This window comes from Diceros bicornis, chromosome 9 (genome assembly GCF_020826845.1).
Source record: "Diceros bicornis minor isolate mBicDic1 chromosome 9, mDicBic1.mat.cur, whole genome shotgun sequence".
Lineage (NCBI taxonomy): Eukaryota > Metazoa > Chordata > Mammalia > Perissodactyla > Rhinocerotidae > Diceros > Diceros bicornis.
This window is the reverse complement of record NC_080748.1, coordinates 83,662,792-83,806,970: the sequence shown is the minus strand read 5'-3', so window position 1 is coordinate 83,806,970 and position 144,179 is coordinate 83,662,792. Positions and strand designations below refer to the sequence as shown.

At 41.3% G+C, this 144,179-nt stretch overlaps 1 protein-coding gene across 1 annotated transcript in view; it reads right to left on the bottom strand.

The window, feature by feature from the left end:
- Positions 1-138,393: 138,393 nt before the first annotated feature.
- The window catches only part of MYO16 (myosin XVI), a 463,175-nt gene continuing 457,389 nt past the window's right edge, over positions 138,394-144,179 (bottom strand). The window contains exon 35 of the mRNA XM_058548472.1: positions 138,394-138,766. Within this exon, the coding sequence (XP_058404455.1) occupies positions 138,539-138,766 (228 nt within the window). The 3' untranslated portion in view covers positions 138,394-138,538. The remainder of the gene's footprint in view (positions 138,767-144,179) is intronic.

Sequence of the window (144,179 nt, the reverse complement as noted above, 5' to 3'; positions counted from 1 at the left end):
ACACTCTCCCCGACTCCCTGTATCCTTCTCTCACCATTAGTAAAATAAAACTCACAGTCGAGTCTTGGATCTTCAAAGGCTGGGTGTGGCTATTGGGTGAAATTGAATGTCATGTTATTTGTGGGAGAAAATTGCCGTTTTCCTAATGAAAACTTGGGAAGGGACTCTATCACCTGCTGTCCCCACCCTCCTGATGGCGGCAAAGCGGCGGGAGGCTTCGCTGGACCCCCTGCAGTGTGGGACCCGGGACACCCTTCACCAGCTCCAGGGTTGCACACTTCCCTTTCTTTCTCTGGAAAACCCATTTTTGAGGAGTTCAAACGACTGCCACTTCTCAAGGCTCAAAAGGAGCGATGCAGGTATAACTTACCTATGTTACTGCGTGAAAGGACCACGTGCTCACCTGTGCATCAAAGTAAAATGGGCCCTAACAGATTTAGCTCAAAACAAAGATCAAGAAAAAAAATCTGTTGGAGTCCTTCCCTTCACCTTTCTTCAGTTTTTATATTTAAGGAGTGGAAAAATCAATACAGCTGAGGGCAGCAGGCTGGAATTATAGCTCATCCACCCTCCTTTGCTATATGCAAGATGTCATATGACTTCTATATTTGCTTTGCAATTTCCTATCATTAATCATCGATTCCTTGTTTATGTGATCTTACTGTGATCCACATCTTTGTAAGCTCTTTGTTATTTTATATCTGAGTTGACTTAAGTGAATAATCAGAAAACAAATTGCTGCCTAATATTGTCTCAAGATGAACTGAGAATTAAGGTCTGGAAAGAATGGTCCCTGGTGTGGCTGGGATATCTTCCATCCTGTTGTTTATATAAATGCGTGAGTCCTTCATGCTGAGATGATGCTCATGGTTGTTTGAATAAATTACTCTGAACCTGTTGTCCTTTCTACCATGAGGATACATGCAATTTTTTTGCTTGTGTGTTTTTCTGCCCTGTGGTTCCAGCAGTGGCCTCTTTAGAGAGATGTCTACTATTTCCCACGCTGGCCCTTTCCTTGGTCTTGTTCTTGTTTTTACTCCATATTTTTTTAATGTGTTTTAGTCTGTCTGCTACATACTAATATGTGTGTCCACTGGCTGTTTCATTGTAACATTATTTCAAGATGTTTCACCATATCCTTGTCTTTCTGTTCTCTGCCCATATTGTTTCTAATTTCCCTACTGGAACTTTCCATGGTGTCCAGGATAGTCCTGGTTCTCCACCTGTTGTCCTATTATCATTACCTATAGTTCCCCCTTTCACGCTGAAAAGTGAAGGCATTGAAATGAAAATTACAGTGGTCTCTTTACCCATAAAGTCATTACTTTTCCCGGATTTCATATCCACCTTTGGAGAATATTTCAGGGAAAGCCTGATTGGGTAGGTACCTAATTTAGATCCATCTTCTCCTGTCATGTATGAAGTCATAAAACAGGGCCAGATCCTGAACCTAACACCAATCAGGATGCGTCTAAATGACAGACAGAGTGGCAAAAACATTTTAAAGTCCTCTAAACTCTTCTGGTCATTGCTATTTACTCAGAAGCTGCATATGATTCTGCACTTGTCAGCAATCTTTACTGTAGTCTTTATTTTCCTCCTTTCCCCAATGCATATTTATGATGTCTGCACATACTGTGTACTAAGCACTGTTTTAAGCATAAGTCTGTCTCAGTGACTGTACTGGATAAACTCCCTACAGTCATGGTGCTTATTCCAGGGGTTGGAGGTAGAGCCACAAAATGAAAAGTTAAATAACGAAGCAGAAAATCAGATAATGTTAAGTCTTGTTTAAAAAAAGAAAGAGTGATGCGATAGAAACTGAAAGTTGTCATTGAGAGTATCTTAGAATGGAAGACCAGAAAAGTCTCCTCAAAGAAGGGGGCATTTAAGAAGAGAACCAAATGGTATGTGGGTGCCAGTCATGGGAAGATGTGTGGAAAACACATTCCAGGCCGAGGGAACCCTGAAAGCAAATGTCCTAAGGAGGAAGGAGCTTAGCATGTTTGAGGAACAGGAAGAAGACCAGTGAAGCTGGACATCACAGCAAAGAGGACCAGCGTAAGGGATAAAACTAGAGAGAGACAGGGGCCAGGTCACTACGGGGTAGGTCACGGCAAAGAGCTCAGATGCATCTCTAGGTGGGTGTTTCACATGGTCTCGATATGCCATGATATACATTAAAAAATATTCTCACCAGTACATGTAGAACAGAGTGAGGAGGGCAATTAGAGAAGTAGGGAGGCCAGTTAGAAGTCTCCTATACTCTCCAAGGGTAAAATAAAAAAGCCTGGGGCTGGAGTGGATATAGCAGAGATAGGAGAAGGGAACTTATTTGCTGTGTCTTTGGGATGTAGAGTCATCATGACTTGCTGAAGACTTGGATGGAGGAGGTGAGAAAGGATGATGAATCAATGATGCATCCTAAGAACTGGCTGTAGCAACTGGATAAGAGAGTAGGTATCTAGAGTAGTAGATAATGGTTGGAAGAAAATGAAGAGTTTTATGTTGTTATGATAAGTTTTGAAGCCATGAGATTTACAAGTGGGGTTGTCAAATGGAAAGTTGGCTGTTGGTCCACAAGCCTGGAGTTCAGGGCAGAAGACAAAGCCAGAGATATAAATTTGAGAGTCATCAGTATATTTGTTGTTAGTGCCACTGAGTGGATTCTGACTCCTGGTGACCCCGTCTACGGCAGAGCTGAACCATACCCAGTCTTTTTGTGCCATCCTCTTACCTTCCAGCAGTGTATCCCAGGATTTTCATGGCCAATTTTTCAGAAGTTGCTGGCCAGGTCCTTCTTCCTAGTCTGTCTTAGTCTGGAAGCTCTGCTGAAGTCTGTCTATCATGACTCACCCTGCTAGTATTTGAAATACGGTGGTGGTGGCATAGCTTTCAGCATCACAGCAACATGCAGCCACCACAGTATGACAAGCAACAGATGGGTGGTGTGGTTCCCTGACTGGGGAAGGAACCCAGGCTGCAGAGGTGAGAGTGCCAAATCTTAACCACTAGGCCACCAGGGCTGGCTCATTGGTATATACATTGTGTTTTAAAAAGTCACTTCACAAAATTGGATAATCTAGAAAGAAAGCATAGTGAAGAAATCTCATCCAGACTCAGCATTTAGAATTTGAACAAAGGAGACTGCGATGTAGAAAAAACATGACAGCAGGTGGCACGGAAGCTGAGAGAAGACATGTTTCAAGAGGTACAGGGTATTCATACGCGCTGAAAGCTGCTGAGAGACCTGGAGAGACAAGAAGGAGGTGAGGCCTCTGGATCTGGCAGCACCGCCGCCAGTGGTTACGAGGGAAAGAACAGCTTCCAGGTAGAGGCCAGAGCCCTGATGGGAGGGAGTTTGAGGCAGAACAAGAGGTGAGGAAGTAGAAACAGTGGCTCCAGCTTCCTTCAGGAAGCTTTGTTGTCTGGGGGAACAGAGAAATGGGGTTTTTATTAGATGGAAACAGGAAATGAAAAGAGGTTTTCTGTTTTTTAATAAAAGAAGCCAGAACACATTTGTGTGTAGATGATAAAAATGATCCAGTAGAAAGAGAAACTGATGGTAAAGGAGGAGAGATGATGGGGTAGAGAAGAAATAGGCAATTGGCCTTTGAAAGGAAAAAGGACACTTCATCCTTTGAAACCTAAGAGAAAGCAGAGATGGGAAAACTCCAAGCTGTTAGGCCGCCAGGGTTGGTGGTGGTAAGAGGGAGTTCCTTTCCATTTCCTTTTATTTTATTGATGAAGTATGAGGCAAGATCAGCAGATGTAAGGTTTGGGAGGATGTTGTAGGGTGCAGGTTCAGTATGGACTATTTTGATCTGACTGTGACTTCTGAGACGACCTTGTGCCTGTACTCAGGACTGGTTGGACCAGGAGCCATGTGTGCTATGATTACACCATCAGGGTCTCTCCCAGTCACGGAGCTTAGTGGTGCTTTGCCCAGAGGCTTGTGTGCTCGAGAACAACTCTCTGCAGTCTTGACCCAGTCTCCATTTCTGATATTTTCTCACATTTCTCTATTTCACTGTGTCTTTCTTATTGTTCTTTCCTCTTCTTTTCAGCCTTACTTTTTCTGGGCCTTTATTCCCATCATTTTCCTGGTTTGAATATTCAAATCCTACTTCTGCAAGGGAAGTGGGCCGATTCTTTTCATCCCAGTTAAAACCATACCTTCAAGATGACACCTTCCTGATCACATCCATCTCCTTCTCCAATCTGAAATGAGTGAGTTCTGTCTTGGGACACTGATAGAACATTCATTCATTTATTCATCTATCTATTCATTCATTCAACAACATGTATGGATCATCTACAATGTACTAGAAGTATGCCAGGTAGGTTCCAGGAATATAGTGGTGAGCAAATTGACCTAGTCTTTGTCTTCACACAGTTTACAATCTAGAAAAGGTGCTATGGTGGAGAAGGTACCCTCAGTAACTACATCCCCTTATTTTTACCTGGGCGAGCACCATCCATTGTCGACTTCAGTTTTTAAACTTCCTTGCAGCTTGGTTTGGCATGTGAATAAGTTCTAGCCAATAGTTTATAAATTGAAGTGTCCTGTACCATTTATGGGATGCAATCTTAAAGTGAGGGAGCATGCTTCTTTTTGTTTTGTTTTTTTTTCTTTTCTGTTTCCTCATTCTGCTGTTTGGAATGTAGTGTCGACTCCTGGAGCTTGATTAACCATCATGGACAATACGATGGAAGCCAAATGTTGAGTTTGATTAGCATAAGATTCTAGAAGAACTCTAGGTCCCTGGCACCTTCAGAATTCCATTTGCCTCTATCCAGCTCTGCACTTTTAGAATAAGAAAGTACAGCCTTGTTGATTGAAACCACTGGAATTTCAAGTTTTCTGTCACACACAGTTGTGTTGAATTAAAATAAGGTCTAACGACTAAAAACTGCAGGATGCTCCAAGAATGTATAATATAATCCAGTCTAGTGACTTAGAGGCGTTTTTCCAGAGTAGTAGACTTGGAGTTGAGATCAGAAGAAAGATTTGGAGTTTAATACAGCTGTGGAAGAACAGTATTCCAGGTGGCGGGAATAGTACCAAAAGACGCTAAAACAAGACAGAATGCAGCGTGTTTAAAGATGCAAAGATTGGGGCGTTAACCGAGTAAAAGAGCAAACGAGTGGCTCAGTGTGAGTCTGGAGTGGTGGGCAGACGCCAGATTACCCACGACGTAGCTACAGTGAAAGTTTTGGTCTTTATTCTAAAAAGAAATGGGAAGCTACTTAAGAGTTTTATGCAGATATTTCAATGATCAAGTCTGTGGAGCTTTAAAAATATCTCACTGGGGCCGGCCTGGTGGCTCAAGCGGTTAAGTCTGCGCACTCCGCTGCGGCGGCCCGGGGTTCGCCAGTTCTGATCCCGGGCGTGCACCGACGCACCGCTTGTCAGGCCATGCTGTGGCGGCGTCCCATATAAAGTGGAGGAAGATGGGCACGGATGTTAGCCCAGGGACAGTCTTCCTCAGCAAAAAAAAAAAGAAGAGGATTGGCAGATGTTAGCTCAGGGCCGATCTTCCTTACACACACACAAAAATATCGCACTGATTGCAGTAGGGAGAACTTACTGGAGACGAACAACAGAAGGTGCAGGCAGAGCGTCTGGGAGGCCAGCATCACGCTATTCGCTCCATGGGGGAGGAGGAAGCAATGTCCAGAAAGAGTGCACGCCCTTGAGTAGAATACGGAGGGTCAGAGGCTTCTGGCTTCATCTGGGTTTCCCCTAGATATCTGCATGCATAATTTACCTCGTCTGCTACATTACGGGCTGTATTTTATACATCTTTGTGTCTTCTCTCCCACCCAGCAGAATGCCTTGCTCACAGTAGGTTCTCAATACGTATTTATTGATTTAGTTAACGGATGGATGAATAAACAATGGTTGTATAATTCTTCCCAAAGGAATCCAATGATGCTAGCAGAACTTGCTAGAAAGATCCTTTGAGACTTGTTTATTTGCCAACTTTGTTGATGTTTGTAGCTAAGGCAGCATAATCTGGAAGAATAGGTCTGATTTTGTAAATTGATTTGCCTGTGAAAATAGCCCATCTTACGGAGTTACCAGTATGAGCAACAGGGATGGTGCAAGCTGTTTTCTGGCAAACAAAGCTTCTGAAGAAAAAAATATAACTTTAACCTATTTGCTCTTTTGCAACCATGTAGCAATAACTGTAGGAAGCCGTGGTTTTTTCTCCTTTGTAATAATGTAGGCTTGAGTAACAAGTTTTGAGTAACAAACGATTTCACTATGTCTGGTTAATTCTTAAGGGTGGTTTATCAGTTGATTTAATGCTTTTTACAAGCATCAGGAAATGAATAGAGAAACAGAGAACCGTCTCCCTCACATATTCCCGGAATTGATAGTGACTAGGAGAATCAAATGTTCTGTGCTTAGCAATAACATTCCTGAGCAGTGCTCTAACCTCAGGGTGAAACATTCCATGGAGGCTCAGAAGCCCTGAGTGGGACAGAGCCACGTTCAGAAGAGCACATGGCTCCAAGGGCAGGGAGACCCAGATGACAAATGGAAACAAGAATGCATGCAGACCACCATTCAGGAGCTGCTGAAAACAATGCTTTTTAAAACAATTCATAGTTCACTCCAAATTTTAAGAGCTCATTCAGCATTTTGAATGATGGTGTTCTCACCACCATGTTGGTAAAGAAACGGGAAAAGCCAGGGAACCAACCAAAGATCTCCAGTAACCATGAAAATATGCGTGAGTCCTAGTACTTCAAGTTCAGCAGTTAAAGATCAGGAGGAATTGAAAGATACACCAGGCGGCTTCCTGAGAGGTGTGGAGGGATGGTGTTCTTCTCCAGCAGGTCACTTTATTTTCCACTTACATGTAATTATTGACAGCCTATCAAGAATCAATTTGTCTTCAAAACTTCCTGCAACATGGTAAAATACATGATTTGAAAAGAAATTGCATTAATGTATACATCCTCTCCATCTCTCTCACTTACTCTCTCTTTCTCACACATGCACACACACACACTCTCAACAAATAAAATTTAGAAAGTCAAAACTTTATTAACCATTAAGCTCCCAGTTATTAATCAGCAAATTTAAATAATATACTAAAAAATTATCAGAATAATTGTCATCCAATAAAACTAATAAATACTTCTGAAAACTGTAGGTCAATTTGGAGGCTATATCATGGTTTTTTTCATTGCACGATTGCTTTAGCTCTCCGTCTTACTTTGTGAATGTCAGAATTAACTCTTTGCCATTTTTTAAAAAATTTGTGACTACACAGATGTGGTTTTCCTCCTTTCTGTAAATAATTTTGTTTTAATTCTGAATGCATTATAAAGTCATTGTAGATACTTTAGAACACTACATAAGGATATTAAGAATAAAATTACCTGAAATCCTATTTTGAAGACTTTTTTCTATATTCCAGAATTTTTTTAGTATCCAGATGTATATTAGTTGAGATAACAGTGAGCGCTGATTGCACACTGTATGTCAGGCACTGTGGGATAGACTGTATTGGTATCAGTTGATTATTCATTCAATTCTGCATGAATTTTGCAATTTTTATTGTGGTTTTTTAAGATTATACCATATATTCTTTTCCATATCTCTAAAAATTCCTAGTAAACATGATCTTTAATGCCTGTTGCTTTTATGGGATGGATATACCATGCAGGCTTATGTAACTGAAACATTTGGATGTTTCCAATTTTTCCTTAGTGTGAATAATGTAAATGTTTTCATTTACTGTAATTGTATTACAATATTACTATGATAATGAAATCAAAAGAGTTACATCTTTGATATAAATCCTCATATGTGTTTCTGATTGCAGAGCTAAGATAGATTCCCAGAAATGAAACTTTGCTGGGTGGAAGACTTGGAACATTTTCTATACACAGTATTTTTTAAAGGGGAATTTTCATAGCAAAAGATATGTTACTTTGACCAGATTTGCCTTGTTGAAATGCAAGTTAAGGACTGAAAATCAGTTAATTATTCAGACCTCCCCGAACAGGCGAGCTGAGTGATTTGGAGCCCCTAGCCCATTGGATATTTGCTTCTAAGCCTGCTCTGGTTTTATTCAAATTTCCTACGGGAAGTGAGAAAGATCAAAAATAGTGCTCACCATTTGATGATCATTGATGACCGAGGCATGCAAATGCTGTGACAATCTTCAATAACCAAGGCCCACGAATGCTGTGCTGCTCATGAGTTGAGTGGAAAAGTGGTGAGCCAAGCCTTCCTGTTCAGCAGCAGCTTGAATGGTGCCAATGGCAGTAGGAGTTTGTCAGGAGACCCCTGCTGAGAGGGAGGCAGGCATGAGCAGGGGACGGGATGCCTGTGAGCCAAAGCCAGGGAGTCTAGTACCTAACAATGCTCTGCTTTCACTCACCAGTCAAGAGGACGATGTTTCCAGGTCCATTCCCATCAAAGCAAACTAATGCCCACAGCATTTGGTCAATATCCAGAGAATATCTCTCTGACTCCCGCATTGAAATCTCATGAGTACCTTCCATGGACAGAGCCAATTTGGGGGCCACGTGGAAAGCCCCCGGCTTAGTAAATTGCCGACAACATCATCTTCCTTCTCTCCTTTCTTCCTTAAAAGTAAGAACTCTGGTGTTTAATATAGGACCGCTCTGGGCCTTGACCAATGGCCTGTGTGCTAATCTGCACATTTAGGATATCTATTGGGTCCAGAGAGAGCACAGGAGCAATGGGACACTTTAACAGCTTGCGTATTCTCTGGGACCGTCGGAACTTGGCCAATTTGCGTTGATGTAGCAGTAAATAACTCACCTTGAGAAAGGGTTATGAAGAACACATCCAGGTTTCTGAGTAGTTCAGACTAGATTTGGCGTCTGTGGTTGCCTGCCTCAGGAAGATAATCCGATCCTCCTGTGTTACATCATCAAACACTCCCAGGAGCTCAAATAATGCTATTGATTTGAAGGATCTACTCCAGGTAGAAGTTTAAGACTTACCATAAGCCCACAAAAGGATCTATTGGAAAGTTTACTTTGTGAGGAGATAGACAAGAAATGACTTTCCACTCTGCCTTGGAGAACATGCACAGTGCTAGTGCGACAGAGGCATCGCAGGCCTGTAGTACCACGGCCTCACTGGAGGAGAAGGACGGGTGTAATGGACCAGGAGTAGGCAATGTGTCTCCAAGACCCAGGTTGGGCCATGATCTTGGGAAGGAGACAACCAGGAAATCTCAGGTCTACTCTGTGCAAATGTCTGCTCCAAGAAAGTGACGTTCCATGCAGCACCCGATGCTGAGATTCCCTCTACCTTTTCCTTGCTAATTATTCAAACTGCTTATCTTAACCCCTGAATCGTGAATCCCCAGCTCTGAGATCAAACTTTTCCACACAGTATTTGGAGATCTGAGCGGGCCCCAAGGGTCTTGTTGTAGCCATGCTTCTTTGTTTCCTCTTGTTTTATCTCCAGCTGGAATCTCTATGCCTGGAGTTTCCAGGCATTGGTGTAAGTGTTACACCCTAGAGTCTTGTAAATCCTATGTCGTCTACCTTCCTATCTTGTTATTAGGCTAACCATTCTGAGCTCCGCTTCACTGTACTAGTCATGTCCTCCTTACATCCCCTCCAGTTTCCAACATATTCCTCAGGTTGTGATGTCTCACACCCCCCACACCCCCTCCAGCGTGGCCTGAGCAGCAGGGAGGGTGGTTCCTTTCTCTCTCAGTTACTGTCCAGGTCAGAGACAGAGCAGCTCAGAGCCTGTGCTGAGGTCTGTTAGCCTAGACAGTCCCTTGTTGCCAAGCGGGATCCTCCCCATCCCATAGGTGCCAAATGCCCAACCCAGGCCTTCTATTCCAGACGTGGACTTCACACTCCTTCGTGTTAAAGCGCAGCTTGCTGCATAGGGCCCAACGCTGCAGTGCATTGAGGACTTTTTTGGATCCTGATTCTGCCACCCAGTGTATTTGCTGTCCCTGTACTTTTGGGACTTGCACCTTTGATTAATATTTTCCCTCTTTGCATTAAGTCATTGATTAAAATGTCAAATAGAGCACAAACTAAAGACTGTGAACTTCCCTCCCTACCCACATTAGTTCATTAACCAGTGACTTTTGGGTATGGTTATTTAACAAGTTACTGATTCTCTTCCTCAGCCAAAGCTGCAGTCACCATGGGGTGGAAGCCACATCCTCCATCTTTGTATTCCTAGTACTCAGGAGAGTGCCAAGCATGTGGCAGTCACTTATAAATAGATGTTGGTTGGATAAGATGCTTGTCAAAATGTTTTATTTTAAAATTTCATCTAGTCTGTCAGGATCTTAGAAAAGACCCTGTTCTAGCTGACTGAAGTCCCACATAATTGCTCATTAAAACATTTGCATGAAATTTGAGTCTAGTAATCCTGTCCAGGAAAGAAACCATGCTATCACGGCTGGTTCTTCTTGACCCTCCCTGGGTCGTAGTTATCGGTGTTTTCTCTTTAGGTGCTCTCAGACCGTTATTTTAATAATCTGTTCCAGGGATGTACTTTAAATTCACCAATCTATAGTTTGCCTTAAGTGAATCTTCTTCTTTGCTGTGGTTATTGAAATGCCATTTAATCACTTTTGTTTTCTGCAGTCTTTCCTTCCTCTCTCTGTTTTTCAAAGATCACAAAGGTGTTTCAGCAATCACATTCATGAAAGTCTTCCGGCCCCTGAGATTTTGTTTAGGGCACTCAGACAGTCTACCAGCTTTACGCACGTCGGGTTTCTCGTCTCCTGACCTTTACCCCGAGCTGACCTCCCATTTGTATCAGTATATCATTACTTCTAAGATTATACTCACGATAAAAAAGAGAATGAGAGAGAGAGAAGGAAGGAGGGAAGGAAGGAAGGAGGGAAGGAAGGAAGCCTTTTTGTCTCAGCATTATCTTGTCTCTGAAAAGCAGAAATTTGTATTGGGGTTATTGGCTCGAAAGGTGTGGAGGGAGGCCTGTGGGGAGTGAGGAGTGGAGTCAGGTGTTGTGAGGTTTGGGCCCAGAAGAAAGGATATTATGCAGCTAGTGCCGAGCTCCTTTTCCACCAGACAGGGAATAGGTTTCAGTTTACAGAGGGAAACATTTAACAAAGACTGCATTCTTCCGGTCGCATGGGCATGCTTTAAAACCCACATTTATTTCTTACCACAGCCACCCAAGCAATCTGGGATCCCACACAAACGTGCAGTGCCTTCTGGAGAGGAAGTTTCTATGAATATTTTAGAAACAACAACAACAAAAACAAGAACAAAAACAAAACCGGCTGGAAGAGTCTGAATCTCAAAAATCTCAAAATTCTGATAAATTTTGAGACCTTCTAGAACAATACGAACATTCTCCTTGGTAGGTCAATAAGATAACTCACTCTTTGAAACAATAATGCTCTGTTTTTCTCAAGTTGAGAAACTAAAATAATGGAGAAAGTCCCTGGTCCTAATTTCTCTAAACAGACAAAATCTAAAAAGCATGTGGCTGGAGTCATAGTCGGGTAAACATAAGCAGGATTGTGGAACACACAGGAACCTCCAACTCGCTGGGCACTCATATTTTCCTTCATTCCCTGAAGAATTGCTAAACCCAGCAATTAAGAAGAGTAAACACCAATACTTTGCCTTGAGGGGAATTGGGGGTTCAAGCTAAAATATCTAAGAGATTTGAAATCTGTGATTAAATACAGTCTTGGTCTTAAATGTCCACAATTTTGTCTTTGTCATCGACTTTCCACAGTAACTTCTTTCTGAATAGCTCTACCTCAGGTTACCGATTTAGCTTTCTTATGTAATAACCTCCATAAACAACCACTTGATCAACTGCTCTTCATTCATGTTTTGTTTTTCCAGTCTTCTCAATTGGAATAAATGAATATATGACTTGACTTTAACCTATTTTTCCTTGTGCTTAAAACAAAAGGGCACAATGTTATGTATGGATGCATGCATTTATTTAATTTCAATCCCAAGGACCTCACCAACGGGAAGTAGGAGGTTAAGCAAAGTGGAAAAAAATTCTTCTCACCCTTTGCTGTACCTATAGTCAATGTGCAGCAAAAATAAAAATGGAACAGTGATATTTTGGATAGTATTGTCTTTACTGAAAGGCTAATTGTGGTTGTATTTCAGAGAAAGGGAGATTACTAACAATATGTTTCATAGTACAGTTGATTCTCATTATTAGCAGCACTTACATTCTATAAAGTCACCATGAACACAGAACTAGCCAATTCTGAACTATTGCTCCTAGAGGAAATACAAGGTTACGTTCCTGCGAGACTTTGGTTACGACGTTTTCACCAACCGATCAATTCATACTTTTGTTGTATGTGTGTTTCTGTTTCAAGACACCCTATGTAATATATGTCGTTGACTCATTAACATTGAGCTCACTGCCATCAGCACTGTAACTCAGCCTGGAGGAAGCTTGTCTCACACATGTCTGCTCCGTGAGGCACGGCACAGCCTTCTCACACTTGGGAGCATGGACAGCACTTCAGCACTACACTTTTGGGCCATTTTAAACAGCGAAATCAACAACAAAAAACACAAAATGTGAAAAAAGCACCAAATACCACAAAAAGGACCCTTGTGTACAGCATGAGAGCTGAAGCAAGAAGGCAGAGTGTCACCTTGTTAGACCTCAGCTGGGAACATGCACACTGGGTAGCTCACATTTTTGGCCACTCTGTGAATGTCCACAAATACCAAGAGAGCACCATGAATATGGACGAGGTTACAAACAAACTTTAACAAGCAGGTACATTTGCAAATATGGAATCTGTGAATAACGAGGATCAATTGTACTTCTGAAAGAGTCATTTAAAGCATTTATATCCTATATTGATACATTCTTTTCCCAATACTGACACTGTCACTTCTGAATATTCACAGCTTCTTACTTAACTTTCTCTTCCTAGACAATCCTTTGGAATTAAAAAAAAATTTTCATTCCCACGAGCAGTGAATAAGGGTTCCCTTTTCTCCACATCCTCTCCACCAGTAGTTATTTATTATCTTGTTAATTATAGCCATTCTGACCGGCATGAGGTGATATCTCATCATAGTTTTGATTTGCATTTCCCTAGTAATTAGTGATGTTGAACATCTTTTCATGTGCCTGTTGGCCATCTGTCTTCTTTGGAAAAATGTCTGCTTGTATCCTCTGCCCATATTTTGACCTAGTTGTTCATTTATTTGTTGTTGAGTTGTATGAGTTCTTTATATATTTTGGAAATTAACCCCTTGTCAGATATCTGATTTGCAAATATTTTCTCCCAGTTGGTGGGTTGTCTTTTCATTTTGTTGATGGTTTCCTTTGCCATGCAGAAGTTTTTTAACCTGATGTAGTCCCATTTGTTTATTTTTTCTTTTGTTTCCATTGCCTGAGTAGACATGGTATTCAAAAAGATACTGCTAAGACTGATGTCAAAGAGTGTACTGCCTATATTTTCTTCTAAGAGTTTTACGGTTTTGGGTCTTACATTCAAGACTTTAATCTATTTTGAGTTAAGTTTTGTTTATGGTATAAGATAATTATCTCCTTTCATTCTTTTGCATGTGGCTATACAGTTTTCCCAACACCATTTATTGAAGAGACTTTCCTTTCTTCATTGTATGTTGGCTCCTTCGTCAACGATTAGCCATCCATAGATGTGTGGGTTTATTTCTGGGGTCTCAATTCTGTTCCATTGATCTCTATGTCTGTTTTTGTGCCAGTACCATGCTGTTTTGATTACTATAGCTTCGTGGCATATTTTGAATTCAAGGAGTGTGATGCAACCTGGTGCAGCCACTATGGAAAACAGTATGGAGATTTCTCAAAAAATTAAAAATAGAAATACCATATGATCTAGCTATTCCACTACTGGGTATTTATCCAAAGAACATGAAATCAATAATTCAAAAAGATTTATGCACCCCTATGTTCATTGCAACATTACTCACAATAGCCAAGACATGGAAGCAACCCAAGTGCCCATCAATGGATGAATGGATAAAGAAGATGTGGTATATTTATACAATGGAATACTACTCAGCCATAAAAAAGACAAAATCATGCCTTTTGCAACAACATGAATGGACCTCGAGGGTATCATGCTAAGTGAAATAAGCCAGACAGAGAAAGACAAACACTGTATGATTTCTCTCATATGTGGAAGATAAACAAACACATAGATAAGGAGAACAGATTAGTGGTTACTAGAGGAGAAGGGGTAGGGGGTTGGGGCAATAGGGGTAAAGAGGAAGATATGTATGGTGACAGATAAAAACTAGACTATTGGTGGTGAACACGATGGAGTCTATACAGAAACTGAAATATAATAATGCACACCTGAAATTACACAATATTATAAACCTATGTGACCTCAATTAAAAAAAAAATTTCCTGGGGCTGGCCCAGTGGTGCAGCGGTTAAGTGGGCGCGCTCCACTGCTGGCGGCCCAGGGTTTGCAGGCCCGGATCCCAGGTGCGCACCGACGCACCGCTTGTCAAGCCATGCTGTGGTGGCGTCCCATATAAAGTAGAGGAGGATGAGCACAGGTGTTAGCCCAGGGCTGGTCTTTCTCAGCAAAAGGATGAGGATTGGCATCTGATGTTAGCTCAGGGCTGATCTTCCTCACAAAAAAAAAAAAAAATCCCTGGTTATTACTTTCCACACCCACCCTCTAATTCACTAGGGACTGTGGTTTTTTTTGTTTGTTTCTAATGAGTAAATTCCATGATGGGAAAGGAAGCTGTGGCAGATGTTGTCAGTGCCCGCTACTCATATCTCCTCAGCCCACCCCAAATACAACATGCAGACATGCTTGTGGCTTTCTTCGACTTTTTGCCTGAGGACATTCTCTGTCCAGAGGAATATGCTAGACCCATAGAGGGCAGACAATACCTCAAAAGTAGTTGAATACAGCTGCAACTCACCCCTTGGTGGAACGATTCCAGGGTGGCTTCTCAGCGGAGTGTGCCCTGATGCCCACAGCACTCACCTGTATGATAGACCCTCCCACCTTTCCTGTCTCAACACCCCAATCTCTGGATCACCTCTCACATTAACTACTTTTATTCAAATCCTAGAATCAGGTTCTGCTTTTATGACAACGCACGCTAAGGTAGAAATAGTTTTTCTGTGAACCCTGATGGAACAATTTGCATTTCTGCAGAACAGTTTGAGCTCCAAGCTTAGAGACACAGCAGAGCCTTCTGAAATGGGGTCCCCTGGACACCAGCCTTGCTTCTGCCCCTGCCTAATTCCTTGGCTCCTGTGTTCGTTTCCTAGGACTCCTGTAACAGATAGCTGCAACCTGGGCCACTTAAAGCCACAGAAATGTATTCTTTCACCATTCTGGAGGCCAGAAGTCTAAAATCCAGGAGTCAGCAGGGCCAGACTCCCTCTGAAGACTCTAACGGAGAACGTGTTCCAGGCCTTTCTCTCAGTCTCCAGTGTTCCCAGCAGTCTTCGCTGTTCCTTGGCCTGTAGACGCATCACTCCAGTCTCTGTCCCCATCATTACATGTGTGTGTCTGTATCTTTCCCCCCCTTCTCATAAGGACTCCAATCACTGGATTAGGGCCCACCCTATGACTGCGTGTTAACCTGATTACATCAGCAAAGACCACATTTCCAAATAAGATCACATACACAAGTGGTTGGGACTTGAACATATTATTTTGGGGACACAGTTCAACCCACAACTGTTCCCTAGGTCCCTTTTCTGCAAAATGCAAGGGTTTGGTGAAGAAGCTGGTGTCTGAGGTGCCTTTAGCTCCTGAGTTCTCTAATTTAGACTGCAAAGATGAGTGTGACTTTCATTGCTGTTGTTCTTTTACTCTTTACTCTCTTATCTTCCCATTATCACCACAGTATAAGTCCAGTTATGGTTCGTCTAAAAAGAAATACACATATCATCGCATAGTAAAATATAGATAAAATAAAGCATAAATCAAATTGATGTCTCTTAAAATAATTATTTTCTCAACCCTAAGCATGTAACTTTCTAACTCAATCTAATAGACTCATTTAACATTTGTAAAATATTTTGAAAGCACTGGGTGAAAGTAACAATTACTAATGACACAAATTTCCTCAAGGACGGTTATGTTGCTGAAGATGTCTTGCTCAGGTGCAATCAAATGAAAAATTCACATCAGAATTTTATCTACCCCGGGACTAGAGGTAGGTTTGCAAGGTTCAGAGTGCCTTCCACACCGTTTAATTTCTCCTGCCAGGGCACATGTACTAATAGGGCCTATGGTCTTTTATTTTTCTCTAAGCTATAACGTATTCTGTACAACTACAGTACTGTTGACTGGAAATTAAAACAACAGGTATAAATCATATCATTTACCCTGAGAGCTAAGCTTTAGAAAGGCCAGTCTCCTTGAAGGTTGTTTTTTTTCTGATTGCTTATTTTGTAAGACTTACTTTTTTTTTTGTTCAACGTTCTGTTTATGCTACAGCAGCCAATGGAAGTGAAAGCAGATTACCCTTGGAAGGAGGTGCACAAGTTGTTTACTGTGCTGTGCAGCACAGCCTCGCGAATATCCAATGAAAGGCAAGAAGAGGCTGACGGGGACAGAGCTGGGCCCCCTGAGCCCGGCCCCAGCAAAGTCTGTGAGGCTTTGGTGACAGGAAGTCACATGTGGTGTCATTTTCAGCTGCTGTGAGAGACAGATGCACCCAGATCAATATCACTGTCCAGTATCAAAGACGTATTGTTGTCTCATCAGGCATTTTTAACCAAGGAGAACAACACAGCTCTTATTCCAGGGGACTGGCAGGGGCCTCCAGCGTCTTCCCCCTTTTCCTGGTCAGAGGGGAGGATACAGGCTTACAGGTGATTGAGATTCTTATATTTGGAAACCTCCTTCAGCTAAGAGACTTTACGGTCATTTTGATCTAATCGTATTTCTTGCTGGTGTCAGCGTAGAGTCCGTAAATGAGCCAATGACGGCAGTAACCCTTCCTACAGTTTCCGACTTTAAAGAAGAGTGAAATGGTTCATCTGTTCTAAGTATTGTTGAAGAAACTTGTCATCATCCCACCTGTAGCATTTGTGCACAATTTCAAAATGCTCATGAACTTTTTTCTCAAGATAGACAATTAAATATTAGGCTCCTTGATGCTGGGGAGAGTAGAGGGATGAACGAGACGTCTGCTCTCAGAAGTCATCCAGGCAAAGTCAGGGGGAGAATTGAGGTGATCTACTCTGAAAGAAAAAGAGAGATTGGTTTTGTTTTTCTTTTTGCATCAGCGGGATAATTGGCCCCATTTTCTGCTTCACGCTGTGGGTGAACATGCAGTTGGACACTGCCATCAGGATGCTTTGCCACGGCTTTTGTATTTGTCACCAGGTGCCTCTCCTGTCAGACCGCGTGGTATTAGAATGCGCATGCAAAAGGAATGGGATGTTATAAGAGCATTTCATGGTGCCTCCAACATCATTTGTACAGGTATTTCCACAGGTGGTAGGAAGAGTCGTATTGCCACATGCCTGGAAAGTGGGAAAGCAGCAAAAATTTTTATATGCATTTTAAGAGCTGGAGATTAAATGACATCACTGAGGTCATCCCAGGGTGGACACAGTGAATGTTTGCGAAGTTCCTACTCACTCTACTGCCCACACTGTGAACCAAACAGGTATGGGGCCAGCCCAGTGGCATTGTGGTTCAATTTGGTGTGCTCTGCTTCAGCGGCCCGGGTTCATGGGTTTGGATCCTAGACATGGACCTACACCACTCATCAAGTCATGCTGTGGTGGCGATCCACATACAAAATAGAGGAAAGATTGGCACAGACGTTATCTCAGGGGCAAGCTCCCTCACCAAAAAAAAAAAAAACCCTGTGGTCATAAGGCAACTAGATTCAGATAGAGGACAGCTAGCTCTTGAAAGATCTGGGCTCTAGAATCAAAAATAGACATATTTTTCTTATGCAATTGGAAACTTTTCAGTAACTCACATTATGTTCCTTAATACGTATCTTTTCATGACCTACCTAGGCTGTTGACTTGTTTTGGTGAAGAACAAATTTAGAAAGCAAAACTGTGCAGGAAACATTATATCTGAGAGCGATACCCATGTGCTGTGGTATTGGCTTTTACTGCCTTTCTCCTGGTGTCATCACACTGTGCAGAGTGCTCATTATCATAATGTTTCCATTTTATTACAAGAAGAATTTCTTGTAAGAGAAAAGAGGCCAACAGTTTATTTAATAAGTAATAAAAATACATTCTTAAGGACTGACTTTGAGTAGTTCAAGGTTTCCAACCTGAACTGGAAAACGGGCTTACATCCAGCACCTGCTAATAATGTCCCCAAAGCCTAAGGCTCTAGTGAACAGATATGCCCAGGACATAAATTTGGGTGCCCATTAAAATATTTTAAATTCCCAAATCTGGAGTTTAACCGTTGACATACTCTCGTATCACATCGTCCGTCCAGTGACTTCTTCTTCAGAGAGCCTTTAAATGTTAGTTAATTAATTAGATAATGTGTTTGTGCTGTACCTTTAAGTCCAATTCACAGTTGCATCTGGCATATGGTGCCGAAGGAACTGTCCCAAGACACTGCTGAAATGCACAGAGCAGCACGGAGGAGACCTTCCCATGTGACCCCGTTCCCTGCAGCGAATTAGCAGAAGCACAGACGGAGTGCTGTCTAGAAAGGAGAGATGCCACGTGTGCCTCTGAGCTCAGGAGAGACTTGACAAAAGGAGAAAATGTGTTTTTCATCTTTCATAATTAGCCTTTGTAAATAGGTAAGGAGTTGTTTTATTTTGCTTGAAAAACCATACTGTTAATTGGTTCATTCACTTATTTGTGAAACAAACACAAACTGAGTTGAACAAGGGCCGGAGATCATGCTGGCGGCTGAGAGCCCGAGGTGAGGAAGCCCAGCCCCTGCCTGCCACAGAGAGGCCAGGGAGAGGGACGACCAAGGAGCCATCTGAACAGAGCTGGTTCTGTTTTAACAGACCTGATACAGTTAGACATACAGACGGACGCCTTGGAGAGCTGCCCAGGGCGCCCCACAGGACAGGATCCTTCCCCCGTCGCTGGGAGTCCTTCAGCTGGAGAGAGCTGCTTTGGCGAGATTTTAGCCCTGTCCTGTGGCAGCCTCTGTCTTAGTCCATTCTGGCTGCTGTGATAAAAATACCAGAAACTGGGGGCTTAAGCCACAAACATTTATTTCTCACCATTCTGGAGGCTGGAAGTCTAAGATCAGGGGGCCAGCCTGTTCAGGTTCTGGTGAGGACCCCCTTCCGGGTTGCAGACTGCCACCTTCTCATTGTGTTCTTTTGGTGGAAAGAGGATGAGGGAGCCTTCTGGGGTCCCTTCTGTAAGGGCACTAATCTTGTTCAAGAGGCTTCCACCCTTATGACCTAATTACCTCCCCAAGGCCCCACCTCCTAACACCATCACACTGAGGGTTAGGACTTCAACATATGAATTTGGGGGGGACACAAACATTCAGTCCATGACACCTCTGTCCAGTGACTGGGCAATGCAGGCATACGATGACTCAGCCCCCAGCTCTAATTCCCAACAACCGTCAAGGACCGTCCCGGCTCCAAACCTCCCTGTGAGATCAGTGAAGTCTCTATTGCAGTGGCATTGCAGTTCAATGTCTGCACAATCCTGCCTCCTGACTCCCTGGTGGATGCTGTTCCCAACTGCTCTCCCCAGTATACTTTCTATATGCAAATGTGTGTCTCAGAGTCGGCTTCCTGGGGAACTTAACCTAAAAGAGTCGTATCCAAGTGCAGCCCGAGAATGCAGCAGGCCAGCCAGCTATGAGGGCCATCAGTCATGGGACACAGAGGACAGACAGCCTGTGGCAGGCAGCAGTGCTGCAGCTGTGAAAACTGTCACCACAGGTGATCTGGGCTGGAGCCATGGTGGGAGGGAAGTCACGGGCAGGTGCATTATCTTAGGTGTTTCAGAGGTTCCTGGGAGTGGTAATCATAAGGACTATGAAATCCAGTGTTCCCTGCTGAGGGCTATTGGCATGTCAGAGCAGTGGTTCTCATCAAGGGTGTATTTTGCTCCCCAGGGGATATTTGGGAACATAAGGAAACTTTTCAGTTGTCACAACTGAGGGGAGAGAATTGCTACTGACTGACATTTGGCGAGTAGACACTGACATTTGCTGCTAAACACCCTCCTGTACACAGGACAGTCCCCCAAAACAAAGAATGATCAGGCCTCAAATGTCAATAGTGCCAACATTGAGAAACCTTGCATTAGAGAAAGACAATGAAAGGCTAAGAGTGAGTAATTTAAGGCAAGAGTGGAAGTTAGAGGGCCTCTGTTATGGACTGAACGCTTGTGTCCCCCAAAATTTGTGTGTTGAAGCTGTAACTCCCAATGTGATGGTATTAGGAGGTGAGGCCTTTGCGAGGTGATTAGGTTTAGATGAGACCATGAGAGGGGAGCTATGATGGGATTAATGCCCTTGTAAGAAAAGGAAGAAACACTGGAGCTCTCGTTCTGTCATGAGAAGGCAGCTGTTGGCAAGCCAGGAAGAGAGCCCTTGCCAGGAACCCAGTCTGCCTGTACCTTGATCTTGGACTTCTAGCCTCCAGAACTGTGAGAAATAAGTGTGGTTGTTTAAGCCACCCAGTCTATGGTATTTTGTTGTAGCAGCCTGAGCTGACTCAGACAGCCTTCTCAGCAAAATATAAAGAGATTATCCTCTTTAGCTGGCCAGCAGAAGAAGCTGAGAACTGAGAATCAGACAGCACCTTGTTGTTAGGGTAGTGGGCCCAAAGGAGACTGAATTCTCAATCCCAGTAAATCTCCTACACCATGCTTAGGATTCAGATTTCAAAACAGTGGAGCCCGGAAAACTGGGTCAATGAACTTGGAAATCTTGACTCCCTGGGCACCTGCCAACCGTCTATACCTGCAGAAGTGGCCATTGCGTCTCTGTGAAAGGCTAACATTCTCACGTTGCTTGAAGACTGTGCAGTGTCCTCTGTCCTGCAGACACGCCCACCAAGTACTCTCAGAATGTGTCCCCACCTCTCCAAATCGTAGTATAGCCCCACTAGGGAAGGGTAGCGTCTGCTGAGGGAGGAAAGGGACTTTACAGGGAGCGAGCCACAGGATCTGGCCAACATTTTCAGCAGAAGCTAAAAGATATGTAGGGATGGATTCTGAGGATGCTAAACATGGTGGGGGCAGAACATTGAAAAGGAGAAGGGAAAGTCTACTGATTTGGAGACTTCTATAATACAAGATGTAAGGCCTTAGCGAGGACCACGGGAAATGGTGCTAAAGCTGTGAGGGCTCTTGGACGCTTGGAGAAAGTGATGGTTCTCACTAAGTAAATTTGAATGCTGGAACTTCCATGGAAGATGATGGGAGCAGGGGAAAAGTTTCAGAGAAGGGGCTGGGCTGTGTACGACCAGCTGACTGAAGTCTGGGAACCAAGTGTCAGAAGTAGGAGTGACTGGCTTACCACTGTCCCCAGTGCGTCCTGGGAAGTTGTGTGTTCCATTCCTGTGACTCACTCTGTGAGTCTGGACACCCCTGACCTCAGAGGGTGTTTCCACTCGAAGATAGCCTTATTCCATTTTAATCCCTGACTGCTGCCCAGTCCCATCCAGTTCCCCACGCTAAGATGCCCTGGTTTTCAGCTCTAAATGTTGCAACAGAGATTATAGAGTGTGTAGGAGCTCAGAGGGGAGTGAAGTCACTTCAGCAGGGGGACTCTTGTGTCTTGGGGTAGGGTGGCCATATAGACTAGGCAATACATGTGCAAAATCATTGAGTCATTAAAAAATGAAAGCCTTTGATTGATTTTTTTTTTTAAATGGCTCAATATACACCTGTGGTGGGGATGGAGGCACGGATTATACATAAAGTGAAAATACTACAGGTAAGCAACGATCTGAGAAGAAGTCAAGTTCATGTGTTGAATAAATGAAAACAATGAAGGACTATTTTTTTCACGTATCAAATGGCAAAATTTTAAAAATGAAAAAACTCAATGCAGATAAGAGTTCTGTGACATAGGGTTCTCATCCACTCCTGGGACATGACTGGTATAAGCTTTAAGGCAGCAATCTAGTACAGATATCCTTTGATTCAATAATTACTTAGCTGGGAACTCATCCTATTGCAATATATCTAAATATGAAAAAAAAGCTGATGAAGAAATATGTTTATTGGAGTTGTTTACAAGATGACAAGGGAGAACAGTAGAGGAAATATTGACACCATATTCATCTATCTATTAAGCAAAATACTGCACTGTCTGTTTAATGACTATGTAAATGTTATAATAATATGGAAATATAGGTAGAAAAATATTGAAATAATATGGTAAGTGCTTGAATGCAATATCAAATGTAAAAAGTAATACAATGTGGAGACAGTGATTAAAATTATATAAAATATTTGCTTAAAGATAGGTAATTTGTATCAAAATAGATACTGTTTTTCTGTTATGTTAGTGTTAGAACTGGTTTCCCTGCAGAATAGTTAAATATTGCCCAGCACACAACTGACCCAATAAAACACTGTTTCTAAAATATTTTTCTCAATAAAATATGAATATAAATTAATAAGCACACTATCCCCTTGCTGTATATATAATTTATATAGTTATATGCCCTATACAAAGGCTCCTGGCTTTGGGGACTTACATCCAGCCCAGAGGAGAGTGCCTGATTCTATTTCCTCCTGCCCAGTGGGAGGAATTTACTGGAAGGCAGGCTCTGGGAAGGAACACAGTGGGGGTTTCAGGCTGCTGCTCACCCAGGGGACAGGCCTGCATTTATTTGCTTTGCAAAGGAATTCCATGAATAAAGTGATTTGACCCCTACCCGTAGATGACTGTATAGTCAGACAGATCCGCCTCTCCTGGATATGGGGCTTGAGTAACTGCCTTACCTGCTGTAAAATGGGGATGTGTACATAAATCAGACGTGGCACAGGGTAGCCTTTCTGGCTGGACTTCTCTGTCTCTTCTCTTTCCCCAGCTTGCCAGCAAAGATCCTGTTTCCCTGGTCCAGTTCTTGGGTGAACAAGCCATGGAGTACAAACGCTGAGGGCAGGTGTTGGGAAGCTGATAGCATGGATCTTCCCAGGTGCCATGACCTATGAGAGTAGGGGCGGGGAATGGGAAAGAACAGGATGCAGTGATGTTGAGACTGTGTATCCACCTGCTGCCTTGGAGAAAGAAGGAAACTAACGAACATCGTTGTGTTTAGCCAGCACTGACTACTCTTTAGCTGCCTTTGGAGATGCAGCTTGATGACATAGTAACAGGACATGGACCTCACGGAGTTGTGGTGAAGATGGGGAAACAATGCACATGGCACCTGTTAGGTGCCTGGCACCTGGCAGCCGCTCCACAGATGTCACTTTCCTTCCCCATCCCCTTTCCTGTGAGATGGACAGGAAATAGGGAAACACGGGTGGGCTGGTGATGAGCTGCGAGATTGAGAGTGGGTGTGGATTGGAGCAGTTTTCACTTGCTGGACTCCCATCGTGCTAGGAGGTCATTTTGGGAAGAAAATGGTAGAGCGAGGATGCTGAGGAAAGGGTGGAAGTTGCAGAAGCAGCCTAGGAACGGGGAAAGGTTGCTGACCAGGGTCACGGAAGGACAAGGGATGACAGGCAGGATGGTGAGGAGCTGAGGATGAGAGCAGTGGGGTCGCATCCCTTCTCTCTCGAGCCCCTGTATTTTTCTCCATTTTGAGGGGCTCCCTGGGAGCCCCACTGGGAACCCTGTGTTGGTTTGTGCCTGTGCCGTGCTTTCGTGCATTCGTGGCTGCTTCTCCATAACTGTACAGGAGGTTTCTCTTTAAGGAGATGACAAACGGGGTCCTGAGCCAGCCTCTGACTTGCAGGCTGAGGCATCATTTCAGCAAAGAGTTGAATGAGCAAGACCAAGTGCTGTTTGTGCCCAGGACGCCAAGTGGAGGCAGTGTTTGCCCCTGAATTAAGCACAGAAAAGTGAGGGCTTTTCCCTCCAGATTTGGAGAGGAACAGGAAGCTCTTTTCTGGGCTGGCACATGAGGTGTCTCGGGGGATCCTGTCATGGGTTCAGGTGCCTGGAAGAGATAGGGCCATCCTACCTGATAAGGCAGTGCAGCCAGCAGCCCACTCGGATCCCCTGGGCTGGGAGGCTGCAAAATAAACAAGCAGTGGAATAAACAAGCAATGAGAGCTCATCAAGGGGCTGCAAACTCCAGACAGTCAGAGGCAGCCCTGCCTCCCACATACTGCGGGGAGAAGGCTACAGGCTTTGCCTGAATCCCTCCCTTCAGCCAGCTCCAATTTAGGCATTCTGAGACTGGTGACCCACATGCTTTGAATGGATTTTTCTATTTTTGCCACTGCCTCTGCTGCTGCCAACAGATTCTAGCATTTTCTACTCTTTTTACATCTCTTGCTGCCTGGATGGAGATGAAAACATAATACACCAGGCCCAGGCTGTTCAAAATCAGGGCACAGGAGAAATTGGAAGAAGAAAGAAACAACATATTTTTGCAGTGTGTTATCCTTTCTCTGCCAGCCAACGACACTTTGTTATGTCACTTCGGGAGGGGGGTTATTTACTATAAATTAGCATTTTGGTGACATTACTATTTCAGTGGTCTTTAAAAAATTAACCTGCCTCTTGCCCTGAAACATCAGCTGTAGAGGTATTGTATACAGGACAAATGTACAAGGACACACACGGAGGCTTTTCCTTCGTGAAGGCGACTTTTAATATGTCTAACTAAAGTTGACTTAAAGAGGAATATTAACACTTTACAGCAAAGCTTAGAACAGATGTAAGGATTAGAAAACAGACACTATTTGATGAATCTGATCAAGGAGGTAATGAGTCAAGATCATTTTTCAGTAGGACCATCGCTTATTTGGCAGGAATGTCCAAAACATGACATCAGGGCTCCATGCCCTTCAGCTGATGCATGTCAACTCGAGGGGTCAGGGCAACGGGTTCCAGAGGGAATCAAGACACCTTTTTAATGTCCCCAGGGAGCTGCTGTGCATCAGAAGCCATCTACACACTAAATGATGGAGAAGAGAAAACAAATCAGAAGTGTTCAACTTAGAATTTGTGAATTTTTTCCTGCCTTCCTTTTTTCCTACCTAGCTTGGTATCTGGCCAAAAATATGTGCTGGAAATTTGCTTCTCCAGTGAGTGGATAAACAAGGGAATGCGTAACTTTGTATTTTCCCGTCTTTCTCTTCTTCCTTGTTGGTCTTGTTTGTCTGTTATGACATAGATGCAAACATCTGCACAAGGTTGCTCTTTTCACTCCATCTTTATGTCACTTACGGCATGGAGAGCAAGACCTACTATTTTGATAAATCTCTTCGTCTGGGGTTCTCCTAACACCAATGTTGCTGTTATTTAATATGTTTAGCATCTAAGTAAGAAGGTGAAGGCAGAAATTATACAAGTGAGCTGGTGAAAAGGACCCATTTGGAGGCCAAATCCAGGGAGATTCTGGGAATGAAACAGCGTGATGAGATGGCGGTTCACACTGGGGTCTGCAGATGGGGTCTGTGAGGTTAACAACTGGAGGAGCAGTCACCGGGTTGAAGACATTGTTCCAAAGTAAGTTTGGCTCTCAATTGCAGAGCCTTGGCCATTGGCTAATAAGAAGAGGTACCGTATTAGTTTCTGGGGCTGCTGTGACAAAGTACCACAGACTGGGCAGCTTAAAATAACAGAATTTATTCTCTCGCAGTTCTGGAAGCCAGAAGTCCGAGGTGAGGGTGTCAGCAGGGTTGGTTCCTTCCGAGGCCGTGAGGGAGAATCTGGTCCTCCTAGCTTCTCTCTCCTAGCTTCCGGTAGTTTGCTGGTAATCTTTGGTGTTCCTTGGCTTGTACACGGTCCCTCTCATTTCCGCCGCCATCTTCACATAGCGTTCTCCCTGTGTGTGCATCTATGTCCAAATTTCCCCTTTTTAAATGATATCAGTCACATTGGATTAGGGCCTACCCTAATAGCCTCATCTTAACTTGATTTCCTCTGTAAAGACAATCTCCAAATAAGATCACTTTCTGAGGTTTTGGGAGTCAGAACTTCAACATGTCTTTTTTTGAGGGAGCGCAATTCAACCCATAACAGGTGCCAATGAAAACTCTGCTCTGCCAATTTATGCTTTGCCCTAGTGACATAGTCTCTGTCACTTGTTTATTGTGAAAAAGCCGCTAAGGCCACTGGATAGAGCTTACTGTATAATCAAGAAGAGCTTAAAAACAGCATTAAAATGAATTATTTATTCTGATCTTTCATAACCCTACTTACACGAGGGGCATCTATTGTGATGCTAATTAGTTTTACCGGCATATAGTTCTTGGCAATAAAAGGTCTTGTACGTAATTAGTTTGCATGAAAAAAACAACCCTGGCAAATAGTAAATATTTAATAACGAATATTTAATAATTCAAAATGACTAAATATCATACTTGACCAGAGAACGTACAATCCTCGATTCAGAGTGTGCCAACGGTATTCAGGATTCACAAAGCAAACGTGAATCTGTTGCTGTAAATCTTACCTGGAACAGGCTGACTGGCCCTCTGCAGTCCAGCTGCGGGGAACCGCCTGGTCCCCTAAGTGGCTCCTCCCTAAAGCGGCCTCAGAGCCTGCTCCTCACAGCCTGTCCGCACGCAGGATTAAAGGAGAACGACTCTGGTGCTGCTTCAACCAGATGGCAGGTGTGAGAGCTGCTCGCACAAACCTGATCAGCATTTTCAGTTTCACTCAGGGCCCCTGAGACAGAGGTGACGTGTTCTGCCAAAAGTTCAATTTCCTAGAAATAATCTTTAGGAAAGTACTTTGTACATTTTAAGCCGTGACACAGATGGAATTATTTTACTATGATTATTGTCATCATCATCATGATTACTTCTTCCAACATGACAAGCGTTACCTCCCCGTGTTTGCGTGTTGCCGTGTCCCAGGCCTGGGCTGGCAGACAGCTGTGCAGACACCATATCCACACGACTCCCAATGACCCCTGTCCCTGCATTCCTGCCTCTGTAGCCCCCTGCCCTGAATGTGGCTGGGCTTAGCCACATCTCCGAATCAGTAGCACGTACAGCAGGAGTGTTGCCTGCCACCCCTGGGATCAGGTTATAAACGGTGGGACTCTCTGTTGCTGCCTCTCTCTCTTCTCTCTCTCTCTGTCTCTTCTCAAGTGCTTGCTCTCATGAAGCTAGAAAGGCCCATAGGACAAGGGGCTGAGGGCAGCCTCTGGCCAAATGCCCTCGGGGACCTAAGGCCTTTGATCCCGCACCCTTGAGAGTGAGTTTACCACATAAGTGAGGTTAGAAGAGATCTTCCCAGGTGAGCTTTGAGATGCCTGCAGATCTGGGTGGTGACTTGACTGTAGCCTGAGAGACAGCCTGAGCCAGAGGACCTGGTGAGGCCGTGCCGGGGTTCCTGCCCATAGGAACTGTGAGTAATATACGCTGTTTAAGCTGTATGAGGGACTGAATTGTGTCCCCGAAATTTGTATGTTGAAATCCTAACCCCCATGTGACTATTTGGAGATAGGACCTTTAAGGAGGTAATTAAGGTTAAATGAGGTCATAAGGGAGGGTCTCTGATCTGATAAGACTGGTGTCCTTCTAAGAAGAGAGAAAGACAGCAGGGATGAGCATGCACAGAGTAAGGGCCATCTGAGGACACTGTAAGAAGGTGACTGTCTACAAGCTAAGGAGAGAGGCCTCGGGAGAAAGCGAACTAGCCAACATCTTGATCTCAGACTTCTGGCCTCCAGAACTGTGAGATAACAAATTTCTGTTGTTTAAGCCACACAGTTTATGGTATTTTGTTATGGACACCCCAGCAGACCAATACGAGCTGCTAAGTTTTGCGTGATTTGTTATGCAGCAATAGATAACTAATAGAAGAGTCAACACACAGTGGATTCGCATTCACTCTGGACTGGGAATAAGATAGCACAAGACAAAATCTCTGGCGCTTAAGAATCTCACAGTCTGTGGAGGGAGACCAAAAAGTAGGATAAAGTAAAAGAGCTCAAAACCAATGAAACAATCGCGTTACTGGGGAGAGGGGCAGAGTGTAATTGGAAATCTGGGTAGGAGATGCTTCATGCTGCCATGAAAGAGGAGGGGAAGATGAATCCCACCTCCCTTAGGAATGGCAGCTGAGAGGTCATGTGAAGGATGAGTAGAAGTTCCAGGAGCTGAGCGGGGCGGAGAGGACAGTTTCTGAAGCAGGAGCTGCTTGTGAAGGCCTGAATGCAAGAGAGAACATCGTACCTCTCCCCTGCCTGCTCTGTGCTCCACAACATGCTCAGCATTACACAGCCTTTGCTGTTTTGATCCTCCTAGTAGCCCACTGCAGTTGGTTCTGAAATTATCTCCATTTTGTATTTGAATACGAGGTGGCTGAAAGAAGTTGGCTCAGTTGCCTAACATCATAGATCTCATCACATAGTTGCCAAGATCCACACTCAGGTCTGCGAGATGAGAAGAGAAGCCATCCTTGGAGGATACCAACTTCTCAGAAGTCAGATGAAGGAAAAACCTCGGAGAGAAACTGAGAAGGGGCAGTATGAGTGAGGAGAGGAAGGTTAATGTTGTCCCAGATTCAAAGGAGAATTGCTCTAGGTTGGAGTAGTGTTCATGGCCAAAGGCAGGAGAGCTATCAGGTAAATTATGGGCTTTGGGAAGTGTTCGGTGATGAGCTTCAATAGTTTAATAAGAACAGAAAAGAGATTCCTATCCAAAGAGTGGGAGGTGAGGAAGTGGAGACCTTGACCCCTCCTTCAAGAGGTTCAGTTGTAAAGTGAAGGGGGAAAATAGGGCAATAGCTAGGTCATTTTGTGGTAAATTCTGCTGTGCAGACCCTTCCTTACCTGATTCCTTCCCGTCTGATGTTAGAAATTTAAGTCAGCTGGGTTTGGAATGTCCAGACATCTGCATGCTGCTCTCTTTGAACATTTTCTTCCTTTTTAATTGAGCCAGAATATCTCTGTGAAGCATGCCATCAGACTTTGACTGTTAACTAGCCTATACATGGGAAAAGTGCTAAAATTTAATGGGGAGCATCGAGAGATCTGATTATAGTCTGTCTGTATATGCAGAAGATACCTCAGAGCACATGCTCCCTCCAACAAGGTCCTCCCAGCCCCACCCAGCCCACGTGTGGGGGAATTTGACCCTTGTGCCAAAAAGATGGTTGAACTGGAAAAGACAGACTTCAGAATTTCTTGAGATTTTGATTTTTGTAAAATCCTATGAAGACTCACTGAGCCAATCTTGGCCCAGGTGTTACTTAACCCCCTTACCTTGGAGAGCACCTATGAAGCCAATGACCTTCCCTAGGATTCTCCAAGCTAACAGTATCTTTGTTTATAATTTGCCTTACCTTGGTATCCCAGGGGGTCATGCTTATAGGGGACAATGATTTCTGGAAAATGGCATATGCATATGCCCACACACTCAATTTCTTGGACAGTGAGAGATTGAATCAATGCGTGGAGCAATCACCGAGGCAAGGTCTTAAAGGAGAGGAAGAGGGCTAAGGAACAGAGCAGGAGGCATGACTAGCCTTGGACAGGAAGCAGGAGACCAGAGAGATCATGAGAGGAGCAGGAGGGAATGACTGATGCAGACACGTCTGTGCTGGAGTGGGTCATAGTTAGGGGTCCTGCTCCATCTCCGTTTGGTAAAAGACACACAGATTTAGGTGATGTTGAGCTCAGTAGTTAATTTTCCAATCGTGAAATGTGGAAATTCAGCAAGGATCCTGGAACATTTGCACACCTTTTACAACAGAATGTGCCATGCTGTGGGGGCACTGGGCTGACAGTCCAAATGCAGCACAACCTTGGGCGGATGCTGTTGGCTGTGGAGGGGGGACTGAAATAGAGCCACTACAATATAATGTTGAAGCAGTGAGTGGAATTTTGTAACTATCAGAACGGTCAAAAGAGACATAAGATCTTCTATTTGTAAATTGTGACAACGTAAAACTGGCAAACTGCCCTGAGAAAGTTAGAGAGAGCTTGTGTGTGCAATCTGACGGAGAGACCTGCAGTGACCCCAAGTTAGCTCAGCCCAGACTGCCCAGGCTAAAGTAGCCATGGGGTTCGCCCAATCACATGAAGCTGTTATTTCTCTACATAGTGTTTTTCATGAACCAACACTTCTCCAATAATTCATATTTCTATTTACTGTCTGATGGATCGGCTGTTTGTTTTGTTGGTCTCTGTCCCCAAAATGTAATCTATGTGACATCAGGGCATTGTTCCTCTCATTCCCTGTTGTCTCTCTCACTCTCAGAACTCTGCCTGAACTGTTTGGTGCTGGTCTGTGGTAAAATGCGTGAATGTGCCCCCTATCCCTTCCCACTTGCCTATTCCCAAATATTTTTTCTGTTCTGCCTGTGGAAAGGGTGCAGGGATAATAAGGCAGATCGAACTTCTAATTATGCCATTAATTTGCTTGATTATTTTAGGTAAGTGTTATAGGTTGAATTGTATCCCCCCACAAAAAACATAGGTTGAAGTCCTAACCCCCAGTACCTCAGAGTGTGACCTTAGTTGGAAATGGGGTCATTGCAGACAGTTAGCTAAGATGATGTCATACTGGAGTAGGATGAGCCTCTAATGCAATGTGACTCTTCTTATAAGAAGATGGCCATGTGAAGACGGATGCAGAGAGAAGCCACGTGATGATGAAGAGAGAGGCTGGAGTGAGGCAACTGCAAGCCTAGGAATGTCTGGGGCTTCCAGGAGCTGGGAGAGGCCAAGGATTCTGCCACAGACTTCAGTGGGAGCATGGCCCTGCTGATGCCCTGATTTTGGACTTCTGGCCTCCAAACACGTGAGCGAATACACTTCTGCTGTGTTAAGCCCCCAGTTTGTGGGACTTGGCTCCAGCAGCCCTCAACACTCACACAGCAAGTCTCCTGACTTCTCTAAGCCTCAAATTCCTCACCTCAAAAATGACGCTGATAACTGTGTTGCTAAAAGAAAACAATGAATCAAAATTGAAAGAAGACCTTCATTAAATTAATGCATATACCACACTATGTTTCATCTTTAAATTTCAGCCAATTTGCCTCTTAAAACAGTGATAGATTGATCCTTGCAACAATTTTGCCACTAACTGGTGCCCAGCGTTCTTGTCTTTAAAACTAGTGCCGGGACGCCGGCCCTGCTCATCTTCATTCACCCACACAAAGATGCAACAGCTCTTACATATTTCATTTATTTTTGATTGATATCCCATCTACTTCCAAAATGGATTTAAGGCAGCTTACCATCAAAATACGGATACAGGTTTTATGCATTCCAAGCCTGATAGCACTTCCCTGACAAGACAGTAAAACACATGATAAAATATGGTGATGTGGGATACTACACGCAGAAAGGGTGATAAATTTTTGTGACTCATGTATGAAGACGTATCTTTCTAATACTATGTGACTCGGGTTGTTTTATTTATTTCATCAATTTTGTTCTTTTGTTTTCCTAGTGATTTCTAGGAATGACAAACTGATCATGGTTTAATACAAACTGTGAATCTTGTAGTCCCCTGTGTGTGACTTATAGGGTAATGAACGCTGGGGGTGGGGTGCATTTTGAAGACACTCTCAGTTTTATCTGTCTTCAGGCAGTATTTTGTTTGATTGATCGGTTACAGGCCACTCATCAATTTCTGTTTGGTAACGCAGGCGGCATGCATAGTTCTGTGTCTGTAGATCCACGCTCCAGCACTGCTCTGTAAAGCAAGACAGGGGAAGGCCGATAACTAAGAGTTTGGGCCTGAAGGAGTAAGGGCATTCCCCTCTTTATTCCTTCTTTTCCTCCAATGCCTTCAAGGCCAACTTCAAGTCAATTGTCATTGATCGTTTCACATTTTTTGCTTTCAAATTTTTCAACTAATTAACCAAACATTACTTTAAATTGGCATAATACCTTATAGTTAATAAACTGCTTTCATTTTTAAGTAATTATCTTTTTGTATGTGTGTGCAGTTGATCATTTCAACAACAAGAAGACCACTGACTTCTCCCAGCCTGCTCTTTCAGGAAGTGGAAAAGCTGACTCCGGGGGCCCACTCCTGACTTTGCCCACTCTTTCCGGACACCAGGACCCACGGGGGAGATCTTTGACTTCTCCTTGGATCTATCGTGATGTGTATGGGGAATGGTTTGGGGGCAAGGATCTCTTACACGCTCATTAGCTTCAGGAGACAACCTTGTTGGGTGTTCAGTAAGTGGAAAATTCACCTCAATGAACCATCTCTTCAACAATAAGTTTTTTAGAAACATGTCAAAATCTCTCAGGTTAAGGGAAGACGACAGAGGGAACCCCAGGAAGCAGCATGTTTGTCTGTTATGGGGAAAGAATGCTGAGTTATGGACTTAGGTGGCGCAAGGGGTGGCAGTAACCTTTCCCCAAGGACAAGAGGAGCAGGGCAGTGTAGGGGAGGCAGACGTGCTTCCCTTGGATGAAAGTGGCAAGATATGTGATTTGATTCTTCCCTCCCTTTTCTCCAAAATCAACAGATTTTAGAGCCTGTTTGTTATCAACTGACTCTGCTAAGTGGAATGCACAGATTAAAAATAAAAAGGCAGGAGAGACTGCATCTGGTACTTTCACTGTGAGCATCTTTGCTGTAGACTTCCTTCCTCAAACGTTTTAACCACATAAGTAATTGGCCATAAGACAATTTTGTCATAAAAGATAAAATAACGGGTTAATAGAGCCAGTTATGTCTATCTGCTTGATAGAAAATACAGTGATAAAACTTCCCGGAAGTGTGAAACAAGAGAATGTCAAGGCAGATTGCAAACTATACTAGAAAATGATAACATAGTTTGCAAATCCTTCGGTGAGCAATCGTTCCTCCCACTCACCAAACCAAAACTTTGCCAAGCTATGGCAAATATAAACGAGGCAGCTAGTCATTCACAACAGTCTTCAGGAACATTAATTATCAATTCTTAGCTAATTTAGATACAACGGCTTGTTCTATAATGCAAATTTGTCAGCGATATTAAAAGTTGGAGGCAAAAGAAGAATCAAGTTCCTCCTCCCGTCCCCTCCAAAAAGAAACGGTTATGTGATTCCTGATGAGTATAAGTTCCTTGAAAATGGTAAAAAAATTTTGCGATTTGATAGTGGAGAACATGACGTGGACAGAATTTTGGTATTTGGCACAGAATCTGGCTTAGATTATTGGGTGAAATGTAAGGGCTGGGCGTGTGATGGGACATTTAAATGTAGTCCAGACTTGTACTATATGTTTGATTATGTCTTTTTAACACCCCTTTTTAATTTTATTTTTGTTATTTTATCTTTTATGGCAAAATTGCCTTACGACCAATTAGTTATGTGGTAAAAATATTTGCAATAAAGCTGTCGACAGCAAAGACGTATCCGGTGAAAGTACCGAGAACCCTGATCTGCCTTCCTGTTGCATCATCTCTGATTTCTGCTTTCTGTCATGAACTCCTCCATCTCCCAGTGTCAATCTTAATGGATCATCTCGAATATATCTTTCTTTAGTCTCTTGAGGGAAGTGCCAGACATGTTTTCCCATTTTAGGCTGTTAGTGGGATTGATTGATCTTGCTACCACAAGCGTTGTATCCAGTGTGCTTGGGGTAAATATGGGTGCCAGACTGGCCTTGTAGCATCAGACCTTTCCTTACCACTTTGTGAGAAATATAGACTTAATGGGACTGGGCAGAAATAGGAGGCCAGACACAGGTGAGCCAAAAATTGATACAGGGATCAGGGACAGGGCAAAGGAGAATTAGGCCTAATGAGTACCTGGCAGCGTAGGGGATATTTTATGACTAATGCTAAACTTCAATTCCATCTGTCATTACAGGACTTCAGATTATTTTTTTCTCCTGTGAATGTGTCTATATGTTGTGTTGGGGGAAGTATGTCTGTACGTCTATGTGTCCTGAATGATTGGGAGACCTGAATCGACTCTCATATTCACTTTTCACAGGTACAGTAGCTAGTTCATTTCAACTGGGTGAGTGCCAGCACCTGGGATATGAAGGTATAACTATCACGGAGTCTGTGCCTTAACTAATATTTTGCCTATTGGGCATGGCTATAGTTATTTGTTACCGAGAGCAGTTTAGGTCTGCAAATGAAGGGAAAAACTCTTATGAATCTGGGTCATGTTAATTACGTAGACAGTAACATCTAAGACTTCTACTGAAAGTATGTTAGAATTCTGTGGCCAGGTAAGTAGTTTGGGTTGGAGTATATTGCAAGAGAGTCTATAATGAAAAGTGAATTAAAGAACAGTGGTCTCTTATAGTGATGAAGAATTATGTAAAGTAGAAATGTAAGGATTATGGAAGTAATTGCATTTCTCTTTTTAGTTTTCTTGACACCCCTGTGTCATATGGTCATAGCACTCTTCCTCATTTACCTACCTTTGAGTAGACAGAGGGGTCTGGATCTACCTAAGTACAGTAGCGACCAGATATATCAACAACCTATCCATTGCCAGCTAGTGAGCAAGTCATATTTCATAGCTCTAATGTGATCAGAGGCTACAAAATTTAATCAAGGGCTACACTATTTCATGCTTGTGAGGCCGTTACTTTGAAATATTTTTTTTCTTTTGAGCACAAGAAAAGACCAGTACTTACATTGGATTTTAAACCAATAATATTGAAATATTTAAAAGAACATAGATGAATCTTGTAATATTGATTGGAAATCTTAATCTTAAACCTGAAAAAATTTTGCAAATGGCAAGTGAAGAACGAAGTTGTAATTAGTGTGTTTTCTCTACTTTCTCAAATAGAAGATGGCTAGCGGGTGGCAAATGCATCGTGCCAAGTCAAAGAAAGAAAAATATTTCAATTACAATTATTACCTTAAAATGTTATTTTTCTGAATTATTTTTAAAGCCAAAATATCAGAGTGATACTAGATTTAGTGTAAGGTAATGAAGTGTGACAAAACTGTCCAATATCCTGTATCATGTACATTTTGCAATGGAATTTTCCAATTTAGTGCTTATAGACCTCATCTTTATAACGCAGAATACCTAAAGGGGTTCCATGATCAAGTAATTTGAGGAAACACTACGTGTCATGTCTTATTTCCCTTTTGGAAAGTCGTTAAATATATTTGCAAGTTAAAGATTAATAATTCCTTTAGTAAAGAGTCATTAAAAATGGAATCATCGCAATTAGGCCATCATCACACAAAAGACCAAAGGCATGTCTCTATATCTTTTTGTTATGAAACTTGAATTGGCACACAGATTATTGAACTGCATTGTAAAGGGAAACAAGATATCCTCAGATACTCAGAAAATGATGCCTATGTAGTAGAACTGTTTAATTTATACATATTAAAACAGCTTTGTCACCATGTCATACAGAAATCCTAAAATTGCTTTTAAAACAATCTCTTTGGTTTGTAATAGAATCCATAATTTCTAGGTGTTGCACTCCCATGGTGCATGATTTGGCACTCTTCAAAATTGGATTAATTTTCCCCTTTATGATATCACTTCAGATGAAAAAGCAACGGCATTTACCCACGGGACGCAGTAATGCAGGTGGTGAGTTTCTCTTTTCTCACCACCTTATTGGGGACCCCAGTGATCACAGGGAGAAAGCAGGTTAGACCTGGTGTTTCATGTTAGGCTGTGGTTCATTTAGCCTCATGACACCCTACAGTGGAGTGAAGAAGGAAGGCAGTGTGGGAGAAGATATAAAATACTCACATTTTATGTTCCTCGATTTCATGAATAGTGATAGTGTTATGGGTTGAATCATGTCCCCCAAACAGATATGTTCAAATCCTAATCCTCTGTACGTGTGAATATGACCTTATTTAAAACTGGAGTCTTTGCAGAAGCAATCATGGTAAGACGAGGTCATTAGGGACGAGTGTTGTAGAAGAAGAAAAAGCCATGTGAAGGCAAATTGAAAACGAAGATCATATTAGCTTGAAGAATCCCAGGAAAGTCTATTGGCCAGGGAGAACACCGTGTGACGACAGAGGCAGAAGTTGGAGAGAGGCAGCTGCAAGTTAAGCAACACCAAAGATTTCTGGCAAGAACTAGAAGTTCGGAGAGGCACCATGGCCCTGCAGACACCTTGATCTAGGACTCCTGGCCTCCAGAACTATGAGTTGATAAATTTCTGTTATTTTAAGCTGTTCAGTTTGTGGTAGTTTGTTAACAGCAGCCGTAGGGAACCAACACAAGTAACTAGTGGTTATCTTTTTTACTATTTTAGGCCAGTTGCTAGGCAATTTCCATGCTTTATTCCTTACATCTGCTCTGGCAATAGGTCTATTATCTCCCACTGTACGGATAACAGAAAGTTTTGATTGTCCTGGAGCAGCAGCATTAACATTACCTGGGAAACTGCCAGAGATTCAAGTTCTCAGGCCCACCCCAGACATATGAATCAGAAACTCCAGGGGTGGGCCCAGCGCTCTGAGCTTAACAAGATTTCCAGATGACGCTGGTGCACGATCAGGTGTGAGTGCTGAAGGTCTGAATGTCCCAGAAGGGACAGAGGAAAGATTTGGAGTCAAGTCTCTGTAACTCAAAAGCCTGTGTTCCTCTTGACAAACTGGGTACACACACACACACACGCCCACACACTTGCATGCAACTTCACATTCATACACAGTCACACACTCAAATGCAACCACACACAGCCAAAAACACTCACATACACATAAACACACACACTCACACACAACCACACACTAATACATAAACACACACACTCATACCTAAACGCGCACACAGCCACACACACACAACCACACACACACCATCACACACACTCACACAGAACCACACACTCACACATAAACATGTCTGAACACTCATTTCTTTAAAAAAAAAAAAAGAGAGAAAGAAGGAAAGGAAACACTCGGAAACAGAGAAGAAGGAACAGCTTTGGTGGCTTGTTCATTTTCTCCTCCAAAACAGCAGAAGCCCAGGAGGACCTCCACTAGTTTCTACTGTGTCCTAGAGGGTCGGGCACTCTGTTATGGCTTCCAAAGAGTTTGTAGTGATCACCGTTGTTTCTACTCTTGTATATGTCAAGGCCAAAGGCTAAACGACAAAGTCCAAGCAGCCTCTTCCTCTGAGAAGAAGAATGAATTCATTTACGATAATTTGTTTGCCTTTCTGTACTTTCCTCAAGGATCTTTATTTATTAACATGTCGACTTTATTTTGCCTAATACAAGCTTTCTTTCAGAATATTTTCACCTGCTACCGTATGAAATATTTAATGATCCTGACTCCATCCTGTGAAGTTTAAAGCATTTGCAAGACAAACAATTCTCGTTTTCTAAAGACTTAGCACCAAGGTAAAGCAGCCAATATCACTTGCTGACCTGGGAACAGAATTGGAGGTAGAGCACATTTTGTGACTCAAATAAGGTCTTTTTTCTTCTGCTACAGGCACCAGATAACAGTGTTCAGCTAATACGCTACAGACTTTGATATAATATTGGTAATATGATAATTATATCAGAAAAGCCAATTCTCTCCCCTGTGAAAGGAGCTGAGTGTACTGCTTGGGAGTTTTCCTGCCATAAAACTTGTGGGAGCTTCCAGGGACCCAGGGAGCCCCAACTTTATCTGGTTTACAGGATCACCTCTGCTCGGATGTATTTGTAGTTCAGGAGTAAGCATTTCAATACCCCTGACTGGATGATTGCTAAGATTTCTTTCAGTCCTTAATGCTTTATAATTTTGTTCCCTAATCAGGGACTTGGAAGAACCGAGAGTTCTGTTTTCCTAGCTTTTGGCTTTGCCAATATCTTCCCCAGCCAACACCCATCTAAGAATCATTTATTAGGAGGGATTTAGGTGGAAGTATTATAAGAAAGACATGTTTTTGTAAAGATTGTCTTTGACAATACATTGACCCAAAGCACAAAAATTCTTTTGACTCTCAAGTTGAATCAAAACTGTGCCTCCCTCCCTCCCACCTCAGGACTATCTTAGGAGAGTTCACAAGATTTCCAGTAGTGTCCCTGGAAGTGCAGAGAATAACTGCCCTTACATAGCTGCTGATCTTTGTATCATTAATTTCCTGCTCCAAAAACTGAAATGCCTTATAATTATCCAGCTGTAGGAATACATAAGATGGTACTAAATTTTGCTTAAGTACAGCTTATTGCTAAAACGGAAGCCAAAATATATAATTAGGTTGGCATTAACATTCAATAGCTGTGCGATCTCAGAGTGGCACAATGGCTGGAACGTTCGTGAAGGAGAGGCAGTCTGGATAATGTAGCAGAAACACTTATCTAACAGTGTGCCCTCCCATGCCCCTGTCATAGCGCCAGCATATTAGTCCTATTACCAGTCTGCGAGTACAGTAGGATTCCACTTTGCAGCCCCTGCCAAAAGAAACAGCCTTCCCCATCTTAGGAGCAAGTGTCTGCACACGTAAATGAAAGAGAAAAGTAATGAGATTACAGTGTTTCAGGCTGAACTCAGTGCAAAAAAATAGTCCATCTTGCCCATTTACATGAATAAACATCCCACTATTCTTCCCAGAGGATGTTCACAGGGCAAGGGTCACGATTTTCCATAACGAATTCCAAGAGAACTCTTTAGACCAGGAAAGCAAAGTGGTTGCTTTGACCTATCGCCTGCCCACAATCGTGATGAAAAGTCGCTGGTGGTTTTGTGATGAGGATGTGTTTCCCTTTCCAGTCATGATTTTTAAAACTCTGCGGTGTGGCTGTCAGGCCAGTTTAGACACTCCAGCAAGAAGAAAGTAAACATTTTCTGCTTAGAAGTTGGTTAAAGCACAGGGCATATTCTTAAGAAACAAAATGTTATTGTTAGTTGTTAGAGGCTGTCCAGTATTTAAGCTCTTTTGATCTATAAAAGGGAGGGTTTCAGCCATGGTAGCTTGGGAGAAAAAAATCCTAATTACTATTAATGAGATTCATTATCATATGGAGTCTCCCAGCAATGAATTTTAAATGTCCCTTGTCAGTTTTTCCATCAACATGGCAGGGAAGAAAACATCTGCTCTAGGGTGCCCATGGAGTTGCATTCTTATTAGCTGATATGGATAATCTATTTACTTTTGGACTTGTCATGTTGGTGGACAAGGGATCAATCCTTCCTTCAGATCAATTTTTCCACGAAAAGCTAAAAGCTAGGGTATTTGTGTGGTATGTTTTTAAAATCATATATTAAAAATAATTGAAAGGAATTAAACTCTGTTTTTTCCTGTTTGGGCTAATACAAGTTACCCTCATTGTTTCTTGTTATCGGATGGGGGAAAACCCTACGCTGGTATATTTCAGAAAAATCAAGTCTTTCTGTGAACAACATAATTCCAACTCTTTATTGGAGGCTTAATAAAATCTTCCTAGAAGTTACTATGTGGAAAAGTGATGCCCAATAGAAATAGAATGTGAGCCATATACATAATTCTAAATTTTCTAGTAGCTACATGTTAAAAAATAAAAAGAAATGTGTGAAATCAGCTTTAATAATATATTGTATTTAAGCCAATAGATCCAAAATATTATGTCAACATATAATCAACATAAAAATTATAAATGACTTATTTTACTTTCTCTTTTTGTATTCTGCACTTACACAGCCCTTCACTACCCACATTTCAAGAACTTGACAGACTAATGTGGCTTCCACAATGGACGGCGCTGCTCCTGAGGAAACGCTTTTCTCTGATTCTCATTTGAGAAACTGGAAGGCAATGATTAATTATACCTCTTTAGATGAAATGTTGTTTGCAATTATACTTCTCTAGAATAGGTTAAATATCTTACAGCTTTTAAGTCTAACTTTTCTAGAGTTTAAATGATGTGGCATTGTTAAAATACAAACATATTTTTTTAAAAGATAAGACAACTAAATGCATTAGAGATGAATTTCAATAGTCAAAATGGCTTCCACTCTTTAGAAATACCTATATCTGGCCAAAGGTTTCAGTAGATGTAAGACAATTTAAATTTTTCGCGTGTAGAGACAAATGATTTTTCACTACTTATTTATATTGCATATGGAAATAAAACAATTTAAAACAGTAAAATGAAGTGTTATTTACAGTACTTTTAATTAGCAAACATCTGAAAAGTACAATAGCTTTTACTGCTTTTTATTTTCATCTAAAGCCAATGTAATTTTTTAGTATTGTTTGAGTAGACTGCACAGAATCATTGCCCACTCTGGTGACCCGACAGTTTCACTGTCTGTAGTTCTTGTTGGCAATGGCCAACTGTTTATACAACCAAAGGAAGTATTTTCAATCAGTGTAAACATTTTGACTACCTTGTTTATGTTCCATATTATTCCCAGCTGTGAGGGAATCAAGAGTATGTTGCATGTGAAGAAATATGTGACAGTCTACCTGGAGATGTAAGGGATATGAAAAGTTGCTTTTGACCACAAGGCAGAGAATGGCCCATCCCCAGTGACATCCGCATAGAGCACACGGTCAATGCTGGCAGGTCCAGAGAGGGCAGCAGTCTCTCCCTCTGTGGGTGATTGGAAAAGACTTTTGGGAGAAAATATGATTCGATGATGAACAGGTCTTGGTAACCTGGAAAGGAACAGCCTCCAGGCAAGGGGAACATTTGAGGAAAAGCAAATGAACATCTGTTGCCACATAATTTTAATAAAAAGAAAAATAAGGTAAAAGAGTGGTAGTCTCCTTAAGATACGGATTCATAGGAAATTTCCGTATAGTTATTTAGGCAGCGATACAGTAGGAAGACTGGTTCCAAGATACAGTAGGACGGCCTCTCCTCAGGATGCCTGGGTATTGAAAGAGGAATCAAAGAAACAGGAAAAAAAAAGAGTTGCAAAAGCTTAAAAATCTCCTTCTTTATCCTTTGTCTTTAAAACAAGCGTCTTTTACTTGGCATTCATTCGTGAACTGTAGAAGTTCAAGACCAATATTCAGTAACCCCTAGGCATCATTTTTTATCGCCAACATCTTCATTATTTTTAAAGCAAACACAGAAAGGAAGAGCGTAGTGATGTAGATTTTTAAAAATTGGAATAAGTGGCTACTTTTACTTGATACAGATCAGTGTGGGCTCTGGAGCTGGGTATATGAATTTGAATCTTATCTCTGCCACCTACTTGGTGTATGAACACAGGGGAGATGCTGGAGATTCCTGTGACTCTTCTTTTCTTATCTGTAAAATGGGGATGATGATAGTATCTACCTCAGGGTTTTTTTAATACACTTTTTTTGTGTGTGTGTGAGGAAGATCAGCCCTGAGCTAACATCCGTGCTAATCCTCCTCTTTTTGCTGAGGAAGACTGGCTCTGAGCTAACATCTATCGCCAATCTTCCTCCCTTTTTTTCCCCAAAGCCCCAGTAGATAGTTGTATGTCATAGTTGCACATCCTTCTAGTTGCTGTATGTGGGACGCTGCCTCAGCATGGCCGGAGAAGCGGTGCATCGGTGCGCACCTGGGATCCGAACCCAGTCCGCCAGTAAGCGGAGCTTGCAAACTTAACCGCTAAGCCACTGGGCCGGCCCTAGACATTGTTTTTTTTAGAGACGTTTCAGGTTCACAACAAAATTGAGCAGAAAGTATAGAGAGTCCCCATATGCCCCTGCCCCCACATAGACACAGCCTCCCCCACTATAACAGAGTGGTACCTTATTACATTTGATGTGTCTACAGTGACACATCTTTATCACCCAAAACCCATAGTTTATGTTAGGGTTCACTCTCGGTGTGGTCCACTCTATAGGTTTTGACAAACGTATATAGATTTGTTTTTAAGATGAAAAGAAAATATGCAGGCCCGGCCCTGTGGCTTAGCAGTTAAGTGCACACTCCACTACCGGTGGCCCGGGTTCGGATCCCGGGCGCGCACTGACACACCACTTCTCCAGCCATGCTGAGGCGGCATCCCACATACAGCAGCTAGAAGGATGTGCAACTATGACATACAACTATCTGCTGGGGCTTTGGGGGAAAAAAGGAGGAAGATTGGCAATAGATGTTAGCTCAGAGCGGGTCTTCAGCAAAAGAGGAGGATTGGCATGGACGTTAGCTCAGGGCTGATCTTCCTCGGAAAAAAAATAAAAGAAAATGCAACAAGCTTAGAAAACTACATGGCAGAGATTAAAAACTTAAAATGTTGGGGCCAGCCCGGTGGTGTAGTGGTTAACTTCGGGCACTCCACTTTGGCAGCCTGGGGTTTGCAGGTTCGGATCTCAGGTGTAGATCTACACACTGCTTATCAAGCCATGCTGTGGCAGCATCCCATATAAAGTAGAGGAAGATGGGCGAGGATATTAGGCCAGGGCCAATCTCTTTCAGCAAAAAGAGGAGGATTGGCAACAGATGTTGGCTCATGGCTAATTTTCCTCACACACACACAAAAATAACTCAAAATGGTATCTATTATTATTGATATTATTAATTATAGCAATATATTTTTAAATCATCTTTTGAGATTGATATAATATATAGTATTATATACGTATTATATAATACTATATGATATATTATACATTTTATATATGTCTTCAGAAACTGATAAACAGAGTCTCTGAACTCAGCCAGACACCGAACACTTTTTCACATAGAGCATCCTAGGGGATTGGATTTGGGAATACACGCTCTGGGAAATAGCATATATTAGGTATGACTCCAAGGTCTGAAGTTTCTAATATTCTGGCTGACTTTCTGTGTGAAGGGCTTATATTTTGGGGTCAAGGATTTGTATGTCTTTTCAATCACACAGAAAGTATGATTTGCCTCCTCTGGGCAATCGTAGCTTCACAAGGAAGGATATAATCCCACAACTGGAAGAGGTCTTGAACAAACAGAGTTGACTCCCAGGGACACACACCAATATTTGTTGGACTAAGATTCCAAGCAGTTAAGAGTTTCATTGTGCTGGTCTACATCCGTGGGACAACCCCTGAGAACATAAGCTGACTAATGATGTTAGCTTAGATCATAAAAACGAAGCTTCAGAGTTGGGTCGTACATCTCCCCACACCCACCACTCAGGCAGCCCCACAAGGACATCTCATCTCTGGATTCTGGTCCGTTATTCTTGAAGAGATACACATGCCCAGTCTCCCGTAGTCCAAGGGCAGTGCCTACTCTTGACCTTCTAGGACTGAGCCTACTGCATTCTTACTGTTTTTTCAAATCAAGTGTTTCTTAGAAACGTACTAAATTTTCTTATGCTGGCTCTCACATGCTTTAATTATGGGGGTACTATGGAAAATTATGGATCCATTGGAATTTTTCAGGCATGTGGCGTATGACCCAGGGTCCCTGGTTGTACCTGATGAGAGAGAGCATCTACCCAGCCCCTTCAATTTGAGGACACAGAGAACCAGCAGTGGGCCCTTTATGGTTATTCTCTAGAAGGCAACCGGCCAAGATCTGAACCCAGCTCTTCTAACTTTTGGTCAAGAGCACTTTCTCTTCCATGTTCTCTGACCATGGTCCAGTAGAAGCAGTGAGTGCGTGAACCTGTATTAGCTTTCAGTTGTGTGTAGTATATTTTATGGTAGTCTAGTAGTTAAGATTCGGCTCTTTCACCCCTGGGGCCTGGGTTCCTTTCCCGGTCAGGGAACCACATAACCCGCCTGTTGGTTGTCATTCTGTGGTGGCTTCATATTGTGATGCTGAAAGCTATGCCACCAAGATTTCAGATACCAGCAGGGTCACCCGTGGTGGACAGGTTTCAGCAGAGCTTCCAGGCTAAGACAGACTAGGAAGAAGGAAGTGGCCACTCACTTCCTAAAAAATTGGCCATGAAAACCCTGTGAACAGCAGTGGAGCATTGTCTGATAGAGCACCGGAAGGTGAAAGGATGGTACAAAAAGACTGGGCAGAGTTCCCTCTGCAGTACACAGGGGCCATAGGAGTCAGATCAGCTCCATGGCACTAACAGGGTATATATTAAAAAGTTGTTATAACTATTCCTTTGTAGGCCTTTAAACATTCTCTACGTATGATGTTAAACACTACCTCATCATTAGAAATGGCAGAACTATCCAGATTTGCCAATATTGAGGTGGTTACTCTTACAAATGTCTTTACAGAAACCATAATTATGTGCCTAGCATTTAAGTGATTTTAACAAGTTTATAATCATTACTGGTTTCTGCAGAGAGTCTGTGACCTACAGAGAATATGAAAGCAATAACTTTTGTCAGGTGTGCCCAGGTTTCAGTGGCAGGGTTGGGACAGAATGCAGGTCACAGCCCAAGAGAAAGCTGTTAGCTGTGCCATCCTTTCCCATTCTGGATGCATATTTTCTCATTCAGGGTTTAATGTGTATTTGTAAATACTAATATGTATTTACTGGCTTCAGGTAATTTTTTCTTTTAACCTTAGAATTTCTGTGCCTCACTGAGGGAAGCCCTAATGTATCACAGAGGCTTGATTGAAGTAACCTTTTCTACCAAATATGATGCATTCTTATTTTTCCTGTGTGACTGTCAGCTTCAATCCTTACTTCCCGACTCTACACTCCATCAATTCCAAACGGTTGCAGTTTGCTGAATAGCCTGTGCTGTTGCTGCTTCTGACCTTTGTATCTGCTGTTCTCACTGCCTGAGACCCTCTCCAGACCCTTTGTCCACACAGAATACTCTGCTCATCCCTAAGACAGAGCTCAGCACAATCTCCTCATTTCCTCTTCTCTGAAAACCTCTCTCCTCCCACCCTGCGATTGTTAGCCACTCATCTTTTGTGCTATACCAATATGGTAGATATTTCTGTTGTTTTTTTCTGTTATATAACGTCCCCTGAATTTTGAGTCTGTTTCTTAGTCATCATGAGGAGAGAACTTTGTTTGAAAACACCATCAAGATACACACAATCAGAAGTGACAAACTGAGTGACACCTACACACGTTTGGTGCAGTGCCAGAAGTACATGCTTTACCATTTCTTGGGTAAATTAAAGAGATTCACTCTCATCACATGCACTTCTATGGTTGGATATTTTCGTGTTGTTTCGGGTACTTCTATCTTCTTCACTGCCTTTGTTTTTTTTCCTGGTTCATTTTCACATTAATAGTTTAATTTTTAAGAGTTCTGAAACAAATGCATACAATCAGTGTGTTACTATTCAAAGCATAAGACCAACTTGTAGATAGTTCTCCCAGGAAATTTTAACTCTAGGAGGTACTCTGCTTCTTCCATCCACAAGGCTGCTTCTAGTCACATAAATTATTAGCTTAACGGAAATTTATCTAGTGATCTGTTGGGCACCAGGCACTGTGGCTTTACATCACGTAGGGAATTAGAATCTTGTTAGTAATGATTCTAAAGTATTTTTTCAAGTCAATGAAATGACAACAGCATTGATAAAGTTAAAAGAACATTGACAGCAGTGATTATACCTCAAACATGTATTATAAAAAAAATCTTTGTGAGTTAGAATATAATATAGTAGATTTGTCATTCATTTCCATTCAGTTATTTGGAAGTGAAGCACTTTATATATATCTCTATCTCTGTCTATCTATCTATCTGTCTGTCCATCCGTCTATCTATCTATCTACTATCTATCATATCTATCATTATCTATCTATCTATCATCTCTTTATCTGAATCAAAAGATCAGTTGTGATCTTTTGAAGTATTCAGAACTTTCACTATGTTACAAATGGCAATTTATCTGTGTATTTAAACTCAAACTTCTCTGGACAAACATTGTAATTTTTTTCTTACATATAGTAGATTTTATTTAACTGAAAGTAAACACTTTAAAACCTTTGCTGGTAGGATTAGAAAATACCAATGACTGATAGTTCTATTCAGCATTTTTCTTCCCTCACTTATTTTCACGCCCATTTGGAGTCTCATCTTTGCTGCTCTTAAGGCTACACCAACATAGCTCTATTAGAGATGTTCATGCTATCACAGCAGGAAGAAATCCCACCCACAGATGTTCAGGTAGATCAATACTCAGAAATTAAGGCAATTCCAAGAAACATTAATAGGTAACAAATTTGTTCCCTTTCTACATGATGATGATAATTATTGATTAGGTTCATTGTCCTCCGAAGTTCTAAATTCAGTTGAGAACAAATAGTGAAAGCTTTTAGAAGAGTGGGCTTGTCAAATTTCTCTTTTTTGTATATTTAATGCTGATATGTGACACAAATCTTAACATTATATATTTGACCACAATCTTTGCTGATTATTTTTATTGGTGTTTCCATTTCTTGATTATTGATTTGGAAGAGGTTTCAATATGTTACAGAATTTTTAGCAAGCTGGTATCATTACCAAATTAATGCCAGATACCCATTTGGCAGCAGAGGGCAGATCTGGTTTCAGGGAAACTGGCATGAAACATGTTGAACTAATAAAAAGGCAAAATGCCAAAAAATAGTGTAAGATAGCAAGAGACATGAGGAGAAGGAGGTAGAGTCAGTAAATTTATGGAGGTAAAATTAGCAGAAATTGGTAGATCTATTTGGTACACAGAGAAAGGGAAAGAAAAGAGAAGATAAAGGTTGACTTGGTGAGTCCTGGGCCATGTCCTGCCTTAATGGAATTCTAGGAAGAGTGGCCTAGGGAAGGCTCAGAAGGAAAGGAATAAAATGATGAGATGGATATAACTCATGGTCAGAGACTCTAAAAGAAGCAACCATTTAAGACAGATGAGTAATTTTTTAAAATCCTATTATATCACCAGTGAACTTGGTGAGAAAGAAAATTGGGGAGGCTGATGATAAAATTACTTCTCTAAAGAGTTCAGTTTTTAAAAGTCAGATATAAAAAGTAAAAAGAGGGACACATAATTGAGAACTGTTGTAGAAATGTGGGAACCAGCACTTACTGCTAGGAAGGGAAAGATAATGTCAGTGAGCTCGCCTGTTGAAACGCCATGGATAATGATGACAACAATGAGATAGCATTGACTCTGCACTTACAAGGTGCCAGGCACCATTCCGAGTGTGTGAAATGCATATTCTCCATCCTTGAAGAGCCCTATCAGGTAGCGCTGTGCTTATCCCTAATTTACAAGGATGAAATAGAGCTGCTGGTGGAGAAATGATCTGCCAAAGGACTAACAGCCAGAGGAACTTTGTAAGAATGCTCAGAACAAGAAGTGCTATCAAGATCTGCAAAAGCCCACAGTTTCGGTCAACGTTCATAGATGACAGAAGGCAAAACTGCTCCTCTGCTACTTTTTGCTTCAACCTTCTCTGATGGTAAGACCAATCTTTCAAGTGAAGCCAGGAGAGCTGACATGGAGCAATGGGAAGCGGAGTCGCAGATAACTGAGCAGGTGATAGGAGAGCGCAGCTCTTGACAGGGATTGAGTCTCCAGGTCCAGATGAATTTTATCCCAAGGTGGTCAGAACTTCAATGTGTGATTACAAAAGCAATTTCAGCTATCTTCAAAGAATCTCAGAGGAAGCGAAAGGGCGAAGCCATGAGTGCCGGAAACTTCAAATAGACATACTTGGTGACATGTCCTGGTAACACTGTAGAATGAATTATTAGATGATAGATTTATAAGCCCTTTGGAAAAAGAAGGAATGATTTTTAGGAGTTAGCGTGATTCATTGCCAACAAGTCATACCTCATCTGCTTTCTGACGCTTTCACTAGACTGGCAGCTTCTGGAATGACACGGACACAGTGGATCTGGGTCTCATCAAAGCAAGTGACAGAGCCTTCTTTAATATGTTTGTGGAAACACAACAGGATGACATGAACTGACTGAAAGTCAAATTAGATGAAATGTAAAGTAGTGAATAACTATAAAAAAAGAGTGGTGATTAATGTGCTGATACCAACCTGACAGGAAGTTATTAGCAGCAAGCCAAAAGGTTCTGATATGATTAAGTCCAGTCAAAGGTTTTTATCGCTCACTTACTTGAAGGCACAGAAAACATGCTTCTCAAATTAGTAAGTGATCTAATGATGAGGGAGGCGGAAATCTACTATAGCAGATCTGCATCAAGATTCAAATAATCCAGACGTGCCACTATGAGGCTAAAAAGAAAATGTCAGAAACTTCTTCCACAGAAATCTTTCAAAGCAAGGTAGATACCCATCAGTTCAAAGTTGGTAAGGATTTCTGCTTTTACCATGGTGAAGTGAAGCTTGCGTTCCTCTTCTAAGAAAAAACTCCAAAATAAGAAGCAAAACAGAAACAAGCGAATCTCATCTTTGATGAAACAGAAAGAAAGAAAGACAGAAAGAAAGAGAGAGAGAGAAAGAGAGAGAGGAAGGAAGGAAGGAAGGAAGGAAGGAAGGAAAGAGGAAGGAAGGAAGGAAGGAAGGAAGGAAGGAAGGAAGGAAGGAAGGAAAGAAAGAAAGAAAGAAAGAAAGAAAGAAAGAAAGAAAGAAAGAAAGAAAGAAAGAAAGAAAGAAAGAAAAAAAGAAAGAAAGAAGGAAGGAAGGAAAGAAGGAAAGAAAGAAGGAAAGAAGGAAGGAAGGAAGGAAGGAAGGAAAGAGAGAGAGAGAAAGAAAGAGAGAAAGAAAGAAAGAGAGAAAGAAAGAAAATAAGAGGATAGTCTGTCAAAAGTAATGGATATTAAACATGGAAGGTGGACACCTGTGGTCTCAGATCCCAGAAAAGATCTGCAAAGTCCCTTTCTTCAAAGTAAATGGCAATCAAGAGGGCCAGGAGCAACCTCAGGTTCACAAGGTGGGATGAAGGTGCTTGGGCTGGCCCTGGGAGCTTCCCCAACATGAGTTTGGCTCTGAGGAAAAGTAGCTGAGAGAGGGACCACACAAACACATCATGGTGATTTAGATCTAACTAATTAATAGCAAACACACGAAAACCATCATGAGGTTCCGTTTTTGGCAAAGTCCGGATTGGCAAAGTTCAATACATTTTGTTAGCTAACACACTGTGGTGGCAACGGTGTCATGAAACAGTTGTTTCATACTTTACTGGATGGAGTATAAATGTGAATAACATTTAAGGAGGGCAATTTGATCATGTATCAAAATTTGAAGTACACATAATCTTTGATTCAACAATTTCATTTATAGAAACTTATTCTACTAATATATTTACATGTGACGTGAAAAACATAGCATATAAAGTATAGTTAGTTTATAACCCGAATATAAAATAAATATCCATTAGTCCATACTGATATAAATAAGTGATTAACAAATAAAGAAAGAAATAGGAGAGAATAGACAAATCTATCATGCAGAAGGATTCCAAATAATTTATGCAGCTTCTTCATCCTCAAGGAGCATTCCTCTCCATTTTACGGTGGAGGAATCTAACACTACCTGAACCAGGTGATCAAGGTCACCATCAACAGTGGTAAGTCATGTGGATAGTATGTGCCTGTGACACAATGTAATAAAAATGGCACTTTCTCTCTGGTGTAATCCTCCTGAAAACCCATAACCCCAGTCTAATCATGAGAAAAACGTCAGACAAATTCCACACAGAGGGTTTCTACAAAATACCTGACGAGTAGTCCTCAAAATTGTCATAGCCAAATACAAGGAAAGTCTGAGAAACTGTCACAGCCAAGAGGAGCCTCAGAAGACATGACAGCTAAAAGTAATGTGGGATCCAGAATGGGATACCAAAATAGATAAGGACATTACGTAAGACTAAGGAAATCTGAATAAACTTTTTGGGCTTAGTTAATAACAAAGAACTAATATTAGTTCATTAGTTGTAACAAGTGCACCATACCTAGCATAGGTGTTATTAACAAGGGAAGCTGAGTGTGCTGGTATATGGGAGCTGTCTAGTATCTTCTTAATTTTCCTGTATTTCTAAAACCTTTATAAATATAAAATTTATTAAAATTAAGGAGATGGGAAAAAAGAGAAATCACAACATAACAAAACCTGTGAGATGCAGCTAACTCAATGCTTAGGAGGAAGATTTTAGCTTTAAAAAGTTACATAAGAATGAAAGAAAACTTCAAAGTCAGTGATCTAAACTTCCACCTTAAGAAGATAGAAAGAAGATCAAATCCAAACCAAGATAGTAGAATTAAGGAAAAAGAAAGAATGAAAATCAATAAAATACAAAAAGAACAAACAATCGAGAAAATCATCATTGAAACAGAAGCTGGCTTTTTGAAAAGATAAATATGATTGACAAACCTCTATCTAGATTATAAAAAGAGGGATAGAGAGGTCTGTTCATGTCTTTTTCACGTTTATCTGTCATATTTTGCCCTTTGTCCCTTGATGTTTAAGAGATTTTTATGTATTAGGGATATCAGCTCTTTGTCTGAGTTATTTGTTTAGAATATTTTCTCCTAGTTTTCAATAGCCTTTGCTTATGGTGAGTTTTTGTCATGAATTTTTTTTTTATATTTTATGTAGTCAAATTTATCAATATTTTCTTTTATTGTATCTGAATTTTGAGTCACAGAAAGCTTTTCTCTACACCAAGTTTAAAGAAAATTTACCCATTTTTCTTCTAGTACTTGTATAATTACTTTCATTATGTTTAGTTTCCTAATCAATTTGGAGTATATTCTTAAGTATAGTGTGAGAAATGAATCTAATTTTATCTTTTTCCAAACGGCTACTCATTTGTCCTAGCTCTATTTATTAAGTTCATCTTTTCTCCAGCAATGTGAGAAGCCCTCTTTGTCATATACTGAATTTCCAAATGTAGTTGGTCTAATTCTATACTTTATATATTTTTTCCACTGATCGATCTGTCTATTCGTGTGTCAATACCATACTGTTTTAATTATAAGAGATATATTGTATGCTTTAATATCTGATAAAGCAAGCCCCCCTCACAGTATTTGTTTTTCAGTGTTTTTGTAGGAATATGTGCATGTCAGTTTTTCCATATGAATTTTATCAAGTTGTCTAACTATAAAATAGCATGTTGGTATTTTTACTGATACTTCATTGTTTTTATAAATCAACCTAGAGAGAACATACATCTCTATAGTGTTGAGTCTTCCTATCCAAAAACAGGACTGACTTTCCATTTGGTCACGTCAACTTTTGCAAATTTCATGAACGCTTTCAAATTTTTCTCATATACGCTTTGCATATTTCTTGTTACACTTGCTTCTAAGTATTAAATTCTTTATTGCTTTTGTAAATGGAACTTTCTCTAACTGCTTATTATTTGTATATATGAAGGCTATTGAAGTTTGTATGTTAGCTTTATATCCTACTACATCACTGAATTCTTTTGGTTTTGAATGTCTTTTTGTTCGAGTTAGTTTTATCATTGATTCTCTGAGGTTTTACAAGTATACTGGTATTTCATCTGTAAATAGAGAAAATTTTACTCTTTTTTTTACTCATTCTCCTGATTGATTTATCTTGCACGATTGGTTGGTTAATACCTCTAGTAAGATATCAAGCAGTAGTGGACATAGTGGGCATCCTTACCTTGTTCCTAATCCTAGGGGAAATGTCTCTAGTATTTCTGGAATTCTCCCCATTAAATAATGGTGGATTTGGGACTATATCCACATCTATCTCTATATCTATCTGTGTGTGTGTGTGCATGGTATGTGTATCCTTATTAAGAAAACATCTTTCTATTTTCTTGAGTATTTTTACACGAATGGGTGTTGAATTTTGTTACAGACTTTTCAGCATCTATGGAGATTGAGAAGAAAAATGAGTTAGAATTAAACAAATATTTTAACTGAAGGCATCTCATATCTTTTAATTTAGAAAGAATCACTGAAATCACTAAGAAAATACAATAAACTGTTTCTAATTTAAGAAAAAGAATTTATTTTTCAAAAATGATCTTCCAGAAGTGTGCCAGTGAACACATTTTGGGAAACAACGACCTTGTTGATCCCTGTCCTCCTTCCTTTACTTTATGTGTGGATAAAGGTTGTCCTGCAAAGGTTAACACAATCACTAGTTAATGTTGGTCAGAATGGAAGCCTGCACCTCAGGACAGTTATTCTCCTGGTAGGCTACCTCTCAAAGCCATTTCCAGAATTTTATTATGAGGTCCCCTCAACCGACCTCTCACATCACAGGCCCAGCCAATTGGTATGACTATCTTCAAGATCAAGCTATCTGGAGAAGGCAGCACATCATTATGGAGGTACTGAGCAGGAGAAAGGAAAGAAAGGAAGACTTCGGAAATACAGAGAGTACTGACATTTTGACAAACTATTTTGCATGTGTTTTCTTTATTCCTTGTGTGTTACCAAGATTTATATATAGAAGTTAGAATATGTGAGAGAAGGAATTTTTTGGTTTGTTTCTTTATTTTTCTTCTTCCCAGTGGTAAAAGAAGCAGTATAGAGGATAAAAATTCCATAGTCAAGAGTGTGACTTTTTATGAAATGAATTCCAAGAATAGAATCCCCACAACTGGAATTGAACAAAAGGAGCCACAGGAAGAGAAGGAGGCACATTGGCAGTGGCTCCCATCAGTGTCTGTCTGGGCTTTTAGCCCACTGTTGGCACATCTTCAAGGCCAACTTTGCATAGCCTTCAAGTCAACAGGTATGTTAAAGCTGCAAGCACCATGATTTGCTTTTTCCTGGGAGGATTTGTTTGCATTGTCCTTCACTCTCCAAATAGACATCGACATTTTTACTGTCAAAGCTAAAAACCCAGTTTTCCTTGTCATTTGGTAATATCCCCCAGCTTGTATCAGTTGTCTTAGGAAATGCCACTAAAAAGTGCCAGACCAGGTATGCAGTAATGAGCAACCTCAAATAAAGGCAAAGCCGCCCCAAATCTGCCATTTTTGTCTTTGCCATGCATCATTGACCTTGCATTTTCATGCACACAGAAATAAATTTGATTTGATCTTCTACAGATTTGATCTTCATCTATTCAGAAGAGCTCCAGGATTTAACCATGACTATAAACCAGGGTGCACAAAGGGCGTATTTTACAGAGGTATAAAGATAACATATTTACCTTATTATGGCACAAAAATGACCATTTTATATTGTGGGTTTTGTTACTTTTTTATTGCAGCAAAATCAAACATTTTGTTAAGCGTCCACCTCTGGTCTTCAAGGTTTGTTCCTCATCCGCCCTTCTCTGCATAGAGACCTGCCTGTAGAACATTTTGCCATTGACTCAAGGTCCCAAAGTTTCCCCTGACGCCTTGGACTCTGGCTCCAATGCGGTCTCTGCGGTCTTTGAAATCCCTTTGGACTAAGTTTGTATCCACTGTCTGCTGGCAGATTTATTCCGAACCTTTAGGCTTAAATGTATTTTCTCAGGAAAAGTCAGCCATAATGTTGCATTAATGGAGATTATTCGTTTAGGTTGTGCAGGATTCTTTTCTTCCATTGATGTGCATATTTAGTTCCCAGTAATGGTGAATTATGTGGACAGATTGACATAAGAATAGATCCCTTGGGCTCTATGTGTAGAGTACATTTGTTAATTGTACTTTAAAAAAAAACAAACGAATATCCCGCAAATCACAAAAAAATTAAAATTACTTTGGAAAGAAAGGAAAAATTTTTTGCTGATGTGGGAAGGATCTGGTTTGAGAGGATGCCAAACTATAGTTCTCGAGTATTATGGAATGCTTTTTCCCGTAAGAAGCATTCAGGAAGAATTGCAACATTACTTGTTCCAGCCTCCTCATTTCTCTCCCAGCCCCTTCTTGCTATGATCTCCTCAAGAAAACACCGGTCTCTTTGTAGCTACACTGCTTGTGACGGGAAAAGGTGGGTCTCCTCCACCGGCCGTAGGGCGCCCGTTTGCAGACACAAATGTACACTAGCTGTGAGCTTACCTCAGTGGAGCCTCCTTTGAGAAGATTTCTCTTGTGTCCTTTAATTGACTCCAGTGACTGTTCCAACCAAGGATCTTGGCTAATTTAAGATACCTTCCCTCGTATTTCCTAAAATTTGTTAGTTCTCAGCAAATGGCCAAGCCTCCAGACTTCCCCTGGACAGCTTGTTTACCTGCCCCATGCTGCCTTATGGTCATTCTGATAAACTTGAGCTTGTGAGTGACAATTTTACATAGCACCATACATACAACATAGAAACAATTTTTGACCAGAGTCCTGTCAGCATCATCTTGTTCTTTGTATGGCACATTATGTTACGTTGTAGTTGGCTTGCATCTCATACTCTTTGGCTCAGTTAAAACACATGAATAATTTCCATCACCAAGTGAATGAGCACTATGAGAGTCAGGTCTGCTCTGAGAAGGTGCACTATCTCACCGAGGTTTCCTCAGGACTAGACAACCTGAACTGGGGTGACAACCTGCACAGATGGTGTTGGCAGCTGTGGGAACCAGGTGCAGATTTGGATGGGCTTCAGGAGGTTGACCGTATTGTTATGACAGTGTGCACACTCTCCAGAGAGAGGCACGGATGAAAAAGGAGTGGGCAGGAGTGCCAGTTGTCCCTCTGGTGTGCCTGGGTTGGCACACCCCTGATGTGACCTTCATGTCATCTGTATAAAAGGCTGGCTCTGTTAACATCTCTCCCAGCCATGAGATGTCACAGGAGCTACACAGGCACAGAAAGTTAAATAATCATCAGAAGCACAGGAAATAGTAAACAAATGCTCTCCTCTCCCCCTCCCTGCCCCCGTTTCAATTAGAGATGTAAATATATTCAAATACTCTGCCTAATACACCCTAGGGTGGTGCTAGGAATTTGCTGCCCTAGGCAAGATGTGGAAAAAGAGCCCCAGACTCACCTACCCCCTCACAGCTTACAGACCCTCCCATAAGAGTCACTAAAACATTTTGCTGCCCTAGGCAACCACCTGCTCTTCCTGTAAAATCCCTCCCTGGCACCACTTAATTCATCTCTGCCGGTGGATCCATATCACACACAGACAATCTGTGGTCAGGAAAAAACAATCCAAATGCATTCTGATATAAAACAGAGCATCTACCCCAAACTGCACTGCCTCTGTGCTCCTCTTGTTAAACCATGCATGTTTAGTTCTTTGCATTACTATTATATTTTCTTTGGAATTACAGTTCTAGATAACTGGTTACGAAGAAGGAAAGAAGGATGCTTAAATTAGATTTTTACCAGTAACAAATTTTATCTCTTTCCCTTCCCGTCTGACCCCTTCCCCAGTTTTCTTATTATTGTGTGTGTCACATATCCACTCCAATTTGCCTGGTCAATCACTACACAATTAAAAAAAAATCCTTTTGAAAAAGGACAAAAATAATCAAATGGTAGTGATTGCTGCATAGACTAGTCTCTTGGTGTTAATGTACACGCTATGTGTCTGTGATGCGTATACAGTGTTTGTAATGCCCACCACAGACATTTCTGGGGTCCAACTCAATAATGCAAACTGAGCCTTCACATCATTTGTATAAATATTATAAAGTTATAAGTCAAGCCAGTGAACAATTAAATAAGACATATTCTGTCTGCCTGCCTTGACATATATCAAAATAATGACCTGAAAGGTCAGGTTTGAATTTAGAATTCTCAGATTCTTTGAACATCTGAGCTAAACCGGGAGAAGCGTGGATCCATGGCCTAGCCCCTCGCCTCCCTTCCTACAATTGGGCCTGGGTGTGTGCAGGTGGGCGCCCATCCCCCAAATCCAGGTTCCATCCACTTCCCACAAACAGCACTCCGTTGGCTTCCCGAGGTCATGAGGGCCCCTCAGCAAGATGGACGGGAATGTGCTCACGGCCTCGGATATAAACTCAAGACTGTTTCCTCAGGAGTCGCAGGCTCCTGGGCGTGCAGTGTGGACTAACAAGGGAAGCGTGGCTTCAGAGGGCATGTCCCTCTGGTCCATTAGGCATCTTGCCCCTTTAGAAGGGCAAGGCCAGAGGACGAGCAGAAGCAGGACTGTAGAGGTTAAGGCCCAGGACAGGAGGCTCCCTTGCCCAGGTGTGAAAGTGACACCCATGTGGCCGGTCGTCTTGGGTTGATCTTATGAACTTGGCTCTAAAAACAACACTGGCCACACACTTCACATTCATTATTCACTTAATCTTTACAATCCCTGCCAGGTGGGTGTTGTGCCAAGCAAGGAAAGGGACCTCGGAGGAATTAGTTCATACAACTAGTTAGTACAGAGTAAGGACGTCCCCCAGCCTCGTTTGAGAGAGGCCTGTGTGCCTCCCTCTCCACCACACCCCGTACGTATGTCAGGGACTTGGAACACATCATATAAAGATGAAAGGGGCACGAACGAAAGCCTGCAGTTGATTCTGATAATGGTCCAGGAAGGAAGATAAAGTATTGGAGAGTCGGGAACAATAGATGAAGGAGGGGTTTGTAAATGAAGACAGAAGAGTAGGCGATTAACTGTGAGCATCCTCTCCCAACAGTGAAGCTGTGTGGCTGGAGTGAAGGAGATACCCAGCCCTCCTTTGAAGGCAGGGCCAGTTCTGTCGCTCCACCAAGTGTCCTCAAAGGGGCCCTCGCATCAGCATGAGCACGACTCGGCTTGACCCGTCCCCTGCTTTCTGTTCCCAAACTCCTCTAGCCTGTGCTTTCCAGGGGTTTAGGAAGCCAGGTCAGACACCTGTTTTACAAATGATGACGGCTTCAGAAAGCGGTTTATGACCTCTGTGATGAGCTGATTTATACAGGAGGCTTCTCCTGTCTGGAAACTTAACACCCCAAAGCCCCATGCCTTTCTGAAACGCCCTTGCCTTGTATTCTGATATGGCTGTTCAGAGTCATGTTCCAAACCCTGGAAGTCAGGGGTTGAAATGACATTTCCCAGTCCAGGAGCCTCCTTCATCACGTCGTTTGGGCAGCGTTGCTGTAGTAACCTCTAGCCTGTTTTGTGATGCGCTGATGGTTACCGAGCGCACGACAATGGAGAAAAGGTCAGGTTACAAGGCCAACTGCCACTGTCCAACATCCTGGGTGACAAACACCTGATTTCCCAGCACAAAGTGGTTTCAGTTGCTCGGGAAGGGGAGAGAAGCACAACGTCACAAGGCAACACAGGTTTGCAAATATCGATTGCAAACATCATCAAACAATCGTGTCTGAATTGTGCTTTTGTCTTCCTGAGGTGTTGAGTCAGTTCCCTATTCTTCACAACCATTATCCTAAACTGTAAATGTCGGAAAGAAGAAATACAATCTGTGAAATTATTCTTTTGTGTTTAGATGGAAAAATAGACACAGCGGCTGAAAAACACCACCTTCGTTTTCCATCTGCCTTTTTGAATAGCAGTATCTCCCGTGCAGCAGGAAGCAGCTCGACCAGAACCAGTTGGTGGAGCTGCGGGCAGACTGCTCGGAGTTCCAGGGAGGTGGGGGCAGGAGAAGTGAAGAGCACTTAGAGGTGCAGACTGGTGGGAGGGCCTCCAACAGCATTTTAATTGCCACAAACAATATTTGAATCAAAGAAAAAGTTTGCATTGCTTCTTTAAAGTTTAGTTGACTCAGAGAAATTAAGAATATTACAGTTACGGTCGAACCATCTGGTTCAGAAATAGATCCATTCTTTGATTTTAAAAGACCACAAATACTCCATACTTGAAGTGTAATATTTATGCCATTATTATTGTGCTGTACAACACAAACAGGAAAGAATCCTGATTAAATTTAATGTGAAAAAGATGACCTGTTTGTTTGTTGCTTACATCGTTTTTACGTCAACAGTTTGATATCTTGCAAGACGAGCAGTTTTGTACATTAAAAAAATCTAGGATCGTTGTGAAAGCAAAGTGATTGTTAATTAAGGGTTGAAGCAACAACAGAGACACATGCTTATGACTCACGCAGGTCAAAAACAGATTATGAATCTTGAAACTATGCATTGATTATTTGATTTTATATGATAATACAGCACACACTGTCTCCTAAATGCTCCACCGACGATTCCCTATGCTTGCGTAGGAGCTAACTAGCTGTAGGCTCTCAGGGCTGCTTCCTATGTATCAAGAAAATGAGGCATTGGTCATTGGTGATTTTTAGCCTCCACTGCATTTTAGGGTATATTTACACAAAATACACATCTTAATGTATAACACAAAACAATTTTACAATTTAATACTATATATGATAGTTTGGTGTAGTAATTTTGCAACCGAATGACTTCCCATCACAGAATCCTCCCAACAAATGGTTGCATTTTTATAGTTGGTTAATGATGACACAGCCCAGGTGGCAGGAAGGTGTTGTGAAGGCTTCTGAGGGTCTACTTTCTGGAGGTGTCTGGCAGGCAGTCCTTAAGCTTCACTGCTCAGCCTTCAATTTCTGATCAACTTGGAAACATGCCCAGTGAGTGACAATGGTGAACAGAAGTTCAATGCTAGGAGCAGTTTGAGCCACACTGAGGTGATTTCCATGCTCTAAGTCAACCATTGTTAGTGCTGTTTTCTTGTTATGACAGTTGTCCAGGACTGATGTGTCTCTATGGATCCAAGGCACGGGGATCATTTACCTTCCCCCGGTGCTGCTCAGCTAGCACCATCTCCAAAAAAGAGGAGTCATCCATCCACAACTGTAGAACCCTCGGATCTTTTCCATGATGCCCATGTCCATACACTGAGGCTTTGAATTACAGCTGCTGAAGTCTTAACCAGAAACTGGTGGAGGCATTTGGTTTTCCTACCATGATCTCTGCTCTTGCTCCTCTTCACCCATTAGCCTATGGCACTGGCTTTGAGGCTGGCATAAACATAATAAAGAAAGATGGTGTAACCTCATTTGTGCTGTCTGCCAAATCTCTCTGGTACCCCCACTTCTGAGTACCTGGAAGCATCACACTTTCCAGATGGAGTGGCCATGTGACAGTGGTGGCTGGTGAGTTATGAGTTATGTGTCCTTGTCCTTATCAGGCTGAGCATTCAGTCACTGTAATGAAACACCCAGAAGAACACACCTCCGTCTGCCACCTTCACAAGCAGTGTTCCTGCTCTCGGCCTCAGTTGCAGAATGAGGACTATGCTCGTATGAGAGGACAGCCCCAGATAGCAGGTGATGGACATGTGGAAGGAGAAATAAACTGCTGTCATTAAGTCTCAGACTCCCGGGTTGTTTGTTACTGCAGCAGAACCAAGCGTTACCCTGACATAGACTCTATGAGGTCGTGTCTCCTGCGCACACATTCACGCTAGTGATGAGCTACTCCATTCCTATGAAAGTCTTGTCGGCTATCAGTCTCTGCTCTCATCTCTTCTTTTGGTAAGAATTTCTGCCTGTTTTGACCAGGACTTCAATATTCACTACTCTAAAAATCTTAACACAAATTGGAGCTCTTTAGTTTTAAAACTATTTAATGTCAACATGAGAACATACAACTCAAGTTGTGGCTTAGTTTTCACAGTTAATTTTTCTTCAAGACCATTTCACGTGATAATAAATACAGAAGAGATCTTAAAAAGACTGGTGGCTTTTGATTTCGAAGATGTCTAAGAGTTTTGGTGGATTGTCAGATTCCAAATCGGCCCATGCCCTTGACTCGGTACATTTCATGCTTTCTGGTATGTGCTGAAGACGCCCTCTCATGGTGGTAAACATTCACCTGGTGTCCTCTCCCCTGCAGCCCCTTTCTATAAGGCTACTTCACTTACTGCAGCTGGTTCTCTGAAGAAGAACTAGTTTGGAGGATGAATGAAGTATTTTTATTTCAAGGCATCAAGGATAAAACTTGTACATTTTATATGGAGTTCATCTAAATGTCCTGATGGCATCATTTCCTGAGCGTCTCCTGTGTTCTAGGAGCTGAATTAAGAGCTTTATATGGGCCATTGAACCTTCACAGCACTCTGTGAGACAGGGGTCAGCACTGTTCCCCATTTCACAGATGAGGAAAGAGCCTCAGAAAGAACAGGCACGTTGTGCAAGGTTCTATACCTGGTAGCACCAGGGGAGGATGTTTGGAATCCAGGTCCATTTGGACGCAATCGGTTACTTTTCTAAGGATCTGTGTGGGGACCTGACAATTCACAGAGGTGGGAAAGCGAAGACCACCTGGAGACCTAACTGTTGGGAGAGTTTCCGTAGTTATCCAACCCAAACTACAAGGATGGAGGATTGCTTTTCTCCCTCTCCAACACCAGGAAATTTAATTCAGAGATAATGGCGGGGAGGGTGTGACTGGGCAGTGAGAAGAAAAGTTTATCCAATTGCTTTTATATTCAAAATGGATTATTACAGACAATGGGAGAGGAATGTGCCAAATTGAACCAAGTGGCAGAGGTGGCTCCTTTTAAACATACAGACATTGAACCAAAACCGGCACTATCTTGCTCTATTTCTGAATTTGAAGGTGCACATATGTAGCTGACATTTAAGCCACGTTTTTGTTTTTTTATTTCACCAAGAGTTGAGTTTTTCCCATAAATTTACAAATAAATGGAGAATTCTTAATAAACTATAAAATCCAATTACTGCAAGAGGTTTTAAAAGTACAAAATGTAGTCCTGAGTATGAGAATTTAATGTTCTTTCCAAGGGCTGGAATGATTTTAGACTCACCCCAAGCAGTTCTCAAAAATAATAGCCCATCTGACTATTCTTGCTAGTGACCATCAGTGGCATATTATTTTCTCTGAAGTCATTCTGTCTAATTCACTTTAGGTATCAGTAATGGGCACTTTCAAACTGTAGCCCAAATGGAAATGATGATCCGCTCAGCCATGCCATAGTGGGAGCAAGACAGAGCAGCCTGGCTAAAGTACAATTATCTTAATACACTCCTGATCCTAGTCTAATTTGCAGGGGCATATGTCTATTTTCATTTTCTCCCGAGATAATCCCGTAAGACAAAGCTTCTACACTGAAGGAAAATTCTACAGTGGAGGATGAAGGGGCCCAGCTGGGCACTCAGGATTCGCCTATGGGGTAGCAGGCTCCATGTCAGGGCTCCGCTCTCCTAAGCCCCCAAATCCTGCAAAGGAGAGAAGGAAGCCCAAAAGCTCTTTATCTAGCTCCTACTCAGAGTAGGAGGTGTCTAGCTAATTATCAGCTTCCTTTTGACTAATTCATTAGAGAAACAAAGTAACGCTTGCGAAATCTGGGAGGCAGCTTTGTTATGCTTTAAGAGGACTTGCTCATCAAAACTTAATTTCTACAAGGTAGAAATAAATACAGATAGACCTAAGACCTTCAAAATAATAAGGAAAAAAAAAGATTGGGGTAGGGGTTTGGAGAAAGGAGAAGAAATCGATTCCTTTGTACTGAAACAAAGCAGAAAAAAAATTGTTTTGAATTTTCATCTCTGCACAGTTGAGTTCTACATAACAGTTTTGGTTTATTTCGCAAAAGGAATCACTTCTCGAGCTTCTGCTGCGTTTTGGAAGTGAAGGAAACAGCCCTAAGTGAGAGGATGACATTCATTTGTGTGAATGGTAACAATTGGCATCCGATTCTCCAACGCAGAGAAAAACCATCTCTTTACTGAGGCTCTAGTTGACTAACCAGAGGTGAGGTTGAGAAGATACCGTACTTTTCTCACTAAAATGTATTGCAATTTAAAATTATGTTTAGTGATGCAGAAGTGCAACCCAAGTAAGTATGAGCCAGGTGGCTCATGAGAGAAAACCTTGTGGCCATCCTCGTTTCCAGAGGCTGTTCTGCAGGTCCCCCCACACGGGCTATTTCTGCTAATGCTGTGTTCTCTTTGACTGACTTCTTTATGCAAGCGGAGTGGCAGAGACGCCAGCGTGACTCACACCAAGCTCAGCAGGAGATTTGCCGTTCACGGGGTGAAAATTTAGGTCACTACAGCTACTTGAGCCACCTACAACCAGCTGCCACCCAACAAACATTTAAAGAGATAATAGTTTCCAAATACATACAAAGTTGAGTTTTCTACCTTCTACCAACAGAATATGCAGCACAGATAGTCAATAGCCAGCCACACACACACACACACACACACACACACACACACACAAATTAGAGGATGGGTAAGTGCATCACAATTTCCCTTTACTTTTCAAATCTTTCCAATTCAGTATTATTTTCCATTGCAACATAACCAAAGGACAAAACATGCATCTGTCACGAACAACTTCTTATGGCCTTGCCTCTCGCTAGAACTCACATGCTGGGAGTGGACAATCTGGGAAGGACATAGGGGATAGAGTTTGAAAACCTTTGAGATAATTCTGATATTCCAGCCTCTCAGCCATTGGTGATTCTTTGTCTTGTAAGAATTAGTGTTCTAAGTGAATAGCTCCCTAATACGTTGAAATATATACTGACGAACTGATGGAGACGTCCCCTCCTCTTTCTTTTTGGTGATGAATGAAGCACTGCTGGGTGCAAAGCAATCCCCCAAACTAAATCTACACAGCAGCAGACAAATTTTTGGCACTTCTGTTAAGACAAACCATGGTGTTCTGACACAAAGTGCATTGGTTTTATTTTCCACCTGAAATTCCTCGCTTTCAGAACATTGGCTTCTACCAAATAGAAAAGAGTTTTGGTTTTTAAATCCTTTTATTAGTCCTTAGTGGAATAGTACACAGGATAGCTTATTTTGATCATCTTGATTGCCTTGATCTAGTCATCCTAAATGCCTTCCTCAGTGATAGGAAGGAAGAACACCTAGAGACACGGGTGTTCTACATGAGCTAGAAAAAGAAAGAAGGGAATTAGGGAATCAATTCCACCTTGATTCCCAGGCCTGAATCCTGGCAAAAAGAGAAAGATCACCATATTTTGATTGCCGACAGAGAGCACGTGCCACATCTGTAGGACGGGGCCCAGCACCACACCGTGTGGCCACCCCATTCCACCATAACTAACTCTTCCACGGGCTCTTGAACTGTCCTATCAGGTCAGCAGCTTCAAGGTGAGCGGGTATGTGATAAGACGAGTGAATTCTATGAGCGAGAGAAAATTGCTGCACTTCGTTTGTGGTAAAATGAGTTTCCTAATCAGAAGCAGTGTTGGGAAGTGAACAAGGACCCTGCTGACCAGAATAGGACGTAGTCCTGAGGTATGATGGGGAGGTAGACTGCCAGCCCTACTAACTGAAAGTGAACAACCTCTTGTGGTCCTTATCTGCAGGTCTGGAGGAAAAAAATGCATCTGTCATGCCAATAACCGTATACGAGGTGCCCGGGGTGTGCTGATTTGCTCTGACGATGAAACCACATCTGGAACAGCAGTGGTGGTTGGAGTCTCCATTTGACTAAATTGAGGATAGTCTGGCGTCAGTTTCCGAGATATGCACAAGCCAAAGGGGAGAGGTGAATGAGCATCTGGTAGGAATCGCTGCCCCTGCTTCCTTTCGGTCTTTGATCATGGTACTAATCTCTGCAACTGTGGCAGAGGAGTGACCTTGCATTCTTTTCCTTTTCTTTCTTTCTTTTTTTTTTTGTGAGGAAGATTGGTCCTGAGCTGACATCTGTGCCAATCTTCCCCTATTTTTGTATGAGGAACACTGCCACAGCATGGCTGATGAGCAGTGTGTAAGTCCACACCCGGGATCCGAACCTGTGAACTCTGGGCTACTGAAGTGGAGTGCACGAACTTAACCACTACACCACCAGGCCTGCCCCTGTTTTCCTATTTTATTTAGTAGAGGAAGAGACCTTAATCATCAAGTTGAAATTAATCTTCCAGGGTTTAAAATATAGCTACTTGAAGGATATGTGGTTTTTAGAAACATTTACTTTCTTTATAAAATGTCTTTTCCTTGAGACTTTTCAGTTTTCTGATGTGAAAGTTTTTTGATAAATCTTTCTTCAAGTCTGAGACTTTTTCTATTACTATTCCTCCAAATATTTCCTTAGCCCTATATTCTCTTAATCTCCATTTGTAGTTTATGCTGGACTTTTCAAATCTATCCTCCATGATTTTAGCAGTTTTTTTTGTCTTGTGTTCTGGGTGATTTTTCCAACTCTATTATCCATTTTAATAATTCCCTTTTCAGCAGGATCTGTTCCATTACTTATCTCCTCTGTTGAATTTTCATATCAATTACTATATTTCATTTCCAATATTTTTCACTCAGCTATTTTTCATATATCTGTTTTTATTTAACAATTTTCTCTTCTTGTTTTAGCAATATTATTCCCTCCCACAACATTTTATATATTTATTTTAAATATCTTTTTTAGGTTGACTCGTTATTTCTATTTTCTTTAGTGTGAATTCTCCCAATAATCAAGTCTGATGACTGACCTTCATAACAGTGGGCTTCCTTGTGCCCCTCATCAATTCTGTCTGAGAGTCCTGTCTACACAGCAGATTTTTCCTGCTCACGTCCTTTGCTACTCAGCCTGTTTCCCCTGCTTATTGTACACTCTGAACCATATCTTCTTTTAGGAATTCTCAGCCAAATTGCAGGTTTCCTCACCTATCTCCAATGCTGCCTAGTTTCTGTTATTGCACGGTTGTCTCTTATTTTTCCATGAGACATAGACAGTATAAAGTTTCTATCTGCAATGTTGGATATACAGGCAGAGCTACTCCAACCCCAATTCACTCTCATGGAGCTTATTTCCCGCCCTTTGGCTTCACACAGGGAGCTTGTTCCTGGTCGTCCACCGTGCTTATCACCAGCTCTTGCCCGACACTGAAGCTCCAGCCCCCGGTGTTCATATCTAGACCTTGCTTGCATGGATGACATGCTTCAGGTCCTGCTGGCCTCTCTCTCTGGTCCTGATCCATGGGGATTTTGCTCTTGTTTTGGAGTAGAGATGGGCACAACTGCATATTTCATTTATCCTTGTTTTTTACATTTGGAGAGGAACTGGGAAAAATGGCCCCAAAATGTCATTTCGTATCTATCCAGTTTTCATTTATTTTGAATCAAGGAAACATTGAACCAACTAAAGTGAGTTATATAAGTGGCTGACTCTATGAGGTAAATTGAAGTCAATTAATTTATTTATTTATATGGTATATTTTTCAGCACCCATGATACGCCAGACACATTATTCTTCAGGTAACAAAGATTCAACAGACTGTAATCAATAAACACAATTCAAACTGACTTAAGCCAAAAAGAAAATATTCCACTTATATCATTGAATGTCTTTAGGAATGGCTGGATCCAGAAACTCAATCAAAGTCCTCAAGTTTCTGTTTTGCATATTGGCTTTGTTCCTGCATGTTTGACTTTCTCTAGCATAGCAGGAAAGACGTCCTGGGAATTCCAGAAATACATGGCTTTATTGCGCAGAAAGAGAGAGAGATTCTCTTTCCTAGAGCAATCACTGTGTTCAGGGGTGTGCAGTACTCAGTTGGCCTGCTTATAGGAAGTGCTGACGGGGAAATCAGCTTTCCCATAAGGAATCAAACTTTATGAGATGCTTTCAGGTAGCAACAACAACTGGATTATTTTATTCTCTCAATCTCATACTCTCTTCGTCCTTCTGAACATATACACTTTCTCCGAAAATGCATTTCTACATCTCCTTTCGGGTATATACCTTTCCTAGTTTATTGTCCTATGCTTATTTTCAAAATGTATTTTTGAACTTCTTTTCAAATATGTATTTTATTTTGTTTACAGTTTTTTCCTTATATTTCAAAGTGTATACTCAGATCACTTGCTAAATGAATATTATCAGTCTTTGCTTTTAGTATAAGGTTCTCCTGCCCTACAATCCCACAGTAATTCCTGGAAAGATAAGGGCTGGAGGGTGGTGGTCTTAAGCTGTATTGAGGTATAAAGAGAATTTGAAAACTCGATGTGTTAAGAACTGAGGACCTGAGGTGTGAGAATCCCCTCTTTTCGGTGGGGGGTGAGTCACCCTCACTTCTTCCTGTGTGCGGACAAGTAAACCACAAAGCAATGATTCCGAGTTTCTAGGACTATGGTCTTTTCCACATTAATGGAGCCCTGTGATACATAGATCTATTAGGTACACAGCGGGCAATTCCTGACAGTCTCTAGGCAGACTTAAGAAGTAGCATCTGACTCAAAAGGCAGAGTCACTTGTCACCTGGAGCGTCAATTACAAATCATCGCAGGGCAGGGTGCAAGTGCAGTGACACACATTCGGAGAGCTGGGAAGACGAGAAGAGCCAAAGCAGGCACCAGGAGGGGCGACCTACTCCACTTCTGCAATGTCAGGGGCGGCTTTTGGAGGAGGGGGCTCTCAGCCCCTCAGAGTTTCCATCTGTGATTGTTGCCAGATGCAAGGAAAACGTAAGACATTTGCAAAGCACATCCCTGGCACATCCTAAGTCCTCAATTAATGGTTGTAGCTATTAATGAAATATTCTTTAAAACACTGGGCATATTTGTGGTAGTTACATGGGAGAATTTCTAACGCTTTATCCCGAAGATGAACCAGAGCTTTTCTCTAATATACAATCTGGTCTCATTTCTACTTGTTTTATTCTCAACAGGCCTGTGTTGTGGGGAAGGGGAGGTTTGCTTAATTAGAGAGACGTGTGCAATTTTGGCTAGTGGTTAAACATGCCCTACAGTGGGGCTCATTCCAAAGTTAACAATTATCTCAGCACAATATTTACCTTATCAGGGGGAGTTGCACTGTCTGCTGGTTCCTTCAGTGAGATCTCCTACTGAGCCGAGCTCAAAACAGTCGAGCAAATGTTAGCTCTTCAGAGAGCAGTGCTCCTGAGCTGGAAAGTGATGGAAATCAAGGTCGTCTCCTGTGATCCTTGGATCTTCACAACGACACCATCTCATCCCAGCCCTTCAGGTGCATGTCTCATCTTTCCAGTAGGTTGTGTGTACACCTACATGTTTTTTGTCCAATTGTGCCAGGCAATATGGTAAAGCCTTGGTCAATTTCCTCTGCTAAGAACAAGTGAAATTTTTTGAAAACATTACCAAGAGGTGACTACATTGACTATTTTTATTGATTATTTTATCCAAGTATTTGCCCAACTTATACTTAATTTAGTTCAATGTAAACACAGTCCTAGGATGTGGGGCATATGGCAGATCATAATTGAGGTCACTGTGAAGCTACCAGAGAAAGTACTTGACAAAATCATAGCCACGGCTGTGTCTTTAACACCGATCCTATAAGCAGGATCAGTGTTATACCTATTATACAAAAGCAACTAAGACCTATAACTTTCCACCTGACTTCTGAATTATTTTAAGATGAAGAAGGCCAATCATCAAATTGCTGTCCCCTGTTTCTAAAATGTTGAGATTTCTTATTTGACCATGATATGCTGAATTACAGACTGAATGGTGACCATGAAATCTTATGTAGATCTACAAGCTGTCAGCCCCCCTACTGACCCCCCGAAGAATGAACCTCTCTCTCCCCCCCCCCCCGGTGAGGGCCCAGCTGTGGAGGATACAAGAAAGTATGGCAGCATAATACTTCTCCGGAAGAACTGAAAACCTAGATGAGAGATTTATGGGCAAGAAGTAATTAGAGAATAATACAATTTAGTAGATAGTCAAGCACTTAACCAACTATAAATATGACCAGATTTATGAGAAGAGGTGTTTAATGATTGCTGAATAAGAGAATAGCCTTTTTGAAAGAAGGCAAAATTGAGTTGGATGTGAAATACTTCTGTTCCATATATATTATTGGGCAAATAATTTTTGGCAAAGCTATGCATATTTTTAATATTAATATTAAATATTTGCTAAAAATTTATATAGAGTCATGCATTTCTTAACTACACGGGATATGTTCTGAGAAATGCATTGACAGGCGATTTCATAGTTGTGTGAACACCACAGAGTGTACTTACACAAAACTAGATGGTGTAGCCTACTACACATCTAGGCTCTATGGTACTAATCTTATGGGACCACCATTGTATATGTGGTCCGTCGTTGACCAAAATATCATTATGTGGCACATGACTGTACATAGATGTAGCTTTGCCAACAATTATTTATGTACAAAATGCGACAGAATAAAACCCTGCCATACAAGATAACTTTGTTACTCACACATACGCATGCATACACACTGACACAGTGCTGTATGTTCCAACAACACTGAACTATTTGAGCACTCAAAAAAATGATGTGTTGCTTCAGAGTTTTATTGTACTAATCCTCAACCTTCACTGCACAGATACATCACTGGGGAGCTTTAAAAGTTACTGCTGTCTGAAACAATGAAATTCCAAATTTTAGTGGCGGGGGTTAGGACCTGTATTTTTAGGGCTTCCAGATGATTTTAATGTGCAGCCAGGGCTGAAACACATTGTTTTGGGCAAGCTCCTGCCATGCTCTCTCTCTCAAATGCCCTCTGTCAAAGTTTTATTTTCTAGGCGAGCCCCTATTGACCCTTCAAAGCCTGTCACAGGGTTAATCTTTGCAATAAAATCTCTGCTCTTTCCATCTTCCAAGCTGCTAGTGAAGAGAGCCACTCTTTCCTCTGAATCTTCAGCGAGAGGAAACAACAGGTGTATAGATTGTCACCACCAAATCAAAATAGGTGAAATCCATGGAGCACTGGTTGTGTAAGAGCTGGGACAACTTGGAGGCCTATCTCGAATTTCTGAGTCATTCTTGGGACCCGGCTGAAGCAACGCTTTGCCAGACTTTCTGCACTCACATCTCTGCTCACCTTCTTACTCATCTCTCTCCCACTTTCCTTCCTTCCATGTCTCCCATGGGAGTGCATCCTTAATAAATCACATGCATCCAGATCCTCGACAAAGGGTTGATTCTACAAGAACCTGACCTAAGACATACATTCATAATAAGTATTACTTATTCCAAGGGTGTGTTGGAGCTGGCTTTCACCAGCTCCCAAAGCAAATTGTGTACATCTTGTCTCAATTCTTCATTCAGTGAAGTCTTGTTGGTAGGTTGAAACCAGCCATGGTGGAAGTGGTTATACCATAGAAATTAGCAACTGCTATAAATCAGGGCTGTTGTTTTTTTCTGGAGAGCTACTTGTTAAACACGTACTAGTATACCACTGGTTTTTACCGTGGCTTTATTACCAATGAGTAAGTGAATAAGTAAAGCATATTTGAACTGGGTTCCCCCAATTCTTTTTTACTTACCTTTTCTCTTTTCAATAAATATCTGGTTCTACAGCAAATTCCTAAATTGTTTCTGCCTTCCAAGCTTATCTCATCTTCCTCACAGATTTTATTCAGCTGGTTCCCTCCGTCTTCCCCGCATCCAACTTTCCTGGGATCCAAGTTCTAATCTTTGGCTATCCACATGGTTCCTCAAGAAATAGCAAATAATACTAATTTAGCATCCAGGACATGTAGAATTCAGTTATGCTTTGAGAATGCCTGGCCAGATGAAGACAGATATTCCATGGAGGCTCGAGCTGTGCTTCAGACCCTTTCCATAGGATCCTGTAGAGGTGGCTGAGGACAAAGTTCTCCTTACAGGCACTGCTTGCCTCATGCCACCACAAGGAGCCATGCCCCAGGAGAGTCAGCTCCTCCTCAGATTGCTACCTGTTTACGTATTGGATCCCTGAGAAAGGTTCTTGTGCTCCTATGGAGTGTAAGAGCATGGTGGGCTGAGCATAACAGAAAATAGATGAAACTGTGCCTGAAAACTCAGCTGTATTCAGAAAAGCAAGGGTTAGGGACCTCAGCCATCTGCAGGATTCGACACGAATGTGGCATGTATATGTCTCCATAAGAGCTCTGTGCCGTCTCCTCTTGATAATACTTCCCAACATTGGCAACGCCTTCTCTGTATCCTGTGCTACAGAGCTTCCAGAAAGTTCTTCATGACAATAGGATGTGAATGGCACAGAGAGAGTGAGGGTCTAGAGAATAATATGAGTAGCAGCCATGAGAACAGGTGTTTGGTAGAGAAATAGGTGAAGTAAGCAGTTCAGTCATGCTTTTGGGAGCAGATGCGGAATAGAAATGCAATTCGTGAATCCAGAAGGTAAACCAGAGCTCCCACTTCACAGATGGAAGGCTCAGCACAGAAGGTCAGGGCCAGAGGTGGGAAGATCCTTGTATCATGGGGGAGGGACTTTGGGACTTTTCAAAAGGCCTAAGGCCTTAGTCAGAGGTAGGAAGTGACCTATCAAGAGCAGAAAACCAGCCCACTCCCTAGGACCTTCCTACAACGAATTAGAAGCTCGTTTTCCCACATCATCATTTCTCCCTCTCTGCCGGATCATTCTTATCACCATCCAAACGTGAAATTATTTCCTCCAGTTTACCGCTCTGGCTACTTCCCAGGAGACAAAGCTTCCTGCATTTTCTCTGTTATTGTCTCCCATGCCCCTTCTGTTCTCTCTTGAACTCTCTCCAGTCGGGCTCTGACCCCACCACTCCACTAAAAGCGCTCGGGGAGTTGCTGAGGGCTTCCACGCTGCTGCTCACAATGAACAATTTGTGGTCTTCGTCTCTTTCAGTTTCCAGCAGTATTTGACACACGTAATTATGCCATCCATGGAAAAAGATGTGCTGGTTTTTCCTCCCACTTCCAAGGTTGCTGCCTCACAGTCTCCTTTGCTGGCTGTTCCACGTCACTCCAATCTCCTACTATTGGGGTGTCCCAGGATTTTCTTCGTGGTCCCCTTCTCTTCCCTATATGAATACCTTGATGACCTCAACCAGGTGCACACCTTTAAATACCACCCATACCCTGAGGACTTCCAAATGCCTGTCTTCAGTCCAGACCTCTCCCCTAAACCCCAGACTCACGTGCCGCTCAGTATTTCCACTCGGATGCCTAAGAGGCATCTTGAATTTAACACGTCCCAAAAGGAATCACTGCCTCCCAACACACACACACACACGCACACACACCCCTTTCCCTTACTTTGGTCTTTCTCATCTCAGAACACCATCTTTCCAATCTTTCTAGTTTCTCATCTTTGACCTCTCCTTTTGTCGCACTCCGTAACCTGATCCATTATGAAATCGTGCTGGCTTTACCTTCAAAATATGTCCAGAATCTGACCTCGTCCTCTTCACTGTGACCGCCCTGATCTAATCCACCGTCACGCCACGTGAAGATTATTATGGTAGCCTCCTAACTTGGCTTCCAGCGTGCTTTCCTACCCTCCTGCAGCACATTCTCAACACGGTGATCAGCACACGTGTCATTCCTCTGCTCAGAACCCTCCAATGGGTGTCCATTTCCCTCTGAAACCGAAGTCCATGCCACGACAGACAAAGCCTTTCACGATCCACCCTCGTATTTCCCTGATCTGATCAGTCTCCCTCACCTACTGCAAACCGCACCAGCTTCTTTGTGGGTCTTCAAACCCAGCAGCCCCCTCCTGAAGCTTTTGCCCTTCTCTCTGTGCTTGGAACCTCTCCCAAGTATCACCTTTTTGGTGAGGTTTCCCACGCTATTTAAAGTTGCAATCCTTCCCCGTTGGGACTGTCGCCATCACTCTCTGGTTCTCTCTTCTCCCTGGGATTTATCGCCATCTGATAAATCGTATAAAAGTTCCCTTCACTTCTCAGTTCTATTTGATTCCTGAGTTGAGGTGCTGAGTTTGAACAGCAGGAGATAATGCATTATCTGTATTTATTTGGTGCCTGAATTTCAGATAGCAAGTAACAACAATTTAGATAAGAGATTTATCCAATTATCTACCAGTGTATGTATAGTTTCCAAGTTTGAATAGCCAGGGATGCTTACTGAGTTTGTTTACTTATTTTGTTTATTTCTCTCCCCAAATTTGAATATAAATGCATGGATTTGCCTGTTTTGCTCACCGCAGAATCCTCTAGAACAGTGTCTGGCACAAAGCAGACATTCAATGAGTGTTTGTTGACTGATGGAAGGAAGGAAGCAAGGAAGGAACAAGAAAAAATGAGACATAAACTGAACAGAGATGGAGGTGGGGGTTGGGGTGGAGAGGGAGTGTAGTCAGAATAGATAATACATTATATCTCCTCCAACCCTGAAATACTGGGATTCAATGATTCTACCCCATTATTTCCAAAAACAAACAACAATTCTGGCCCCAAGAGCAGGTATGAAACACAAACGTCCTTTACAGCCACAGGTCATCTCTGCACAACTCCATGCGCTTTGATGGATTCCCATACCATGAGCTCTACCTTCTGAAAGTGGCATTTTCTTCTGCAGCCACCCTTGAAGCAGGGTGGCTGTGTATGCCGTGGGTCCTCCATAGGCTTACCTGTCCAGACCCTGATTGTAAAGCTTGTGAAGGGAGAAAACAGCCCCTGCAAAGTTCTCCTTTCTCTGGGTGATGACAGAGGCTGCATCCCCAGGTTCACTGGCAGCAGGGGAAGCAGAGTTCCTGCATCCGGCCATTTCTGTGATGTGGTTCCAGGAAGTGATGGGAAGTTTAGTGTTTTCCTCTTAAAGCAGTCTTCATGATGATTTTTGATCTACCTGCTTTTCTTTAATAAACTTCTTTCTTTTTTGCCTAAAATAGCCAGAGAGGGTTTTGTCTTTTTGCGGGTTAGCACCAGCTCTCAGAGGGAAAAGTTTTAGTTTCTGTGATACTTCCTGGTTCCTCTGGTGAAAAAGGAAGGGAAGTAAAGTTCCTGGTCATTAGGGCTTTTAATTTTGCTTTGAAACTTTCGAGATTGAAATGTTTGAGTTCCTTTATAAATTATTTAACTGCAAAGCGCGTCATCTAGACCAGGCTTTCTCAGCCTTGGCGCATTGACATCTTGGGCTGGGTCATCCTCTGCATGGGCTGTCCTGGGCACTGGACCATGTTTCCCAGCATCCCTGGTTTCTACCCACAGAGGCCAGTAGCACCCTTCCCCCATCTGGGACAACCAAAAATGCCTCCAGATGTTGGCCAATGTCTCCCCAGGGGCAAATCGCCCCCAGTTGAGAACCACTAATCTGGAGACAGTTGAACACAATCTCCGTATTTTCCCTTGCCATGGTAGGAATCCAGAGGACGGGGACAGAACCAGGTACCTCGTTCCTTAGATGTTCAGAAAGAATCATTTTAGTCCAGTGCCTTCTTTTTTTGACATATTAAAAAAAGAACAAAACACTTGCTATGAATCATATATATTCTAAATTGTTTTATTGCTTAAATTGGTATGATTTAGTTAGTCATCTTTCTGCTGTAAGAAATGCCACACTTTAATGTTGCACATCATTTCTTGAAAGGCTTAGTAGGCTGTCTAAGGCTAAAATCAGTGGTGACACATGTGGAAAAGTATATACCTGTGGGAAGGTGGTTATGTAGTATGGGTTTTTTCTCCCAAATCAAACTTTGTTTCTATCAACCTAGTTTTCCTTGGGCCATGAAGCTCTGTTAGTTTCAAGTTCACGTTGTGCTCTGCAGTATTGATCATTCTACACTTTACATTTCTATAGTTTTATTAAAGCCATTTATTTGTAATAATAAGGTAGATGAGATATTTACAGCAGTTTCATTTTTGAAAATACTATGAACACGTATTACAAATCTAATAGACCATAACTAGAATGTTGATTTGTGGGAAATCTGTCATTAACACAACAGAATTACTAATTTTCCATCATAGCTGCTGAGATAGGCTAGGGCTACCAGCAATTTTTAAAGGTAAAAAGAAAAAAATTAAGAAAACTATTGTTACTATTATAAATAATTGATTATCATTTATTACAAAATAATTACCTTTAAGCAATTATCACTGTTAACAAGTGATTGCTTTGGGATTATTGCTTAATTACTATTAAATAGCAAAGTACATATGGCATATGAAATTCATTGTTTATTATTATTTTTACAAGCACAGATGGCTTAGTACAATCAGGAAGACTAATGGAAAGTAATCTTTTTTTAATGTAATTACCACATGAATATGTCAAATGAATTTTTTGCTTTGTTAACATTATAATATTATTTAATTAAGATGCTAAGGACAGTAATTTTTCCCACCTAATTAGACAAAAAGGAAAAGGAAAAGATATATTCAAGATATTTTAAAAACTTTATTATAAAAAAATTTCTATTTCATTCACATATTAATCACATTGGTGCATCTAACCTTGCTTTTATCTTAGCTGAAAAAAATGTGTTTAAAAAATCTTATAACTCAGTGACAGTTCAGTATATTGTACAACTCTAACGGTCTGTATCAAAATAATGAAATACATATTATGGATATGTGTATAGTTTTGGAAAGAATGGTGATGAGAAGGAACAAGGATAACTGTGATGATTGCCAATGCAGCAGAGAATTCAGATTTCTGCAGGTCGTTTTTGTGTGTGTGTGTGAGGAGATCAGCCCTGTGCTAACATCTGCCAATCCCCCTCTTTCTTTTTTTTTTTTTTTTTTTGCTGAGGAAGACTGGCCCTATGCTAACATCCATGCCCATCTTCCTCCACTTTATATGGGACTCTGCCACAGCATGGCTTGCCAAGCAGTGCATCGGTGCGCACCCGGGATCTGAACCGGCGAACCCCGGGCTGCCACAGCAGAGCACGCGCACTTAACCGCTTGTTCACCAGGCTGGCCCTCTGCAGGTCTTTATTAGACCAATATGGCTACTCACAAAGGTAACATACGATTCCACATCTCCTTTTTTTGTTGTTTTTTCCCACGAGCCAATCTTCCTCCTTTTGCTGAGGAAGATCATCCTTGAGCTAACATCCATCCCAGTCTTCCTCTATTTTATATGTGGGACACTGCCACAGCATGGCTTGATGAGCGGCGCATAGGTCCATGCCCGGGATTCGAACCTGCGAACCCTGGGCCACCAAAGTGGAGCATGCAAACTTAATCACTGCACCACTGGGCTGGCCCCTCGACATCATTTTTGTAAATAAAGAACTGATAGTATAGAAACATAGTTGTTAGATGGACAGATGAAATTTTTTAGTTTTTTTGGTGAGGAAGATTAGCCCTGAGCTGACATCTGTTGCCAATCCTCCTCCCTTTTGCTGAGGAAGAGCAGGACTGAGCTAACATCTGTAACCATCTTCCTCTATTTAATGTGGGATGCCGCCACAGCATGGCTTGATAAGTGGTGCGTAGGTCTGCGCTCAGGATCCGAACCTGCGAACCCTGGGCCACCAAAGTGGAGTGTGAGAACTTAACCACTACACCACCGGGCTGGCCCTGGACAGATGACTTTTTATAGGGGGATTTCTGTACCACCAATATCTGCTTTCCAGAGACTCTGAAACCCTCCTTGCATTCCTCATGATAAAGCCCAACTTGAGCTTTGTCCAGATCCAAACAAAACCACATGTGGGCAGAAAATAAACTGGCACAGATGTGGAGGCCTGAGGGGTCTAGGGAGGATCAGGATTTTCCAGAAGGGCTGATTCACAGCAAATCTGGGGAACTTAGGGACTTAGCTAAAATTTCTGTGCAGACCTGTGCCATCTTGGGCACAAAGTGGCCTTGTGTGAAAACACAAATGGTCAGCTGACTTCCTGTAGGTTGTAGGAGGATGCATTTGGTCAAAACTGAATAGTTGGCTGGAAGTATGGATCTCATGTCTGGTCAGAATTATTGCTTTTGGCCACAGATGACTGCAAGATGATGACACATATGGTTATTTCCAACTCTAACACCATCAGTATTGTCATCTCCTAATATGAAGCTCAGATCACAAACAACATTTCATGACTCCCCAAGCAGATCCTGAATGATGCTGAGGGTTCTCCCTGGGGACACACACACCATCCATCCCAGCCACACAGGGAGGGGCCGCTCAAGAGGAGCTCTCCGGTTCCAGCACCCAGCTGGGTTGGGATCCAAAGCCTGATTTCCAGCTCACAGTTGTGACCTTGTTGGGATTTGTGAAGTTTTCTCTCCCAGTTGGACACATGCACTTCCCTCTACTAAGGCAGTGCCCAATTGCCAAAAATGATGTTCTCTGGGGGAACCCATCCTTCCTGCTTAGAGGCAAAACACATACACTACTTTCAGAAAATGAGAGAACTCACAGCTGTGTGGCCCTCATGGCCTGTCCCCAGGGTGTTGCTACCCTCCACCAATTCACCACTAGGTCCCTCAAGCTAGCCGCTAGCTCACCACCAACCCACATCTCCAAGAGGAAGGACTGCAGCATTCACCAAGATTCGCTTCTCAGAAGATCCAGCTTCTGGGACAAGTTTGAGCTCACTTCTTTCCCCCATGCATAGCTTTGTTTGCCCAAGGAATAATTTAAAGTCTCATATGATTCTAGCTCAGGCCCTTGTCAATAATCATAGGCAAGTCACAAGATTCTACCTGCTTTTGTTCTTTCCTCCACTCTACCATGAGAATCAACTTTCACAAGTGCACCTTGAAAGACGTCATGATCCTGCTCGCAGATCTCCAACAATCCCCATGCTACTCCACGGTGGTTCTCAAACCTGCCCGCACATTAGAGTCATCTGGGGGTCTTTTAAAAACTACCTAAACCCAGGTCACATGCACATTCTCACATATCTAAGGACAAGACAGCATTGATTCTGTTTGACTTTAAGCCCTACGATTTATTCAGAAAGTCCCACTAAACAAATAAAACTTTTTTTTTTAACCTATAACTGTCTATCAGAGAAATGATAAAGAAGAACCAGGCAGAATAACCAAGGTTGTTTTCTTGATTCAGGAAATAAAAAAAAAAGAAAAGAGAAGAAAGGAAGAAAGAGAGAGAGAGACAGAGAGAAAGAGAAAGCAAGTAAGCTACTAATGACTATTGGGTCATTTAGGCTGCTCTGCCAAAAGTCATCCATTCCAATTAAGCAACTTTATTATACTATTCTAAAGAAAATTGTGAATTGTTAACTTCAATAATGCAAAAAGGCCTTCAAATAGACTGTTTTTGGTCAAGAAGAATAAATGAGAAGCCCCATATACCAGACTTCACTGTGCTTTAACTATAAAATGAGTGTGTCTATACTTTATATCCAAGTTTTCGTTGTGTGCAACATAAGATGCCCACCTGGTAGATATTAGCCCAACTCAAAATGTTTCCCAGTTATTTTTGCAAGTTTTTTGAGAACTTGTTGTTCCAGAAGCAGCCCTCCATGGTCTTCCCTTCCCAGCTTCTGGTCACCCTGTCGCTGCATCTGTGGCTGATGATTCTCTGAGTGCTCCTCTGCTATGTGTGGCTGTGTGACCAGGCAGGGACCAGTGCAGTCACACAGGACCTCAAAAAGTGTATCCTACTGCCCTTGATGACATGACATGCATCCTTATTGCCATACTGATTGCAAGAATTCATTCACAACTCAGATGTACCCACCCAAGCCTGGAAGTCTCCCCCACTGTTGTCTTGGATATTGGCTGTCCTTGAAAATGCCTGGCTCACAGGCTGCCTTGAGAGGTCCGAGCTAGGGCCAATGGAAGCAGCACTGACCTGGATTTAGCCCTCACCCTCAGTCTGAGCCCACAGGGTTAGGGCCAAACACTCCATCGTTAGACCCACTCCAGGCTACGCCGTGTGGTAGAGTCTGGGCTGAAGCCATAGGTCTCACAGAGAAGAAGAATTTCCATCCTTGTTTAATCCAATAGCCTCTCTCATTTCCTACAAAAAAATTATCAAATCTCTAGAACCATTGACCCCAATCAATTATAAAATGTTATTAAATTGTGTATTTTCCAAAGTGTAGTCAGCACTATCCAACAGAACTTTATGTAATAATAGAAATATCCTATATCTGTGCTGTCCAATATGGTAATGACCAGCCATATGTGGATACTGAGCGCTTGAAGTGTGGCCAGTGTAACTGAGGAATTATTGTTAATTTAAGTTAATTTAATTTAAATTTAAATAGCCTCAGTGTCTCGTGGCTACTATATTGACAAATATGTCTAGGTTATTCAGTGGTCACTTTTTGATAGATAGGTTATTTGTCATCTATAGAATTAGGATTATCAAATCAAACCCATCATCCAAACGTGCTCAAACTGTCTTTCTAAACCATGGAGCTGATTGCCATCAGACCATCTTAGTAGTTTTCCTCAGATTCTGCAGTGAGCCCTCTTCTGTGAAGTCCAAACTTCTTAACATAACATTCAAAGACTCCACAGGCTGGCCCCAACTCCACCTTGCCTACTTCACTTCGCAAGACTCGTCTATGCAACAGCATTGACCCTAAATTAAATTCTTTGTTGAATGAGTTGACCCTGAAATAATATAATCTTTCATCCACCTATTTATTGAGAGTAAGACCAAAATAATTAATATTTATTGAGCTATTTCTTTGTGCCAGGCACTGTGTTAAGTAATTTCATGTATTTTCTCTTGTAATCTTCATAGTAATTCTACAAATTAGGTACTCGGAGGCTACTCTTACTACTAAGGACACTGATCCTCAGAGAAATGACTTTCCCCTAGTTTCCACTGTTAACTGATGGGACGATGACAATGTAAGGTCCTTGGAGAGGAGGGTCCTGCCTCCTTCCCTCTTTCTTCCTCATCACCTAGAATAGTATCTGACGCAGAGTGGACATTCCATTGATGTTTGTTGTTGAAGACGTGAATCAGGTTTCAAATCAGCTCCATCTTCCTCTAACATACACGTGTTCTTGACCACAACCATACTGCCCCACAATCAATTGTTTTGAGTCATTTGGAATTTAAGTCTCTTTAGAGCAGAGATTGGCAAATTTTTCTGTACAGGGCCAGATATCAAACATTTTAGGCTTTGCAGTTTATAAGGTCTCTGTCACAACTGCTCGACTCTGCCATTGCAGTGCAAAAGCAGGCATAGACAACAGGTAAATGAGTGAGTAGGGCTGCATTTCGACAAAGCTTTATCTGCGAAAACATTTTGCAATCAAATCCCGGCAGCGGCTGGCTTTCACCAGCAGGCTGTAGGTTGCTGACCCCTGCTAACTATTAGCAAGCGGAAAAGTTACATTGCTTATTTAACATGAAGCTGATCACATACTTTGCAAAATCACATCCAATAATCTTGCATGGCAACCTCAGCCTGACGTTCTTCTCCTCTTTGTCATCAAAATGTCATCAGTGAAGTATTTTGTATTATTTCTTCTTCATTTACATGACTAGAATAAGGATCTTTTATTCTCCTGCATAATTCCCTTGCAATCCCGTTGGTGATAAATACCCCAGAGGCCAGGCTGAAAGTCACATCCATTAATATGGGTAATCATGTCTAATAGGAGCTCTGAATCATTTCCCAGAAGCAAGGACACAAACGGAATTTCTGCTTGCTCCAGATCTCAGATGCATGCATTCCATAGCTGGGCTGTATTTTGCCAGTGAGATGAATAAGTGATATCCAGGCTTTAGAAATACGGAATCCAAGGATGACTTTTAAGATTAATTTGAACAATGAATGAAAATCAGAAGTTCACACTGGATATGGGAAGGAAGCAAGAAGACTGTTTCTAAGTGTGGTTGGATGTTGACATGATATCAGCTAGATCTTATAATAATACTTTAGTGTGGCCATTTCATTTTTTCATTTTTTCCTACATTATTTTATTCATGTTGTTGGAGTTGACCTTGAACTGATGGGAACTAAGTTCAGGTTTCAAAAATAGATTCAGTTGTTAACCTGCTTTTGTTTCAGCTTGGTGAACTTCTACTGGGATCTGTCCACACCTCTGAGTACCTGTGCAGATGTTGTCTATGATGTGAATCGGAGCTCTCAGGAATCAGCGAATTCCAGCAGGATGTATCCCAAGTATGGTGACCAGGCTGTTCCAAGTCCACTCTCCTGCAAGCTTGTTCCTGGTCTAAAGCAGTCATTTGTGACTGCAGGCTCGAATGCCCCTGGTCAGGCAGGGATGTGAATGAAAGAGTGGACCTGGCCTTTGCTGAACAACAAGGAAGAATGGCGGTGAAGGGAAGCAGCTGCCTCAGGCTCTGGGATAAGGAGCAGTGGAGTCCTCGACAAGAAGCCAACAGAGGCCACTGGAACGCAGCTCCTGCTCATTGTTGCCTTGAAGAAATGTGGGCCCTGGGGTTTCAGATCTAATTTTTGAGAATTGTTGTGACAGTTCCCAATTTGTAAGTATCGGTAGCTCTTCCCGTCTTTCTCTCCACAAGGAAAGGGCCAGCCACATCTGGTCCCATGGTCATCTGCTTATGGTGTCTACTTTAGTTCTTTGAAGGCTGCTGAAGTTTTAGGGATCTTCCCTCAATTACAGAGAAAATAATTCTGGGATGTGGTAATAAAGTCATTATCAACAGCTATCTTAAGGGTAAGAGCAAATTAAGAGGCTCTAGCAGTAAAAACTGTAAGCAGAGAGGAGGGAAAGCCCCAGTTATGGGTGTCACCATCCTCACAGAGAGGCCTCGCTGGTCCAGAGCGGAAGTACGAGTGGGGGCCCTCACAGCCTGTGTCTCAATATAGTCAAGTGATGCACCAAGATGGCATTGAATAAAAAATGTTCTATCCTGGCTTCCCTCACAAATATAGCTACAGAGAGGCAAAGTGAACAACATGCGCAAATCTACAGTTTTAGGGAAGGGACGTCAGCAAGCTATCAAAGACGAGGTAATTAGTCTTGTGAATGTTGGAGTAGCTTTCTTCTGATATGGAGACATCTTTACTAATGGAAATTTCCTTTACAAAAAGGTAAAATTTATGCTCTATTTTTAGGCAGTTAGTGGGAGGTAAATAGCTTCTCATGTGTCTACTGGTTCTCAATTGCCTTTAGCTCAAAATAATCCATAAGCCAATGAGGCGTATTTGGGGTGGCATATTCTGGTACCCATCATGAGCAATGTCAGCCGAGGGGGTGTTTTAGGGATGGAATGTTGTCTTAACAAGCTCCTTCCAATCATAAAACCGGACTAGTTAAAGTTGGTTTTACAACAAAATTCTAAATATAGCAGTTAGTTTCACACAGAATAGTTTGATCTAGTCTTTAATGCATTGTTTTCTACTTATTACACCCACAAAGGACAAAATAACTATGAATGGGAGATGTGGAAAACAGGTTGTAAGTTTGGGGTGTCCTTCAATGGGGGCAGTGGGCCCTTGCATGTTCTCACAACGAGGCATTTATCGCAGTGGATTCATTCCAGTCCAGGGATTGGCACTCAGTTTTCCAGGGGGCCCTGAAAATTTAATTTGGCAGCACATGAAAACTCAAAGCGCTGATAACTGTGGTCTTGTAGGAGGGAGAACTTGTTGGCTGGGAGACAAGGGGCAAATGAAAATTATTCACTTTTTGGATTGTGGCCCTGTGTGAGTTAATTACCTATTTTATAGATAAGTAATGGAATGACTAAATGAATGAAAACAGGCCCAGCAAAGAGACTGATGTGTAGCAAGAAGCCAATTTAATATCTTAGCAGAAAAGCATTGGTAATACCAGAAATCACATACCCTGCCCTGTTACCACAACTCCGCAGGCCTCCTTGGATTCCTAGCTAAATGGGAAACCAGGTGACAGGAGAAACTCTCTAGCAATTTTCGCTAATAGATTCTCCTCCCTTCTCTTAAATACAGTATCTGGCACCTTGCTATGATCAATGCTGTGCTGGTGCCTCCTAGTCAGTGAACGTGCTCAGCTTCTGCCTCTTCCTGTCCACGTGCGTGTTTACCAGGAATCGCGTGTGTTTCTGCCCACACCTCTCTGTGTCAGTTGTACTTTCACTACAATTATATAATGTAATTAACTATTGTGAGATTACATTCAGTGAAATAGAAGTATAAATAGTTGTTTCTGTGAAAAATGAAGTTAAATTATTTGGGAGGATTTGATAAAAGCAAGCTTTTCTCTTTTTTTAGACTGTTTTTCCTAATGGACGTAGATGATGCAGCTGTAAATGCTAAGGAAAATTTTCTAGAGCTAAGTTACCTGAATTAAATTGTTTCATCAGAACTAATAAGTTCTTGATCTGACTCCAGGAAATAAAAACAGGAATTAACAGACAGTCCACTGTTTGTTATCTGTGTGTTAATGCAAGAAACACCATGGGGGTCCAATTAGTGGAGCCATTGGCAAAAACATCCACGTGACTGAATGTATATTTATATGTTTTAATAAATTTAAATAAAATATTTGAAGTATGTATGATTCATTTGTATAATTTTCTGAGTTAATCTTTTTTTTTTTCAATTAACCAGCAACCAGTCACATTTGGGAAGGATGGTAGAATTTCCAATGTATCGTCTCAAACTTGCATAGTGACCACACAATTAGGAAAAGAAGGTTTCCCTGGACGTTGACAGAAGTTGGAGGGTACCAGCTTCACATGTGGGAACCACATCCTTTCCTCAGATGGGGTTTGGGTGCGGCTGTACTCGTCAGCTCTGTCTTCTCACTTGTCTTTAACCTTTCCTCACTTCCTTCTCTTTTTCAAAGACACATGCCTTCTTCAAATAATCTAATTCCTTCAGTTCAGTTAAGGGAGCCCTCTCATTTTCTTAAAGACACTTTGAACTAATTCTGCTCTGAACCATCAAGTCGGTGTAAAATTTCGCTCTAGAAAGGCGATCTTTGCCTCACTCATCTGTTGAGTTCTCAGAGATGATGCCTCAATGTAATCTTTCCTGTATCCTACAGATGTCAGTGCATCAGTGATGTGAAAAACCAATAACTTAATGTAAGATGTTCTTCATGTGACTTGCCCATGTATTTGACCTCTTTTCCTAGCCCACTTTTTGAGTTAATATCATAATTATCTTAATTTTTAAAAATCACCAATATATAGTTTGGTATCCCTTACCAAAATCTTAAAGACTTAGGAATCCCATATGGTGAGTGTGTCTAATTTCAAAGACAGAACAAGAAAGAAAAAAACAGAACTACAGCAACAAAAGAGTTTTCTTATCCTCATCACCAGAATAGGATGTTTCCAGTTACAAAAGACTTCTCGTATGTTGAAATCTTTATATGAAACTCGGATGGGAGGCCAGAGCCCAGGTGCAAAGCTAACACTTCCCCTCAGTGTCAGATGACCTTGGACGAGTTATTTTATGGCTCTGAAAATTGGCATTTGATCTGTAAAGTTTTTAACCATGCTGTATCTCAGAGAGAGAACCGAGTAGTCAAAACTAGCTTTTAGAAAAGGCAGACTCTCATACTGGCTTCCCATCTTCCCTCTTCCAAGGCATTTGATCGTGCCTGTCACCCAGGAAGATATTACCTGAACAGGCCACTCCACCCCCGACAACACACTAATCTTAATATCACAAAACAACTGAATAGTGGCGCCATCTTTTCTAGGCCACAGGAACTTGGCCTGCAAATGGCCCCATAATTAATTTGCCTGCAGTACACCCGTTTGGAACAGGAAAGCTGCCTGCCTAGTGCAAAAACTTGCCTGCCCCTGGTGTGATGACAGCCACTTGTTTCAGCCTTAGAAATGTGCATGGAATTTAGAAGATTTAGTGACAAAAATAGTTAGCTATCAGAATGGATTCAAAAGTTTCCTTTTCATAAAACCAATTCATTTAAAGCACTTATTTATGAGCATGTCTACACTAGCATTCTTTTTTTACTATAATGTCAATTTTAATCTATTGTTAATCCAATGAGCGCTAAAGAATATACTCAATTCAGCAGACATTTATTGATGACTTTACTGTCTGCCAGGCATGCCGCTAGATGCTGCCGAGAAGCGCAGGATGCATTCAAACGGCAGCCAATCTAGGGTGAGAGGTGCCAGACCTGTGACTGGACAGGTGCACAAATTCCTTCCTCCCGTCCTCCTCCATCCCTCCTTCTGTCCCTTCCTCCTTCCTCAACTTTTTGTTTAGTATCTACTGTGTGGCAAACGCTGAGTATATGCTGGTGAATCTGTTAGATATACTCTGTTTCGTAGAGTTCACAGTCTGATGGAAGAGACAAACAATGAATAAGTAAAGAAAATTTAAAGTGCCCTTTTAGGCTATTACATACAAGGAGAATATTGAACGCCAGCAGAATGACACTGTGTTCTGCAGGCAGATGCTAATTGCACAGGAGCTGAAAGTCTTGTTGTGTCCCCTTCACCTTTGTTCGATGGCCTCAGATCCCTCTTATGCTGAAGCGTGGCCCATCACAATGGCTCTTGGTGTGGTGTAGTTGGCACTTTCTCTTACACATTCTGTTGCTTCAAACAGAAACACTACTATCTTTCTCACCCCTTTCAGGGGAAAGTTTTTTTTTCATTTGACCTTCCAAAGCATTCTATTCTGTGCAGATGTTGGTGGCAGGATGTTAGAGAGTTCCCTGGCAAAAGAACAAGTCTGTCTTTCTAGCAAAAATAAACAAACAGCCAAATGTGTAGGAGAGGCAGGGTTGAAAATAGCCCAGGAATTTAGTCTATCTGGCTTTTATTAAAAACCTAGCCTTCCTTTCAGGACGGAGTCGGTATTATTACATGTTGGAATATAGTTCTTCTCTTTCTGATGCCATGGGTTTGGGGGCAGAATGGTTTTTCTCTGGGACACAGGCCCCCTCAGGGGCCCTTGTTGACCTATCAGCAGTGTGAGACCAAAACAGGCAGCATCTGAGAAAAAATCTTATACATTAGGCCCTATAAGTCTTTCGTGTTTGGATTGTTTTTCTCCGAGTGATAACCTCAGAAACCAATCCAGAATAGATTTTGGAAACAGTATGAAAAAGTCTAACAGAAATCCATCACCCCTTTCCACTCAAATAAGAGAGTAACACTCACAGTTGTGATTTACTGAAACGGCAGTAACGAAGGTGACCATAAGTTGTATTCGGAATGACCCAGGTCTTAGGTTATAGGAATTGAGGGAACCATCTGTCTATCACCTCTGACCACAGGAAAATGACAGCAGTCTCTGGCATTTGTCACTGCAGAGTTTCTCAGTGTTTTCATGTAGACTATCTCATTTTGTGCTTCGAGATGAATTTTCACTGTGCTCCTGGTGACATATGTCAACAGTTTGAATTCAGATACTTTGAAAAACAAACTGGGCTGAATCGCACCGGAAGATGTGTCCTTGCTCTCCCACTTTCTCTTCTCTCTCTCCCTTTCCTCCTCCTTCTTTTTCTCTCCCCTCCCTTCCCTTTTGAATGATGACAGGTTCCCATCTGTCAAGACAAATCAATACTGAAGAGGGGGATGACCAGGGTGGGGAGATGACTGGCGAACCCCCACTTAGGGACCTGAGGCTATCATGAAAAACTCTCTGGACCCCCCAAAATGGGGTGACAACTTAAGGACAGACAAGGCATGGTGAGGTTAGACCCTAAGTTTTCCAAGATTAAGAGAGCTTATTTTATTATAAGAGTGATAAGATGACCATTGTAAAAACCAGACTATACTATAAATTATAAAGAAGGAAAAATCACTAGTAATCTCTTAGGAAAAATCACTGCTAACATTTTGATATTCGCTTCCAGATTTTTTCTGTTTGCATGTTTATGTGTATAATTTTTAAACAGTTATGTTATAATTTAAAAAATTCTGTCTTTTTAATTTTTTCCATGCCAATAAATGTACATCTGTTTTCATCATTTTTAATGCACACATATTGTACATATCTACAATAATTTATTTAATAATGCCTCAATTAATGGTCAGTTAGGTTTCTGATATCTCTATTAAAAAGTGATATTGTGAACATTCTCGCATATATATTTGTACATTTGTCCTCATTCATTTGGATCGATTTCTGCCGATACAGTTGCTGGGTCAAAAGTTGCTGACAATTTAGATTCCTCTGGCCAGATGGCCATCAGAGAAGTTGACAAACTTATAGCCTCACAAGAAGAGCATGTGCTGTGCTCATCCCAGGCGGATGGGACAAGAGGATTTGAAGGGAAAGACGCGCAGCAGCGTGGATCTTCTAAGTGCTCTTCTGACTCAGTGGCCTTTCTTCTGCCTTCTCAGGAACGTCTAACACTAGTTTTTCTTCAGGACTGGCCTCATCCAGAGTTGCCACCAATGAAAGAAGTCTACTCTGTTCCCCCCAACTTTTCACAGATTTAGTTATTATCGAGAAAAGACTCCTGAGAGATAAAGTGGAGGTGGAAAGGTGTAAATGACTTTCAAGTGCTAGCTGTGTGTGTGCGGGGAGAGGGTCATGGGAGTGATTGGGTTAAAATAGGAAGCTGTGTGAGAAGTCAGGACATAGATCCTGGGATGGGAAACTGAGAAAGGTTGTCTCTGGCCCGATGGGATTTAGTCCTATTTTTGTTTGTGAAATTGCTCAGTTCATCTCAAGCAACTTGTCCAACAATCAATATTTTACTCAGCTCATATAATTTGCATTGAAAAAGAGTCTGGAAAGATCCAGACTAAACTTCATGATTTTCTTTTGAAGGGTGAAATGGGAAGGACAAGTGTGAACTTTTCTTATATTTAAATTTTTAAAAGTGCTATTAGAACTATTTTAAAATTTATTTTGAATTTTATGATTTTATATATTAGAGTAAATAATTCTTGATTGAGTAGATGGAATTTTAGCTGGAGGAGTTATGCTAGGTCTACCATAGTGAAACCTTGTGTTGGAAAGAACAAGAATACCAACAAAAAGGATCTCTTGTTGAAAAGAACAGAAATAAAAATAAGTCACTGAGGTAGAGATGAACATGTGTGTTCATTTTTTCCCTCATATATCCCACAATAAACAAATATATAGTAAGCACCAAGATTGGCCAGGTATTGTGCTAAGATCTAGGGACACAGGGGAATAAACATATGAAGTTCCTACACCGTCCATTGAGAAAGGTCAGATATTATTCAAATCATTACATATCCTTCAGTATTACAAAAGGCGATGATTATGGCTAATGTTTTTTGAGCAATATGACTATATGCCAGGTACATCTTTTTAAGTGCTTTATGTGTATCATTTTTCTTTATCACAACCACCCAAAGATTTGGGTATAACCACACTGTACAGATGAAGGGGCTTAGGCAGTAAAAGGTTAAGTAATTTGCTCAAGGTCACATGACATAGTTAATCAAATCTGATATACTATCAATTGTAAGATATATCATGATTTTATGTACTATTAAAAAAAGCGCTACCTATTAACAAGATAAAATGTCATGGATTAAAAGGCTGATTTTAGAGATATTAGCATAGGGAAAAATGTGCATCTTACGTCCGATGAAATATGGGAGTTAGCAAGTGTTTAGAACTGTAATTTGAATACCAGGTCTCCCGTTCCACAACATAGACACTTTTGAAATTATACCATTAGATTATTGACTACTACTCAACATTGAGCAAATGATGCTTGGTACTATAGGAGTGCCTAAGAATATTATTGTATAGGAACTTTCACTGAGGATGAGTCTGGGAGCAAGGACAGGGTGAGTTAGAGAGGTACTCTTACAGAAACCCATCATTGACCTAAAACCCAAAGATTGAATAAAAATAAGCTAGGAAGAAAAATTAATAACATTCTCTTTATGGACAGGAATATTGTGCTTTAGAAGAAACAGAAGTAATCCAGACAGGTGAAAACTGAGAAATGGGGTGGGGATGTGTGAATATGAGAGTGGGGAGGTTGGGAGAGATGCCATGGGGGGATTCTGGGAGAAGATTCTGAAGAGGAAATTAGGGGTCAGAGCCTGCAAGGCTCAGTGGAACAAGGTTAGGATTTTAGTCATATTCTGAGATAATGGGAAGGTGTTTAAAATGTTGAGAATGGCATAATCAGATTTGTGTTTGAAGAGAACAGTCATTTCCGGTAAGTGGTAAATTTCTGGTAAATTCCTTCTCCGGTAAGAAGGAATTTTGGGGGCTGGAATGGATACGGGCAGAGCAGTGAAGAAGCTATTATGTCCTCAGAACTGTGAAGAGAATGCCTCACCCAACAAATGGCACGGTGATTCCACTATCAGGACTGGGGAGTCTGCACTGCTGAGTGGTGGAGGTAAGATCAACTCAAAGAATGAAGACAAATATGGAGGATTTTAAAATCCAAGCCAAGGAGTTTAGACATTGTTCATTCACTCCACAACTGCAAGAGTCATCTTGAAACCATGAAGGGAAGGTCAAGAAAACTGAAGACATCTCAGCCCAGATACCTCTGAGCCTCCACACCAGGTCAGTAACTGCCCGTCTCGAAACTTCTTCCCTTTTTGGTGAAGCTACTGAAGTGCTGTTGCTGTTGCATGAACCCTACAGTTTGACCTGCAGAACTGGATGAAAGATAGAGTCATTCACTGAGAGAAGAACATTGGAAAATGTATCAGCGTGGTCATGTAGAGGAGGGCGAGCATGCCAGAGACAGAGCAGGAACAGCCAAAGAAGTGGAAGAAATCCCAGGAGACTATAGTGTCATGGAAGCCACTGGAAGAAATTCTTTCAAGAAGGAGGGAGAAGGTCAACTTCTTCTGGGCTTCTAAGAAGTCAAGTTCATTAGTTTTTGAAGAGTAGAGGATCCTGGTAACTGCTGAAAATATGCCTATTCCATATTCATCTCCTCCTTCTTTCCTAACAGAATCCACTTTCATCTGAGTAGGTATTATGCCCCCCTGGCGCCCGGGAGTGGCCATGTGATGAGGTCTGGTGACAGAGTCTCCCTGTCCATGCAGTTTTCCAAAGATTTTAAAGGCCACACTCGGCGTTTGCCCTTGTCTCTTCCCCTTGCTCCTAGAAGCCAGATGCATGGCTGACAGTGGAACAACGATCTTGCAACTGGCAGATGATCATGAAGATGAAAGCGACACTCAAAGAATGGCATCACAGCAAGATGGAGTCGCCTGGGTCTCTGATAGTATCATGTAGCCAGGCACATGTCAGCCCTGGACTTCTTCCTACATAAAAATAATTCCATAACAATTGATAATTCCTTTAGGCCAGTATTTACTCTGGTTTTCTGCCATTCTCAACCCTGCACCATCTTAAGCGACGCGGTCACCTTAGTGAGAACAGTTTTGTTGTGATGGGGTGACACCCGACTGGTGGACTGAAGAGTGAGTTGACAGAGGTTACACGTTCGTGGGAAGATGGTCAAAGAGAAATAGCTGAGGAGACCAAGGGGCCCAAGGGAGTTTTGGAAGGATATTTTTTAAATGAGAAACTTAGGAATATTTAAATGAAGATGAAAAGGGCCCAGGAGTGAGGAAGAGGATGAATACATAAGACAGAACTGATAATCATACTCTATGATTACTAAGTAGGTAAGAAGAAATGAAATCCAAAGCTCAGGGGATAGGCTTTAAATTCAGTAGAACAATTCTTCTGTGTAACCAGAGAGAAGCAGGAGGGAAGGTGCGACGCTTACAACAGTCTTTACAAATAAACAATAAATTATGACTATCCCTGAGGGAAGGGATGTCCTGAGCATCACCGGCAGCATGCTGCATAAGGAGAAGAGCCTGGAGTTTTGGTGATTGCCTGGGAGGCCATGGAATTACTGCAAGCAACAGTGATAAAAGCCTGCACCAAGGTGGTCATGGTGTAACCAGAGAGGAATAAGAATGAGATTTTAAAGAAATTTTAGCTTTATGACCTAGTTTCTTCAGATCTCTTTTATTTCCCTCTAAAAATCAGCCAAAAGGTAATATTAATTGCTCTTTACGCCCACTCCGACTTCTGGGCACCAACCTTACCCCTATTTTTGTAGGTTCTCAGTCATTCAAGTCTCAGCTCAAATGCTACCTGACTTCTCTGTCTTGGCCACTTGGGGGTGAGCGTGTCCTCCTCTGAGACCCTCAACTTATCAGTAAGAATCTGTTTTACATTACCTCTCTTGTGTCCCCATAATTTCTTATCTTGAATTATAGATCTATGTTCCAATTTCATCTCCTCCATGAGATTATAAAACCATTACCTCCACGTGCCATCTTTCTTCTCCATCACATGCCCCTGATCATAGCCCATTGTGGTACTGCTGGGTTAGCACTGTTCCGACAATTGGACATGTGCTTTTCAAAGGGCATGTTGACTGCGTGGTTTGGATGTGAGAGGAGAGAGATTATCCAAGATGATTCTTAGATTTTGAAACTGGGACATCAGAAGATAGTTGATCATCACTGATAAGAGGGAGAGAATTGGGAGTATGGTTTATGGAGGGAAGATAATGAGTTTCTTTTTGGCTTGGCTGAGTTTGGGAAGACTTTGATGCTAAGCAGAAAACTAGAATTCTGACTGTGCATTGGATGACTGCAGGCAGGGGGACCAGCTCCCAGGCAGACAGAGTACCTGGTTTCCAGCCAGACAGCTTACCTGCAAATCCAGGTGAGGCCAGGCTAATCTCACAACATTTCCCAGTCTGATCTCTCTCACCCTTCAAATGGAGATGATCAGGAGGGTAAGCAAACAAAACCTTATCTCACAGGTAGAAATGAAGAGGAAATAAGATGAGTTCTGTAAAAACACTTTTAAAGCCTTATAAGACTTTTCGTATGTCAGTCGTTACTATTATGAAATGTAAAAAAAAAAAAAAAAGATTTCCCATGAGAAACAAAGTGAGCTCTGAAGCCAGGTGCCATCTGTAGTGCCCACCTCACAGGCTTGTCCTTAGGATTAATAAGTTAATGCATGTAAATTCCTTAGACAGTATCTGGCACATGATGAATACTCAACAAATAAGAACAAAAGACTTCCCACCATGCCCGTTGTTATTCTAATACGGGTCTATGAATTGAGTAAGAATGTGGTGGGGAGTGTCATTGTATAAAGTCTGCTGATTAAATAAGACAATAAACATGATCTGATGGGAAATTTCCTCAAGTGAGTTATTTGGGAAGAAGCAGATCTCACTCACATGGTGTGTTTTCTTAGAGCCAGCCTTAATTAGAGTTCAAAATCTCCCATTTCCCTCATATGGCTCATGGAAATATGGCCCTGTTGTCTCTCTCTGAAGCTAAGGAAAATGTTTTTCTCAATCTACAAAGAAGGCAAATAAAACAAAAGCTGGGGTGTGGCAGAAGTTCTCTGTGCTCACTGTTCACACTCCTAATTCCCTCGTGGAAGAGAGAGTTCAGAGGAAAGGGCCTTACTTTTTGGTTTCTGATTCTATTTTCCAGAATCAATTTATTTTACTATAGGCAGATCCCTGAGAAAGCACGCAGGGGCTATGAGCCAAGGGGGTGCAGGGAGAGGACTGGAGAGGAGACTTCAGGATACTGAATGCCAGGGATTATGGCCAGCCCGCCCTCCCCATTCTCCCATTCCGCAGTGACAGGTCACCTGTAGAAAAGTTCTCCTCTGCACACTGAGAGTTTGCTAGATTCAAATCTTCAAATTAATAACAATTTAGATGCTTCCAACATGAAACCTCTCGTACTGAAGCAGTAAGTGAAGATCAACTTGGAGTTAGCTGTCCTTGCGAGCTCTCACCTTCAAACCAGAGAGTTGGCCCAGAGATGTTCTGCTAAATTCAGCCTTTGAACGGGAGGCCAACCGAGTTCCTATGTGGCCAGATGAGTAAGTGTTGGCTGCAATGACTTGTTTTGCCTGTAGTGATCTAGAGAGACTTCAAATTTCGATTGGCTTCAGAAAGCTCTGCCCTTTCAAATTCACTATTTCTTTCACAGACTTTCTGTTGTGAGCAGGAGATAAAACAAATAGTAACCTTTGCTCCCTTCATCTGAGGATCAATGTTGTTAAAAAAGACAAAAAGCAAAGCAAAGCAAAACAAAACAACTCTAGGCAACCAGTTCTTAAAAGAAAAAAAACAAGATTTCCCTGTTAGCAAGGCATCTGCCCAGAACACTTGATCATTGCAGTATATGTGTTTGCTGCTTTGCGTTATGACTCAACACATGCTTCTGGGATGAGATTCCTGTGAATGTGATAATTGCCTCAAAGTCACCAGATTTTCAAATACAATGCCACCCTGCCAGTTGCCTTCCCTAATAGGATAGTTAATTTTACGTGTCAATTTAGCTGGGTCACAGTGCCCAGATCTTTGGTCAAATATTATTCTGGATGTTTCTGTGAAGATATTTTTTAAGATAAGATTAGCATTTAAATCACTTTGCGTAAAGTAGGTTACCCTCCATAATGTCAGTGGACTTCATCTAGTCCGTTGAAGGCCTTAACAGAAAAGAGACTGACCTCTCCAGAGTGGGAGGGAGTTCTACCAACATCCAGACTTTGGACTCGAACTACAACATCAACAATTCCCTGATCTCCAGTCTGCTGATTTTGGACATGTCAGCCTCCACAATCACTCACATTAGCCAATTCCTTAAGATAAATCTCTCTCTCCCTCTGTGTCTCTCTCTACATGTGTATATACATATATATATGCACACACACATCTTATTGGTTCTGTTTCTCCGGAGAACCCTGACTAATATACCCACCATGCTATGATCCTCTATTTCTTGCTTTCACCTTAAAGACTCAAGGTAGACATACTAGGTAGGGTGGCCAAACCAGATTTAACAAATACAAATACAGGCTGCCCAGTTAAATTCGAATTTCAGATATACAAGAAATAAATTCCTAGTATAAAAATGTCACATGCAATACTTGGGACATACTTATGTTAAAAAATCATTTGTTGTGTATCTGAAATTCAAATTTAACTACTGTCCCGTATTTTCTCTGGAAGACTTCATCTGAGCATCGCTATGGATGGAAGGAGGGCCTGGTTTTTTCCTCTCTGTGGTTACAGTGTTGTAATCTCAGCTCTTTCCTCCAATCTTTGGGCTTCCTCTTTGGGTTTCAACCCTGGGATCAAGCCACCACCCTCCTTGTTAGCCCCTCAATATGCCAGCCCACTCACTCTTATTGCCTCAAAAGAATGAAGCTCGGGAATGGTTTCATCATATATTCTATAAATTAAGATCAGGAGGACCACTTTCGTTACAATAGCGTTGTGGATAAGCTGTCACTCTATTTCTAAGTTTGGGGAATCCTTTCTTAATCTGAATAAACCTCTGCTGTATCATTTTGCCTTTTATTTCTAAATGTCTACCTGCCTCAGTTCTGCCCCCGTATGACTGATAGATCCTTTTGCTCTCTCCTGGGAATGTCAGTGGTGTTTTTCTGGTATCAAAATCATAATAGAAGAGGAGTTATGACTCAGATCTATTACTAGAGGTCATCTCGTCTCATCCTAGGCCATGGGTAAATGTGTGTGGAACGAATAAGGGAATGACATTTAATTTTGTAGGTAAAAATAATCATAAATCTTGGAGTTAAAAAGTCCCAAGGCATTATTTATGATAACTACTTGTCTAACGTTCATTCAGCCTTTCACTATCCTCTCATCTGAGTAGTAGTGAGCCATTAAGGACAGCTGATAATTATGATAGTTATTGTCTATTGGTATTTACCGTGTTCGAGGCGCAGCAACGTTAAGCAGGAGGTACTAATTTTATGGCAAGTTTATATGTGAAAAAACTGGTGTGTACAGGACTCAAAGCTTCTTCAAGGCAACTCAGTGAGTCCTGGGTACTGGGACTCAGGCCACTTTGACTCCATGCCCCTGCAGTTCCCATCAGCTTCTCTAAGTCGTGTGCCTGAGCTCTTCCTGAGCTGAGAAATCCTTATTAATGGGCATTTTTGTTTTTAAAGTTCTTCTTGAAGAGTGGTTCTCAAATTCTCCTTGATTTATAGACTGGAGATTGAAGAGTTGGTGAGCAGTTTTCTCAGATGTATGCATTTGGACAGGTGAAGCATCCTCAAAGTACAAGGGTCTATGAAATCAGTGAGTCAAGGGCACTGAATTTACATAAGGGTCCCATTGTCTGCTTGGGTCTGAGGTGGGTGTGGGGTTAGAGAAGCACACTACGTGCTTTCACTCCATCAGGAGCCTACAGTTGATGGAAACAATTCTCATTCACTGAATCATTTATTCACAAGTAATTATTGATCACCTATGATGTAGCACCCGTCAGCTAAAAGCGTGGACTCTGGACCCAAATCTCTTGTGTCTGAATCTTGGCTCAGCTACATACTAGCAGTGTGAGTCTAGGCAAGCAGTTTATCCTCCTGTGACTGAGTCCCTATCTGTCAAGGGGGTGATAACTTCACTTACCTCATCAGATTTACTGTGAGGATTAAATTAGCAAGCATATGCAAAGCACTTGGTGTGGCCCATAGGGAGAGCTATGGAAATATCTGTGGTTGTGGTTGTGTTGTTGTGTTCCACGTGTAGTCTAGACAATGGGGACACATCTTGTTTACAAGATAGACAAGGTACAGGCCATTATGGGATTTATTTATTGCTAGGAGGACAGGCAAACCGTTAAACAAACGACTATGCAATGTAATTCAGGTAATGATAAATGCTATGAAGACAGATAGACCAAGGTGAGGTAAAGAGACGGTGGGCAGGGTCTTCTTTATAAAAGGATCAAGGGGCCTGCCCGGTGGTGCAAGCGGTTAAGAGCGCACCCTCCGCTGCGGCGACCCGGGGTTCACAGGTTCAGATCCCAGGCACCCACCCATGCACTGCTTGTCAAGCCATGCTGTGGTGGCATCCCATATAAAGTGGAGGAACATGGGCATGGATGTTAGCCCAGGGCCAGTCTTCCTCAGCAAAAAAAAAAAAAAAAAAGAGGAGGATTGGCGGATGTTAGCACAGGGCTGATCTCCTCACAAAAAAAAAAGGATCAGGAGAGACAGTGACTTCGAGATAATTTCTGTAGTCAAACATATAAATGGCCCAGAAATCCCATGCCAGGGGACTTTCACAATTCATGGAAAAGTCAGCAAGGGTCTTCTGGAGGGATTTAGCTGGGTGAACAGGACACAGCTGATCTGCTTGGGAAAGGCAAGCTGAGGGACATGTGGGCAGTGTGTTGTCTAGGGGCCATCAAAGGGAAAGCAAGCAGGCTGCCTGGCCCAGTGGCCCCAGTGCACTTTGTAAAATAATGGAAAATACTTCCAAGTAGGCAGTGCAGAGCTAGGTTATAAACGGTCTTTTATAGGGCCGGCCCCGTGGCTTAGCGGTTAAGCGCGTGCGCTCCACTACTGGCGGCCCGGGTTCAGATGCTGGGCGCACACCAACACACTGCTTCTCCGGCCATGCTGAGGCCACGTCCACATACAGCAACTAGAAGGATGTGCAACTATGACATACAACTATCTACTGGGGCTTTGGGGGCAGGGGGGGAGGAGGATTGGCAATAGATGTTAGCTCAGAGCCGGTCTTCCTCAGCAAAAATGGGAGGATTAGCATGGATGTTAGCTCAGGGCTGATCTTCCTCACAAAAAAAAAAAAAGAAAGAAAAATAAACAGTCTTTTATGAAGCATTCATGTACGAAGCAATTGAGTACAGACTTGCTGTGGTGGGACATAGTAAGGGTGTTGAGGACTTTATGTGGTACCTTAATGTTGTTCTCTAAGGCACAAGACTGGGGGCGCGCAGCCTGCAGTCACAGGGCCAACCAGGAGGACGTGGCCCTGGGAGCCCCAAGCTTCCAATTTTGAGAGAAATATGGAGCCTGGGAGATCCGAGAGGGAGCATCTCACATACATCGTATTTCATAGGATGAGTGGCGGGTGTAGGAGAGGAGAAAGTTTTCTTCGACCTCTTAGGATACCTGGCTGGATCTGAAAATTAAACCAACAAAGATAGATTAACAGGATAAAAGCATACAAATTCATTTAATATAGGTTTGACAAGAAATTTTCACATATTGAAGTACATGGAGTAGCTACTCTGGTTCAAACCTGATCCAGCTTGAACTAAAGAAGCCTGACCTAGGGCCTATCAAACATGTATCGTATATCCGCTGTAACCATTAAAGTAAAGAGTGCCTTAAACATTATCCTGAAGTAAAACAATGCGCTCTTTTAAGACAAGAGTGCATACTTCCTCTCCCATGCCCACCAGTATCCCACCAGTATTGGTAACACCCATATTAGCACTCCTGAAGATAAGTTCCCTTTCTGGGACATCAGGGTCATGCCGATCTGCTAATTTGTAACTGAATACCTCTTTGGAACTTTGATGAATATGTATCCTGGGTATGTTTAATGTATGTTGTTTCTTCTAAAGACGTACGAAACTATACTGGAAACCATGCTTCTCTGGAGGCTTTCTTCCTTCATGGAAACGGCCTTCCCAGGTTATAATGCTCAGCTTGGGTCAAGTAAAAGTCACTTTATCTCTCTTATCTACAGAGTGGTTATTGGTTATTTTGCACTGATGGGTTTTACATGACACGGGAGCCTTCATAAGGAAAGAAGATATGAGGAAACAGACTTAAGTATTTTATGCTAAATTTGATGAAAAGTGGACAGTCTTGGAGGAATATGAAAGGTGAAGGAGTGTGAGGGACATGTAAGCTGTTTGTTAGGAGTCTTCTGGTGTTTCTTTGTCTTCCATGCTAAGGATGCTCTTTCCTCTGGGAATAGAGGAGGCGTGTCTTACTGGAGGGTTTTACGACCTACCTCAGGGAAGAAGGCCAGGAAGGAGGTCAGAGTGACCTCAAACTCCTTCAGTTTAAGTTATTCAATATGCCACAGTGCCACATTGTGGGGTAGCCTGTCCTGACCCCATCATGAGGTTGGTGCTTACTTGGATGTGGGCGGATGTCTGTTTTCCTTTTCCCGTTGTTGATCAGCAACAGGCCAGTGATGAAGGAGAGGATGGACTAGAAGAAGTGGAGATGAGTGAGCAGAGAAGGGAAGAATGAGAAAGAGGCTAGGGAAGGATGGGAGGGGAGAGAAGAGGGGATGCAGATCCCAGAGACCCCAGGAGAGCCTGAACACTTTCTACAGGGTCTACAACAACCAACCACTCTGTTTACTTTTGGACCATCAACACTGTCCCATCATCACCCCCGCTTCCTTCTTCAGAGACTAATTTTTTTTTTTGGTGAGAAAGATTGGCCCTTAGCTAACATCTGCTGCCAATCTCCCTTTTTTTGCTAGGAAGATTGGCTCTGAGCTAACATTTGTGCCCATCTTCCTCTATTTTGTATGTGGGATGCCACTGCAGCATGGCTTGGTGAGTGGTGTGTGGGTCTGCACCGGGGATTCGAACCTGTGAACCCTAGGCCGCCAAAGCGGAGTGCGCGAACCTAACCACTGTGCCATCGGGCCAGCCTCAGACTAATTTTTTTTAAGTATTTAAATTTTTATTCTCTGGTTTTGCAGAGCTGGAAGGAGGGAGGGAGCATTTAAATGTGGCTTCAGATCCTTCCCTGAAAGTCAACCTTCCTGGAGGAATCTCTCTCCAGGTTGCTTCAAGTCCTGAGACACAAAAGCCTCCTTCAAAGCTGATCAACAAGGCCTCAGTTACCCTAAACAGACAGTTGAGTCCCCCTCCTGGCCCCCAACAACTGTCAGGATATAGCAGCCAAAGACACAGAAGTTCCAAGACCAGAGAGAAAACAAAATAAACTGCAGCTCTGTGTTCTTACTGCTGGTGGTAGTAATCCTGAGAGGTGAGTCGTTTCTCTCCAGAGAGCCCTCAGGTGCAGAGGCAGAATGTCCCCTTCATGAGAACGGTGTCAGGCCCAGGGTCTGCCTTCCCCGAGATCTCTCTGTTAGGAGACCATTGTGTACCTTCCAACTGTGAGGATTACGTGAAAGAATGCCCGCTCTAGAAGGATGCTGCTGCCTGTGACCACAGCTCAACACTGTGATGAGCAGTCAAATACTTTGCAAAGAGCTCTGAATTCCTGCTAAAACCAGTGAAACGGATAGAAAGGAGATGCTTTTATTCTCCTGGGAACGGTTTCTTCCTGCTTCAGTTCTTAGTCCTGCTTCAGTTACAGCTTCTTCTCACCTCTCTCTCACGCTCTTTTCTTCCTCTCCTAGGAGGGGGATGCTCTGGGCAAGCTGGAAGTGCAGCAGCCCTTCAGGGAGTGACCGGCCACTGGAATATTGCTCTTCATGCTGATTGCCTTTATTGAGCTCTATTCCAGCAGGCCCCTGCTGTGTTACCGCCCAAAGGGGGGGTCGTCTGCCTGCCTCAGACATGCCAATAGTCAAGAGGCAAGATGGTAGGGGGCAAAGGGCTTTATTACAGCTTGCTAGCAAGGGGGAAGATGGCCGCCTAATGTGGCAAAGAACCATCCTACAGACCAAACACTACAGGCCAGTTATATAGGGGGCTGGTCTCCGGGTCGGGGAGGCATCTGGTCGCTGGGTGCGGGCATCCAGCTGATCTCCCGGTGGGGGCAGACATCTGTTCTTAGCTCCTGATAGTCTTTTGTTTTCCTGGATATGCATCCGAGGCTGGAGCAACACCATACACCCTGATCTTTCAGTTGCCATTGATGATGGCTATCAGCATAGACTCTCTGCCCAGAGGTCATCACATTCCTAAGGAACTCAAGAAAACAAAGTTTGTCACCTTAAAGAAGCTGGGAGGGGCCGTAAAACCTACAGAGCATGTCTGTGGTTAGTTAATCAGAGGTCATTCAAAGTTATAATGAGGTTTCTTTTCTACAATATGGCTTCCCTTAAGTCAACCTTGTGTTGAGCTGGTATCTGTTGGAAATGGTTAGAGGTATCCGGATTTTAAGTGCATCTGATCAACTTCACGCTTTGGACTCCACTGGGGCAGAGAGGTAGGAGCCAGCCTAGGAATGCTGTACTTTGGATCTGTATCAATACCCCTCCCCACTTCTTACAACCCTCATAAAATTCACCCTCAAAAGATACCAACCTTTAATAGGAAGACAAATATCTCATTTCGTTCCAGAACTTTCCCCACTGGTTTGTATTCATCTGGGCTTCTCTTGCAAAGCTGAACTGTGCTTTGAAAATTCCCGGAGACCTATTCATTCTGCTCTGTGTACCTCACATTTGTTCCTTCCGTGGTAGGCTGAGGACTCCCCTGGGATCCTCCGGGAATGTTATTCTGGTTTCTTGCTAGACTCCTTATTTGGTTGTGTGAGTGTGTGTGGGTGTGTGCGTGCGCGCGCACGTGCGCGTGCACGCGCGTGCATGTGAGGTTTCACACAGCATGTACTGTTTGAGTACTGGATGGAACACTTCCATGAAAGGATTCCTGAAGGAGTACTAATTGTTCTCTTCCTTTTAATTTTTTTTAAAAGAATCTTTGTTTCTGACATAATAAGAATTAGAAGATTTCATTTTTCACTGAGAAAAAAAAAACCCTTCCTGCTCCAAACTACCTGCTTTGGGTTTCTAAAAGAGATTGGAAAGGCCAGGAAGCACGGTCCAGTTAGATTTGATGCTGGAGGGCCCAGTCCTCCTTCAGAACAAAGCAGCCTTCGATTTATACCTCTGTAGGCTGATTTTAGCAAGTTCAATCTTTCCATTAACCCCTGCTAGCCATAATGACTCCCTAATACCGGTTAATTAACAAATACTGGTGTGCCACCAAATGGATTCCTGGGAGTGTCTTTGGTGTGGTCCCTAGTCTGCTAAAATGAAGTGCAGGCCCCTCCTTTGTTCTCCCCACCACTTTCCTTGTGGGCTCACAGCACTCTGAATCTCAAATGAGCTGCCTAATTAATCTCCATGACTCTCCTGTGGGATGGGAAGGGCCTGTCCATTATCTTCACTTTGCAGATAGCAACAATTTACAGGGCTTGGCCGAGGTCACAGGAGAATTAGCATCTGAGCCATAATAAAATTCCCAGTTCCTAAACCCCTCTCCTCTTATCCTGTTCCCTAGACAACATCGTTTCATCCTCTTGGTATAAAATCAGTAAATGCAGCCGGACCATTTTGTGTAGTAATGAACTACTGTTTGGTACATGTGACCTAGCGGCCATGGGGGCTTTTAGAAATGCACAACCTGGAAAGGCACTAAAACATGTTTATTTTTGGAATATATCTACAGAACGGCTTTTAGACCCTATGCACGAATCCATCTCCATGAAAGCAAAGTCATTCACACAAATCACCAAACATCCCGCTCAGGTATCCCCACGCCAGGTTCAAGAGAACATGTTGTCCCTCAGGTGTTTTCTTGCTAATAAAGTGTGGATGAAATGTTTTGAACTCATTGTGTGCTGCGACGATTGCAAACGAGGTGACCTGCACATGTGTTTTCTTATGTAATTTTGTTTGATGTCTTTCTCAGTGTGGTTAATGGTTACATTGTGGTAAGAGACATCTTTCCCCACATCACAGTAGGAGACATCTTAATAGCATTGCATCCCTGCAGTACAGCTCTGTATTTTTTTAGAACTAGATATCTGACAGGAAAGGATATAAATCCAAGTTGTATTCATTCAATTCAACGAGCATTCATTAAGCACCATCTAATGACAAGCCAGTGCCAGGGGCTGTGAATGGGATCAGAGGGAGGCAAATTTCCCAGGGTGACTTTCAGGTGACCTTTCCTGTGTGCTCATTTGAAAAATCAGAAGGTGATAATGATCTCTTGATTCCCTCCAGCTCAAATGTTCAGGAACACTGTGATCGCTTCAGATACGTTTATCTTATTTTGATGTTCAATTGACGGAGACTCCTAGGGCTAGACTCCCCACTCTCCTGTTAACAAGTAAACAAGTTCTTAAGCAGCTTATGGGAACTAACTAATGAGTAATTAGATGCCTTTCGTAAAGTCACTAGAATGGAATCCCAGGGTGGACCCTGGGTGAAGAGAGAGTTCTTTGATAATGCAAACACATTCTTTGGATTGCAGGTTCCAGCTGGGTTTCTGGATGGCAGAGCAGGGACCTTGCTTTAGAGATGGAGCTGGCGGGAGGAGGGCGTGTTGGACCCCATGGGCTGTTATCAGTTAAGACTATCCAGGTGGGATCACTGGAAACACCGAGGGAAAATTCTGATTCTTCTCGCATCTGCTTCAAGAATGACAGCAATTTTAATATCGAGATTATATTATTCTATACCTTCAGGCTTATTATCAACTTGCAGCACTGAAAATCTTTGAAATTATTATTAATGCATTTGAGTCAATTATGAAAGAAATATGCATTCTTTACACGTAGAAAATTGCAACCAATAAGCGGCATTCCATTTATCATGCATTTAACTTCTAAGACATAATGAATAGTTCTCCTGATAATTATCAAAGCTGAATGTTTATGGAAGAAACACCCTCTCTATAAATCTTAAAAATTGCATATCCTTACGAGTGAATCACATCTCAAAATTTGGAAATAATTGCAAACATTTATTGACTATTTAAAGCTGACAAAGGGTAGACAGAAACGTCATTTCTTTCATTCGTACAGCAAAAGCACCCGCGCCCCCACCAGAGTCTGCTGTTCCCTTTGATGAATTGGTCGATTATTTCAAACAATATCATTGCACAAATAGACATTAACATGAGTGATGGCGGCATGTCACTTCTTCGGAATTGCATCAGGAGTTTTGTGTGTGACAGCTCACACGTAGCTCAGGCCTATATTTATGCAACAAGAAAATAGGTTTTCTTCAATGGATCACTTCATCACAGGTGGCGTACCTGTCTGAAAGACATCCTCATGTCAGAATTGGCAGACTTTCTCATGCATAACTAACCCGTATTCCCACGAGAACTGAAGGGCATGATTAATCAGTTGAAAACAATTAATTTGTTTAGTATGTCAAACTCAAGAACAAGCCACAAGATTTATGTTTTACAGGAGACTGCACTTTTTCAACGTTTAAGAGAAAAACAAGAAAGAAAAGAAAAACGAGAAAAGAAAAGAAAAAAAAAAGAGAGGAAAGAAAGTCAATGATGTTTTCGATGGAGAGACTCACAGAGACCAAAAGTTCTCAAAGAACATCAAGGCCAACCCATTATTTTACATACTAAAAAAGTGAAGCCCAGAGGTGATAATAACTGGCACATTTACAGAGTGAAAATGACACCTAACAGACCCTTAATAATACTCGTTCCTGCTGGGGGAGACTGTGGTGAGGGGTTGTCACCTAGGCATCTCAGGTGGCATCAGATGGTGGCACTACTCAGATGAAGTCACCATGGTCAGGGTCTTGCCCTAAGCTTTGAACTCCTTCAAAAGCAAATCTGTCAATATTTCCACGATTATTTGGATTCAGGGAAACTGATATAAATGCCAAAATATTAATTCAAAAAGGGAAATATTGGGGCCGGCAAAGTGGCATAGTGATTAAGTTCACGCGCTCCACTCTAGTGGCCCAGGGTTTGCAGGTTCGGATTCTGGGCATGGACCTACGCACCGCTCATCAAGCCATGCTGTGGCAGGTGTCCCACATAAAGTAGAGGAAGATGGGCACAGATGTTAGTCCAGGACCAATCTTCCTCAGCACAAAGAGGAGGTTTGGCAACAGTTGTTAGCTCAGGACTAATCTTCCTCACAAAAAAAAAAAAAAGAGAGAGAGAGAGAGAGAGAAATATTGTGACTTTTCATGTCCTCTACACAGAGTACTCCCATTCTTATATCACCCTTATGACAGGAGGCCTCCTTATAATGCCTGAGACATTGAGTGAATTGGAAGGCTGTATGTGAGCATAGAAAGGGCCAAGGAAGGGAATGGTCTTAAGGGGGTGACGTCTGGTCATGTCAGTTTTACCACTGAGGGCACTGCTTTAGTCATGAGTTAAATCTGATCACATCACTGCCTCTTTTCCCTGAATAATCATAGCAAAACTCTGGCTCTCTGGACTTCCTTTATCAATAATCCAGGCTGGTTTTTTCACAGTTGATTTCCAGAAAAGGTTAAATAAAATAGATTTGGTTTCACTTGATTGGATTTTATTTACAATTTAATTCTCCTCCTTGAACCAATCACCTTGGTTGGAGTTCTGGGTGTTGTCTTGATAAGGATTCTTATGGGACCTTGTCTCTTCTGCTTGTTTGCCACTTCCCAAAGAAGAGGCTCTGAGGGCCCACCTTCCTCAAAATCCTGGGGTATCAGACCTTCCTCCAGCAAACACGACTGCTGTTGTACCTGCTGGGAACAGACGACAGGAGTGTTGCCCTCTGTCTACATGAGAGGGGACTCTCCTAGGACCCATGGTTGCCAGGTAAGGCCAACATCTTTCTCAACTGTTGGCATGTACTGTGCCCTGCTGGGGTGGGAGAAGCTCCCCAACTCTGCACCCCTCTTGGCTGCAGATGCTTTCCTTTCTTCCCCACAGGGTTGCTGGACAACAGGAGGCAGAATTAAATCTTGGTGGTATTTTTACTCAGACTCAACGTGTTTTACTCCCTCACTGGACTTAGAAATATAATCAGTCATCAGAATTATGCAAGCATGTGTTAAACATTTTGGTCACTTATTAGCAGATAATTTCTTAGTTTATTATCAAATGTAGCAAATAGTATTTGTCACATCTGTTTTTGGTTATTTTTTCTTAGCGGCAGCCTTAGGCCAATTCCTAGGGTGATGGAGATTGAAGAATACCTGACCACTTCTCCTGGGAGGGCCCAAATGAACCTAGTGTCATTGGGAATGGAAAAGAAGAGAAGGCAAGAGATTATATGGGCAGAATTCCGACAGTAACTAATTGGACGTAGCAGACAAGGGAGAAGACCATATCAACCTGATTATGGAAACAATGATCAAGAGAAGGGTTTTATGGTTAAAGAAAGCTTTGGGAATTGGGATAATTGTTAGGTGTTTACGATTATTTCCTGAACTAGACTGCAATTTCTCTCATAGCAGGAAACCTGTCTTTTGAGCCACATAAAGGGGACATCAAGTGGGTCATTGCCCATGATGGCAATTTATAAGGAATGCCAAAACATCCCTGGGAGATAGTGACATGGAGACATTTTACTCTCTACAACTTCTCTTTGAAAGATTCCTGTACATGATTAGAAATAATATTTTGGTAAAGTTCCTTGGATTGGTTATGGGAGTGATTTCTTCAAGGGGAATGCTAGCGTAATAACATATAATTGCTAAACACTCTCGTAACTTCAGGGCTTTTGTTCTGTTAAGTGGGCTTACAGGTGTGAGGGTTTCGGGCGCTTGGCCACAGCCCATGCACCAGCTCAGTGGTCCTTTCTTCCGTTTCTGTCTTCCCTGTTCATTACTCAGCTTCTCCTAACATGTGTCTAACAAACATTTTTAGCCTGAGGGACCAAATTGTTAGCCTAACAGGTGCTCAAATGTTTCCATCTGGACTTGTTTGTCCCTTTATCTGTCCTACCAGAGCTTCCAAATAAATATCAGTAATCAATATGATTTATAATAAATATCAATAATCAAAAAATACATCAAATAACTAAGAACACAGGCTGCCTGGCTAGGAATCCTGACCTTACCGCTTGCTGGTGATAACGGTTGTGGAATGTTGGGCAATTTAATCAAACTTTCATTGTCTCAGTCTTCTCATCTTTGTAAGGAGATGTTCAAACTCATCTCACGGGGTCGCATGAGGATTAAACGAGGTAGTGCACATAAAGCCCTGCTAATAATTCCTGCCACATAGTAATTGCTGAATAATGTTAGTTGTCAAATGTGCTCATTAATAACAACTGGATACCTATCATTCTCCCGTCATCTATCCTCAACACTGTGGACATTGATAGTATTTCAGAGTTCACATGATCACATTTCCTCATTGCAGTAGTCTTAACAAATAGACAAGGGATTATGATTCTTTTTTAACAACAGACCAAATTGATGATAGGAAAGGTTGAATGACTTGCCCAAGGTATATGTGGTTTGGTCTTCTATAAATGAGCCAAGTGATATTTTTCCGCATTATATTTTTTAAAATAGCTGTTCATCAATCTGCATAAATATCTAATCCATAGAACTTCAGAAAGTACAACAAAACAGGGTAAAAAAGTTTAAGACTAGGGGCCGGCCTGGTGGTGTAGTGGTTAAGTTCTTATGCTCTGCTTCAGGGGCCCAGGGTTCACGGGTTTGGATCCCAGGCGCAGACCTATGCACCACTGATCAAGCCATGCTGTGGCAGCGTCCTATATGAAGTAGAGGAAGATGGGCACACATGTTAGCCCAGGGCCAATCTTCCTCAGCAAAAAAAAAAGAGGAGGATTGGCAACAGACATTAGATCAGGGCTAATCTTCCTTGGAAAAACAAAAGTTTAAGACTGAACACTTCATGTTGATATACAAACCGAGGTCTGTGAGATTAAAAAACTTCTATTCTTAAAAATGAAGGGATATGGTAAAAACTGCCAAACTTTTAGAGATTCTCTCACAAGAGAAGCCAGCTTGTCTTAGGGAGCATTTATGCACATGAGGAAAAGGCATCCCCCCAGACATCTTATGATTTTGTTATAAGATGACACTACTACCCTACACTGAGAAACGTGGCAATGAACATGCCAATCTATAGTGTTTATAATGGGAACCCTGTCCCGTGGAATGTGGTCCGACGACGTGCTGCCCAGCACACACCACTGCAGGCAGCAGCCCTGAGTCCATGCCCATATAGATCTGCAAAGGCAGGAGCCACCAAGAGGAGCTGCCCACACCCGAAGGCCACAATCCCATATGAAAATGGGCCTACCAATTTCTAGTTGTGGCTGCACAATGGCAAAGTGCTTATTAAAAGTTATTCAGTGGGTTATTCTTCCTCCTGCGTGTGAATTCTTGGTTACATCTCTTGGGGCATCTTAGCAAAGGTATAAGTAAAAACGATTTTTTTTTTTCTTGTGAGGAGGATCGGCTCTGAGCTAACATCTGCCAATCCTCCTCTTTTTGCTGAGGAAGACTGGTCCTGGGCTAACATCCATGCCCATTTTGCTCCACTTTATATAGGACGCCGCCACAGCATGGCTTGCCAAGCGGTGCGTCCGTCGGTGCACGCCCGGGATCCGAACCGGCGAATCCCGGGCCGCCGCAACGGAAGGCCCGAACTTAACCCCTTGTGCCATGGGGCCGGCCCCAGCAAAGGTATAAGTAAAAATGCTTTAAAATCAACCTTATCTTATAGTAATTTTGGGTGACTTAGACTTATTATTTTCATGACTTGTTCAAACTCTGTACAAACACTGAAAATATTTTTGTAATGATCATGGTTTTTCTTTCTATCTTTGCTTCCTTCTTTCCTTCCTTCTTTCTTCCTTCCTTCCTTTCTTCTGGAATTTAGAGAACGTTAACTTTTGTCTACCTTTTTAATCTCAAGAGATCCATTATATTGTTAGAGATCCCAAAACTTCTTTTAGTTAAACTAATATCATGGCAAGGTGCTTTTAAAGACCTTACTTAAAGAGTTATTATGGAAATTTCAAAACTATGAGAAGTAGAGAGAGAAGATAGCATAATAATTTCATATACTGATCACCTAGCTTCAGAAATTAACTTGAGGACAGTCTTACTTCCTCTATAACCCTACCTCACCATCTATAACCACCCATCCTCCCTGATCATTTTGAAGCAAATCCCATACATCATACAATTTCTGCCATGAATGTTTCAATATGTATCTCTGAAAGACAAGGACTCTTTCAAAATGTAACCTCAATACTATTATCATACTCAAAAATTAACAGTAATTCCTTACTATTATTAAATATCCAGTGTTAAATTTTTCTGATTCTCTTTTTCCATCTTACAGTTTCTTTGATTCAGAATTTCCATAAAGGTCGATACATTGAATTAGTTGACTTATCTTTTAAATCTCTTTTAATAAATATGTGGCCTCTCCTTTTTTCCTTGCATTTTATTTGTTGAAGGAACTAGCATGTTTATCTTGAAGAAGTTTTTACAGTCCACATTTTGTTCTGTACCTATTGTGTAATTTCTTTGAATCCTGTATTTTCTGTAAATTGGTATTTAGACCTAGAGTTTTTTGTTTTTGTTTTTGTGAGGAAGGTCAGCCCTGAGCTAACATCTGATGCCAATCCTCCTCTTTTTGCTGAGGAAGACTGGCCCTGGGCTAACATCCATGCCCATCTTCCTTTACTTTATATGGGACTCCGCCACAGCATGGCTTGACAGGTGGTGCAACGGTGTGCACCCCGGATCCGAACCAGTGAACCCCGGGCCGCCGCAGCAGAGCGTGCGCACTTAACTTCTACGCCACCGGGCCAGCCACCTAGACCTAGATTTTTAATGAGATTTGGATTATGGTTTTATTTTATTTTACTTTTTATGCAAAAATTCCTCATAAGCAGTATTTTCTATTTCTATCAGGAAGCACATGATGTCTAGCCATCTTCTTTTTGTAAAAATAGCTGCCATTGATAATCTGCCTAGAATTGATCAAAAATAACTCAGGGGTTGCAAAATGGTGATATTTTAATGTGATCATTCCTTTTTTATTTATTGTCTATAAAAAATAACTTTCTCTCATCTATTATTCAATTACCCTGAGGTAAAATTCTTACAGAAAAGGCAATGTAAGTGCTTGATTATGTCTTCTTATTCACCACTTTTCAAAATGTTGAGTTATTTTCTTAACATCCTCTAAATATGACCGATGAGATTTAAGTATTATTATAAACACATGAATTAACATCTTTGATGTATTTCAATTTATTGCATTTATCAATTTTAAATTTACATTCAAATTTACACATTGTCAGCAAGGGGGAGCCTCTTGAAGGTGGCTCCTGAATTCTTTGGTCGTGGTCCAGTAGTCTTTGCCAGCATCTTGATTTCCAGTACTTGACTAGCCCTCTAGCCATAAATAGCTAGAAAAACTGTACAAAATATATGGTTTTTCAGATACGTTGCAGACAAAAGGTAGCACAGGAATATAATCCTTGACAGGGATATAGTCCACATAATGAGGTGATCCCTCGATTCCTTGGCTTTCTGCCTGAGTGATTCTTCTGGATCATGGCCCGTGAATGGGGAGCCCAAACAGAGCATGGGGCCTCACTAAGGCGAGGTGATAGAGATCAGAGTTCAGAGAGGCTGAGGTTGCTGGCTCAAAGGCAATTTCATAGGTAATGCACACTGGGAATTTGTGGGACAGAATACTGGAGAGCAAGGTGCTACATAAAGAAAGAGCTCCAGCATCACCTCTGAGTATCCCCCGAGTCTTTGTCTGAATATTAGTCTGAACTAATAATAGGGTAAAGAACAACTATTAAGGAAAGATAACTATCAGGGAACTACAAACTGAAAAAGTTATGAGGTTTCACATAGAGCTGGGAGATATTTCAGTTCTGTCTAGCCTGAGTGGAAAGACCTTACTGCAGACCCAGGATATTCAGTACAGGCAGACCTTGGAGACTGTCTTGGAGACATGCTGGTTCCATTCCAAGGTCCGTGCGGGACCTTGGAGAATGCGGGTTCCATTCCAGACCGTCGCAATAAAGTGAATATCGCAATAAAGTGAGTCACACGAAGTTTTTGGTTTCCCAATGCATAGAAAAGTTATGTTTACACTACATTGTAGTCCATTAAGTGTGAAATAGCATTATGTCTAAAAAAACAATGGACATACCTTAATTAAAAAATACTTTATTGCTAAAATATGCTAACCATCATCTGAGCCTTCAGTGAGTCATAATCTTTTTGCTGGTGGAGGGTCTTATAAAAAACGCAGTATCTGTGAAGCACAATAAAGTGAAGCACAATAAAACGAGGAACAGCTGTAGAGGCTCCAGAAAGGCCATACCTTAGGAGTAAGGCTGAAGGAGCCCTGGAGAAAAGCTAGTCTAAATCCACTCTGACAAAGCCTAAAAATACCCTAACAAAGACTTATAAGGGTTGCTGGGCTCAAATAAATTACCTTCCAGAACAAAGCCCAGTGCTCTTGAAAGGAAGGCAGGAATCTAGACACTGAACAATATTGATGATGTCAAGCATCTAGTTAAAATTACTAGACATGTAGAGAAGCAGGACATGTGGCCCACGACCAGGAGAAAAATCAAGTTAACAGAAACAGAGCTGTGCCTTCCTCATTATCAAACCTGAAGATTCAGTTTAGTTGTGATCTTCATACTTGCCATTGTGTTGCATGAGGCCTACGACCTCTCCACTCCATCCTTGGCTCCTGTAACACCAGACATGCCTAGTTACCCATTACTTCTACCATCCTTTCTTATTCCCCTTTGCTGGCTTTTGAGTAGGCCTTATTCCTAAATGTTAGTCTTCTTTGTGTTTTTTACTTCTTTTGCCTCTTTCTGACTGACACTACAAGTCCTCTTGGACAGTCTCATCTACTCCTATTCCTTCAACTAAAAATTTGTTTTTCAGAAGCTTCTACTTTTATAATAATAAAAATATTATACTAATTATTATACTGTCTACATGCCTTAGACTTCATCAAACATTGTTAAGTACATTATTTCCTTTGATTTTCATGCAACTCCTGTGTGATGGAAAATTCAAGAACTCCTTAACAAAGAATGACTTGAAAGCTCAGTGAGATTAAAGTATTTGCTCAAGGTCACCTGTCCGGGAAGTGGTTTGGCACAACCTAGAATCTAGGATTTCTGACTCCTTATACTATGCTCTTTGCAAATCTGTATTTTCCTAGAGTGTATCCTTCATAACCCACAAGGACTGAACACACGGTGGATTATTAGGTATTCAATAGTCATGACACTTGCTGCTAAGAAATTGGCTGAGGCATTCATTTAATTTTAAATAGGAAAGTCTCCTTTTTGGGCAGTGATGTGTAGACAGAGTTTCTTTGAATAATGTCTGTAAATGGACTGAGGCAAAGCCTGTCAGGTGATTCATGCATCACATTGACATTCTTGCGAGTCAGGTTGCACAACATGCTTTTGACTTTCTCCCTCTGAGCAATTTGAACTATTTGTGCTCACATGTCCCATCATGGAGCTATGTGCTCATGTGTATGTTCAGTTTCATTATAGACTAGGGTTCTTATCTGTGTGGAAACAGGCAGGAAAGTCTAGGGTAACTCCAATATCAGGCGTTGGGTTGCTTACATTTTGAATTCATTGGTATTCACTTTCTTTATAGGGAGCCCAGTGCCTTACATAACAAGCATTTGCCAATGGTGATGATAGCTTCCTTATATAGTTCATGCCCCATCACGGTAGTTAGGAATGTTACACACATTTTCTTCCCTCATCCCAGGAATTTCTAATATGCTCTTTGATGTAATCCCATAGTTTTTGTTTTGATATCTGACCTGGAATGTCAAATGGTTGGACACATTCTGACTTTTCTCAGTTTCCCTAGCACATTCAAATACGGGTCAAACTCAGTGGTCCTCAGGAAATAAATATCCCTCCTCCCACCTTCTACACACACATACACACACACACACACACACTCAACAACGAAAACTAAAACACAAACACACACACAAATAAAAGTGAAAAACACCCTGAGAAAACTAAGTGTTCATCGAAGCTCCTTTCTGTCCAGATCTATTTTATCATTCACAGTTTAAAGGCAGTAAGGCAAACCTTATGTCAAACTAGTCTAATAGCAATATTTTAATGACTGCCTCTGTTATGTGTGTGAATCTAACACACATCTTTTATCTTCTTCAGAGTAGCACATATGATTGCTTACTTAAATTCTGAATAATAACAAAATTAAATTTGTGTTGTTTTCAGAGGAGAAACAAATTTCATATTTATAGGTATTAGCATTTTAAAATACTGTAAAACTTATGTATTAGTGTCCTGTGCATATAGTGTTTATTTTAGTGGGGATGAAATAGTATTTTGTAACTATGTTTTTCCTTCTATGTAAAAAATATATACTTGTCAACAGAAAGTGAAAGTAACAGTTAAATGAGGAAGGATCAGGGAAAGAGTAAGTTGGTGGTGTCATCTCCGAATTCCGTTCACCCTGTGCCTGTATGGTATAGATAGCTCACTACAGTCAAAGTGTTGGTTTCTATTGGCTGTTGAGTTCCCTGTTACATTGGTCTCACACTTCATCACACCAGGGCCGTGCTCAGTGCTACCCAATTTTAAGTGTTTCTGTTTTCCTAATGTACAATCACATACCATGTGAATAGAATGTGCCTGGTGACAGGCTGTATTTCCTTTTGCAAATAGCCTAAACAAATGCAGTTCTATATGTTTCTTGCCACCTTGAAGCAATTAGATTTAAAATGGAATCTTAGAGCTAGTTGTGTCAATTAAGTTGGCATGAGAGCAAGATAGGGTTTTGTTGACTCGTGTTTCTAGAAAATACACAGAGTTGATTTCACTAGAAAAAGCATTTACATCAGCGGCTTAATAAATAGATTATTATGGGTTTGTTTGCCGGGATGCTCAAAATTTAAAGTGGAAACGGGTAATAAAATAGCACTATATGAGTCCCCAGATCTTTAATCGGGATTCTCCATGACCTTTGGCAGCACACACAGAAACTTTACATTCTGCAACACTGTAGTGACTGCACTGTTTTATCTATCTACTTAGAGCTAAGGACTTGATAACTGTCCCAGGAATTCTTCATGGGGGTATTATTATCTCCATCTTATAAGTGAGGAAACTGAGGTTCATATAATGTAAGTAATTTTTCCAAAGTTAGAAAGTGAGAAAGCAACAGAGATGACTCATTTCTTCAAAACTCATTTTTTTCTGTTTTAACAATCTGCCTCTCGCTAGGTTATTCTACATTTTTAAAAGAGGGTCTCCTGTGTTCATTAGTGATAAGAATGCTTATTCTAAGTCACATGAATATTTACATCAGGTTTGTAATAAGTCAGTTTATTTAGCATGTGTGAGTTCTGTTGAAATGATTCTCCATTCAAAGGGAGACTGAAGGGCTCAGAACCAGGAGTCAGAAAACTGGGTACAGAGCTGTCAGTGGCCATCACTGCCTGATGGTGTTCTGTCCTTGTATAAGCCTCTTAGGTTGCTTCGACATAGTTTCTTCATCTGTGTAATGAAGGAATTAGATAACGTAATCTCTATGATCTTCCATTGCTACATTTCTGTGATTCCATATTGTATCTCTTGACTAAAATGCATATTCTCTTTCTAGCTCTACTGCTTGTCTACTTCACAACTAACCAGATAGAATAGACACAGGTTTTGGTTAAGTAAGGTAGTATGATCTATGGGGATTTACCCCTGGTGGGCACAAGAATTGACTTTTAAGGGTGGCCCCAGAGAGAACTCCACGTGTCCCAGAGAATCCCCAATCCAAGGATGACAGATGGCCCACGGTCATATGGATGTTGCTTGCTGCCTCCAAAACTCCACCAAAATGGATTATGTAAATTTTTCTTTCTGATTTTTTGAAGAACTTACATAATGAAAACTTGGTTTTAGCTGTCTATTTCAAAGTAATAGATTATTTGGCTGAAAACTTCCCTCAATGCTGAAAAATAATTGCATTCAAATCAAACATTTAAAAGAAACAAAATGTTTTCTTCTATGCTGATCTGATATCAACCAAAGGAGCAGTGGCTCCTGTTTCCAGTACCCATTTTATTTCCTTTCAATATATTGATGTCAAATAAATATGTGGATTTTAAAGTAAATGTGATGAAAATGTTTAAGTATGTTACTGCTTTCTAAAAATATGTATATAACTCTATAGACTATATGTATTGTTCAATTTCAAAATCTGTCTTGATTCATTTATTTAATAAATATATGAGTAAATAAGTAAATTTATTATACAAGTGGGGAGTCTCACTCAAATAGGGGTTTCGTAATGTTCTTAGCCAGATTGCGAATGATAGACTGCAAACATTTCAGTCTCCAAATTCTAGTATCAATCAGGATAGAGGAGGCTAGACTACACTGTGATAACAGACCCAAAAATTTCAGCTCATGTGACACAAAGTTTTGTGTCTCACTCATGTCCCAGTCTGTCTTCCAAATGTGTATACCCAGGATTCTGTTACCTTAAACACGTGGGAAGGCAAAAACAGAGAAATGTACAGAGATTTTTATAGTCAGGCTACGAAGTGGCTTCTGCACATATCCCATGGGCCAGGATCTGGTCACATGGCATCACCCAATAAGAGAGGCTGGACAACGTAGTTTTTGGTGTGCCCAGGGAGGGAAAATGAGATGGGATTTGGTGAAAACACTAGCATTATGTCTGCTAAAATTCCTTATTCCAATTTAGCATGATACTCCTTGGCAATAACTCTCGAGAAAAAACAGACAAATATATTTTCTTCATGGCCCACAAAACCAAAGGAAAACTGAAGAACTGAAATTGTTTAAGAAGATGGCAAGACTGCTGAAAAAAAAAATTGTTGAATGACCACAAAAATTTTTCTTAAAAAGTTACCGTTTGTGAACTCAAAGTAACTGGCTCCTGAAAGTCAACAGAGGGCACCAACATTGATGCTTCTTCAGATGTACTCCTTTAAAAGCAATTATGCTCCAGACTGGGGAAAACTTCAAAAGGCAAATGACTTTGCATCTTCTAAATATAGTTTACAAGGAAAAACTGATAGATAGTGAGGGGAGGGGACACCAATACATCATACAATATTTAAGTGATATATCAACCAATTCAAATTGTGGATCTCATTTGGATTCTGATTCAAACAAACTATTAAAAAAGGTGACATTTATGAGAAAAGTAAAAGTTTGTACACTAACAGGATATTTGATGACATTAGGAATTATTATTAATTTTTAGATGTGATATGATTGTTTCTTTTAAATAAGCTTTTATTTATTTTAGAGATACATACTGAAATATTTAAACATGAAATGATTTGGTGTCTAGGATTTTCTTCAAAATAATAGAGGAGAGGAGTGGGCGGGGGCAGAAATGAAACCAGACTGACCTTGCATTGGTAATTTTTGAAGCTGGGGTGTGGATATGGGTACATGAGGATGTGTTTTATCATTCTGTCTACTTTGTTAATGTTTATTATTTCCCACAATAAAAAATTTAAAACAAACCCCCCCAAAACATAGTATTTTATTATTAGAGGATTAATTTTTTTACTCCTGATTGATTGGCTCTTTTTTTATATCTCTATTTCTCTTCCTGTGTACTTTGCTTTTTTTTAAAAGTGTTTCACTCCTTTCACGTTGACTATGGTTTTATCAGACTCATCTTAATGATTTTGGTAGAGAATGAAGATGTTTCAAAATGAGTACGTGCAGCAGAACAACATACAGGATTTACCCATCCTGAAGCTGCCCGACATAAAGAATGAACACTGTCCCAAGAATCCAGGATGTGAAAGTGAGGCGCTAATTGATTTGATTACCAGGGTGGACTCAGTGGCCATGGCCAATTAAAGACTGTTTCCCTCTTGCATGATTTCCTGAGCATCTCCCTTGAATTTTCATGATTGCTTGGAAAAGATTAATTTCCCTAGCAACAAAGGGTCACTTTCTGGAAAGAGTATTAAACTACTTAGTTTAGCAAACTTGAGAGAACCTCCCTACCAAAAACGAACTTTTATTCCTGACCTAGCAAATTGTGCCAATTCAATTATGTTGAGAAATATTCTTCTCAGGTTATTTTGGGTCTTGCTTCCAGTCCTGAAGTTCTTGAGATTAGCTGCTGACTATCACCTAGAACATTCTCAGGACAAGATTCAGCCATCTTGCCAGTAGTCCCAATAGTCTCTCTTGGTTGTCCCAATTAGGCCCAACTGTTGACTTTCTAAAGAAACAACATTGCTTTTTTTTTTGGCTTCAGCACTCTTTATCAAAGGAATAAATCTTTATTTTTGGCACTTTGAGTGAAGGAGGAAGATTTATGAGTTACAGCTCACAGTTTAAATCAAACCAAATGCTACCTGTTTTCCTTTCCAAGTCAAATTTCTCTCTCTCTGTCCTAAATCTGATCACATTCCTAAAGGATAGCACCTAATCATTGTATTGTATTTCAAGCCCTTTAATTGAACCACATATTATTCTTTGAATATGAGGAAAGCTATTTTGATGACATTTCAGTATAGGGAATATGTCTTTCAATGTTCTGTGATCCTTTCTGATTGAATTTCCACTGTATCTTCAATATGATTTTTTAAAAACCTGCTGTCAGAGAAGAAAATCCTCCATGATCTGGTCATTCTGAATGTCCAGGCTTTTCTTGTTACATCCTTCCACTCATTTAAATGACTTCTAATGTGTTGTTTGATGTCTTGTAACGAGCTCATAAAATGCCCTTGTGAACTATTAAGGTTGGAGTTTCACTTGAAAATAATGCCAGAATTAATTCAAGGAACTTGGAAGAAACCAATTAGCTTCCTCAAATCAACAATCCAGATTTGCAGGTAGTGTTCGGGGGATTCTTGATAATGAACACTTAGCAATATTGATCTAGAAAACTCTTTATATTACTTTGAATAAATCCCATTGGCTCCATAGACAAGGAAGTCAAACTAAATTTGGCAACTACTCAAACAATAGGAAAGGAGATTGTTCTGTAAACCTACTAGACTTTTCATAGCCTTTAGCCAATCAGTCACATAGAACGTGTCTACCGAGTTTTCACTTTCTAAATAAATACGTAGAACAAAATGACATTATTCTGGCTCCAAAGGACTTTAAGCGTTCTATATAGAATATAAAAAGTTGCAAAATCAGATTATACTGTGCCTGGAAACTTACATGCGGAAGGAGTATTGGAGTTAAGCTTTGAAAGAGTTGAGAATTACGGGTGATGAGAAAAGTAGTGGAGTAAAAGATCTATGTTGGGCGGTAATGAGATAGAAATGTTGATAGATGAGAGTATTTTTTAAAACTTTGCAAGTGAAACTTTGCAAACTGAATGTGTGAATCAGATGATCATCATCACCTTTCTTTTCTTCTATACGACAAAGGGGTCAGTTTCTCCTGAAGGACATCCACATCATTAAAGGTAGAGAACCAGAAACAGTGAGCAACTGAAAGATTCTCGTCGATCCTTGTGGGGTCCACTCACTCTAGCTGGTTCCCATTGGTCCCATCTTCCCCACTCCATTTCATTTTTCTCTCCCGACTGTCTGCTCTGCTAACTTCAAGCTGCAGCATCAGATCTTGGGGAAACGGTCGCCCATGGAAAGTTTCACCAGCACCCATAGTTGCCTGAGGTTAAATATCTAAAATAAATCCTTTGTTATATATAGTGGTTTATTATATCCTAGTGACTCTGCCTCCTTGACCGTACACTGACTCATTGAATCTCCAGGTCTCTTCTATAACCCTGCATTCACTTTCCACCTGGCGTTGTCGCGTGACCTTGGATACCACCCAGAGACTAAGCATTGCTTTCTTTGATCAATCAGCCAGTTGGGAGAACTAACTGAACAATTGTCTTGTGACAGTCACTCTGCTAGGCACAGGGATACAAAGATGAATCTTTAAGGAGCTCTAGTAAGAGAGACAGAGATGTAAAGATAAATATTTACTATGGAACTTCTAAATCTTGAGCTTTATACCTCTTCACCTTGAGAGAGCCTCTCCCAATGCTATAATTTGTGTTTCTCCTTACTTTTTTAAACAGCTTTATTTCGGTATAATTGACATGTAATAAACTACATACATTTAAAGTGTGTAATTTGATAAGTTTTGACGTGTGTATATATCTGTGAAACTATCAAAACAATCAAAATAATGAGCACACCCCTCAGCTCCTAAAGTTTCCTCACGTTCCATTGTAATTCTATCTGCCCCTCCCTGAGTCCTCAGGCAATCACTGGTCCACTGTGTGTCACTATGGATTAGTTTGCATTTTCTAAAAAGGTAAATAAATAGAATAATACATTTTGTACGTTTTTGCCTATCTTCCCTCAGCATAATTATTTTGAAAGTTATTCATATGGTAAAGTGTATCAATAGTTTATTCCTTTTTATTGCTGAGTAGTACCCCATTGTATGGATATACTGCCATTTGTTTATCCATTCACCTGTTGATGGGCATTTGGGTTGTTTCCGGTGTCGGGCTATTGCAAATAAAGCTACTATGAACATTCATGTACAAGTCTCTGTAGGGACATCTGCTTTCATTTCTCTCGGATAAATATAGAGGAGTGGAATGGTTGGATTATATGATAGATGTATGTTTACATTTTTCAGAAACTTTCAAATTTTTTTCCAAAATGATTATATCATTTTACATCCCCAACAGCAGGGTATGAAAGTTCAAGTTCCTCTGCATCCCCACCAATACTTGATATTATCAATCTCTATAATTTTAGCCATTAAATTAGGTGTGTAGTGGCATAATATTGTGGTTTTAATTTACCTTTTCCTAATAACTAATTATGTTGAGCATCTTTTCATGTACTTATTTGCCATTCATATATCTTCTTTGATGAAGTATCTGTTTAAATTTTTTTCCCCCATTTTTTATTGGGTTATTTGGTTTCTGATTACTGAGTTTGAGAGTTTCTTGTATATTCTGGGTATACATCCTTTATTAATTTGTGATTTGTACCTCTTTTGTATTTATAATCTCTATTGTTCTGTGGGATAAATTTAGGATTATTATATACTCTTAATGAATTGAGCCTTTAGAGAAATGACTTTCTTTATCCCTGGTATTCTTTGCTCTGAAATCTACTTTGTCTGATATTAATGCAGTTACTTTAGTTTTATTTTTATTAGTTTTAGCATAATGTATTTTACGTACTTTTACTTTTAATCTTTTTTGCATCTGTATTTAAAGTTCATTTCTTTTATGCAGTTTAGAGTTGGGTCTTGGTTTTTTGTCTAATCTGACAATCTCTATGTTTTCCTTCCTCTTTTTGTTTTTTCTCCCCAATGCCCCAGTACGTAGTTGTATATCCTGGTTGTAGGTCCTTCTAGTTCTTCTATGTGGGACACTGCCTCAGCATGGCTTGATGAGGGGTGAGTAAGTCCATGCCCAGGACCTGAACTGGCGAATCCCAGGCCAGTGAAGTGGAATGTGTGAACTTAATTACTACCCCAAGAGGCTGGCCCCCAATCTCTATCTTTTAATTGGGGTATTGAGAGCATTTACATTTAGTGTGATTATTGACATGGTTTAAGCTAACCATTATGTTACTCGTTTTCTATTAGTTTCATCTGTTCTTTTATCCATTTTTCCTTTTTTTTTTTTTCCTCTTTTGGATTGAGTATTTTTTAGACTTCTACTTCATCTCTTATGTTGGCTTATCAGATAACATTTATATTCAATTTGTTATTTTAGTGGTTTCTTTAGGGTATATAGTATACATTTTAAGCTTATCACAATAAAACATCCATGATATCATACCACTTTACACATGCTACAAGAATCTCACAATAGTATACTTCCATTTTTCCTCTCACAATCTTTGTGCTATTGTTGTTATACATTATATTTATATCAATGTTATGAACCCCACAATACTCTGTTAATTTTTTGTTTAAATATTTAATTTTCTTTTAAAAAGATATTTGAAATAATAAAAATATATTCTGTACTTATCCATTTAATTTTAATTTCTGGTGCTATTTATTTATTTATGTAGATCCACATGTCAGTCTGGTATCAGTTTCCTTCAACATTTCTTTTAGGAAGGATCTGCCAGTGACAGATTCTTTCAGCTTCTATATGACTGAAAACGTCTTTATTTCAGCTTCATTTTTGATAGATATTTCAATCATTATTGAATTCTAGATAGATAGTTTCTTTTTCTTTCAGTACTTTAAAGATGTTGCCCAGCTGTTTTGCCACTTGCATTGTTTCTGATAAAAAATCTGCTATCATTGTTTGTTTTTCTCTGAATAATTTGTCTTTTTTCTCTGGTTGCTATTACACTTTAAAAAAATCACTGTTTTTGTACAATTTGATTATGATGTGCCTTGGTACAGTTTTCATCATGTTTCTTGTACTTGGGTATGCTCATTATTTTGATTGTGTCTGTAGGTTTCTTATCTTCATCAAATTTGGAGAATTTTCAGGCATTGTATCTCCAATTTTTTTCTTCTTTCCCTTCTTCTCCTTCAGGGAGTCCAATTACACATATTTTAGGATGTTTGAAGTTTCACAGCTCAGAGATACTCTTTATATGTATTTTTAAATTCTCTTTTCTGTGTTTCATTTTGGATGGTTTCTATTTCTAGGTCTTAAAGTTCGCTAAACTTTCTTCTTAATATCTAATCTGCCATTTATCCCATCCAGTATGTTTTTCATTCCACACAGAGTAGTTTTCATCCCTAAAATTTAGATTTTGTTCTTTTTTATATTTCAAATACATGTACTTAACTTTTTGAATATATGTAATACAGGTATAATAATTGTATTAATGTCCTTGCCTGCTAATTCTTGGATCTGTGTCATTTCTGAGTCAATTTCAGTTAATTGATTTTTCTCTTCTTTATGGATTGTATTTTCCTACCTGGTAATTTTTAACTGAATGTCAGATATTGTGAATTTTATCTTGTTGGGTGTTATAAATTTGTGTATTCCTATAAATATTTTTCAGCTTACTTCAGGGATACAGATAAATTGTCTAGGAAACCATTTGACCCCTCCTTTTACAATTTGTCAGACAGGATTGTAGTAGTCTTCAATTTAGCCTAATTATTCCCCTTTACTCAGGCAAAACTCTTCTAAGTACCCTACCCAATGCCCTGAGAATCACGAGGTTTCTAGTCTGGCTGATGGCAACAGGCATTGCTCCTGGTCCTTTGTGAGTGCCAGATACTGTTACCTCTAATCTTTGGGGGATTCCTTCCCAGCCTTGGGGAGTTTTGTCACATGCATGTGAGAAATTACTCATTAATCAGCTGAATCTCTGAGGTGGGCTTTCTGCAGATCTCCAGAGTTCTCTCTCTTTGCAGACCCCTTCCATTACTGTGTCCTGTAAACTGTGGTCACTTTGGTCTCCCAGCTCCTTTTCCTCAACTCAGAAACCATCCAGATCCACCTCAGCTCCCAATTCCTGATTTGTGGCTTGGAAACTCTCTCAAGGCAGTAAGCTAGGCAACTTTAGAGCTTATGTCATTTGTTTCCCATCTCTCAGGGATAACTGTCCTTCATTTTCTGATATCCTGTGTCTTGAAAACCATTGTTTCATATATTTTGTCCATTTTTTGTTTGTTTTAGGTAAATCCAGACCTTGTCCTTCCATCTTGGACAGAAGCAGAAGTCCCATTGGGTACTTAATGTTGTATTAATAAAATTGTATTCATTTTCTTAAAAGTCCATCTGTATCCTAATGCATTAGCCTCCATCCCCACAAACCAGCCCCCCCCCCCAAAAAAAACCTACAAAACCAGTGAATAGACTGGGGTCTAACATGCTAAGTATAGTAATGGGTGAATATCTTGCTAGCCTCTCAGACTGTTCGGAAATGGGTGACAAGAGCACGGTGTTGGAAAACTTCCCAGAGAAGGTCACCCTGGAGTTGTTTCCAAAGAGCAAATAAGAGCGAAGATGGATGAGGAAAAGAGAGTAAGAGGCAGAAGGGAAAGCTAAGGAGAACCTAATACTGCCCTCCGAGGCCTTATTTCCTAAGAGGCAAATGCAGTTTATTGTAAAAAAGAACATAAGAAAATAAACATGTCGTGTATAGCCTGGCATCTTTGTCAGGGAAAAAGGAAGGGGAAGGAGACAGTTCACTTTAATTCAATTGACCTTTCCAATTCTTGAAACTATAGGTCATTTTGAATTACTGTTACCACTTAACTCCTATTTTATACAGTAGGAAGAAGAAGGAGAAGGAAAAGGAGGAAGAAAAGTAGGAGAAAGACGAAGAAGAGAAGGGAGAGAAAGTAAAAACCTCAGCCTAATTTAGAGCACACGAATGAAACTGTTCCTTAAATATGAGAATTGTTCTCCATAAGAACCAACTTTCCCACAGACTCTGCTCCAAGTCATGAAAAGACAGTGAGTTTGCCTCCCTCAGTCTTGCCTGTCTATAGGCTTATCCCTCAAATACCACCTGGGTTACTGTCAGGTTGTGTTACCTGGTCTCCCCATCGTTTTTCTCAAAGACTTTGCACACCTTCCCTTAGCACAGAATTGGAGTCTCTGAAACAAAGTGAGTCCCATTGACTGGGGACGTTCCGCTCCTCACTCACTTTGCTCTCGCTGTTCTGTAGCAGAAACAGATTTTCTCTTTCCTGTTGACAAATGAACTCTTTTTGCTTTTCTGATGTTAGTTTACATGGTGGTTGCTGTGTGCTGACTCCTTTTATAGAAGCAGGAACAGAAGAGAACAAGGGGAAAGAGTTGTAGGAAAGAAGCCCCCAAGAGTATAATCACCTGTCCCCTTTCATGCTGTGCCATGTTTGATGCTCCTGGCTTCCTGCTATCTAAGGCCCAGAGGAAAATGCAGACATAAGATGTCAGCCTCCTTATTTCAGAAAAAAAAAAAATCCCAGGGCATCACAGTGCAATAATAGGTCTTATTATTCCTTAACATTTAATAAAGCCCACAGTAATGGATGCTGAACATATAAGAAGCTGGTGTAGTGTCTGCTTTTTGAAAAGCTGAAACTCAAAATATACCAGAGCAGGCAAATTATACAGATGGACAAAGGATTGAAGAAAATAGGAAGGAAGAGAACAGAGACAGATGGCCAACGCCTCGGATCTTTTTTTCCTGCAAGATAATTCTTCTGGCTAAGGACCCCAGGACATTCTGAAAGGGATTTTTTTCCTTCTTTTTTTTTTATTCCATGTGCTTGTTTGTATTTAATCAAGGTTTGCCGTAAACAGTGAAGCCAAGCTTCTCTTAATCATGCTGGCCATTAGGGGGTATAAATACAAAACTCCTACTTAAAATTACAACTCTACTTTGATGAAAAACCTTCCCAACCCACTCCATTTTACATTTTTCCCATTGGTTTTCTAAAATAGGACTGGAAAGTGCTAATAGAGTGTTTTGGAACTCAGAGTTCTTTGTGGTTTTCTAAGTCTCTTTAAAAAAATCAGTGCTCCTTACAGCCTTATCACCACTAATCAGGGCTTATGTGTGACTGGAAAATTAGAACCTTCACACGTGGCAGGCAGGAGACACAGAGGCAGGTCTCAAAGAGAAAACATCTAAACAGTGATGTGATTACCAGGGACAGAATATTCCCCTGTACCCGTGTGGTTCTGGAAGTCATCCAAGTTATTAATAGCTGTGGTGACAGGACTGTACATTATATTGTTTCCTCATCGAAGAGAACGGAATGTTAGGCGGTGGGGATTGTGACATGGAAACTATGTGGCTTGGCTCTGTTGTGTTTTATTTTCTCCTTTTGAGGGCTTTCTGCCCTCTGTACTTTTTACCAGTGCTTGTGGGCAAATATCTTCGTGGATGATGAACAAGAAATGACCTCATGGAAACAGTCTGGTGACCCACAACTGATTTAAGGTGCATGCGATTTGATCACCCTCCAATGTATACAGAGGGTTGTGAAGTGACTTGGTTCCCCTAGTGCTGGTTTGATTCACTGAGAGAACAAATCTGGACCTCTTTACTCTGAATCATTGAGTTGAAATGCCTGTCCCACTCTAGGCTGGCCTCAGATTTCCATCTGGTCAAAAAGAGGGCTTCTTTGCTGCTACTGAGGTTGACATTAACTCAAAAAAGGGAGCACAGATCTTGATGGCCCCAGATCCCACTCAGCCTCTCAGACAAAAGCCAACTCTTGGCACAGACACACAGTTAGTGCTCTGGGCCAGGTCAAATGAAGGGATGAAGGGCACCACTACACAAATATATATAGATTTTTAAGTCTGAGCTGGCATAAAATAATTCACTCCTTCATTAGTTGTTAGTGCATTTCTTCATTATTTGTTCAAAGGGACATTACCTTTTGCATCCAGCACACAAAATTTGAGAATTTTTGCAGACATTGTATAAGACTCTACATGAAGCTATCTCATGAGCCTTCATTTCCTTCCGCTTCTCCCAAGATTTGAATGGCACATGGCAAGCTGGGGAGGCACTCTTCTCTCCTCTAGTTTTAGAATTAATTTATTGTTCTCTCCAAGTAACCTATTCTCAAATGGCTAGATTTTGATGCTTTAAGCACCAATGCTGCTGTTCTTTCACTCAACAAGCCAGTTATGTACTCAAGACCTGGAGGTCTGGGTTTTTTTGTTTTTATAAACCCTGGGGCCACCATAAGCTTACCACTTAGCAAATGCTCAAAAATGTCATTGATTGAGCTAAGGCATTCTCTTTGGAATTATTATGTATGAACTCATTCACTTTGGGTTTTTTTTCTCTCAGAATAATCAGGAGGAAAATATTATTATCGACAAAACAAACATAATAAATTAACTTGAAAAAAGTTATACTGTCCAGCTAGTTCAATTTCAATTTTAATAATAGTGTGCGTATTTAAGATATGCAATGGGACAGTAGCTGAGGGCCTTTGCAATTGCTTTGATTTCAGGATCCTCCTAGATTTCACAGAGACTCGTACACTAATTCTTTAAATTTTCACTTTACAGTTCTTGCCAGAGTTTTAGATTTCAAAGTAGCCTTCACAAGTGTGGCCCCATCCTAAAAGAAATGTGCATTTAAGAGCCTTCGTATCCTCCTAAGTTCCCCACATGGTCCAGTTAAATATTCTTTTCTATTCAATCGTATTTTAAACCCTACTTGCAGTTTTGAAAAGATACTGTTTGACTTTGACAAGCTCTGGCACTCTGAATTCCTTGTATTTCTTTGTCTTTTTCCTTGGGCTTGCTTGAGGCAAGGTCTAAAACTGTCAAATCAGTAGGGGGAGGGCTTCATTTCCAATTTCAAATCATTTTATTTTCATCACTCAAAAAGAAACGCCATGTCTTGGGGATAAGTGTCAGTGACTACTTTGAAGACGGTGGACTCATGTTTCTAGCAAAGTTAATCCTTGAAGTCACTTTCATGTTGTTGATTTTTTAAACTTATATATATATATTCTTAAAACTGACTATTACCTTGAATGAGTTTCATTCTTCTCTGACTAGAGACATGCCTTTTCCTCCTTTAGGATCTACCATCACTTTTATGCTTTCTGCTTGGGACAAAACAATCTTTTGGCTATTATATCCCATTTTTTAAAAAATGTCAGTTATTCTATTATGATAAGAATCGCAACATTTTAGAATTATCGTTTAGGAATTTACTATACATCCTCTCACCTCTCTGTCCCCAACACACACACACACACACACACACACACACACACACACAAAACAAAAAAAACGCAAGCTAACTACTAAGCCAGGACTATCACCTAGATTCCTATAGTTCCAGGCCGGTGCTCCTTAAGAATGCATGGATATCAGACCCTTCCACTCTGCACATCATAGTGGCTGGCCTATTAATTTTATCTTTCCTAAGGTAAAATAGAATAACAAATAGGACACATAGTTATTCTTTTTCTTTCTTTACCTCAGGGCTGTCTGAAATCAGTTAAGAAAAGCAAAAGTTAAGTATTCTTTTGCCATTTAAAGAGCCACTGATAGTTAAGTAACAAAGCAGTAACTCTAGATGAAAGAACTAATATTTGCACAGTTCACAAACTACTTTCACATGTACCATCTCATTTAATGTTCACTCTGACTGTGTATGGTAGATGGAAATATTACCCCTGTTTTATTGTTGAGCATGTTGAGGATCATGACAGTTGAAAGAGTTTTTGTGTTGAAACACTTGTACATGGGAAGGCAGTATATTCTGACACCAAATTCTACTTCAGTTAACTGGATTTCTTTTCTTCTTTCTCTTTCCTTCTTTACTTTCCTTCTTGTTTTTAAAACATAATTTGAATTTCACCATCATTTCATAAGTCAACATAATCTACTCACATTACTGTGATTTTGTATGTGTTTGGAAACATCTGATATTCTTAACTTACGCTTTTAATCTACCGTGCTTCCTAATTGTTTATTGATGTTTTATGTCCTGCCTGTCTGTTATTTAGTTGGATTAGTTTTCCTTTCCAGGTTTGAAATTTTTCTTCTATTTGTTTGAAGTGTAGACTGTCTATATGATTTCTTGCAGTGTTTCTCTTAAAATTTTAATAGAAAAGCCCCAAATTTAGTCAATGGGAGCCCTTTCAAGCCAGCTCCGGTTTTGTGTTGACATAAGAACTTCCTTGCATCTGATCCAAGAAGCTGTTCCAGGCTCACCACCTAGTTTCTCTGCCTCGCTTGGAAACCTAGCTCTATGTGCTAGGAGTACTTGCTGCTAATAGAGTTTATTATGTCTAGGCCCTTTCAGGGGATGGAGCTGGGGATTTCTTTTATGTTTTATTCTGAAACCTCCCAATCAAACCTGAAACCACAGAACTCTTTCTCGTCTTTCCTCACTCTGCATTTGTATCTTCCTTCTCATCTATTCCCAAAAACATGAACACGTTGCCCCATTTGATCAATCCTACCACAAAAACAAAACAGTTCAGAATTATTTTAATAATATCATGTTATCAACAGAGTTGCTAAGTAAAGTTCAAGACTTCTCTGAAGTTCTTTCTGTCTTCGGACTATATTCTAGTAAAGATGTACAGTTAAAATACTTGTTCACTAGTTACCGGAATTAATTCCTTGATTGTATATGTTTGATTGGTATTTCAATATGCATCTTTGTTGATTTGTACCTGTTTGTATTTAATTTTAGAGTTTACTTTTTATTATCTTCATTACATTTTACTTTTTAATATGTAAAGCACTTAGATGTGTCAAAATTATATAAAAAGGATACTCAGAGATTTATTATTCCCAATTCTATCCTTTCAACCCATTTCAACCAATCTTCTATCACATTTTATTAGGTTTAAATTTATCTTATTCTTATTTCCCTTTTGTTTCTGACATAAAATATAGCCTACCTCATATTTTTTTGCAGTTTGCTTTTTTCATTAAATGGTGACTTTTGAAATAATTCATACCAGTTGGTAGAGATCTTTCTTATTTTTGTATAGATGCATTTTTATAACTTTTTAGTAACTTTTGAATGTTTGAAAATCTGAAAAGTAGAAATTGTATTCTTTTTCTATTCTTAAACTTGAAGCAACAGTAGTAACAACAGCATGCTCCTGCTGAAGTGACCAGTTCTCTCTCTCCACAAAGTAGATCCAACCTTTCCTGAACCTTGTGTCCACCTCTGGATGATTTTTATTCCTTTTCTAGTTCAGTCACAACATGATTCAATATCCTGTAACCTATGAACTCAATTTTAAAATTCATTGCCACCACTACACTCTACATAACTGAGTAAGGGAAAGAAGATAGGAAAAATATGAAAAATTGGAAACTCCAAATTTTCTTATTATCCTATCTATCTATATTCGTATATCTATTCATCTGTCATTACTTTCTTTCCCTTCCTCCCTTCCTTCCTTCCTCCCTCCCTTCCTCCCTCCCTCCTTCTTCCTTCCTTCCTTCCCTCCCTCCCTCCCTCAGTTCTTTCTTTCTTTCTTTCTTCCTTTCTTTCTTTCTTTCTTTCTTTCTTTCTTTCTTTCTTTCTTTCTTTCTTTCTTTCTTTCTTTCTTTCTTTCCTTCCTTCCTTCCTTCCTTCCTTCCTTCCTTCCTTCCTTCCTTCCTTCCTTCTTTCTTTCCTTCTTTCCTTCTTTCCTTCTTTCTTTTCTTTCTTTCCTTCTTTCTTTCTTTCTTTCTTTCCTTTCCAGCTATCTTCCACTAATATACATAGATATATACATAGTAAAGCAAGCGAGATCTGTGGATAGCAAATTTAGTGCTCATTCTAAGCTAATTTGATATTTCTGAACTGAGTTTTATAGCTTGCCTTTTCTATGACCTCCCTTGTGTTCCATTTGCCCCCAGCCAATCCCATAAGTAGCCAGGACTCTTTGCTAGTGGAGCACCCAGCTCTCAATTTTTGAAAGGTCTAAGAATCCTGTATGTATAGTGTTGTTGCACTCTATAATCTATCTTACACCACCGGAAATGCCTATAGTAGGATATGACCTATAAGAGTCCTCTGACTCCAGACATTCTTATTCCTACCCCATTGTGTTTTCCCATGATGATAAGGACCAATGATTGCACTTGTACAGAATCCATTGTTGGTCTGGTTGTATAAAGAATCTGCCATAGTCATGTGACATGTGCATTAGTGGAAAAGTTTCTTCCTTGCATCTAAGACCACTAAATTCCTGGAGCCCAATGTTGACATCACAAGAACTTTGTGTGTATGCTATTAGGTGTAAGGGTAAGTTCCCATTCCCATTTTCAATCTGTGGATTCTTTACCCATGTGTTCTGGCTGTGGGAGAACTGGAATCACATATTGGTCTCTGTTTTAGGAATGTAATTGCATTTTATAGGACAACACTCTTTCCTCACATGGTGCTGCATATCAGTTGGTGTCATGACTAGATTTCCAATAGAACATCTCATCATTCTTCAAGGAGGTGCTGCTTTTGGGTGATGAACGCCAGTAAATCCCATCAGCGTCAGTCAATCGCCTTATTTACTTTCCTGTAAAATGAGGTTTTGGGTCAATAGTGTTTTACGTGACACCATGATGCCTATAAGGCATTCTGTAACCTCATGCACGGTGTTGCTGGGAGAAGCTTGACAAGAAAGGACAACAAATCCGTAAACAGAATAAATGTCAGTTCCAGGGAGGATAAATCTCATCCTCCTTGACAGAAGAGTTCCATTTTAACTGAGTTTCCACAGATAAGTGGCTGCTGCCTAGGGGATCATACTGAGTGCTCAGTGTTGGTCTCACCTTCTGGCAGATTGGGCATTCAGAAGTGCCAGTAACCAGATAAGGCTTGGCGAGAAGTCCATATATCAAGCCATGCTTAATAGCCATCATTACTGCTGTGGCCATTTTGCTCAAATGTCCTTGGAGATAGTCCTTGGGATGGCTGAGAAATGAGGTTGACTGACATTCATAGGGTGATCTCAATTTATGTAACACCTTCCAAAGTGAGTTATTTTGGTAAATATTCACTAAGTGGCTCAATTCTGAAAGTTCAGCTTTGTAATTCTGTCACTAACCTCCTTGTCACCAAACCTCCTGATTTTATGTTTTCCAAGTCCCAGACTATCTAGCCAAAACATTAGACCTTGCCCATGAATTCATATAGATCCCTACCTCTCACTAGCTCATCTTCTAGGATATGGACAAGATTTGTCTGTCCACTAGGATGATTTCACTAATCCTTGTCCTCTTATATTCTAATATGGAGACAGAAGATAAACTAAATAAAGAGGCACGATAAAACAAACACGTGTCAGATGGTGATAAATGTTACAGAGAAAAATAACACATAAAGGCAAATGGAGAGTGTGGAGAGATGGCAGTTATGATCAGGTTGGTCAGAGAAGGCCACCAAGGAAAGCAGAAAGAAACAAGAGTTGGTAGAGGAGGGTGTAAGATTAACTTGAATCCCCTTACAGCAGTGGTTCTCAATCTTGGCTGCATCTTGTAATCATCTGGGAAGCTATACAAATTCTGATGCCTGGGTTCCACCTTCAGAGACTCTGATTTGTTTAGTCTGAGACGTAGTCTTGGTGTTAGGACGTTTGAAAGATCCCAGGTGATCTTAATATGCTGCCACAGTTTTGAAACACTGCATTACAGGGAAACTCCCTGAGGTGAGTTTATCCTAAGGTCTTTAGGTGGGATAGGAACAGTCTCACGATAAAGGATAGAAAGAACATATCTTGCTAGCAGGGGAGGTTCAAGGGTTTGGGGTCTTTGGGTACACAGAGTAACTAATTTCTCCCATTAATCCCAGTTCAAATTCTTTGAATCTCATGTTTTTGCAACCAATGCCTTAGTCTTAAGAGTGCTGTGAGTCTGCAAACTCCAGACTTATGACCAAATGCTGACTTTTTACTGCGTCTGCCTCACAGCCATAAAAGATAAGAATTCTTGAAGACATAGAGGCTCCCCGGTCTCCTGACTATGCCATGAGCTGAGAATGAACAGCCCTGAGCTTTTCATTTTCTACGTTGTGATCACTAATACACTTGAAAACAACCAAAGAATCCACAGCTATCTTATTCCTCATCTTGCCATGCTGATCTATGACAGCAGCCATGTAGCCCACCAAAGCTTTTCCTTCATTGGGCACTTTATTTCTCACAATTCCAAGGGATAATTTAAGTATCTCCTTCACCACTGGATACCATGGACTACCAGTATCCCATCCTTTAATGCCAGCAGAATCTTTGCTGCTTTCAAATCTAACTAGGTCAGAAAAAACATTTCAAACTGTCATTTCCCTGCAAGTCTGTTGTCTGCAGCTACCTCTGGTACCAATTACTGTATTGAAGGAGGTTCAGGTGAAGAAACAGCCAACTGTAGCTAGTTTCCCCCAGATTTTTTTACAGGATATTAAACGGCTTACAGAATCTTTGGGTGGGCCGGAGAATAGTCTCTAGATCATGCATTAAAGATTTCTGCACTCCAAAACTAGGCTGCAGGGGAGATGCTGAATTTGACAAAATCAGGAAGATGCCTGCGGAATCAAAAAGTAGCTCCAGAGCCATCTCCCCACCTGCCAAGTTGGAAAGCGGTCCCCAAATTACCTACTAAATACTTACGTCAATGTAGTTCTACTTGTTTCCATGACTGTTCTTCGGGCATAATTTCTTTCTTTTGTTGAAGTCACTGTCTTTCTTTTCTCCGATACTCTGTGATCTTTGATTGTGCTTTCCTCTTATGCTGAGGCAGGTAGATGTTCTGCTGAATTTGTTTGTGCTGCCACCTTAGGGAAGGTGTGAAATGTGCAACTATGGTTTCCATTTGAGATTATTTTCATGGGCAGCTGCGAGGCTGAATGTATGACCAGATGATGCTCCTTCTTGACTAGTCTGAGTGGCCCCAGGATTCCTGATACCCAGGGCGTTGTCTTTCTCTCTGAATGAGCCTTTACTTGCACTGATCCTATCAATTCTGCACGGCCAATAGTATACACAAGGGAGATGTCTTGCATTGTTTTGCCTGGCTTCTCCTGCTGGGCTATCCCAGTTAACCCCTTCCAGGTGGTCCTGGACCGTATGTGTGTCCATGGAGTGCTGTGGAATCTGCTCCCGCCGTTGGCAGTGACGCTCTCCTGCATACAGTTTAGGCTGTAGTTTCCTTTTGCAACTACATTATTACTCTGTTCTCCTTTTCAGGGATTTCTCACATTTCCTGGTCCAACAAAAGCCCTAAATAGTGATTTAAGTATTAAAAAATGTTTTTTATATTATTTTTAGGGATTTGGGATGGGAGCAGAATGATACCATAAGCGCTGTAGTCTGATACCTTGAAAACTCTTTCATTCATTTATGTGTTATTTCATTTGTTCATCCATTAGTAGTAGGTTGCTACATTCTGTGTGCCAAAGATTATTCTAGAGTCTGAGTAATACCAAGGTCTCTTAAGTCCTCATAGTTTAGTGGGAATGACAGATATTAGGATACCAGTTGACAGGTGCTGTAGTGGAGGTATATGCGGAAGACTTGGAGCCCTTGAAAAGGAAGAGTCATTTAGAAGAATACAGATCATCTGAGTTTATTTCCCATTTCTGGGACTTTCTACATTCTACACAGCAAACAAGACATATACTTTTCTCTTCATCCTATACCTGCCCATTTATGTCTCAGTATAAACACTATTTTATAAAATACTTCCATCACTCCTTTAAGTAAATTAGGTTTTTCTTTAGATTTTTGTAATACCATGCTCTTTGCCGTCATAGCACTTGGCAAAATCTCTCTCTCTCTTTTTTTTTTTTGTGAAGAAGACCAGCCCTGAGCTAACATCCATGCCAATCCTCCTCTTCCTTTGCTGAGGAAGACTGAACAGGACCACGTATCCAATGCCAAATATGCTGAGGAGGAGCTTCAGAAATATATGTTTAATTTTGAATAAATGAAACTGGTGTTAGGTGTTCTGTTCATAAAATAAAAGCATCTTCACAGAGAAAATTTCAGTGGGCTTCTCTGTGAATTTGGTACCAAAATATAAGTTCTATTTTCCAGTTGAAAAAATACAAGTAGCAGGTGTTAACTAACTGGGTCTCATTCTCTGCTCACGACTAGTCCAAGGTGAGAATGCAATGGTACTCTTCCCACTGCTCTCTCTTCGCCTTCCTCACTGGCTGAAGAGAGGAAGAGGAGGCTCAGCTCTTTGTCAGCTCTACACCTCCAAGCAGACCCCGGGACAGCCATGCAGCAGGAAGGGGAGACACTGCCTTCACACACTGCTGTCAGTGCTGTGGTATCACCTCTCATCAATGAATTATCCACTTCACAGTCTGGAGTGAGCGGAAGCGTGGTGTCTGACCTGTTTTCTTGTAAAGGCCGTAAAGAGGAGAGGACAGAAAGAGACTGCAGGTAGAGGTAAAATAAAAACCACAGAGAGGAGAAAGTATTCAAGAAGTAAACATTGGTCAGATCCTTGGAGGTGTGGCTTTAAATTTTGGAATATTTGTCACACTGATTTATTTTCTACTGGTATGTTTCTCAGGGTAAAAGATTCAATTATGTTTTCTCATTTAGAGATGGTACCAAAGCAGAGACCACATGTCAACTGAATTCATCCAGAGCAAATTTGTTTTCGCTTCATTTCACCTGGCATTAATGGCTTGACAGGAGCCATGGGAAGACTTGTTCTTGATTAAGAGATGAAAATTCAAACCAATTCAGTGTTAGGTATAACATAAACACCTGTAAACAAATTTTAGATAGAAGTTTTGAACCAGGAATAGTTATAAATGAAAATATCAGTATGACTTGAAACTAGCACAAAGCAAACTACTACTTAAATACTGAGAGTTGTGCTGAAAACCAAAAACTAGTGACATATAAGTTATATCTGTAAAAATCATCACGTGTCAGGGGCCAGCCCAGTGGCGCAGGCGGTTGAGTGCGCGCGCTCCGCTGCGGCGGCCCGGGGTTCGCTGGTTCGGATCCCGGGCGCGCACTGACGCACTGTTTGGCAAGCCATGCTGTGGCGGCGTCCCATATAAAGTGGAGGAAGATGGGCACAGATGTTAGCCCAGGGCCGTCTTCCTCAGCAAAAAAAAGAGGAGGATTGGCGGATGTTAGCACAGGGCTGATCTCCTCACAAAAAAAAAAAAAAAAAAAAAATTATCACGTGTCAGACTGTCACAGCCCCCCAAAATCAGAGTGGGAGTGCAAGCATTGGAGACGGAGCACAGTGATGACTAGAAATGCTCCTGCAAAACCCAAGCTGTTGTGAATGTGTTTTCTCATGAGTGTCCCTCTCTGAAGTTGGACTTAAAGTGTATAGAAATTCAAAGTTTTGGTGGATACTTCTGCCTAGAAAGACATTTGGAATTAAGAAGGGGCGCTTCCTATGAGAGCGGGGGGAGTGAGTTATGGGTTTCCTGGTCTAATGCAGATTATAACTCTCTGCACTCAGTTTTACCCACAGGAAAACTTTTGGTGACATCGTTCTGCCAAGTGAGCATAGAAGATGGTTTGAAACCTGTGAGTCATGATTTCTTTAGCTTCAGAGTGATAAAAATGGAGACATCTTTAAGGAGGCATATACACTGCAATTAATAGCAAAAACCTGTAAACAATACAACTGGGGTGAGGCTGTCAGAGCCATGGGGACTTGGTTAAGGAAATTTCATATTTCACATACTTTTAAGGATGTATCTATTACAGGGTATTAGATTGTGACTCTTTCTGCCTCAGTTTCCACTAAAAGCCCAGAGTGACAGTGTTGGGGCACCACAGTGAGTCTGAGACCCTCTCTATAACCTGCTTCCTGTCACCTGGGCCCCTCAACAAGATTAAAGGTACAATGAGGGGTCTAAGAGAGGATCGATCAGGAAAGACTGATGGAAGTCCCCATCCCCACCTTCGGGAGGGGTTTGGGATGCCTGTAGCTTTCCGTGCTGTGTCTAGTGAGAGGAGCTTCTCGAAGATCCCCAGGGAGCAGGGGGAAATATGTCTCTGCAGTGGGGAGACGCAGAGCCAGTGCCTGGCTCATGCCTAATGGAACTCTGGTGGGGGTGTGACACCCCTGGGGAAGCCTAAGGGGCTGGAGTTTACTGGTGCATGCTTTAGAGATGGGGCCAAAGAGTGTTTCTGCTCCCAGGCCGGCCTGCCCTGCTGGGGTCGGTGCTGTATGGGGGTTCCCCCAACACCAGGTGTGGGCCACGCAGAGGGAGCCGGCATAGGGCACATCCAGAGCAGCGCTGCTCACATTTCTGCGTGCACATGAATCACCTGCAGGTCGTGCTAAAATGCAGACTCGGCCTCAGCAGGTCTGGGAATGGGCCCCCAGGTGACGTCATTGCCGCTGAGGGGCCGAGAGCACTGTCTGATGGAGTCTCCCGTAGAGAACAGATCTCAGGGAAGAGAGGCATTCCTCCCGATGCCTCAGTCACACAGCTGAGTTCTGGCCAGTGGAATGCGAGCAGAAGGGACCTGAGCCACTTCCAGGCGGTGGAGACTGCCCCGTGTACGGCTCCCTGCGCTGGTATCTCCATCCACTGGTCAAACAGGAACATTCCAAGGACCAGGAGGAGGTTGGGGTCAGGAGATGGAAGGACCCTCAGTCCCTGGATGACTGCTTGGGGTCAACATGCACAGGACTGTGACTCAGGGGAGAAAACTAAATAGAAATCTAGGTTTATTGTGTTAAGTCACTAGATTCTGTGGTGTTTATTAACACAGCCTACTTGAGTTATACACGTAGTAGGCAGCGTAGGAGACTCAAGACAGTAAGACAATTGCTCACCTGGGCCCAGTGCCAACTGTCAGGAGTAAAACTGGGAGATGTAGCAACTTGTACCTCTAATGAGTTTTTCCTGTGGGTTACTGCTGGCTCTTGAATGCTCTGAGCACCAATATTCTGTCTTTGTAGGATTTACCTTTTCATCTGGGGCTGAAAGGTGAGTGTTCCTGGTGATCAGTAATGAGACAATGTCACCTCCAATTCCCTACTTCCCTACCCTTGATGCCTTCAGTAGTCGAGGCCATTACCACGTGGATTTCCTGTGGCTTCTCTTCCCTTTTGCTAGGGAACTTTTCTGGCTTTTTGAAATATGGAATGTTATATTTTTACAACAGCTTCTAAGCCCAAGGGAACGACAACAGGTCTCCAATTGCAAAATTTTCTGAAGAACTGTTTCCCCTACAATGCACATGTATGTACAACATACTTACGTGAAAGCATGTCCAAAAAGTTATTTTTGTAATATTAAGATTGATTATTCTGTTCAAAAATAATGTCGATGAACCATAATAAGGACTCTGTTGGGTGGACCTGCCCTTTTTGTTATCACACAAGACCCAGTTTGATTGAATTCAGTTTAATAGATCCCCCAAAATAGGTTCAGTAAGGAAGCGCCTCTTCAGAATGTGACAGAATTTATATACTTTTCAACCAATTGTTTTAGATCATGGACCTCCTTGTTTGCTGAAATCTTAAAAGATCAAAACCTCAAATTGAATTTGGTTTTATTCTATTTTTCTTTAGAGCTTTGATCTCCCCCTTGGAATTTATCAATAGTTTCATTCTCTTCCATTTTCTTTAGACTTTTAAAAACTAAGTGGTGACATCAGGAAAATGTCATCTGGGCCAGCTCACGAGACTTCCTTTGAAGCAGCACATGTTCCCCGGGGCTATAGCAAAAGGCAAGCTAGCAGATACGCCAGGAAGTCTGTCAATGACTAATTCAAAGGAAAGAAAAGACACATTTGATGCATTCCTATTATAAAACAACAATTGAAATGAATGCATAGATTGATTCACCTTTAACATTTTCTTACGAGAAGACATCCAGATTTTCTTCTGCCATTGTAATGATCTGCTAAACTACATAAAATCGGGATTATACTGTGTTGATGTCAAAGCATACAAAAATGATATTTTAGGTATAAACAGATTTTTTAAAAATCTGAGAAGTGATCTGAAAAATTAGGACAAGTGATAGAGATGCACCATAGGCATCTAATAAGACTTACCCTTTGAAAAAGTCATCTTTAAAGTTTTACAAAGCATCCTGGATTTTAGAGAAACTTACTGAAACCACAATAATGGAGCATCCCAGGGGTCTGCAGTACTTAGGTAAAGCGAGAAACTACAAAGGTAATTCTTTCCAGTCTGTAACTCAGCATGCTACAACCGTTTGCTATATGGGTATCTTTGTAACTCACATGGGTAGAACATTGTAGTAGAATTTATTTGATAAAGTCATTGCTTATGAATAAGATGTAAAGGAAGGAAAATGGGGGTGGAGAATATATTTTCAGTTTTTTGATAGCAGTGCTGCTGTTTTGGGAAACCATGAGCATCATAGAGAATTTACCATTGTACAATAAATAGAAATATAATTGCTTCCATCTTCATTACATGGATTTTTATGTGCAGCTAAAAACGAATTGAAAAATGTAATGAAATTACCCTAAACTTTTACTTGGAACACAGGTTTTTTTTTTTTTTTTTTCCCCCCCAGCTAATTTAAGAATGTTTTTTGTTGAAAATTTCCTGATGAGAATTAAAGTAAAAATAAATCCTACTAACGTCTAACTAAAGATATACATTTAAAAGTTGGAAAAAAATTAGCAGTGCTGGGTAATAGGCAGTGGGTGAAATATGTCCCACTGTAAAATGTTATTATATAATAACCTCATGCCCTTTATTGTGATGTAAATTGAGTTTGATGTCTGGCTAGAAACTGACAGCAATAGAACTTTGACAGAAATTTATCCATCCTTCTAGACTACGAAATTCCGAATATATTTTTTTGTCCAAGTTATGTAATGTTCATATGTGAAGTTCATTTCAAATCTAAGATTTTAATTGGTTGTTGCTTTTATTGGACAGATTTATGTAAGCATAATTCTACTAAATTAGATACCACTCTTTAAGAATAGTAATGATATATTTTTCCACAGTAGAAAATATATTTTAAATCATTTTAACCCACCATAAGTATTTTGATGGTAGTTTTTAGAGACCTCTCATAAAGCATTTTTTAAAAAAAGCAGCAAAGTTGGGCAGTGTTGAAACATAGGGTAATAATTCATACCAATTATATTGCTAAACATAAAGTCTCAGGCTCCATAATATATCATAATTCATACCTATGGTTTGATAGCAATTAAAATACCATCATTAAATATATTGCAAACATACATAATTGTTGAAATCTTGCTTATATGGAATAACATTCAGTGCTTTATTATCCAGAATAGTACCTCTGTTCATTTTCTTGACAATGTTGTAACCATTAGAGAACTGTTCTGAGAGTACCTTTACTACACACAGACTCAGACATTCTCTCCTATTATTAGGACTGTTCAGGTTGTTACTACTTTCATGGCTATTAATGCTTTTGAGTCTCTGCTGATTTTTCTACCATGTAAGTAGAACAGATACAATCACGTGGTCCTAGAGTAGTGATTAACAGATACCTGAAATCTCTCTGCGCTGTGGAGAAAACCAACAACTGAACACTAAGACCTTACTTAGGACTTAGGAGACTCTGTTCTAGAAAATATTCGAGGGATTTGGCTTCTAGCTCCAGAAGGTCAACACACATAAGATGAGACAAAGGGACTACTAGACAGATTATTCACCATTGATGAGGCTCATGGTACTTCCAGCAGGTGATGGTCAGATTTGGCTGATGACCATACAAACCCTAAACTGTGACCAGGTTAACAGAGTAGAGAGGGGTGTAGGCTGGACCCACTTGTGCTCAGATGCTTCCTTCATGGGAGCTTTCCCTGTAATAGCCTTCCATCACAGTTTCACACAACTATGTATCCCCAAAAATGTCACTGAATTCGAAGTTTTTGAAGATATATTTTGATAAAATAAGTGGAAAATTTCTGTGTATCAAGTTAAAATGGCATGGACTTTGGAACTGTAAATATAAGGGTTCATATTCTGATGGGCTACTTAAAGCTCTGAGCTTCCATTTCAGGATCAGTACACAGATGATAGTAATTACCATGGAGGTATGAGTTAGTGTTAGGATAATATGTGCAGAGCACCCAGAACAGTCACAGCAAGTGCTTAGTGCACATTTGAAACAAGTTCTCACCAGGTGCCATGCTTGAACAGTTCACTTCTCACTCTGGAATAAATAAATATCCTGTGTGTGTATTGGGGGGGAATCTAGTTCAAACTTTTAATTCAGCCTAGGTCATTAAGTGCTTACAATGTGCCAGGCATGGCCGAGGAAGCCATGTGTGCTGAGGAAAGTTGATTTCTTCTGTTTAGTGGCTGAGGTTAAGAGGTCAGAGGTCAGGGAGATAGGGGAGAAAGAGGCAGGAGTGGGGCCTGGTATCGGTCATGTTGCCAGTTAACCAGCATTAACTGTGTCTTCTTATTTTCTGTATCCTGATGCTTTGGCATCTGAGCCTTGCTGATCCTGGAGGAACTGCCCCTCCCAGGACTATTCAAGTCCTAGGGATAGTGAACAACTCCAACCAACCCAGAGCCCACACCTCAACCACCCCCTTTATTGGTTTCTCCCACTCCAGGCCACTATGCCCCTGCCCAGGGCCAGGAACCAGATAAGCAGAGACAGCCTCTGCACCCCAATGTCCTCTGAAGTTATTCAAAGCTGCCAATTCTATGCCTGGATACCCTGCCTTGCCCATTCCTTCCCATGGAAACCACAAAAGAAGCTTCAGCCCACTGGTTCCCTCACTCTTTCTGCTTCATGACCCACCCAGGTGCTTCTCGCGTGGCTCCCCCTGGCCTGGCATGGGACTTGTGAGTTTAACAAACTATCTTTTCTTTTTTTTTTCCTTCTAGGAGGCTCCTGCCTCCATCTTTTTTTTTTTTTTTTGTGAGGAAGATCAGCCCTGAGATAACATCCATGCTAATCCTCTTTTTGCTGAGGAAGACCGGCTCTGAGCTAACATCTCTCCTTTTTTTTTTCCCCAAAGCCCCAGTAGATAGTTGCACGTCATAGTTGCACATACTTCTAGTTGCTGCATGTGGGATGCGGCCTCAGCACGGCCGGAGAAGCGGTGCGTCGGTGCGTGCCCGGGATCCGAACCCGGGCCGCCAGTAGCGGAGCGCGCGCACTTAACTGCTAAGCCACAGGGCTGGTCCCACAAACTATCTTTTCAATAGCAGTCATCGCTTGATCTGTTGGCCTATTATTATTCCTAAATAATAAACATGTTATTCCTAAAAGTCACACATGCATACATGGTAATTATATCTGAATAACCAAAAAACCCTTATTTTAAAGCAAATTACCAGAGCCTAAAGCTTGCAAAATGCCTTGAAAAGAATATATGAAGGGAGTCTGGATGAATGAGATTGTTCAGCCCCTATTTATCTGACCAGTACAGAAGCATTCATGGAAAGCAACAAGAAAAATAAATAAAACCACAGAAGAACATAGTTGTACCCTTTTATTGGCACAGTAATTTTTCAAAGGCTGGTATGAATAACAAATTCCAAGTAGCAAGATGCGATGGTCTTATGCCACAGCTCAGAACTTCCCAACAGCCAACAGAAGCACATCAATAAACAAGGCGGTTGCATTACAGGAGTGCTGAGGATATACAGCAGGTGAGCCATGCAGTGGAGCTCTGAGAGGACAGTCGTCTTGGAATGCAGCATTGCTGCTGGAACCAGTAAATCTGAGCGTGCTTATTTGTACTGTGTAGACCTTTGAATAGATATGACCCTTGCACACCACCCGCTATGAATTTGAAGTTGTACGTGTTTAAGTGAGTGCCACATAATTTCCTGTAACCTACGCTGAAGCCAGAGATGAGATTTAACTAAAGAGCTCACAATCCACGTATCCAGAAATACAGGGCATAGGAAGGAATTGCCTCCTAACCAATGAATGAATTATCAAACACGGGACTTAGTCCACACGTTTGCAGGGCTGACACTGGCGAAGCTAAAACAGCAGCATAGACTTGAGAGCTTTAGGTACTTTAGGTTAAAAAAAAAGATGTATGGAGGGAAAAAATTGTAGAAATGATTTTTTTAAATCTGTATTTTGAAGAAAGGGAGCACCACCAATTGCGTAAAGTTATAAAATACAGTAATAAACATGTAAGTAATGACTGGGTTTGCAATTCCAATAAAACACACATACCTGCAGAGACATAAAACATACATCCTGTAGAGTGTATCAGACTAAAATGACTGCAGTACTACAACAGACATGTGGTGGGACCATATAAAACCCACTGTACAGTGTGGATCCCTCCCTCCTCCACCAGTCTCTTTCCCTCTCTCGCCTCATCCCACAATTTTCCCAGCCTTTCTCTTGCTCCCCAGGGGTAGCATGGCCCTATAACCATGGAGCCTGAAAATCAGAGTGTATCCCCACAGAATGGGTAAGAAAGAGCACACACACACACACACACACACACACACACACACACGAAATCTCATGTAGTTAACTTCATTGTCCTGTGCTTGTTTGTGTAAATGTGTGGCGAGAGCACCCAGCCATATCAGAGGCAGCCTTCTGTCGATGCAGCCTGGAATTGCTAGGCAGTCCTATTCTGCGAGTCTGCAGTCCGGGCCACATCAAATGGTGGTGTCCCAGAACTCAGAAGGCAGCCGGCTGCAGGAGGCCCCCTCAGGCTTCTTCAGAAGAGTCGGCTTTTTGCAAGGAGGTGGGGGAGGCGCCCTGGGCTCCGGGTGGTGCAGGATTTGCTGCCAGTCTTCTCTCTCCTCGCAGAGCTTCCGCCTCCAGTCCAGGAGCTCCTGCAGGGCCACACTTTCATTCTGCGAGAGCCTCAGCTGATGGATTACCTGTGGGAGGAAAGAGGGAAAAGAGTGGCACCAAATATTGTGAACAAGAGAGAAACATAATAGCAACACCTGGATGCCAAGGCGCTGGACCAGTGGAAAGAGAGAACACATGTTCGCTATAAAACCTCCCGGCTTTACTCCTCGGGAAATGGCAGCCACCTAGGTCAGCTGTGAACTGCTGAATTAAGATGATGAATGGAACAAAACACTCAGGATGGCTACACCAGTTAACATATGATATACCTCCAGGGAATACAAGAAAGACTCAGATGTCCGTTTGCCCTTTGCCCTCTGTTATTACAGATATTCTTATGACATCTTGTACTTTCTCTTCATTTATCACAATTGTAATTCTGCATGTAATAGATGCTTCTGGATTTCTCACTCCATTCTAGGATCACTCCTCCATCTACGCACAGTTACTAGTCAACGTCTCTTAAGGTAATGTGACCCCACTCTGACCACCATGCATTCACCCAAGGCTGGACCCCTACTCAGGAGGGCCCACTCACATCAGTGTTAGCAGAGGACCACAGTAACATCGAAACTGTCTCCAAGAGTTAGGTGTGGCAGGGACAGCCACTGAAATATCAAACGAGCTCAGTGGAGGCAGGGTAGCCACCTCACTGGGGTGTCAGTGCACGCTCGGTTTTGCAGCAGGATCTAAACTAGCAGCTGGTGTGCTCTCTCAGACCCTGAGCTGGCAGAGATGGGAACTTTAAGGGTCTTTGCAGGAGAGCATCAAAACGTGCAACTGGGGCCAGTCTCGGGGCCTAGTGGATAAGTTTGGCGCACTCCACTTTGGTGGTCTGTGTTTGGTTTCCGGGCGCAGACCTACACCACTCGTCAGCTGCCATGCTTTGGTGGTGACCCACATACAAAATAGAGGAAGATGGGCACAGATGTTAGCTCAGGGTGAATCTTCCTCAGCAAAAAAAGAAAAAGAAAACCATGCAACTGTTTCAGCTACTTCCTCTCCCTTTCTTAGGGTACCCAAAGACAGACACCCTGAAGACTGAGCTTGTCCCCCCACAGCAGCTGGGGCACTTCAGGACAAGCAGGTTGCATTGCTGTGGACTCCCCCTTCTGCCAGCAGCCAGTATTCTGTAACAGCTGGACGTTGCAAAAACCAATTTTTCTGTCAATTCTAAAGTGAGTACGCTGGTTTAACAAAATGAGATTCTGGACATCAAAATGGGAATACCGGGGAGAATTCCGAGGAATCAAGATGGCTCATCCCACCCCCAAAGCACATACTGCTGTGTCCAGTGCCCCTTCCATCCTCTCCATCGAAACAAAGAGAATAAAATAAAGCAGGACAGAGCGGTTGGCTCTAATATGAGAAAAGTCACTTGAAGGCAGACAGGGTAGCCAGTGTTCCAGGAAAATTCTAAAACCAACACCCTCACCTGGACACCCGAGCCTATTGTTTACTCCAGAAAGAAGATGTTAAAGCCTAGAATCAAGGAGATGGGCAGAAGGTTGAGACACTGTGTTAAAACACAGAAGCTGTGGAGGTCAAATCCATGTCCAGAGTGTATAAGTAGATTTCTGGAGCTGGTTATTAGCAAAAGAAGTTCTCCCAATTTGAGTTTATAGACAACCAGAAAAAAGCCCTCAGTGTGATTGTCCAAGCTCTGCAGTGACCTCCAGGCATCCGCAGAAAGTGGGCTGCTAACACGGGACGCCCCCTTAAAGGGAACTCCTCTAGTCTCTAGGACTGAGGCAGAAGGACCTGGGGATGAGACATCCTCCTGCTGGGCAGACTCTTGTGAAAGCCAGATTGCCTCTTCTGTCAGGGAAGTGAGCCAAGAGAGGGAGGTGGAGGGTGTGCATAAAAGTTACTTACTTTAGTCAACACTTGAGAGTGCTAAATATGCACCAGGTACTTCTCTAAGCACCTTACAAACATTAAGTCATGCAATCCTCCTAAGGACTCTATAAGGCAGTGTTAGCATTTTATAGATGAGGAAACAGAGAGGTTAAGTAATTTGCCCGAAGTCACATGGAAAACGGTGGAACCAGGCCGTCTGGCTCCAGAATCTGTCTTCTTAACTATTACTCTACAGTGCTCATCATTTACTGAACAACTGCTGTCCAGGATCTGATGTAGGCTAAAGACCAACATCCCTACATCATCTTCCTTTTTCTTTTTCTAAATGAGATTTGGTGAAATCTTTATGTTTCCTCCACTAATATATTTCAGCTCTTCTATTTTCTCCACTAGTGTATGTTGTGGTGATTACATTTAGCTTCAGTCTCATTTACTCTATGGATATTCAATATCTGTACATATGTTTCTTGGCAAACATTCAGCATATAGGAGCAATCTCTGAAAAATACTGTCACTGGATTTATTCTTATGAGAGAATATTTAATTGATTGAAGAATACCTCTATCATCTCAGTTGATCATATCCCCAAAACTTCCTTGAGATACCACCTTTCTTTTTTTCCTTTTATTTTTTTTTGGTGAGGAAGATTGGCTCTGAGCTAACGTCTGTGCTAGTCTTCCTCTATTTTTTTTGTATGTGGGATGCCACCACAGCATGGCTTGATGAGCAGTGTGTGGGTCTGCGTCCGGGATCTGAACCTGCGAACCTTGGGCTGACAAAGAGGAGTGCATGAACTCAACCGTTATGCCTGGCCCCCCATCTTTGTTAAGTAACACAACTTCATATTGATCTATTGAGAAAGAAAACAGGAAACTTCCATATCTGCAAAGGATGTTGAAGGTCATGGCAGGTTACTGCTCCCACTGTAAAAATGAGAAAAAGGGATAAATTACAAAAATCATATATTTAAAACATCAGACAGCTCTGGCAAAATTCTGGATGGAGAGAATTTTTCTGAGTGAACAGATAATTGCCAATTGCTTTTTTTTTTCTCCAGGAACTGGTGCCAATTCTGAGTTCTACTGTAGGTGTAGAGGGCCCTTTCTAGAAGAAAGAAAAACCATACAATATTTTGCAGTTGCATGAGACTAGAGACACAAACTGGAAACTTGAGGACCCTCAAAGGCACGGTCATTTTCCCCAAGAGACATTTGTTAAGTTCCTCAGCTATCTGAATGATAGTGCCTTAGGCCAAAAGCCTATAAAACCCAAGTGGAATCTCCTATAATGACACAGGTGCTTCAGAACAAAAGTCTGACAGGGGAGATGATAGCCGCAAGCACCTAACTAGACTCGTCTTCCAGACGTGCAGATTCTGAAAAGCTGCCACACAGCGGGACAGCGGGGCCAGGAGCCCTGAAATGCAGAGCTGGAGCCACTGTAACCTTTCAGTCATAGGAGCAAGGACCTGACAGGCTCTCAGTCACAGTGCAGCAGGGCGCAGCCTGAGGATCAGAGAACTGGAGGTGGACTGGTTCTCCAACGCAGCTCAATTTGTGATGGGACTGAGGTGGTCATCCCTGGCCTTTGCCTCCTAACAGAGGACGGTAGAATCCTCTTGGGGAGAAACCATCACCTATAGCGTCTGTAGTTTGTTTACACACAATGCTGACCATGTAATCAGAAATTACTAACCATGCGAAGATACAAGGAAATTTACCAAAAGATAAAACAGATTCACAGAGGATTCAGATTTAGAGTTAGCAGGTAAAGACTTTAAAATACCTATGATTAAATGTTTAAGAGAATAGAGAAAAAGATGGGCAAATAGAAGAAATAGTGGAATAGACATAAGCATGAGAGCAGTATGAGAAGTGGAAACAAGATACAGGACGTGGCAAAGCAATCTTGTAAGAGGTAAGCTTCCAAAACTCGTGAATGCCATCAATATGCACATTTAACAAGCTCAGCAAACCACACAGAAGACAAACACACACACCACCACCACCAACAGGAAGACACAAGGTAGATCACATTGAAAATGCCCAAGGCCGAAAAAAGTTTTAAAAATCCAGAGCAAAAAGACACATTACCATCAAGAGACAACAAGGAGAGTGACATTTGACTTCTAAACTGAAACACTGGAGGCCAGAAAACAACGAATCACAGGTTAAATACTAAAAGAAAGGAATTCAACCTAGAACTCTATACTCAATAAAAAAACCCTCAAAAATGAAAGTGAGATAAAAAATTCTTGGACAAACAAAAATGACGAAATTTGCCATCAGATGTCTTGAGTCTCTTGTTTTAGAGTGAATGAAAATGATCCTGGATGGAAAACTGGAAATTTAAGAGAGAATTAAGGACACCAGAATTAACTCCATGGGTCAATATAAATTACATGCTTAAATATCTTATAGCCTTTAAATCATGTGTGGAACAAGAATGCATGCCAACAGCAACTGTGAAAGCTAGGAGGGGTTTATGGAGTTTAGAGGTTCTAAGGTCCTAGCAGTATTAGAAAATGGTAAGAGTAATAAAATCTGTTAAGATATAATAAGTCAGGGATGCACGTTTTATTCTTTAGTGAAACGATGAATAGAATAGTGAGAGAATGTATAATTAACAAGTTAATATGAGGGAAACGTGACCTAATAAATATTCAATTAATCTACAAGAAAGCAAGAAGGGTACAAAACAGAATATAAAAATAGAGGCCAATTCCTAGCAAAACAGAGTAAAGCATAAAATAAAAAAATAAAACAGACTCCAGATCTCCTCCCGGAAGTTGGTGTGGCTCTTCTACAGATGGACGGCACGTGCTGGATTGATTTTTGTGCTGGGGTGTTCAACAGACAGTTCAGCTCTGTCCTCATTCCAAGCACAAATACATCCATTCTCTACTTCTTCCCAATCCTAAACTCTCTGCAGCAGCTTTTCATAACCACCAAAAGCATACACCAGGTGTGACCCTCTGCTAAGACCTTCACGATAGGAACAGATTTACAGATTGAGTCGCTTCACAGAAGCAGTGCCAATCTGCTGAGCGACTTGCAGCGGCTGCTGGCCTGAATTAGGCTTGTAGGGAGGGATTTTGACATAAAATGTCCCAAATCCCCTGAGGCATTGCTTTACTGTTTGAAAAAAAATACTCTCTACCCTTTCAAATATTCTCAATGTTTACTAAAAATATCTGAATTCTCAAGTACATTATGAAAGGTGAAACTTATACTCACAAACCATTAGGGAGCACTTTCTTAATGAGGATATCGATGTCTTGAATAATGTGGTGAGTACAGAAGAAGGCCATCTTTGAATCAACAACCAAGAGCTCTCTCTGCTTACTTGATGAGCAAAAATGTGACTGATGTTTGCAATAATCAACTAATGCTCAGAATAAACCCTTTCATTGACAGATCCCATAGAACTTTATTGTCTATTATGGAGATTAATAGGTATTGAGCAAAATCTAATAGGTACATAAGGATGGTTGCCAAAATGACATAAATGAGATGCTAAAATATTAACATTATGATCTTCATTTAAAAAAAAAAGTATCTTCACAGGTTATGTCTTAAA